This window comes from Perca flavescens, chromosome 19 (assembly GCF_004354835.1).
Source record: "Perca flavescens isolate YP-PL-M2 chromosome 19, PFLA_1.0, whole genome shotgun sequence".
NCBI classification, from domain to species: domain Eukaryota; kingdom Metazoa; phylum Chordata; class Actinopteri; order Perciformes; family Percidae; genus Perca; species Perca flavescens.
Genome location: NC_041349.1, coordinates 22,409,339 through 22,553,517, shown reverse-complemented (window position 1 = coordinate 22,553,517; position 144,179 = coordinate 22,409,339). Strand labels below are relative to the sequence as shown.

The 144,179-nt window shown below is 39.4% G+C and overlaps 5 protein-coding genes across 11 annotated transcripts in view; 3 read left to right on the top strand and 2 right to left on the bottom strand.

Annotated features, from left to right (window-relative positions):
• Nucleotides 1-42,398, top strand: part of col25a1 (collagen type XXV alpha 1 chain) — a 147,981-nt gene extending 105,583 nt beyond the window's left edge. Inside the window, exons 10-36 of the mRNA XM_028563680.1 lie at nt 5,918-5,962; nt 8,389-8,433; nt 9,037-9,063; nt 11,561-11,605; nt 18,976-19,008; nt 19,576-19,611; nt 23,075-23,137; nt 24,282-24,350; nt 25,131-25,175; nt 25,834-25,878; nt 26,956-27,033; nt 28,769-28,792; nt 30,466-30,510; nt 30,666-30,710; nt 31,254-31,334; nt 31,491-31,553; nt 31,884-31,934; nt 33,197-33,223; nt 33,755-33,835; nt 34,277-34,312; nt 34,834-34,887; nt 35,007-35,060; nt 35,589-35,615; nt 36,572-36,625; nt 38,966-39,043; nt 40,602-40,640; nt 41,741-42,398. Coding sequence (XP_028419481.1) covers nt 5,918-5,962; nt 8,389-8,433; nt 9,037-9,063; nt 11,561-11,605; nt 18,976-19,008; nt 19,576-19,611; nt 23,075-23,137; nt 24,282-24,350; nt 25,131-25,175; nt 25,834-25,878; nt 26,956-27,033; nt 28,769-28,792; nt 30,466-30,510; nt 30,666-30,710; nt 31,254-31,334; nt 31,491-31,553; nt 31,884-31,934; nt 33,197-33,223; nt 33,755-33,835; nt 34,277-34,312; nt 34,834-34,887; nt 35,007-35,060; nt 35,589-35,615; nt 36,572-36,625; nt 38,966-39,043; nt 40,602-40,640; nt 41,741-41,767 — 1,317 coding nt within the window. The 3' untranslated portion in view covers nt 41,768-42,398. The remainder of the gene's footprint in view (nt 1-5,917; nt 5,963-8,388; nt 8,434-9,036; nt 9,064-11,560; nt 11,606-18,975; nt 19,009-19,575; nt 19,612-23,074; nt 23,138-24,281; nt 24,351-25,130; nt 25,176-25,833; nt 25,879-26,955; nt 27,034-28,768; nt 28,793-30,465; nt 30,511-30,665; nt 30,711-31,253; nt 31,335-31,490; nt 31,554-31,883; nt 31,935-33,196; nt 33,224-33,754; nt 33,836-34,276; nt 34,313-34,833; nt 34,888-35,006; nt 35,061-35,588; nt 35,616-36,571; nt 36,626-38,965; nt 39,044-40,601; nt 40,641-41,740) is intronic.
• A 4,680-nt stretch (nt 42,399-47,078) lies between these two features.
• On the top strand, nt 47,079-61,098 carry etnppl (ethanolamine-phosphate phospho-lyase). The gene is made up of 13 exons (XM_028564371.1): nt 47,079-47,237; nt 47,644-47,762; nt 49,545-49,704; nt 51,171-51,245; nt 51,482-51,575; nt 54,452-54,568; nt 57,147-57,229; nt 57,368-57,593; nt 58,263-58,417; nt 58,888-58,977; nt 59,862-59,992; nt 60,164-60,231; nt 60,433-61,098. The coding sequence occupies exons 1-13, from the start codon at nt 47,179-47,181 to the stop codon at nt 60,535-60,537; spliced, it is 1,482 nt and encodes a 493-aa protein (XP_028420172.1). The 5' UTR covers nt 47,079-47,178; the 3' UTR covers nt 60,538-61,098.
• Nucleotides 61,099-63,214: 2,116 nt separating this feature from the next.
• On the bottom strand, nt 63,215-65,053 carry ostc (oligosaccharyltransferase complex subunit). The gene is made up of 4 exons (XM_028564214.1): nt 64,838-65,053; nt 64,323-64,416; nt 64,004-64,201; nt 63,215-63,848 (listed from the first exon to the last, which is right to left on the bottom strand). The coding sequence occupies exons 1-4, from the start codon at nt 64,974-64,976 to the stop codon at nt 63,830-63,832; spliced, it is 450 nt and encodes a 149-aa protein (XP_028420015.1). The 5' UTR covers nt 64,977-65,053; the 3' UTR covers nt 63,215-63,829.
• Nucleotides 65,054-66,714: 1,661 nt separating this feature from the next.
• Nucleotides 66,715-69,486, bottom strand: rpl34 (ribosomal protein L34). The gene is made up of 5 exons (XM_028564014.1): nt 69,398-69,486; nt 68,881-68,952; nt 68,655-68,754; nt 67,031-67,134; nt 66,715-66,838 (listed from the first exon to the last, which is right to left on the bottom strand). Exons 2-5 carry the CDS (start codon nt 68,943-68,945, stop codon nt 66,754-66,756), a joined length of 354 nt encoding a protein of 117 aa, XP_028419815.1. The 5' UTR covers nt 68,946-68,952; nt 69,398-69,486; the 3' UTR covers nt 66,715-66,753.
• A 1,069-nt stretch (nt 69,487-70,555) lies between these two features.
• LOC114545742 (sodium/potassium/calcium exchanger 2) lies at nt 70,556-129,927 on the top strand. Of its 7 annotated transcripts, none has more exons than XM_028564228.1 (11): nt 70,556-70,611; nt 83,348-83,479; nt 84,623-85,692; nt 101,908-101,946; nt 102,905-103,013; nt 114,088-114,186; nt 115,866-115,948; nt 121,856-121,990; nt 122,113-122,202; nt 122,583-122,749; nt 125,528-129,927. In XM_028564228.1, exons 3-11 carry the CDS (start codon nt 84,790-84,792, stop codon nt 125,775-125,777), a joined length of 1,875 nt encoding a protein of 624 aa, XP_028420029.1. In that variant the 5' UTR covers nt 70,556-70,611; nt 83,348-83,479; nt 84,623-84,789; the 3' UTR covers nt 125,778-129,927. The 7 variants fall into 7 exon arrangements, with proteins under 7 accessions (XP_028420029.1, XP_028420026.1, XP_028420024.1 ...); XM_028564225.1 differs by lacking the exon at nt 70,556-70,611 and adding an exon at nt 70,953-71,023 and having other exon boundaries at nt 83,256-83,479; XM_028564223.1 differs by lacking the exon at nt 70,556-70,611 and adding an exon at nt 81,335-81,370 and having other exon boundaries at nt 83,256-83,479.
• Nucleotides 129,928-144,179: the final 14,252 nt, after the last annotated feature.

Sequence of the window (144,179 nt, the reverse complement as noted above, 5' to 3'; positions counted from 1 at the left end):
TGGCTTCTAGCCTTGCGCACAGTTTTCATTTGACTTGATTTTGCTTCAAAAAGAATAATTACAAAAAACCAGTGGTGTATTGTATGTAGTGTTCCATCTGTAACTTAACACAAAACTGAAAAAAGTTGTATGTGCTTTGGGGCGTTATTTCTATTTTGTTGCAGAAGCTCCTCCCCTTTTACATCCTTTTCATTCCATAACTACCCACAATACACCAGTGACCCACCTTATACGTTTAAATGCACAGCAGGGATCTAATTTACGTAATATGCCTGTATAACAAGGCCATACCTATACTATTTTGGTGTCCTTGACTATGTTTCCTTTTAATGTGAAGCCAAACATGAGGAGCAAAGATGTGAGTAAATGGCTTAGGACATGCTTGGTGGATTCAAACAATGGCAAATGTTGACATCAATAGCCATGAAACTTTTTCTGTGGAACAAATTTGTTTGTTCTTAAAGGAACATTCTTTTTTCATTTAAAACCTGGGTCTTATTTTTTCCTACCAAAACCTCCATGCATTTTCCGGTGTCATTTTCTGCTTTTTCTCTGTTTTATCTGTGGGTTTTGGACCGTAGGACATTTTAATAGATCAAACCCATGGAGAAAATAATGAAGTGCATTAATCAATAATGAAAATACTCTTATTGAGAATGATAGTTTTTGTACATGGTCCCCGACAAAATATTTGAATACAATTTTAAATAGAAGTCCGAATTCCCCTAGAAGAACCACCAAAAAAAGCTCCTGTTTATTTCCTCTCCCTATGTTTTGGTATACATTGTTTCAAAGCCTTCTCCACAGTACCGAATATGTAATTCTCATACTAAATCAGTATAATACTGGATTCATTTATGTAGTTTTCTGCCTAAAGACAGTGGATTTTGTTTTTGTATTTAGTATAAAATATATCAGAATCTGCTTTAAAAAAAACTCACGCCATTTGAAATATGTGTAATTATACAAAAGTGATTGCCATTAAACATATCAGAGCCCCAAACATATTACCATGGACATGACTCAGAGACCTAACTTGACTCCACCAGATGGATTGCTTCGCATTGGCTCGGCATATCCATCTGGGAACTTTCCGTTGGAGAACTTTTGGGAAGGGGCGGAATACTGGTTATTTGATTGGAAGAACCATCTGTCTATCACCTATGTTGGTGATAGACGGGCCAAATCAACCAATCAGATCCACGAAGCGTATGAAAATACAACCACAAGCCCGCCCCTGCTGCTGCAGGCAAAGCATAGCTCGTAAGCTCAGCATGCAAGCAACATGTCGGTAAAGGATATTTGCCATTTGTGTAACGAGAATTTAGGAATAAAAGTCACCATTTCAGGTTCCCGGACCATATTCCAAAAGTTAGTCCACTGGTTAGCTGATTGGATAAACCATCGGTCTATCACCACCTAACCCACCTCAAAACCAACGCTGATTGGCCCGGTCGTTTGGCTAACGGCTCCAAATCTTCTCTGCCTCAAGATGCCAGATCTGCGAGTGGAAAACTGGAGCTCACGAGATCAGGACGGTCTCACGAGGCTATCAGAGACCTCAACTACAACCCTGCCTATAGCTTAGCATAATACTGTAAAGAAACACTGTTGTTGTGGATATAATAGACCCACACTCAGCTGGTTTGATTGGGTAGTGTAGATGTGCCGTATTCTTGCTAGCTGCTGTTTTGTTGATAGTATTTGTAGCAGTAAAACTAGTGCAATTGAAAGGTCATGTAGACAGTTTAAATAAAGCACACATGTCCACATCTTCTACAGTGATGGTGGTGAGCACAGTGTTATGTTAACCTATAGCTACATCGGTCAAACTTAAGACAATAAGACCTAGGTTGTCAAAAAATCTGAAAGTACCTTAATTTAATGTAAACAGCAGCATAATGTTGCAAAGCTTTTTCAAAGATCTTAAAAGTGAAACAGAAGCTTTGAACAGAAGCTCTTAATCTGCACTCCAAAGCTCCCAACATGAAGCTTTTCAGTGCTTCTGATCAACCAAAATATTTTTCCCGTGAATGCGGAGCAAGAAGTCCTTCAAGTTGCTGAGAGTTCAACTGCAGACAGAGTGTGGGAATTCACCTTGCAATTGCTTCATTGTTTGTCTTTTCCGAGTCATGAATGAAAGCCCCGTCCATTCAGCGCTTTGTATTTGTGCTCGGATGCTCGGCGCCCTGTTGATATAGCACATTTGGAGATTCTTTTCTTTTATGAACGTTAAATGAGGCAGCTAAGGTGCGATATGCTGAGCATGTACTATCATGATGAATAATTTCAGTTGAAAAGATATCCTTTTTAATGGAAATGTTTGTATTATTGTCCATTTTAATTTTCTAGCAATAACACAGCCCAAAGTTGAGAACAAAAGAGCCAGGACCAAGACTTCCTTAAGAGCCCTTGACTTTGTGAAAAATCTTCTTTTCAGTCAGTAGCTCCTGAGTGCTCTCAGATGTAGCCAAGCTAATTAGCACTCAGGCGAGTGGCACATGCTCTCACATACCTAGTGGGTCATAAAGATGTTTACCAAACCCTACTGAGGATAGCCAACAAAGGCTTTTAAAGGCAAGTGGGAGGAAAACCTTTTTCTTGGTCGGCTGGGATAATGAAAGTTGTTCATTGAGGTTTTTGTTATAAGTGCAGATGGAATGCACTATAAATGAGCTGCAACTGTGTGGGCCATTTCTGTAAATTTTAGAACTTGTTGCAGCAGGGATTTCAAGGAAATTCAGAATGGGGAAGTTTTTAGCTTCAGTGACTTTGCAAACAAGAAATGGAAATAAACGGTTTAATCTCAGAAAAATTGCCAATATTATGTTCCTTTCAGCAAAGCCAAGCATCAGTTGGTGCTTTAGCCACAAGGCACAAGTTGGACACCACCAATCTACACTTCTTCTTTGCAGAAATTTGCACTGACATTCAAACTTCTTCGACCTGAATGTGTCCTCGTTGGCTACTTTTCAATACAGGCACACAAACCTTTCACACTCATCAGGGGACCGAATCTTAGGTTTTGCCAATTATACTGCATCAACATGAATCAAGCGAGGAAAGCTGTTGTTGTAGAAAGCATGTGGGGTATAAGGTCTGCCTGGCCACCACTTACTGAGAGTGATGAGCCAAATAGCGCCATTTGCTGTAAATCCTGAGCCGACAGTGGGGGAAAATGTTGGCTAATGTGAGGTGTCAAAACAGCCTAGCGTAAAAGTGTTGATGAACTGCTGTGGGTACTGCAATAGTTCAGAGTCTTGTGGAGCCAACATGGAAGAAACTAACTTTCAGCTTGGTTTCTCCTTTTAGTCTTAATAAAACAGTCCTGCAGGCAGGTTCTGGGGTAGGAGGTTGATGGTCCAACATGGCCACCGGTTTCACCGTGGCAGGGACGTGCACAGGTACGGGCTATTGTTGCCCGGGCAACTGCCCGTTTGCCCTGATTGGATTAGCTGCCGTCCGTTACATGAGTGTGCGTTCTGTAGAGAAGAGAGAGGCTCAGGGATGTGATGTTTGGGCTCTTCAATCATGCTAGGTTATACGTTGTTTACAGTCAATATGTTACATGAGTTTTCAACCAACAATCAGATGTGACGTTAGTGAAAGTGAAAGTCGCCTTACTTTGTTATGAGATGATACATTTATGTCCCAATTGGTTAATGTAATAAACTTTGCATTTAAAAAAAAAATGTATAGTCTAATGTTAGTTTTGTGTACTTAAGTATGCCTTCACAACAAAGACAACTGAAGAAGAGACAGAAAGAGCTCAATGAAGCAGCTGTTGCCTTTTTTCCAGATTAGAGCAATAGCCCCTCCAAATGTCTGTGACGTCCCTGCACTGTGGTATACAGCAGGTTGAAAATATAAACTGTCCTCCCAGACACATCTATCACTGAGTTAAATCTCAATTCGAGATGTGGCGCCTTTTTATCCCTGTCTAACTTATTAGTTTTGTAAGGCTTTCCAACTATTGGCCCATTTAGGTAATGAACCTCTCTGTGTTGCACTGTAGACTATGGAACAGCCAAACACGTTTTTACAGTTGCTAAAATGAATTAAGAAAGATATCAATATAAAAGTTAATACAATATTTTGTTATTCATGGTTTCATTCACGGCTTACTTAGAGATTCATGTTCATGGTGAAGCTCACTGGAAAAAAAGAAGGCACAGAGTGAGTTTCATTCTTTGTCGAAGAATACAACAAGGGATTGATTGTGATTCAGTACTGCCTGAAGGGTGTGTGCTCACTGTATGAGATCCTACCAGAAGCCTTGCCAGTCTCTGTACTGTGACCATTTTGGCTGTGGAAATCATATTATTTAATCTGACATGGACCGTTTCGTGTTCCGTTTCTCTTCCACTCACTAACGCTCTGTCTTTGTCTCTCTTTTCATTTATAGGGAATAATTTCTTCTTCGATTGACATTTCTTACTTTTCTTTACTAAAATATAATAAAATAAAATGAGATTATCTGACTTGTTTATCTACTGAATGACATTAAAAATACACACTGAAAAGGCTTGAATTCTAATGTAAACCAAATGAGAATTTCTTTAGCAGTAGAATAATGTTTTGGATTTGATAGCATCTGTGCACAAGTTGCACAAATGGCTGTTGGGTGTTGAATACGTTTACTTGGAGATTAGTAATGCCGGGCCACAGTTGGGGCAAGTAAATAGACAAGAGGGGAGTTAAGGTTCGAACAAAATGATGAGGGAAAGAAAAAGAAAAGAGACGGAGAACAGAGAACCTGGAGCTAAGTGTCGGAAACAGGCCGTCGGTCCCTGGCGGCGCTGATGTGGGTAACAGATGTGAGCCATATCCAGCATCAGGTAGCTGCCAGTGTTTGTTCAGTGTAACCCAATCAGACACTTCCTGTCTGCACTGTCATCTGTCGGCAAGGCCTCCCGTCGGCGTAGGAGGGTGTGTGTGTGGAGGGGTCAATGATGACACACCGGCGTGTTAATGACTCATAAGCCAGGCCCAGAACTTACTCAATTAGATCTGCTGCTGGTGTGGTGCTGTGTTTAGCAGAGGGGCCACGTCAACAGCTAGTCAAGTTTCATCACCTTGCTGATAGATTCAGTGTCACCACATGATAAAAAGTAGAGTGTGAATCATATTTTTCAACTTATATATCATCATAATAACAAAATTTATCAACTTTCACACCAAAATGTGATCCATTCTCATTCATCCCAATGATTAAAAAAATAACTTTTCGTTACTTGCTAAGTCCAATGTACCATTGTTTCACTCATCTGTGATACATCTATAAATGTGGCAAGAGTAAATCACTTTTATTACGAAGAAGCACAAATAGCCAACATAAGCAAACCGCTATGCAAGAGAGTGGGCGTTCAATAAACCATGCTTTGGTACAACCTCTAAATCGTTTACTTTAAGTAAGTTAAATTAGTACATGCAAACATAAGAGCTACAGTATATATAAAGCCTTTTATTGTTTTTAATTTTCTCTTCTCTTTCTCAATCAAGTTATTCTTGCCCTCTGCCTGTATCGTCCATAACTTTAAGCGGATCGTAAACTATGACATGCAATATTTATTCTAGCCTGTAAGTTCAGCACGCATTGGGTGTATGTGCTGAAGTGGGGATGTGAACAATAGACTGGTCTCCTTTTAATCCAACGCATGTTTGCATCTGGTGTGTGTCGTTTGATGGTGTAGTTGTGTAGTTTTGTTTATGACTGAACAGTGTATGACTTTATCTTTCTTTGGGGTGTTGGGTTTAGTGGGAGATGGTTTAGGCATTGAGTAGGCAAGTACATTATCATATTTTTTTTACCATAACTCTGCACTGTCCCATGCTCTGTTATTAATTTGAAATGAAATACAGTGTGAATATTTGAATGTGATGTAATACCTAAAGGCCTTTTGTGTTTATTTCTCAGGGTTCACTCGGGCCTCCTGGCATCCCAGGTGTTGATGGACTGAAGGTGAGGTTACTCATATAAAGAGATATGCAAACAGTACAGTTGATGATTGTGGTACACATTTCTGTGGGGGCAGTAGCTCCAGCAGGGGGACCCCAAACTTCCCTTTCCCGAGCCACATTAACCAGCTCCGACTGGGGGATCCCGAGGCGTTCCCAGGCCAGATTGGAGATATAATCCCTCCATCTAGTCCTGGGTCTTCCCCGAGGCCTCCTCCCAGCTGGATGTGCCTGGAACACCTCCCTAGGGAGGCACCCAGGGGGCACCCTTACCAGATGCCAGAACCACCTCAACTGGCTCCTTTCGAAAACAAAGGAGCAGCGGCTCTACTCCGAGCTCCTCACGGATGACTGAGCTTCTCACCCTATCTCTAAGGGAGACGCCAGCCACCCTCCTGAAGAAACCCATTTCGGCCGCTTGTACCCTGGATCTCGTTCTTTCGGTCATGACCCAGCCTTCATGACCATAGGTGAGGGTAGGAACGAAAACTGACCGGTAGATCGAGAGCTTTGCCTTCTGGCTCAGCTCTCTTTTCGTCACAACCGTGCGATAAATTGAATGTAATACCGCCCCAGCTGCGCCAATTCTCTGACCAATCTCCCGCTCCATTGTCCCCTCACTCGCAAACAAGACCCCAAGGTACTTGAACTCCTTCACTTGGGGTAAGGACTCATTCCCTACTTGGGGTAGGCACTTGGTTTCCTGCTGAGTACCATGGCCTCAGATTTAGAGGTGCTGATCCTCATCCCAGCCGCCATCAAATAAATAACTAAATAGTCTATTAACAAATCATTTAATATATTCCAGTTGTAAAATTTAATTTTCCAGAAAGAAATGTGAAAAATCTTATTAATTTAATTTTAGAATGTAACAGGAGGATTTGTGGGAGAGACATGGTGTAATTTCACTTTTTTATTAAAAAGGTTTCAAGACTCTTAACATACTTAGAGATTTAATTAGTTCTTTTGGCCATGTGTTGCACATTTCATATTCGAAAAGTTCTGCCATGCATTCTGACAATTTCAGACCGCGATCCTATTTGGGAAAAATCCTCTCGGCTGCACCCTCAAGTCTTAACCACAAAGTGCTGTTTCAAGCTAACTGTGAATCTGCTCACAATCAGCTCATTTCTTCATTTCATTCTCAAACCGGATAAAGAAGACACAGTGCAGGTGTTTCACAATGGTGGAAAGTGGAAAAGCATATTTATTCCAGAACAGACGACTGTATGAGTGACGAGAATGAATTGGAAGATGATTTGAGAGGCGCCATCTTTCTAATCTCATGCATGCATTTATAAAGATATGAGCGGAGAGGCACGCATGGCTGTAATAGAATCCAGAGTGGAAGCCATTCTGACTCTGGAGTCAGCAAAAGCTGAAGGCCTAATTCCATACTTGTGTAAGGAGTGGGGTTTGCCAGCATGAAATAGAACTCCAATGCTGTGCAATGCAGTTATAAAAGAGAATCTGTTATGGTATGTAACTGTCACTCATGCAGAAAGTTGTAGTCTAAAGCAGAAGAGGCTGCTCTGTTCCAGCAGTGGCAGGTTGACTGGCAGACATAGACATCCTCTAAAAAAGGATGATTACTAATGCAAACCTTATCAGCCCCAGTTTAGGAGTTTTTAATCAGACTGCATCATCATTATGGCAATATACCATCCTCATCATGTCAATGACTCCCATATGTGGGCTGATAGATGATACATGATCCCAGCATTTATGAAGAGTTTCACCACTAGTGTGTAGCTGAGGGGACACACCCTATACACAGATCTCTCTCTCTCTCTCACACACACACACACACACACACACACACACACACACACACACACACACACACACACACACACACACACACACACAACACACACACACGCACTGATATTTCCAAAATGCTTCAGGAAAACAAAGCATTGTGGGAATAATGAAAACAATAAGAAACTGACAAAGAAAAATAAACAGTACAGTAAGTTTGTTACCAAAATGTAATAACCCAGTTTTCCCTACAATGCGGCCAGTATTGGGCAGCCCATTGACATGTATTTTAATTTAAATAGTAGATTGCTTTATTTTCCATCTGGGATAAATTAATTGGAGTAATCCAGTTAAAGCTGGACTATTTTATACTTGAACTAAATAATTTCATAAATCTGTAGTTGTACTGTACTATGTGCATAGTCAATTCCTTGCAATAGACTATAGCAAAATACATTATCTATTCTATCTACTGCTCTGTTATCAATTATCCTGCAAATGCATAACACCTCTCCAGTTACAACAGAAGTTTAGCCTCTCTTGAGGTTAGAGGTTATCTCTAACGAATAAAATGTGAGGCTTTTTGTATCTCCTGACCTAAACCAGAGTTCACACTGCTGAAACAGCACACTGAATACTGCCACTGTGTGTATGTTATGCTGTCCATAGGGGGATGTTGGCATCCCAGGATTGGACGGTGTCCCCGGAGCCAAGGTCTGGTGCGCACACATTCTGTGTGCTCTTAACTCTTGTATATTCATGCCGATTTTATTTTTGTTGTTGTAAAGTTTATAATTTTTCATCCTTTCCTATCACAAACACCATCCACCAAGACTTATTTTTTTACTTTTGGACACTTTTTGCCATTTTTTTTATAAACTTGTTTTTTCATTCTTCTTTAATAAAACATACATACACATGACCTTTGTTTGATATCATGTTAACATGATCCATATTTGCCAGTAAATGAATAAGAACATGTTCTCTTCATAGCAGATGTCCATGTGTGTAATTAAATGTAATAGTGGTACCTACATATAGGCTTTACCTAATTGGAATTCTGGGGAAATACCCTTTTAGTCCGATTCTGGCCTGTTAATATTGACAACATTCCGTAATGACTGTGCAAGTTTTAAAAAGCTGATAGTCGAGGGTCTGTCTGGGGAAAAAGCAGCCATAAACAAGAGAATTTCCCTAATCTAACATGAATTTAACCCCAGATACTATCTGACCCTTAGTGGCTGCAATAATTCCCCAACTGAACCCAACTCCCCCTGAGATTTTCTCTCTTTAATACTCTGCTTTCTTTCCCATCAGGGTGAAATAGGAGAGCGAGGTGAAAAGGTAAAGTGCTAATTCAGATCACCAAACATTATTGATAGCATCAATCTTGATATTCCACCATGTGCTAGAACAGCCGTCATGACGGCAACTCTGCCTTTGCTTCACAACTCCAGCTTGTTTTTTTTAAATGTGACTCCCTTCTGAGATTTAGCCATCAGTAAGTCAGTGATTCAGTGAGTCACAAAATTCAACCCAATTTCTCCAACTCCAGGCCTTGGAGAAGACCATCAAGCTGAACACAAACAATAGCATCAGTGAGGAAAAGCAGCCTTATTCTCTCCATTCCCTAATTCTAATGGTGCCCATATTCGCTGTTGTTGGACAGTAGTGGGTGGGAGGTGTGAACACTGACCGAGTCGAGAGTGAGACAGGATGGGGAGGGAGGTGATGACTAAGTGTTCATCGACCAAAAAACTGGCCTTTTGGCACTTGTTCTCAGATGTTTTTCTTCGAATCAGAGACTTATTCTCTGTCATTAACACACCTGATTCACTGTAATAATGAGGCTGTGCGGCCCCATAGCCCATCTCCTAGCAACCACCGCTCATAGCATCATGGGTCTTCTGTGGAGAAAGGATGCAAATAATGGCTCACTTTGCAGTTATAGAAACTGCATCTAGAGGAAATTGCTTTGGCATGAGTTCAGGTCAATCAGGTTAAACTGAAGCCGGGATGTCGTCATCCCTTGTTTTTGTCACAGGATGCAACCAAATATAAAAATACTTCCAAGTTTGTATTTAGAGAGGAGCCAGATCTGTTAACATAAACTGCCAGAAAATTCAGAAAAGCAAGTTATTTTCTGACTCTATGCTAGTAGTCATTTTAACTTCATAGATGGAAAATGATAATACAGAACACTTGATGCCAAGCATAGCGCTTGTAACAATAAGCTTATTTTCCACAAGGACACAACCTTTGATTCCAGATCCTTGGAATTGTTAGTCATTGTATGATTCACAATTAATTAGGCTATCATTTACTTAATAAAAAGCCATGTGGATTTATCAAAAGTGAAAGTCAGTCTCAAGACTGCCAAAGACAGCACTGAAATTCACTACAAAATATTATGAGCTTTTATTTTGAGGGGAGCCAAATATGTTAACTTAAACTGTTGTTTTTGGCATTGGTTGCTCACTAAAGGGCCAGAAGGCAAATTCAAGAAAGCAGTGCCAGTCTCTAAAACTGATTGTTTGAGAAGCACAGAGCTCATTACAGTAGGCTCATTTTCTTGAAATTCTGACATCATGAGGATAATATCCTCCACAAGGACGCAGCCCTTTATTTTAAATCCCTGGATTTGCTCACCTTTAAATTAGAAACATATAAGTGATTGTGGCCCTGGTACTACCTGGTATCGGATCATAAACAAATTTGAGGTATCGCCTACCACTAGTGCTTTTAGCTAAATGCTAACAATGCTAAGCAAGAATAATACTTACCATGTTCACCATCTTATTGTAGTGTGTAATAGGGTTAAACAATTTGGGGAAAATATCTAATTGTGATTATGACAAATGTACCAAACCAAGATTTGTTCTTAGCTATGTAAAATACAATTTGTAGGCCGGGACATCTCTGCAGCACCACAATAATAATTCAGAATGCTATTTTGACACATATTACGCCTCCTGCGAATTGGATATTGTACAAGTGCATACTGCGATTTTTATAAGATTCCAATTAATTGTTCAGCCCTAGTGTGTAAGCACAGTAAAAACAGCTGAGGCTGATGGACTGAATGGAATTCGTTTTGCACCTATTTAGCCCAAAAAACTGATGATAGTTAAAAAGGTTAAAGGATCAACAACGTTATTTGATTCACCATGAGGTGGACATGAAGCTATGTATCTCATTTCATGGCAGTCCATCAAATCTGTTGAGACATCGTAACCACAAATGTCATCCTCGTGGTGTCTACATGGTGTAGAGGAAAAGTCATTTAGGATCAATTGTTTAGGAACCATGAATGCCTGTACAATGTTTCCATTGTTGAGATATTTCAGTCTGGACCAAACCGACATTGCCATCCATAGTGCCACGTTGCTGCTAGCCTGGCTTAAAACAGCCCTGATATTTGATCTATTTCATACAGCTGTGATGGAAAAGCTTTGAGTTTAAAATTGAAGTTCTTTGCAGTTGATGCCAGGAGTTTAGGACCTCCACAATGCCCCACAGAGTGTATTGTTATGTCACCTGAAATCATATTTGAACCATGTGTGATGACTCAGTTAATGACCAAAGTGAATTTAATATGTACAGTAATGGTACTTTGTCTTTGCTACAATATCCTTGTCTTTTTCTCCAAGCATCCATTATGCTGTTTTACATGGCAGTCAATCGCATAATAATAACTGTCAAAGGTCTACTGTGTGTTATGCATGTTAAAACAATTTGGCATGTCATGTTTAATATCTTTATCTTTAGATTTTAGATTCTCAGTTTCCTCATTTGCGATCAATATGCTGAATATGATTATCTCTGTGTGATTTCATAACAGGGCGATATGGGTGAAGACGGAACGAAAGGTGATATGGGAGAGAAGGTATGTAAATTCCACTTTACCTTTCCTTCCCTCTGTTTATGTCTTGAAACCTGCACAGAGAAACAGCAGAGTCTGGCTTTGGCCGGAAAACATAAAAAAAAAAAGAGTTAATGTTAGCCATCTGAGAGGAGATCTGTGGAGAGCAGCAGAAGTAGCTGAGGTCAAGTGCCATCAGCTGTAGTCAAGGCTGCACAACAGCAATCATCCTGGCACTTGATGTGTCCTTAGTGCTTAATGTGGACTTAATTGCAATTCAATGCTGACGTTACATTTTTCTGCATTAATTTGGGACCATTTATCATCAAGACCGCTTGTCAAGTTGGGATCCATTCCTAACAAAAGGCAGAGTGGGACTCTGCTGGACAGATTGTTCAGAGCTAAAGTAATAGATTCATTGTCTCTGTCCAAAAAGCTTTTGCTTTTAGGGAGAAAAACAAATCTTTTGTTTTGTGTTTGTACATTGACATCATGCTCAGAGGCAAATTATGCATCCTATCCAGGAGTTGTTATGCTGCCTTTGCTGTTATTATTTTGTTAAAGCAGCATTTATGAAAATAGGTCGCAGCCTTATTTGTATTGGCTGACCTTGTGACAGAATTTGGGCCTCTTTACCCATCAAACTTGTTTTTAAAGCATTTCAGAAACCAAACAATAATGGATTGGAATAGAAGAGTCTTTGAAAATGTGGATTCAGCCCATGCAAAAATGGCTCACACTTCTGGGAAAAGATTTTTTCAAAGTTGCCAAAAAATTATAATACATACTAAGAACAGACAGCACACAAAAAATACTCTTTTATACACTGAAGATGCTTCTTTTTGCTAGAAATACTGATTTAGGTATAAAAACAGATAAAAAAATAGATATAACTGATAGACCAGCATTTGACTAGAAGCAGTGTACTCAAAATGTCACTGCCAATTTATTGCTGTTCAGCGAAAAACAACTTTGATAACTTCTCACTTTATAGGCACTAAAGACTGCCGAACACGGCTGCCAAAAAAGACACCATTTGAGGGAAACAGATGCAGGATATCATCTGCAAAAAATGAGTGAACAAAAGGAAAGTGGAGGGCGATAAAACTCTGTGGCTCGTGCACCGCTTTGATCTGGTCTACCTCAACGCAGTAAAAGGGAAAAAATGGATTTTCGCTGCAGGAGTGTATAAGAAAAAGTGGAATTGAGTACCATGGGAATTCAGACTTCTGTAGCCAGTGACCTGCCATTCATTCTATAAGAGCAGATTCATGTATTTTGCAATAAAACGAGACAGAAGGTAGTGTAAAGTCCTGGAAACCTTTTTTTGATTAGTATGATTTGGATTACCTCATCTTCTCAGATCGTCAATGTCAGGATGTAAAAGTGAGCATAGTGCACAACATATGGTAGGAATAATTGTGTTTCAATCAAGATATAACTCAGTATACATCCAGATGAGTTTAACATATGTCAGATACACAAGGATTGCTAGAGGAGAAAACTCATTTCGTTAAATGAGCCTCTGTCATCAGACTGTCTGATCAACTGCTCATCCCTGATATTACTGTTTCACTGGCAGAATAGGAAACCAGCGAGTAGAGTGGACATAGGAGGGGAGGGCATCTTTAGTCTTCCTTTGCTAAAGATGCCAAAGTTAACAATACACAGCACGCACTGCGGGGAAAATGTGGTAACACTGGGTGAGAGGTGAGGCAGGGAAAGTTTTGGTATGTTGAGCAGAGAGACCTCAGGGAGTGCAGAGGGGGGAGAGAAACTGCAGCACAAGCAGTCGGACCGGGCTTTGCATGATACAAAGGGAGATTGTTTTGACGGCGAGGGTTCTGCAGAGTGTGAAAGAGACGAAATGACAGGACATATTCTGTTACACGCTCATTCACTCCTAAACACAAGTATAAATCTCTCTTCCTCCCATCCTAGAAGACACAGGGCAAGATGTACGTACATTTGCGAATGTAGCGTTATCAGCGCCATGGCTAACCCGCAGAATTATTATGTAATAAGTGAATTTCTCCATTGTGGGATAAATAAAGTATTATCTAATCTAATCTAAGAAAGCGCACGCTGTGATACTTCAGTTTACGTCGTATTTGTGTAATGTGGTCACGACTCTGTGAAATGTTGATGCAATGTATTTGCTGCATGATTGTGTAACTCACACTATGTAGTTCTTTTTAAAAATTATATTTGGATTATTTTTTTTAGAAAGGCTTGACCAGGGACTGGGGTTGCAAATTAGCCAATTGGCTAGAAACCTTTTATGCAACACATCTACACATATTGTTATGGCTTTGATTATGATAATTATGTATGGAATAATGTGCGCTGCATTGTCCCTGACAAATAAACTAATAATAAATAAAAATTTACCAACCCTGCAGTTCATCGGGTAATCAGCGCCTTTCTCCGCCCACTATACCGTAAATTGCGCTGTAGCAAGTACTTGCGCTATGATATGGCTGAGTGCAGACTGCGATATTCTCCCAGCTGATGCTGTGACTGTTTGAAATGATCCTGATGCCAATATTTGTAATGTAGCGAGGAGTTTAACAACTGCTGGAATGGAATGTGAACGCTGAGTCAGAGATTCAATGTCATCTTTGATTTCTTCCAGTAACTGTAATATTGCATGGCTGCTTAATCTGTAACACTTAATGATTTTGTGTTCACTCAACTGAAAAAGTGTGATCCTTGTGGCAAAAATCTTTTCAGCTTGTCTCCTTTTTCACCGCAAAATAGAGGCGCGTTTTTTAACAGGCGGTTTTTGTACATACCGCGGAATACATAATTAGGCGCACCTTACGCTTCTCCTCCCATCTCTTTATGGGAAACTCCCACTTTCCCCTTGACCCTCCCGTGAATGCATATGCATGACATTGAAAAGCGCAATTTTCCATTTTCAGTTCCCGCAACAAGTAGTCTGTGCTTTTACCTCAGTGCGGCATGTTTGTAACTACCTCGCCATGCTTTTATGCGCACGTTGCGAAACAAATACACTTGAAGTGGGCACAAAAGCGTTAGTACATCTGGCCCACCATCAGTTGCTCTCTGGATCATGAAAGACAAAAATATGAGGATGTATGCCTTAGATGAGAGAACACCTATAGTATGCCACCATTCATTATTGGATGTTCTGTGCATTTGTAGTCAGTGGTAGAAGTACTCCGATCATTTACATAAATAATATCACAGTGTAAAAGTATTCTATTACAACTAAAGTGAGTTAAGTAGGTCAAAGTACTTGCATATTATTAGTAAAAATGTACTAGCATCAAAGGTAAAAGTACTTATTATGCATTATAGTATTGTATTATGTTACTAAATTTTACTCATAATACTTCATATTATTTGCAGTTGTTTAAAGAACTAGTTCAACATTTTGAGAAATGAGCTAATTAGCTTTCTTGCAGAAAGTTATGACTGTACGGTAAATATGTAGCTAGAGCGAGCAGCAAGTTAGCTTAGCTTAGTATAAAGACTGGAGACAGAAAAACCTCCAGGTTAGTTCTGTCCAAAAGCAACAATATCCCTCCTACCAGAACCCTATAAAGCTCATTTAGTAACCCGATAATTCGCCATTTTATGGGTGGTTATTTCCATCTATTTCTTGGCCAGGACCAGTAACTTCCTGGAGTCTCCATTTGTTGCCTGGCAACTGGCCCTTGCCAAGAAATGCTTCAGTTTTTGTACGGGTTGAACAAATAAAGATATAGCATGTTAATTAGTTAGCTTTAGAGAAGCTTTGAATATTTGCACCATTAAAATACATCATCTCAGTTGCTGCATTATTACCTAATCTTTATGACTGTGTCTCAGAGGGGCCCTGTGTCAAAAGCTAGTTTAACACTTTTAAAAATGTGTTTCTAATGTGCTGACATAGTGCATAATTGTTGTGTTTAATCAAACTGCCAAACAGAAAACCCAGACCAGGTGAAATAGGAGCTCAACAACAAGGTATATAACCAATAATAATAATAATAATAATAATAATAATAATAATAATAATAATAATAATAAAAATAACATCGGCTAAGATTACCATATATTTGAGATGTACAATCTTGATCTGCAAAGTAATAATGGCCATCAAATAAATGTAGTGTAGAGAAGGGTATAATGTAGCAGGTATCTTATGTACTTAAGTACAGTATTGGAGTAAATGCACTTTGTTACTTTCACTTTGTTACTCTTTATAGTGTGCATTATCTGTATGTACCTGCTGTGTTGCTTTCATAAACCATCCTCAACTGTGAGCCTCTGCATGTCCATCTCTGGCCTCATTTAAAACAAATCATCACCGCAGTTAAACGCTTTAGTTCCAAACCATTTACCTCTGATGCATTCTGCCTAAGTATTTAACTAGGTGTGAAATGAACTGTGACTCTTCATGTTGAAAAAGTAAAACCTCAGAGATAGGAAAATTATTTTAAGGTTAAAAGAAAATAAACCCAAGTAAACTCCCAAATTGGTTTTGGGAACTTCCAGGCTGTGCTCTTGGCTCTGGCCGGTGTGGCACAGTGGTTGGTATAATTTCTGAATCCTGAGATCCGGTCCAAGCTCTTGTGAACTGGCCGTGTTTCAACTGTTGGCAGGGCCTTTCTGCCCTGGGAGCCAATCATAATCTGTGTTGCCTCACATATATTCCAACTCAGTGACTAAGGTCGATATTCAGCTGAGGCCTCTGAATTTGGTCATCTTCACTAATGACCACAATATGAAGTAGGAGTCATGTTTTGAGGGCTGTGGTGACATTTAACAGTTACATTTGTCACAACTCTGCTCTGGCTTCATTGCTCACTGATTAATCCTCTCAATGTCGTTCGCTCTCACTCTGCAAACAGCTGGAAAATGGCCTGATTTATCAAGCATATGGGATCTTGATGCTATTATCTTTAAATGCCAATATTCAGCGACAGCTCTGGGTGCCTGTAATAAAGTGGAGCTGTGGTGACAGCTCTCCGTCCTGCTCTGCGGTTAAATCACAGGCTGCCTCACCATGGTAATTGGCCCAATTGGGACATTTTAGCACTCTGTGCCACACCTCAGCTCACCTCCCAGTTCCACTACTTTTTCCATCTCAAAGTTCTTCATTTGGAATAGATAAAACTAGTGAAAACTCTCACTTGGCTCTTGGTGCTTGGTATCACTTGTGTTAGGGCTGTCATGACAGTCCGTGTTGGGAAGGTTACTTTGGAAATGTAATAGATTACCGATTACAAGTTACCCTATTTAAAATGTAATAGTGTAACTATTTCAATTACTTTATCAAAGTAATGCAACTTATTACATTTAATTACTTTTTGAATTACTTTTCGAAATGCAGTACAGCAGTACTCAACAATGACTAATGCCAAACTCATTTTAAAATCCTTTATCACATGAATTATTAATTAAGATTATAATCATTTGTTTTGAAGAACAGCCAGAGGTTGGACATCAAAATTGTCTACGTTGATAGCATTTTGACCGCTGGCAAACATTTTTTGCATTGCACGGTTATGTTCGAACCCTTCTCAAATTTTTTTATGAAATGTTTATATTATATATATATATAAAAACATGCAAAGCAACAAAATTAATATTATTCAACATATAGCCTAGCTTTTTACAGAATATATTCAGATGTAATTCCCCAATGTATTAATGAACATTGGGGATTACATCTGAACTGTAACAGATTAGTTACATTTATTTTGTAATTAAATTACGTAATGCCATTACATGTAACTAGTTACTCCCCAACACTGATGACAGTAAACGTCAAAGGTGTTTATCAGTTCAGCAGCAGGGGAGTGAAGTGTTAATTGCATGTGTAGCATCCTCTCATATTTGTTTTTACATGGGTCATGGTGGCTTTTTGATTAAAAGTGTGTAAACTGTGCCGTAAATTCTTATTTTCTACAATATTAGCTCCTTATGCTCTCATCCTGCTGAGGTTAATAATGGGAAAAAGGTTAAGCATGCTTACATATAGTCCATAGCTTGATTATGAGCTTAACAAGGTGAGATCTTTTGTAGTTTCTTTTTAAGATGTAACAATTCAGTACAGATGTGAGGCATTCTTACATATCTATCCCTGCCAAAAAGCAACAGGTGTAAACCACACTTTGACTTTGATGTTTGTTTTGTTGAAACAGTTCAACCATGAGACAAAGAAAGTCCAAATAATGGGCCTCTGTAGAAAGTTTCCTGTTTTATTAGAATTTTTAGGTTAACCACAACATGACATCCATGTTGTTTCTTAAGTATTTAACCAAAAAACATTTTACTTTATCATGTAAAATTATGCGAAAGCCTTTCATTCATCTTCGAAAATGTAATATGAGGAGCCCATTTACACAGCTAACTATAAAAGTTAATCCTCTTAGAATTTTGTTATATATTTTATTGGGGGTACCCCAATAAAATATATAACAATATAAAAATTGGAATGATAACTTTTAAGATATAGATGGAGGCACACTTAAGTATGCAACAAAGCCCAGCTGCAAACAGTAACACTATTTATTGTCTGCAAAAAAATGCTGCAATTAAAGATGCCTTGTGTGCTATGCATCGTAATGACTCCCATAAAAAGCTGAGGGCGAGAGGCATTCCTTCAGCAACTTCTGAGCGCTAGGCGTATGTGTAGTGAAACCACAGAGTCCACACCAGAGCTAAAGACCCAGTCTCCTTCTCCCCACTCCCTTTTCCCACCAACCGCCCATAATTACGCTTATTGGCCCCTTGTTTTATGTATGTTTTTACTGTATGCTGCAGTAGTAATGCAGTGCATTGGAAAGGGCCTGGGTTCTGGATGGTTGGATGACTTTGCTGGAAAAATGGGATATACTGTAAGTAGCTCTGTCTCCTTCTAGTTCAATACCCTACCTGAGGAGATGTAATGAAAAAAGGGGTTAAATGATTGTTAGTACAGTATATCTTTCAAGCCCCTTACCTCCTCTACTGTTGTGGATTTCTTCTATATAGTGTTAGATTGCATGTCATCACCAGTATGCAGCTGCACTCACAAATGATTCCCAGCACTGTAGTTATAAAAAGGCTGTCTCAAACTTCTGAGAAGGCATTCAATGTGAACATGTTTAGAATGTTTAGAATAGCAGACAATCCTCTTTCTAATTGGATTTCACACAATTTTATCCAGACGACTCAGTAAATGCAGCAGTTGTGAAATTATGTTCTGCATCGTTCAGTAAAAACAGGCTTCTTTCATATATTTTGTAGCTGTAATTGCACAGTAATGTTTATTCCTGTGCAGAAAGCCCCATCCAGTCATGGAATAACCTCTGTCACTTTTGAACTGTTTTCCATGTTGTACCTTTTCTAATTCATTTATATGTTTTTTTATTTTTTTATTTTTTATCTTTCTTTAGGGAGATGCAGGCTCCACTGCAGCAGGCATCAAGGTGAGAGCTAGGCTAACGCTAAAGGTTTTTCCAATGTGTCGGTTGCACCAGCTGTTTGTAAGTTCACATTTACTAAGTGGATATTAAATGTCACTAAATTAAAAAGGTTTGCACTACACAAACTAACTAGTTCTTACATAAACATTTATTACTAGATATTTACATAGGTAACTTTCAGGTGTAACGAACTGTTTTCCTAGCTAACTGAACCAACTCTCAAACTAACGTTAGCTTGATAACATACAACCCATTTAGAGTGAAGTGTAAAAGCGTAATATGGCTGACATATCTGATCTGATACTTCATCAAAATGTTGTTAAACAGTGATGTAAACTTTTTTTTTAAATTACATCTAAATAAATATATAATACTACTTACAGCGTTATAGCACAGTCTAAATAGCATCACTTATGTTAAGCTAACATTGGCTTAATCATCAATTTAAAGTACTCTAAGAACTTAAAGAAGGACTTAACACACAAACTTAGTAATGGATTTACAAATAGATGGTGTAGCCCAATCCCGAAATGAAGCAGTTTAAAAGCAAACTTTTTACATGTATTACAGGGTGAACCTGGAGAGCCTGGACGAAGTGGATTAAAGGTAATAATTGCACTTTGCTAAACAATAGATAGATAGTAGTACATCAATAATAGTAGATGTAGCAGTAATTGTAGTACTGTTTTAATCATATGGACTAACCATACGCTATATTTTGTTGATTATACAGTGTTTATTAATGTTAATAGGTTTCTCCTCTGATAAAGTGACTATGAGACTAAAATATTCAACTATGCAGTAACGGAAAATTCTTAACATTCAGTTTCAAGCTGAACATATTTATTTTATTTTTCATCACTGTGTGAATACACGCATCCAGTATAAAAGGTGAAGCTCTAGTCTGTTGTGCAAAATTAAGTAGTTCAAGTTTGGATAAGAGCATTCCAAACTCAGTTGAACCTCATTGTTTAATAAAGATGGCTGTACATGGGGGGCTTACTGAGCAGAACCTGACACTTCAACTTGAACTTTGGTACATCACAGTGCTCCGACTCATTTTACATTTACTTTGGCTTGAAACTTGATTTGAGCCAGTGCAAGGTCCCAGGTATCATACTAACAGCTCTGGATATACTAAATCTTTTGGGTGTTTTTGTTCCGTTTTATTGTTACCTGTACTTGAGGTCTAAAACCTCTTTGTAATCACATTACTTTGCTTTGCATCAGTCCAACAATGGACTTTTGCGTTGTTTAAGCAATGTTTGTTAGTAGGCCTATGACTTCTCTCTCCCAGCTTGTTATTATTCTAGTGTTTGGCACATTTTCCAAGGAAATCAGAAGAATATTGCTTAAGAAACAGTTGCTGATGAGAAACTAAACAAGCATGCAGCAGAGGAGGAGCTTTTTTCCTGCAAAATAAAAGCCATTACTTGTCCCTTGACCAGACTGCTGCCGAGATTGCACCACTGCCCCATCTAATTACACTTTTTAATCCCAAATGCTGCGCCCCATTAATTCCCCCTTCTCTTTTCTCTGTTTGGGCAAACTGGTTTCAGTCAGACAGAAGGGCTTTGAGCTTTTTTCTGCTGTGCTGCAAAGACAACTCACATTGCCTAAACAATTTGTTTGACTGCTTTTTCTTATCTCTCATTTTTACAGCCGTTCTGCTAGTGCTGTCACACTCACACATTGTATTTCTCACCAAATGGCCATCATGAGATTGAGTTGTTCCCTATTAAGCATTATCATCGGATGGCATTTAAGTGTTGAAGTAGCAGTCCAAAAGAAAGACTTTTATTAATTAGTTTTACAATGCTTTCATTAGCCACAATGGAAATGTACAGCCCTCTCTCTGATCCCCTGAGTGACGTTACAGTTGATCATTCTTGTGCGCCGCTAATCATTTCTTTTCATATGCCATAAATACAATAGTCTTAATAGAGCGTTAAATTATCCAGTCAGACATTTTGTTTTGAAAGTCTTGGAGACGCCTCACAAGAGACTTGACCTCCTGATTTTTCCACAGTTGAATCAAATGACTTACTCAAACGTGCATATAATGGGAGTTTGGCATTCTCAACTTGACAAAGACCCGACCTTGGTAACCGAGAAATAGTACAACTCTTGACTTCCAGCGCTGCCAAACTCTGACAACCTTAAAGCTACGGCAGCTCTCTCAAACAGCTTTTGCAACTTTAATCCAAAGTATTTGACAGTCTTTCATTCCAGAAACCAGAACTTTTTCGCACCTGCCCAAACCAATAAAATCATAAAAATAAAACTTTGTTGCACTTTGTGAAGTTGAGTGTTATAACAAGCACTAATCACGCTGTCAAGCCATGGCTGCATGAGTTGGTTTGAAAGTGCATGTGCAGTACCTTCTGCTAGTGCTTACCGCAAGCAAATGACAGTCAACATACACTTAAGGCCACTTTTCAGAATAACAGCAGCTTGACAGCCAGAAAAAACACAAATAGAAAATAAAGTGTAGCGCTAATAGAACCCCAAAGAGCCTACAAATGAGGCTTGACTCAGCTTAGCTTGGCTTGGCTGTAACATGTCACACTCTTCCTGTGTAGGGAGAGCCAGGACTTCCAGGGCTGCCTGGACTTCCAGGGATAAAGGTAAATGCTTCGCTGTTTTTGTCCCCAGTCATTGCCCCGGTGTTGTCCCTGTCCATCCTCTTCAGCCCGTCTGTAGCAGAGCTCAGAGCAAAACTCAGCTGACCTATCGTCATGCCTCATGCATGACACATTATGGTCTCATAATGCCTTTGCTGTCATGTGGGATGTGTACCTAGACTGCAAGGTTCCATCTGCTTGAGTGGCAGACGCACAGTAATACCTATACATTCAGCACAGTGAAAAGGAAGGAGCTCGGGCAAAGTGACAAGGCCAGAAAGTCAATGCTTTTGATCTGAACATGCCAGAAGAAAACTGTCTCATTAAGGTTTGTGAATAGTGTAGAGTTCTATGAATTAATGATTGGAACACTGCATCCCTGGCAACAACATCAGTCTACTTTCTGGAGGTGGCATCAAGAGAATCTCTGCAAAATGTGTTTAAAACTACTGCTAGTTAACGAGAGGAAGTTGATTATTTCAAATTTTTCAAGTTAGGCTTGTGTTAAAGTGCTTTCTTATTGACTGTATCGTTAAAAAAAAAAACAGCAGATGGTGAACAAGGGGCACATAATATTTCACTGCCATCGTTTTCTTAAAGAATGCCAATGTTTCTCGAGATCATTGGCTTGAAATGTAACGTAAATGCAAGGAACGCTCACACGGGCATGATGAGATGATGCTTGTTGCTATTTTGGTTTTGTTTTTCTCGTTTTGTGTGCTTGTTATGTGCTGGCCTTGTAAAAAAAACAATCTTCATTTTACATTTTATATACTCCTGTTTTTACTTAAGAGGCCTGAATGCTTGATGGATTCTAACAATATTTTGCTAACGTAGCACTCTCTGCTCAGCTTGCACTTTGTTCTGCTCCACATTCTTGGCTGTGTATCCAATCAAAGTTTAAAAGTTTGAGAGGCAAGGGTCCATTGCCTCTCCAAAGGCTTCCAGGGGGCCTAATCTACCGTAGGTGGGATGGTATAGCATTTAAGTCATAATCAAATGTAATGCAAATCAAACATAACACCTCATACTGGAATCTCATTCCTCATAAGTGCAGATGAAAAATGTTAAAGCTCCTTCATAAGTGGCAGAGAGCCTGGTTTTTGCACACGCTTCTTGTGCCCTGATGAGTTTCTAACAAGGTCAGTCATAACGTCTCATCAGAGGGAGTCATTAATATATGTGAAACCAGGGGATAAATTAACAAGCCACTGATAATTTGTGTCCGTGTGTGTGATTTATGCACATGTCCCTGAGTGTGTGTGTGTGTTTGTGTGCATGTGTGACTGTGAGTGTGCGAGCAATATATGCATGCCTGTCGTTTTGAATATGTTTGGCCATGCATCTTGTGTTTGTGTTTAGCGCTCATTAGCAGTGGGTGGAGGTAGCGCTACGCCAAAAAATGCCCTGTGGAAAGTAATTTTTGCTGATGGGTTTTCTTTCAGGGTGAGCCTGGATTCTTCGGTCCCCAGGGAGAGCCAGGGCTTCCAGGACTCCCAGGAACTAAGGTGGGTGACTTTAACTTTCCAGAGTAACTACTGTAATCTTGTTTATCACCATGCGAGAGTGCATATTTCAAGTTGATGAAAATTAGTTGCAACAGCTTTGACAGCTTTTTATCACATCCTGTCTGCGCGGTCGTCATTGAAATCAGTAATACCTCTGGATTTACTGTCTCATTATCCGTTATTATCACTTTACCAAGGTGATTAAGCCTCTGTTTCTTCAAAATGTCACTTGGAGGTGGTCAGAATGAGCTAATCCTCACTGCTTCCTTTGAGTCGTGGCATTATCACACTGTGAAGCCAGCGGTGATAATCCAGACATACTAGATTTAATGTTCACGTTGTCCTTTTGCATCAGTTTGCAGTGCATTGATAATCAAGATACATGACCAAGATATATTAGTCTTGCATTGGCATCTGTTGCTTAATCAGATGCCATTGTATAGCTAAAAAAAGGACAAGCAGTGCAGAAAGTATTTTATCTGATAGTTTTTCCTTCATGTTCAGGTCAGTTTTTCAGAAAGTACTGCCAACGTTTTTTTTCCAAACTAAGAGTCTACAGGTATATCTGCGATTGAGTTATCATTGGTAAGCGTTTGGTATGCATTTGAAGAGGAAACCAAAGCCTACTTGACTCAACACTAATGAATAATGGCGGTGTCCCTTGGTTTTAAGTATCAGAAATAAGTAATACAGCTTGATGGGCTCTGAGTGACACCACACCCCCCTCTATTGGCTGTTTTAAGTCACTTCATATTAAGAGAAGATGAACACAATTACAACAAAGGATTTTCTTTAAATATTCAACTTAAGGACAAAGAGGGCTTGATGTGGATGTGTGTTTTGGGGGTTTTCTTAAAAATAACATTTCACCTTTAAAGAGCACAATCTACCAGGAAACAGATTGTGCTGATTCAGCATAAATATCTACAAGTCCACGTAAATCTGTCGAGTAAGCAAACTTGGGAGAAGGGCAGAGAGCTCTTATAGTAGATTCTTCAGTCATGTCAATACTGCATAACATTAAGTAAATTGGAAGTTCATGCCTAATGTTCAGAAGATGCATCAGAGCTCTTCTGCTCACAGTAAAGAGAAACTGGTTCTTGATCAGCGCTGTTGTTGAGCAGTTGTTCTTTTGTCTGTGTAGGGTGAGAGAGGTGACCACGGGCCACAAGGAAAAGGTGAAAGAGGAGAACTTGGACCCGTTGGACCAAAGGTCAGTTATTCAAGTGCACACGGGCATGTGTGCACACACAAATGGCACACATTATGTGAAAAGAAACTGGATCATTCAGCAGCATGTCTTTTTAAATCGTCCTGCTTGTTCACAACCGTCTTTTTAGCCATGTAGTTAGTAGATGTTTGCTGCCATCTAGAGCCTCGCTGATTTAAGCACACACTATAAAGTTAACCAGAGTTTTAAAAATGAAAAAGGAGAATGCATTCCCAAAGCAAGGGCTCACTCAATTCATCAAATATTCAGTTATGTTAACATAGAAAGCTGGCTAAACCATTTTAGCCGGTAATAAGTTCAAGGCTTTCCCTGGAGTCTGTGTAAAATAAACCAAATATAAATGAGTTTACCATTGTTTATGTCTGGCACTGACTCAGCAGGTAGCTTAAGCTCCAGTCTAAACTTAGCCGACCCGCAGATCTGTTTCACATCCTATTAGAAACCCCCAAAAGTGAAACCCCTTCTTTATCAATGCCAGAGTAATAATAAACACTTTCTCCATTGCTCTGCAGTTATGGCATATTAAAAGCTGCTCGTGTCAGTGAAGCTGACTGTGTTGCTCTCTAGGGAAGAGTACGAGAGGTTGATATTTCCTTTGCGAAATATGCATTTGAAATGCATTGACATTTTTTATGATGAATTTGGATTGAACCCATAAAGAAAGTGAATTGTTTATGCTTTTCAATTTCATGTTTATATCTCAAGTACTTAGCTTGTCCCTCATGACTCTTTGCATCATCTAGGTTTTCTTTCTCACGGCAGGGTTCACAAGGAGAGGCTGGTACGCCTGGTCTTAAAGGGTCAAAGGTGAGCTTGGCAGATATGTTTTCTTTAAATTTGGTGAACACAGCGCCCTAATTAGCAGTGTTGTTGATGTGTGTTGTTGCACCTGTTCTTGTACCAGGGCCATGTTCAGCCCCGACAAAACATAGCAACACATGTTTTTTAAACTGAAATGGCGGTGCGTTGAACACCCTGTTGTGTGCGCAAGCGCTCTGCCTTTTTATTACCAAGAGTTTACAGACATGTCTCTGCTGATTGGGTATCACCCGTGACACAGCCAATAAACAAGAGACACACCCACCAAACGAGAGAAAACTCAATCTCAAAGCCATTGCTCACCGTTTCACACCGTTCTGAGGAAACATGTCGTTCAACGCGGAAACCGTAGCAAAACGGTGCACACCGTTTTGCAACTGCACATGCCCCAGGTGTCCACAATGCAAAAATATGAATACAAAAAAATGACATTTCAATTGTATGCAAGCATCTTTTAAAATAATAGAAAAGTGAAAAAGTCACATACAGTATGTGTCATACTATGTTGTGATTACAAATTTATCACAACATAGTATGACACAAATGTATTACCAGAACTTCTTGCACAATAATAATTAGGTATATGTGATGGCAATGGTGGTAATGGCAATTTTTTAAATCATTTTTGTTTGTCCTCTCACATCAGGGGGAGACTGGAGACAAAGGGGAGCAGGGATCTTTTGGCCCGAAGGTAAGCAAGTTTATTATTATTATTATTATGTCTCTGATGTTCAGTGTAAATCAGCTGTGCACAGGGGTGTTTCTAGGACTTGAGTAGATTCGGGGCTTAGCTCGGACCCATTAAAATAAACTGAATGCAATGCAAAACAGCGATTTGCTTGCCCAGCTTGTTAATGACCAGTGTATGTTCATTTTAGCTGCCCAGTTTGTAGATCTTAGTTAGATGGCACCAACATTTGGCCTAATCATAACTGGCCTGGCAACCCTAAAGGCCAAGATTTTGTTTCCAGAATTATTTAATAATAATTAATTTATACCTTTTTCTGAATCAATTTATGCTGGAAATATATTTATGTAAAGGGAAACAAATTACAGTCCAAATATAAAAACATAATAGAATATATTACAGTAAGGCTCTCAGGCATTCTGTATTGCTTTCATCTATTTATTCTCCTGTAGATCAGCTTTTCTAATTATATCTGAGTCAATACACATGTAGCCTAGCATCATTTAGTCCTCCCTCCTCTTTTGTATCTTTTGTTGAGGAAGTAACCTCCTTAAATGTGCATATGAAAATTATTGATTTCTGCTCATGTTCAAAACTTTGTGCACATTCAAAATATAACTGTGTTCTCTGAGATTTGGAGGAGTCATGATATTTTGAGAAAACTAAAGTGATAATAGGCTATTACAAGAATAAAGTCACCATATTTCAGAAAATAATCCACCTGCACCATCGCCTGCTGTGAATTAGGTGATTGCTCTGTTGATACGGTAGATCTCAGACCTTCTGACAGACACAGAGCCCCATTAGAGACTCTGGTCTCTGAATGAGACAACGTTTAGTGAAGTGGCTGTACACTGCTCTACGTCGGAGGTGGAAGACCTATGTCTATTTTAACAGGCTGTAAGCAGTATGTGCAAAGCCAAAGCACAATGAAATAAGGCACCTTTTCAAAATACATTCGGGGCTACGCTCAAAACATTCGTGGCTGAAGCCCCAGCAAAATCTGATGACGCCACATCTGGCTGTGCAGTATGAAAGAATGTGTGTTTAAATGTGTTTCTGAATTTCAATAATGTGCAGGGCCCCCCTGGGCAGAAAGGAGACCAAGGAGCCACTGAAATCATCGACTACAATGGAAATATTCAGGAGGCTTTACAGGTCAGACAAGTGGTTACTTAACACGCCTTACTGTTGTTCGCTTTGTTGTTTGAGTACATAGCACAGTGACATGTAATCACAATTGTATCTCTTGTTAGTATTTGTGTCATGTTATAATGTTCTTTTCACAAAACATGGTTTTGCCTTATGTTAACTGCTTAAACCATACTAAAGATAGCCATGTAAATACATGTATTTTGCAAAAGATACAGCTGCAAATTGTGCTGTATTTTGTAGGGATCGACCAATACAGATTTTTCAACGGCAATACCAATTCAGTTCAATTCAATTATTTTTATAGTATCAAATCAGAGTTATCTCGATTCACTTTACAGATAGAGTAAGTCTAGAGCACACTATATAATTTACAAAGCCCCAACAATTCTAATAATTCCCCCAAGAGCAAGCAATGCGACAGTGGCGAGGAAAAACTCCCTATTAGGAAGAAACCTCGGACAGACCCAGGCTCTTGGTCTGACGGTGCCGGTTGGGGATGTGATGAACAATGGCAATAATAATCACTTTAAAGATAATGGAATAGTGACTTCAAATGATAGTCTTAGTAGTTCATGTCATATCAGGGTGCTGCAGGGTGTTACAGGATGCACAATGAAACCGATAACCGATATTTGGAACTGATATGCATTTACAGTGAAAATGAAAATCTGTATGTCAAAATTAAGATTTTGGAATGTCACAAACTCCAAGACAAAACTTTGTTTAGATGCTTTAAGAAATGATTTAATAAATTAGAAACATGTAACATAATACCCAGTAAAAGATAGTCGGATAGTGTTGTGGGACATCAAGTCAGACTCAGTGGTGAGTGAAACCGAAGCAGAGGGACACAGAGCTGTAGCGCAGCCAAAGTAGAACACTTTTTAATTAATTAACTTTATCGGTTATCAGGCAAATAAAACTCACAAAAAAAACAGCCCGATAATCAACCAGGGACGATAATCGGTTTGAACTCCACTTTAACCGTGCCTAACCAAAGTATAAGAAAATGTATTGATTTAATTAAAGTGCAATACCTTATAAAAATACCAAATTAAAACTATTCCAGATATTTCCTCTACATATACAGTACAGGCCAAAAGTTTGGACACACCTTCTCATTCAATGTGTTTCCTTTATTTTCATGACTATTTACATTGTAGATTCTCACTGAAGGCATCAAAACTATGAATGAACACATATGGAATTATGTACTTAACAAAAAAGTGTGAAATAACTGAAAACATGTCTTATATTTTAGATTCCTCAAAGTAGCCACCCTTTGCTTTTTTTGATAACTCTGCAAACCCTTGGTGTTCTCTCAATGAGCTTCATGAGGTAGTCACCTGAAATGGTTTTCACTTCACAGGTGTGCTTTGTCAGGGTTAATTAGTGGAATTTTTCCCCTTTATTAATAAAAAAGCAAAGGGTGGCTACTTTGAAGAATCTAAAATATAAGACATGTTTTCAGTTATTTCACACTTTTTTTCATAGTTTTGATTCCTTCAGTGAGAATCTACAATGTAAATAGTCATGAAAATAAAAAGGAAACGCATTGAATGAGAAGGTGTGTCCAAACGTTTGGCCTGTACTGTATATACAGTACAAGGTAACATACAATAAATGACTCATTTTAAGGTCTGTGCAGAAAATGTTCTGACACAAAGGTTTCTTTCCTGTATGACCTCTGCAATCTTTTCTCTCACTTCCACATTACCACTTCTTTGGCCTACTGCAGAAGATTACCACTATTACAGTAACGGTAATTAGGCTCTGTGTATTCTTTGTATTGTGTCATCTCCATAAGTGATTCATATTCGTCCTTGCATGGGCCCAACCCAATCCCAACTCTGGTTTGCACTTGCTTGTTGTTTTTGTGCCACCACACCCAGCAACATGTTGCTTAACAATGAATGTACTCAGCACTGCATTCATGCTTTTGTGTGACTGATCCTTCTGGGTGTCTGAGATGATGGTTGTCTCTGCAAATGTCAGTAAAACATCCTTTAAAACAACCTTGTGAGAAAATATAAATAAAAAAAGGGGTTTTCCAAAACTCATACAGTCACACATTAGGTCAGAATCATTCCATGATTTAATTGGACATTTGTTTGGGAATATGCACCAAGCATAATATAGACAGATATGATAAGACCTTAATTTGGGTCCTGCTTTATTACCTATTCTTCACGCCCTGTCTTGCAGACGGCCTCAGTTCAAGATCTAGTTTTAAGACCTTCACTGATTCAGTGTTTTACTTGTGTATTGCATTTGTCTAAATTATTATGTTCAATTAATGTGTAATGAAGCTGATGCACAGCAAATCTGGAGCCAGGTAGTATTCCAGGATAGAAAATTTGTACACATTAGAGACAAAGTTGGAGAAGGGGGTTAATGTCCCTGGTCACTGATTCCCCTGTCACCAGCAAAGTATTGCATTGAAGTATATAAGCTAAGAAAGCTATGTATAAAATAAAATAAAAATAAATAAAATAAAAAAATGTTCCATGCAAAAACGTCATGAATTTGAAATAGATATTGTTCAAAGTTGACTTTGACATCTTGGAATACAAATGAAGTATCATTTGTGCCTGACTTTGTGACAGTGACACGTTTTTAAGCAACATTATGTATGATTTTGGTTAGCAGGGTAGACAATAAGAATGTTTCGCATATCACATTCTGAACTGACCAAAACTCAACTTTTTTTGCCCATTAGCATGGTACGGAATTAGCAGGTTAAGTGTCAAACATTCTAGCATCATTCTAGCGTTTAAGCTACATACTGTATGCTAAGTGTAGCTTAGCATATGTAAAATTGCATATATTTAAAATTGTTTATATTTAAAAGTTTAAAGATCCTTTTTTTGTCTGTGAAGGTGGCTAAAGTAAATGTATTCCAGAGCGATAAAAGCAACATTATGTGTTATGTTGATTAGCCTTGTAGTAAGATAGCATGTTTCATTCAATACTCAATTTACTGTACATTAGAATGATCATTTTATTCATCTCTCGTTCTGAAGCTTCCACTGTGATTGCAACAAATCACTGAATCTCTGTTAGTCACTAAATGTCTTCCATCATTGGAAACATGATTGCTTCAAATTCAATGAAAGTAATGTTTTAATTCCAACGTGATCATGAAAGAAGCTACAATATGTAACTCACTCATCCGTCAATGATGATAATTACTTATGTTGTAGCTAACATGTTTTTGATTTTGGCATGTCTTTCATCTGCGCATCAGTAGTTCATAACGGATTGCTAACATTGTTTGTGCTGTTTGTCATTTCATTGTGATGGTCAGTTCCATTGATGATTTAGTTCCTTGCATTCAAACAATAAGTTGATATCAAAATTATCAATCAAAAGTAAATTTCTTCAGTTGAGTAGGAATGTAATTGAACCTCCTTGTATGTCCCTCTCTCTGTTCAGGGTCCTCCTGGACCTATTGGGCCGATGGGACCCGAGGGTATGAAGGTAAACACATTGCAAATTGTGCTTCTGCTTAAGTAATCCCACCTACAATGTTGGATGTTTTCCGTACATGTGTAAATCTCAGCAAACAAAACCACATCATATTGTGCACCTGTATTTCTACTGTGTTTGTAAAATATCGTTGTTTCCTCTCCCAGGGGGATCGTGGTATGCCCGGTCTCCCTGGACTCGATGGTGAAAGAGTGAGTTCATTATGTATAATCATGTAAATATTAGTTCAACTTTGAATTACTTCATGAAGAAAAAAGACCTTTACTTAAATCTGTTTATATTAAGGATTATCTCAGAGGAATAAGCAGACCCAATGGATATTTAGAGCCTTTTACACATCTTAAGCCGCGTACACATGATAGGCGGCAAAACCGCTTTGTGTTGGCCGTTCCATTGATTGGGGACAGCGGTGCCGCCCAATTACGCGCTGCGCTACCCCTGGCGTCACGCACCGCTCGGGTTTGCCGCTTTGCGCTGCGCTCCAAGTTCAAATTATTTCAACTTTGAGCTAGTTGCCGCTGACCTTTCGAAAGCGTAACCAATGAGTTAACAGCTGTCGTAACCTAGCAAAGGGAAATGGCGTTCTTGCCACCCTCGATGACGAATACCTGCACTGCGCTGTGCTCTGCGCCCTATCTAGCCGTGCACAGAGAGCAAATCGTGTGTTAATTACTATTTTAAAAAAATAATTTGCATAACAATACACAGTCTGAATAGTTTCCCTCCTCCCTCAGGGCTACAAAGGTTCGAAAGGTGACATGGGAATGCCTGGAGCCTCAGGGGAGAAAGGAGCAACTGGTTTACCCGGCCTACCCGTAAGAATTTACATACACACAGAGAGCTAAGACACACAGTAGTCTTAGCTTTTTCTTTATGCTACGCCTCTGAAAAAAATTCTTTCTTTATGGTCGTCAGAAATCTCCACCCATCCTTTTACACCACACATGTCTAATGAAGCTTTTGTCCCATAGGGTGTCAATGGGGTAAAAGGGGATAAGGGAGATACAGGTCTACCTGGTCCTCAAGGGTCTTCGGTAAGTTGCACATTATTATGACTCAGCATAAAAATACTCAAGTAGTTGTATTAAAGATGCTTTTCATTGCAAATGTAAACATACTCAGCGCTGCTGCCCATCCCACAAATCTTTGTTCCTTAGAAATGGGGCACCATTTGAAACTAAACAGGCTTTCCAACGGTATAAGATTTATTGACAAAAAGCATTGTTACCACAGAGAAATAATCTACCAAACACAAATTTCTAAGTTTATATTATTATTATTATTATTATTATTATTATTATTATTATTATTATTATTGTAGAATCATGATTTGGTGTTAAAATATCTGTTTTTAATATTTGCAGATCGTCGGCACTCCAGGGCCACCAGGGCCCCATGGACTCCCAGGACCCATGGTGAGAGTTTCCAAAAAGTCTCATCTGTGGACAATAATGCGTACTTGTCGTTTTTGGAACAAAACTTAATAAATCACATAATATAAAACTACAAATATAGATTTTATACATGTCATTCATGACCATACTTATAAAGTGTTACAGCAATCTGACCTACTGATTGCAATTTAGTGTAGTTAGGCATTTAATTATCTGTGCTGCAGGAATGATAACAAACCGGAAAAACATTAGACAGATCCATCCATCCATCCATCCATCTTCGTCCGCTTATCCGGTATCGGGTCGCGGGGGGAGCAGCTCCAGCAGGGGACCCCAAACTTCCCTTTCCCGAGCAACATTAACCAGCTCCGACTGGGGGATCCCGAGGCGTTCCCAGGCCAGGTTGGAGATATAATCCCTCCACCTAGTCCTGGGTCTTCCCCGAGGCCTCCTCCCAGCTGGACGTGCCTGGAACACCTCCCTAGGGAGGCGCCCAGGGGGCATCCTTACCAGATGCCCGAACCACCTCAACTGGCTCCTTTCGACGCAAAGGAGCAGCGGTTCTACTCGGAGCTCCTCACGGATGACTGAGCTTCTCACCCTATCTCTAAGGGAGACGCCAGCCACCCTCCTGAGGAAACCCATTTCAGCCGCTTGTACCCTGGATCTCGTTCTTTCGGTCATGACCCCACATTACATTAGACAGATCAACCCATTAATCACTGTAACAATGCACGCACAGTTTACAATCCAACAAGTCCCTGCTATGGTTAAACATGCAAGTAATAAATCCTCCCTTTGCATACCATCATCGGGTGTAACTAAGGTCTAACTGTATTCTCAGACAACACAGCTTTAATTGCTTAAAAAAAAAAAAAAAAAATATGTCTGTTTTATTCCCACTGTTTTTAACTTCTGTGGGTGTTCAGAACCACAGTAAAGACAAGTCATCCAGCCAACAAACTGGCGCTGTCAGTTACTGTACTGGTTGCATCTTCCAGCTGAATGTTTGTAGTCCAGTAATACCAGGTTGTATTCTGTGTAATGCCACAGCAATGTTTACTTGTATAAAGTCACCTAGGAACAAAAAAAGAATAAAACACAGGGCTGAGGACTTGGCAATAATTGCCTGTGGGAAACATTACAGTACTTCAAATGTTCTACTTTTTACTGTGGTGTGGAGAAGAAGGAAAAGGAGGATAGATTAGTAGAAATATTTATTTATTTATTTATTTATTTTACTATGAGACCAGCCACAAACTAATATTTTGCAATGTTTTCAGGGCCCCCATGGTTTCCCTGGACCAAAGGTAAATCTCAAAAGACTTCACATGACACCTCACATTCATTTCATTATAACTCCAAGACATGCACTTTTTTAGTCGTCTTCTTACTCTGTGGTGAGAATCAAGTATAATTGTAATACCTTCCTGTTAAATAGTTGTACATTTGCGTATGCAGTTGTGCTTCCTCGGACACCTCATTCAAAATTGAAATATGTACTAATCGTAGATATGAACAAGCTCAAGATGAGTGTCCGTTATTAGATTCTACTTTCTGTCACTGATGCATCTTCACTATTTCTTGAAGAAACATGAAGCATTACTGCAGCAAGTGCTTTTCATAAAGTTGTGATTAGTATTTTTGTCAGTTGCTGTAAAGCAGGATGAACCACAGGGGCGAGCCTAGAAGACGTTATTACATTTTGTCAACAGTCCACTTTATAAACAAATACATGAACTCCGTCCAATATGACACCGATGATACAGGCAGTGGTGCAATCACAGGGACAGAAACTGAGTCATTTTCTCTTTCTTCCCTTGTTTCCTTTGTTTGTTTAGGGGGAACCTGGTTTGCATGGTGTGAAAGGCATCCGAGGCGAACCAGGACACAAAGGGGACCGTGGACCACTGGGTCTCCCCGTGAGTACAGTCGTGCATCTTGGGATATTGCCAATCACAAAAGTCCTGTCCTTTATTTCCTCAGACATCCATAGAAATCTCTGATTTCTTATTGTGCATTTGTGCATTTGTGCGTGTGTGTGTGTGTGTGTGTGTGTGTGTGTGTGTGTGTGTGTGTGTGTGTGTGTGTGTGTGTGTGTTGTGTGTGTGTGTGTGTGTGTGTGTGTGTGTGTGTGTGTGTGTGTGTTGTGTGTGTGTGTGTGTGTGTGTGTGTTTGTGTGGCCTTCTCCATTTTCTGTCCTCGTTTTCATTTGCCTGGGCTGACTATTATGCCGAGCTCCCTGTAACACACACTGTAATTTTAGTTGTTGTAAACCCTGCCATCAACCTGTCCTAATAACAGTGTTCATCTGGTACTAATCCCGCCTTGTTCATGTCACTCATACCTCCATAACCACGCAGGGAGCCTCCGGCTTGGACGGCAAGCCCGGAATTAGGGTGAGTGTCATTTGACCAAGAGGCTTCACCACCCAACTTCTGCCTACTTTTCTCCCTCTCATCCTCCATACAGTCCCAAACCTTCATTTTATCGTATCTCACTGTGACTGAAAAGAAAGTTGTATACACTTCTGTTGGATGTTTACATCTTAGCTTAGGTCTCAGTAGTTAAACACTGAGTTTAATTATTAGGATAGCTACCATACAGAAAGCAGTGACAGTAGGCATTTCAAGGCTCTCGTTTTGTCCCGTGTTGCATTAACTCAGCATTAACACACACTCATACATTAACTGTGTCAGCGGTGTTGTAAATGTCCTTTGTGGCCAGTGCACGTGTACTAGCAGCAGTTCTGTGTGCCGTTTGTAGTTCAAACCAGATGGGAATATTGTACAAATGTGGACGCCGAACAATTCTTTTTAGCTTTCCATTTGTTATTTGTTTGGAAAAATCAACTTTATTTTTGAAATACCTGCTATAGTCCAATGATGTAAACTCACCACGGCAACACTACTTTTTGCAGGGCACGGATGGGCCTACGGGTCCAGCTGGTCCAGCTGGGCCAAAGGGTGACATAGTAAGACACATTTGAATTTGACTTTATATCTCTCTGATGATACAGTACATCTGAACTGTAAGATGAGGTGTTTTTTTGGGGTGTTTTATTTCATTGTAACACTGATTAATTTGTATTAGGGTGAGAGAGGAGCACCCGGCGAGCCAGGACCAAGGGGACCTTATGGACTGCCTGTAAGTTTGATGAACATGTTGAAGAAACATTATCTTTAATCAGGGATGAGTACAGATAAGTGTGTGAGCTGAATTTAGCTTAAAGAATTATTAGGATATGAAATTATTTGTGTGGTGATATATCTTGAAACACTAATGTGCATGTTGGTTGGAGATGCTCCCTCATTCTGGTTTTGAGAGATTCTTATAGCCTGTCTGGGTGGCAATGCTACTTTAACACAGACAGCACACTGAAATGTGGTGTTTCACAGTCTTATCACACTTAACTAGCTGGCGCATTTCCCATATGTTGGAGTGGCACCATCTTTACTTTAAGTAGACTATGGTCCCTAATAGCTTTTAGTGCTAGAAAGATGAATAATGTCTGCTTTAAACAGGAAAATAATTACCCCTATATTAAATGGGCACATTGCTGCTTACATTAACCCCGTTTTTTAACAAGGTATGATCTAATGATGTAAATGTCAGCATTTATTAAAGTCAGGTAGTGTATGTAATGCTGATACAACTAATGTTCTTTATTTGCAGGGATCTGCTGGAACTCCAGGCTTGGATGTAAGTCTTTTAAACTTTGTTTGCTCAGTTTTCTCTGAAGGCAGAGAGAGGAGAGATCATACTGTAGGTCTTAGCTTATAGGGGTGCTTGGCAAAAAAAAAAAAAAAGCTTTTAAATATAGAAATAAAACATAAAAATGTTTTTTTTTTTTTTTTATCAAAAACCAAGCTTAAGGAGATTTGACCTACCAGTATTAGCACCAGGTGTGGAGCACCACAAAGAAACCCAGCCCACATGCTCAACTTATTGTATGCAACAGTTCAGTTTATCAGTTCATATTAATCCCCCATCCCACAAGTATCACATATATTCTTAAGTATCACATATAATCTTAAGCTCACATATATTCTTAAGCTTAACATTATGTAATCGAGCCTGTAAGTCATCAAATATATACCAAAAGAAAATATTCTGTAGCTGAAGTTAGCACATTTCCACAATCCAACTGGTTCAGTAATAGTGAAATAAGAAGTGCACTAATCATAAATTACTATATCACAGCATTTATATTACTTCTGCACTTTATATTCAACAGACACATATACTATAGATATCCGTTTATTTAGTGTATACTATGTGGTGCTCCACACCCGGTACTTATTAGCTAATCAGTGATGGTTAAGTAGTTTGTCCCTATACTCAAGCCTTTGACAAATATCAAAACACATTAAGCTTGAGTTTTTGTGTGTGCATATGTTGTTGCAATTGTTTGGGAAAGTTTTTTTTTCCTTTTGTATGAACGTTTCTATATTTAAAAGCCAGCTACATATTGTACATAATATACACATTCTTGTTGCACATCCCTCCACTTCCTCTTGGGATTTATTTTCACCCTTTTTCAGCTCTTTTACTTTGTTCCTGATGTGTTTTCTTCAGCTTTGTCAGGACAAGAACACTCTTTCTCCTGTCTTTGCATAGTAAAGACACAGTAATTAAGTGGAGTTGTACTTTTCCAGGGGTTGCCAGGCTTAAGGGGAGAGAAAGGCGACGTTGGGGAAAGAGGAGAAAAGGTAGATGTAGTTAGGATATAATGGCTTGTCAACCCCTTAACACATAACACCGGACTGATGTCAATGGACAGTGACAGGAAATATAGAGGTATTTGTTTTATAAATAAGTTTAGTTTTCTCCTAATCTTAAATTCACTGATCATAGGTCATGTATATGGTTCTTGCAAGGAATAGAGTGATTGAAAGGAATTTTTAATTAATGTTTGTTTATGCTTCTTAATGAATTTCTTATATTACCGACATAATAGGATTTCTCGAGATTAACTCATCAAGCAGAATTTGTATTAAATAACTGGATATCCATACAGTGTTAAATATCCCTTGCATAAAATATCATCCCCAGTCTTCTCAAATGTTTGTTCTTCACTTTTGAATGATTTGTCATCTCATTTCTCAAAAATCACAAGTCAGATTTCATTCTGGGGCATCGGGGGAAAAAATGATTTCAACATGTCAGACCACACAAGTCCATTGACAACAGGCTCTTAAAAATACACATTAGTTTTATTTCTGTTGTTTCCATGCATGAACATACTTAAAACATGTCACTGCCATGACTTCTTAAGCCTGTTGATAACCTCTCCCTTGCTTGTGTATACAATATATCTTTCAGTGCTTAAAGGTGCTCTAAGCGATGTTGGGCGATGTTACTTCTTGTTGACGTTCAAAGTATTTTCAAACAAAACGGAGACTAGCTCGCTCCTCCCTCCTCCTCATCCCGTCCACTCCCTTCTGTGCTTCAGCGCACTATCCCCCCGCCCCAACCCCCACCTCAATTCCTTCTTGTCCGTTATTGGCTGAACGCTGGAACACAGTTTGTGTATGTTTGCGTGGTCCAGGTTGGACCACTTTGTTTTTGTTGCCGTGTGTGGAGCCTGAGCTGTTTTTTTTACGGTGTGTTTAGGGGACCGGCAGCTCACAGATAGTGAGGAGATATTTGCTGTATGTGACAAAAAATGTGGTAGCCTAAAAAACGCGTGACATCGCTTAGATTACCTTTTAATCTGTACGTTTCCACACTTACTAACACTTATAATGTGCTTCTTAGATGTTTGGTGTCTTTGAGAAACTGTATCCCATTCCTTAAAGATAAAACGCAATTTGCATTTATCGTTCTCACGTCTCTGTGAATCTCTGTTGTATTTAGCAGCCATTTTCCAACACCGAATAGATAGATAACGATTATGGATGACAGAATTTAAATGACGATCAAGGAAAATGCTTCTTTTGCACTAAAATAGCACTTTTAATTTTGAGTTATGAGTACTGAATTTTAAAAACACAATACACTATAGTAAAAATTGCTGAAAATGTATACTATTGAATGTACAATTATGTATCAAAAAATGCACGTCTCATCTTGTTATGGCCGGAAATGTACCTGTGATATTACCTCTGTGAAGTTTAAAAGGAAAGTACTTCTCATATCATTTCTTATTCCTGTTATATCAACTTCAGATAACATTTGATATCCTCTTTTTTTTTTATTCTGTATTTTGTTATTCTCTCATGCATGTACTAAATAACATAAGAGGACTAACTCCAACCCAAATATGAAGGGATACAGTTTGGACTTCTTCAGTGTGTAGTAGATTAAATTCTGTCCTTCTGGAGGTTTTTTCCCTGCTACTTCTTCTCATCCTTCGTGCCCTTGATACCCCTTTTGGTGCTTAGCTCTGTTTTTTTACTCCTTCCTACTGTAATGTTCCCCTTTTTCCTTATCTTCCTGTCCTAAGGAATGTTTTTTAGAATACCCAATACTGTCTGGTATCCCCTCCTATCTAACGTTGACCATGTGTCTTTCTCCTTTGTGAGCAATAGCCTCCCTTTTTAATCACTCCCCTCCTAATATCAGTGCTGTCCCAAATGTTCAAACAATGATGCTAACTTGACCAAAACGTTGTATCCACAGGGGGAGAAGGGAAAGAAGGGCAAAAAAGGGCCTAAGGGCGAGAAAGGAGAACAGGGTGCCCCTGGATTAGATGCACCCTGCCCATTGGTATGTCCCAACTGTGAGCTGGCAATCGCCTCCCAGCCGCGTAGAGCAGTCGTCCCAAACAAGGATGAGCGCCCTGTGGCTAAACAGATACCCAGCTTCCACCAGACCATAGCAAACTGAAACACAGAGTCCTTTACTCTCCTGTAAAGCTGCAATGCAGACACAAAAACATGCCATTAAACGCTGAAAAACCTATAATTGGGCTGGATTGTGGTATCAGCGAGCTCACAGGGTAGCTCCTCCTTCACCCCCCTCTTGTGTCCGTTGTAGTGTACGGATGCAGGGGTTAAGGGTCATCCACCTCTCTCCCAGTAACACTCCTAGGTCATCTTTGCAAACAGGGTTTCCGGGGATTTAAGGGTGAAAAGGGGGAACCAGGGCAGCCAGGTCTGGACGGGCTGGATGCCCCATGCCAATTGGTACAGTATTTCTCTTTTTCCTCCACCTCTAACCTATGCATGCCGCTCACTTTCAGTCATTACTGAAACAAAACCATGCATGACTTGAGAGCTTGACAGGCATGGACACACTTTATTTTAATCACAATTACATTTTCCATTTATGAATTGTTAAAAAAAATGAAAACAAACACCATGCTCCAACATGTAGTTCATATACTAACTTCCTGACCGCAAGCAGCCTCTTTTAGATACTACACATCATTACAAGCAAAATACACAAAAGAAACATACAATTATTGATATAATTGATACTTAAATCTATCCCTCTAACTAAATCCTTCCATTCCCTTGATTAAAACTGGAGAAAAAAAGTTCTGCTTAAATCCTCTTTCCTTCCCGCTGATTCCTCCATGGACTCAGTTACCTTTTAACTTGATGCTAACACAGACTCCTTTACTGATGCCCACGCTACAGACACATGGACCCTTCCTCTACTCTGTTAACTCCCCTTTTCCCCCTTCCTGTATTTGTACCAATTGGGCCAGACCATGACGACAAGGGAAAACCAACTGGTTATTGCTCCAGACCTATTCCAGATGAGAAAATGAAAGATATTTTGTTCATGCTTTTTATGATGCTTTCTGCTCCTGAAACTGTGATGCATGACTTTCTTACACTATGGGTATAAATGTTAGTGGTAAAAGTATAAGAGAACTAATTTAAAAAAAGGTGGATGTGATTGTATAACCATACTGTATGTAGACATAGAAATTAAGTATTGTAGGTAAAAAAACAAAAACATTCATATATCACACATGTCATTTCATTAAATTACATCTACACCAGCTGCAATAACTTTATTTTATGATAAACTCCCTGATTTTATTCTAGTGTCCCCAAATCCAGCTCCCTGTTGTTTTGAAACTCAACTGTGGGGCAACTATAATAAAATCAGAGAGCAAAATTATCAACATATTGATGTGCATGAGCTATATTTTGCTGTGTATTATGTGCATGTACTATTTCATATGATTTTATCATAACACTCAGAGGAAACATGTTATCGGAATTACTGTTGCAGACTTAAAAAGTGTGATCGGCCATACTCGTAATCTGTCCATCTGTTGGTACAGTAGTAACTATAGGTTAAGTTCCTGTTACATTAAGATCCTATTAAAGAAGTCAGTTTCACACTAGGTGCAATAAGTCAGAGAAAGTTATATTTGCATTCTCACTTTTCCTTCCCTAAACTAGACACCACCGCGTCAGTATTCAGTATTTCAACATGTTAACCAGTCAGTTGTAAAACCAACATTAATAGTATAATTAATGGTCTGACTTGATCATTTTCTTGTGGTTTGATGCAAGTTGTGATGGTTTACTCAATGTGGCAGTTTGTCCTTGCCAGAATGTGGTTTAGCTATGATGTCTCGGTTAGGCAGGATGGGAGATGTTGTCCCTACCATCTCCCACTAATTATTTGGGCTTATTAATTTGATGCTTCTGTTAACACCAAACATCCCATTCCTGTTTCAGTCCTCATGTTTTTTTTCCCCTGCTACCGTTCTTTAAACAGGGCCCAGATGGATTACCAATGCCTGGATGCTGGCAGAAGGTAGGACAAGTATATATTTGAGTAATATGGCAGACTTCAGTTAGGTCAGCTACACATTTTGAGAGTGAACAAAATATAAGGACCATATCTAAAATGCTTTAAAGGGACAGTAAACAAAATGCCATTTGCGTCCCTAATTTGCATATCTGTGTGTGGAATAGGTTTGAAAAGGGGAATCAAAATCATAGTTTTGAACTGTAAGACATAGAGTGCTCCTAATATTTTGTTCCCTCCGTGTCAGTTCATTGTTTTCATGTGTGTTTCGGCTTCTCTATGTTTGCATGGGTTTTCTCTGTTAAATAAGTCATAACAACCTTTGACCAGATTGTACAGCTCAGTCATGAAACAATGTGAAAACCTGTCCATCTTCATGTCGTTCTTCTCTCTCCTGTGTTTTTCTTGCAGTGATCACTCTAACCTGAAACGCATGGAGTTTGTAAATAATGCTTCTTTTATGGTATTTATAGTTTTTTTAATGGAAAAAAAAAAATGTCTAAAAGAAAGAAGTCTATGTGTACAATGATACAAAAAAGACATAACCGTCCCTAAGCTGCTTCTACTCACATCACCGTGTGGAAAAACAACCGTGTGCGTCCGCTCTCTCACATACACATCGTGGTGGAGCTCAGATCGTTGGCTGGCGGCTGAACTTGTCTCTGTAGTCTTTGCATGGCTCAGACTGATTGGAGCGTCGCAGCCCGGCCAGATTCACGGGGGGGGGGAAAGGAGACGTTGGAAGGAAGAGGAGGAAGTGGAGGAAAGGGATCTGGACTGGCTCTCTAACACCAAACGCTAGGTGTTTTGTGTTGTTTGGTTTCAACAAGCTCATCGCCCATTCATGCAGCATTTTCAAAAGACAAAAAAAAAAAAAAAAAAAAAAAACTGTGGCAAACAGAACATTGCACCCCTGACCCTGCAAAAGCATGAGTAGTATACTGAAACTATATTTATATGTATTGTATATACATGTCACTGTTTTGTGGTTGCATCATGGCTTCTGCAGAAAAGAAAAACAACACTAACATAAAAACAACAACAACAACAACAACCACCCCAGAGCTCTGAATAAGTCATTTCTGCTTTCCTTTAATCTTCCCAAGGGAGTCACGCCATGGCTGGTAGCCTGAAAATCCCCAGAAAGTAAAGCTGTTTATTATTGTTGCTTTATTGTGGTGATGCCTGCAGAGGGTATGATATCAGCAGGTTTTTCACTGTTGCACTCATGTGGCTCCGCGTCATCGTCAGTGTGGCGCCTCTCGCACACACCCACACGTCTCCCGGCGAGAGGGGAGAACTTAGCAGGCTCGCTGCACCGTTAGGAAAACAAATCAGGCTCACGTGGATTTGAGATTGGACAGGCCTGCTCGGGACGCCCTATGAGCACGGGAATGGATTCTGCAGGAGAGTCGCGAAGAGTCTCATTGATCTCCATCGAGATCAGCTGGAGCATCTGCTTCTCCTAACAGGCAACGCTTCAAGATCTACTGAGAGCGTGAACAGAATGCGATCATGTTTTTTTTTTTTTTTTTTTTTCTTTTTTTGCTCTCATTCTTTAAAATAGTTAGTATTTTGTGTATAATAGCCTTTGGTGCCTCAAGCTTTTATTCATTCCTTTATCTGACATGTACAACTTTATATCATATTTTGAATTATTGGAATGGTGTTTATTTCAGGAAGTTAAGCTTTGTTTGGTCAAGTTGTGGGAGTATTGAAAAGACACAACATTGCGCACTGTTTTTCATACAATTTTTTTTTTTTTTTTTTTTTCTTTACAAGCAGTTGAAATAGCATGTAGGTTACAGCTTCACCTGAGCACACGGTAAGATTACGTTCATTCTTGACTGCCGATCTTACTCATGGTTTTGAAGAAGCTCATTGTTTGTGCAAAAAAACATTGTGCTACTTGTTCATTCTGGACTTGATGTTAGTTGTACAGTGTTTTCAATTCACTGCATGAACACAATTTATTACTTATGGATTTCTTCAATATTGAAAATAAGCATGGATCCCTCAGAAGCATTGTTTCCTGGTTGGAGTTCATTCAGCTCTAAATAAGATTAAGCCGAACATACAGTAGCTAGTATTTCAGATCAGAACAATCTCAGTTGCATTACATTACACTGCTCTTTTACACCTCATGTATTGTCTTAAACATTTGGAAAGCGTGTATTACAGTGCAAGAAAAGCTAATTTTGACAGACAGTTAATTGGTCAACTTCCAGTATACACTACAGTTTAACTGATGGCCAGTTATGTCACATTCCATATCAGATGGAGCAATAGGTTTATTTCCCACCGTATAGTTTATACATCTCTTCATATCTCTTATATTCAAATTGCCTTCTGACATAGTAGGTGCTATGCAAGGTGATACTCACAGTACTTCTTTTCTTCAACATTAGAAATATGCATGAATGATTTACTGTAGGGGCAGAATGTGAAACACCAACATTTTGTTGTGATGTAGCAGCAACCACAGGTGGATTCAAGAAGATGTATTGCCATATGGTTTCCGTTTGATTGTACAGTCCATCTCATCGTTATAAAGAATGGATGCACATCTGTATAGATTATAATGGTGCTATCTGATAGTAGGTCAGCAAGAGCTCAGTTGATACGCTCTACCAGTGGCAAGAACTACACAACAGGTTTCTTTATTGTTGTTGGGGTTTTATATATGTAATAACTTTTAAGTTTTTTTTGTGCATATATTTGTGTACTTGTCTCTATATTTTAAGGGGTACATTATTTATTTTTCCATGATTTCTTAAATGAAGGCATTTTGGTTCTAAACAGCATTCCTTTCAGTTGTTTTGGCTTTTGATGTCAGTTTCCGCTGTGTCTCTCTTGATATTATGAAGGATTTTTGGATCATCTGAAGGCATCACAGTTATGCAAATGGGACAATGTGAAGGAGGGTGGTCATTTACAAAAAAAGCCAGACCAGTGTGTATTCACTGTGCATTTAATTCAGATGATATGCCTTACAGTGGGTCGTCTGCTTTTATTTAATTTTGTGTCAAAAAGCTAACTATGACAACAAAGTACTGATGGCCTGAATGTTGACAGGCCTAGCCAATGCAACGGCGTAAAGTTAAACATCACAGCTTTTTCTCACATTTCCTCTTCGGTCTCTCTCTCTCTCTCTCTTTCTCTCTCTCTTTGCATTGAATGTAGTTTGATATATGTATAGTGGATTATTAATGTGCTGTTAAAATGTGTGCTAATTCGACAAGAAGTGCAATTTATACTTTGGTTAATGTGTATAGCATCAAATGCAGCTGACATATCACATCATTGTGATCTCTATAGCTCCATTTGTTCAGTCATGCTACCCTGTATACCACTACCTGGAAAGAAAATGTTTATTTACCAGAAGACAAAGAAACAAACATTGACCTTTCATAAAATCTCCATTTTTGTTTGGTTTAAATATTTCCTCAAATACTGTCCCTTCACTCATGTTTCAAAATGTAATTTCCATTTATTTACTAAATTTTTGCAATGTGTTTTTTTTATTTGTGTTTTGATTACCAGCCTTTGTTACAGTATTTGTTCTAACAAGTTGTAGCATGTGCAGCTAATTTTTTTTTTTATTGATTGTTTTTTTTATTTGATTGATTTTTGTTTGTTTGATTGTTGTGTTTCCTTGTTAAAAATTCAAAGTTAGTTTATTCAGCTATTAGCAGAAGTGCCAAAATATTTCAAACATTTATTCCCATATCAGTATTAGCAGAGCTGGTGAGAGGCTCAAAATGACTCACTGATCAGCCTCATCATTATCTTATCATATTCAACGTTTCTGCAAAAATGCTCTGAGTCAAGTTTTCCTCTGAAGAAACGGTAGCACACACCCATGAGCAAAACTTCACTCACCAAAACCTTTCAGATTAAAAGTGCTGGTGTAGGATAACTAACAAAATCCCATCCATCTGCATTATGCTAAAAGACCCTTGTTTCTTATGATAAACTCTTCAGATCTGAACCCTCCAATACACCGCAGCCTTACTGGAATAAGTAGATTGTCACATACTCTCCCAAAATGCTAAACAAAATCCACGTCGTGGCTTTGAGTTAAAACTGCATTTTGTTTTTGGTTGTAAATGCTCAGTTTCTTTGTTCTGTGTTTGTACTCATTTTTACCCACTTGATTGACATTTCTTTAAAATCCCTTGTGTTTACACACTACTATATTTCAAGATGACATTTCATATGACTGTACTGTTGGAGCCAAATAAACACAGTCTTTCAAATACATCAAACAAAAGACTTGCCTTTATTGGTAGTCCTCAATATCCCATTCAGTGTCTTGGATCACTCACTTGTTATGTTCTTGAATAACTGCAACTAATAGCCAGAAAATAATGTATGTTTACCTAAAGCCTGCATTTTTAACCCAAATGAATATAAACTATAAAGGAAGAGTATCAACTATTGCAAAATGGCTACCTTTATATATGTTAACCTTTAAAAAGCCTTACATTTCAAATGTAAATGTACGAATTATCAGCAGAGGTGTCAAAAGTATTCACATTCATTACTCAAGTAGAAGTATAGATACTAGGGTTTGAAAAGAATTTTGTAGAAGTTGAAGTATCAACTCAAGCTTTTTACTAAAGTAAAAGTGTAAAAGTACTGGTTTCAAAACTACTTAAAGTATAAAAGTAAAAGTAATGTAAGGCAGAGATCTTCAACAGGGGGTCCTCAGAGTCATTGCAGGGGGGCCTCCAAATTATTGTACATTTTTGAGTCTTTAAAAAAAATAAAAATAAAATGCCTTAACATAATTCCAACATATTATTAGCAAATATAAATTCACACTGGTGATAGGCTTACTGGCCTATAGGTAAGGTAGTCACTAAGATATCAGCCCACAGATACAGTTAATCCTAGATTAAAATATGATTTATAAAATCATGCCAACAATTAATATTTTAATAGCTTATGAAAAAACGTATGTAAGAAGGCTTTAGGTTACCCTAACAGTTATTGTAGGCCCAGTTTAATATGCAACTTAATTTCATACAATATGTAGGGGGTCCCTGCTACATCTCACTTTAAGTTAAGGGGTCCTTGGCTTAAAAAACGTTCAAGACCCCTGATGTAAGGGGGGGAAATGCCATTAAGGACAACAGCTTAACTCTAAAACTCGGGGACAAAATCATATGACTATAATAATGTTACAGTATATTAAAATCATACCTGCAAACTCAGAAGGGCTGAAAAAGGTGACACGTAGGCTACATCTCTTCTGTGTTTTTCAGACACCGGCAGCTACAGTCTGGTGTCAGACTCCTCTCCAGTGAAATATAGACACACTTTTACACCGTTCAGCTCTCAGCATTTTATCATGTTTACTCCATCTTCTAGCTAACGCTAGGCTAACCTGCTTCCAACTGTAGTGTTGACTAGCGTCCCGTGCGGCGATGTTCAGTTCCCTCTAACGTCCGTTTTCGGAGCATCGCGCAGGCACCTAAGGCACCGAAATCCGTGTTGCTATTCGGTCCGGTAGATAACGGTCGTTAAGGCACCGGTGTCGTATTAGCACCGGGTCTGTACAGGTGTTATGGATCGCGTACAAACCAATAGGGTGTCGGAATAGCTATGTTTATACTTCTCATCCAACCACAATCAAATTCACTCTCTCCGGATGGAGCGATTTGGATAGGTTTTTTTGTGTGTGTTTTTTTTGAACGATGACTGACGAGCTGGAATGAAAACAAGCCGAACTGAAATATGAGTAACGAGGCTATTTTTAAAATGTAGGGAGTAGAAAGTACAGATAATTGCGTGAAAATGTAAGGAGTAGAAGTAAAAAGTATGCTGTAAAATAATTACTCCAGTAAAGTATAGATACCCAAAATTTCTACTTAAGTAAGGTAACGAAGTATTTGTACTTCGTTACTTGACACCTCTGATTATCAGCTAAATGTACCTAAAGTATGAAAAGTAAAATAACCATTTTGCTGCAGGATGGCTCCTGTCAGTGTTATATAATCACCATATTCAGTTCATTTTAACTGTTTTAGTGTTTTTTTTTTTATTTCTAACAGTGCATATTTTTTTATTAACTAATCATATTTTGGATATAAAATATAGGCTACATTTTGTAAAGTAACCAATTACTAAATGTAGTGAGGTAGAAAATATTTGATAAATGAATGGTGGAAAATGTGCAATATCTGCTTCTGAAATAAGTATGGCAAAGTAGAATAAAGTAGGCTACATACCTCAAAACAGCAGACTACTTGAGTAAATGTACTTCCATTACCCACCTACTATTCAAACAGCTGTAGGGCAGGTACCTGCGATACTGTAGGCTACGTCACTATCGTCGAGGCACCTGCAAGTTGTCCGCTGTTAAGTGTCCGGGTGGGTGTCAGCACGAGAGAGCTGCGCGAGCTGCGCCTCGAGTGTCTGCCTCTACGCGCGCACGCGCGTGCAATATATATACACACTTCTGCTCGAGCAGCTGTAACTAATCTTCGAGTCAGCGCGGAGGAAAGAGTGCGTCGCCCTCCAGCTGGACAACATCAGGATGTCTGCGGAAAGATTTGAGAAAAAGAAGACGATGGACCTGAGGAAGAAGCACATTGGGTGAGATAATTGGCATTCTGCGGTTATATTACACCACAAAAACAGACGATAGCAGCTTCACAACTCTATATTTGACTGAAAACAGAATAGCCTCTTGTAAACTTTGCAAGTTTTTTACTGTATTAGGCTACCTATTTCGTAAATGAATTGTATTTATGAATTAGTTTATGTATTTGTAGCTATATAGCTATGTAATTCTAAAATCTAAATGCAATTGGAATTTGTGTGGATCACATTGTAATACAGCTTATTTTTGGTTTGCTTTGCTATTGGTTACTTTTACATTTTGCTGTTGTTCCCATGACTCTTTGAATTAATATTTCCACTGTAGAACACAAAACATGTTAAACGAGGTTGAAGCGCACACTTTGGGCATATGGAAATATTAATATTACCTCCTCTGCAGGCCATCTTGTAAGATTTTCTTCAGCCATGACCCTATTAAGATTGTACAAGCCAAAGGCCAGTACATGTATGATGAAAAAGGACAGCGCTACTTGGATTGCATCAACAATGTGGCTCATGGTAAACACACACAAGCAAACACACACAAATATGTACATTAGATTTATTTTTATCAGTGGTAGAAGAAGTATTCAGATCCTTTACCATGGGCGATTTTACACCCTTTTTAGGGGGGCTCAAGCCCCTCTAAATTTCATCTCAGCCCCCCTAAACATATATATATTTTTAAATAAATTTTAGTGCTTCAAGTGAGATTTTGTGAACTTGTATGTTAGTGACAGAGGTCAAACAATTACCTTTAACAGAAATGTAGTTTTGGCCAATTGGAGGTGGTCTCCCGCCTTTGGCTGAGTCTCTATCTGATCTGTCAGAGGGAGAGCAGGAGACAGTTGGGAAGTTTAACGTTGGTAGTCCCCAGAGAAGAAGTTGGTCATTTCATGGCGCAGATTAGAAGCCAAATTGAAACGTAAGAAACTAAAATTTCTGAATGTTAGAACATTGTGTCAAATTGGTCATCATTACTGTGACTTATAAAGTCTCAGGTTTAGTTCCATCCAGAGGTTAAATTGGGCCGGAGCGCAGCTCTGTCTCCTCAGGTCCACAACACACCCTGCTGGAGCTCAGCTCTGTCTTCTTCAGCATCACGGTACTCTGTGTTTCAAACGGGGCTCTGTGTCTGTCAGAAGGTTTGAGATCTACCGTATCAGCAGAGCAATCATGTAATGCACAGCACATGAAGGGATGAGTTATATTTTAAATATTCACAAAGTTTTGGACATGAGCAGAAATCTTGCACAAACATCTGAAATATTACAGTCCAGAGGTTTATTAATAAATTCAATGAATAATATATCACTGGGGTGAATAATTGTCATATGCACATTTACGGAGGTTACTTCCCCAACAAAAGATGCAAAAGAGGGAAGAATAAATGATGCCTAAGCTACATGTGTGCTGACTCAGATATCATTAGAAAAGTTGATCTAAAGGAGAATAAATAGATGAAAGAAATACAGAATGCCTGACAGCCTTACTGCAATATTTTCCATTATGTTTTTATATTTGGATTGTAGCCTAATGTTTCCCTTTACATAAAGATATTTCAGGTATATTTATTCAGAAAAAGCTAGAAATAGGTGCATAAAAATTCACCAAAATGCAGGAAATGAAGTGTTTAATGTTAAAAAAAATTGTTGTTAATGCTTTGCAAGGCACTGTATCTGTGTCACATTCTCATTAGGGGCTGAGCCCCCCTAAAGGTCTGATCCTAGAGTCGCCCCTGTCCTTTACTTAAAGTGCCCATACTATAAAAAAATCACTTTTTCTGGGATTTGGGGTGTTCTTTTGTGTCTCTGGTGCTTCCACACACATACAAACTTTGAAAAAAATCCATCCATGCTGTTTTGAGTGCGATACGGTTTCTGAATGTGTCCTGCCTTCAGTCTCCTAGTGAGCTGTTCAAAATCGGCTCCGACTGTGACGTCACAGTCTGAAATGAGCTGGCTAACCACAACCGTTAGCTCGTAGCGTATTTGAGCTAGCGTATTTGAGCGTCTTTGAGCTAGTATTTGAGGACTGGTTTTCACTGGAGTCGAATGACTTGCTCTACAAAGTTGTCATGTAATGTACACATAATTGGGACTGACTAAAGCTGCACTACTGCTCTGCCTGGGAGATGTCTCCTGGCCTACCACATTCACCACTCTTTAATTTCAGCATACGGCCTCCAATTATGTGCCTTCAATATCCGTTGTCTTTGTATGTTTTGACCTCAAATTACAGTCTGAAACATGTTTTTGTACCGAATGTGAGGTCCTGTGTCTCTTTTCTCCCATTTCTCAGTGGGCCACTGTCACCCGGATGTGGTGAAGGCAGGAGCTCAGCAGATGGAACTACTCAACACCAACTCACGATTCTTGCATGACAACCTTGTATTGTATGCCCAGAGGCTGCAGGCCACACTACCTGACAAGCTGGCTGTGTGCTACTTTGTGAATTCTGGGTATGTTTGCATGTTCTAATTCCTCAGACCATACACATCAAAGAGATATACCTTTTTTTTGGGTGTGGATCAGGTGTGGCTGAAAGCACAATGCAGGTAAAGAAAGACTTGGGGTGGTAAATCGACAGATGACACTTGCGATAGATTGATGTCTTGTCTCATGTCTACTTTAATTGCTTAGCCTGAGAGACTGTCCCCAATAAGAGCAATAAAGTTCTGAAGCAAATTGCTCTAAATTTCTCCTTGGACAAGACTCCTGGGTGTCTGGATTTTCAAATATAATATTTAAGATGATTTAGGAACAACAACAATATTAGTCAACTTAATAAAACTTTAAAGGCTAAAAGTAAAAGTTCCAGGTGAGCATTTCTAGGGAGTGTCTATAGTTCCAGACAAAAGAACTACAGCATTATATATATAATATGCATGTCTCAGCCTGGACACAGGCATCCTATTACCCCTAGTTATCAAAGTGGACCAGTCTGGCGTGGTTACTTATTTACACCACTTGCTGAAGTTCTGCTGAGTGAACAGGAATTATCTTGTAATGGATAATAATGTTGTAGATAATCATCCACTCAATACCAGATTGAGTATTTATCAGTGGCACCGAAATTGGTGCCCTGAAAGAAGTTATAAAATAGACACAACAGATGTGAAGTTATACCTGCACGGGTTTTCTAACTGGCATGTGCAACAGTACAAAAGTGCAGATTAGTGCAATTAGATTGCACACTGAAGACAAGGGGAAAATATATACTATTTTATTCCACCTCAAGGAAATGCTATAGCAACCAGCAATATGATAGACAATATTGCAGTTCCAACATTGTGGCAACAGTTTGGGTAAGACCCTTTCAACATGACAATGCCCCTGTGGTCTATAACATTTCTGCGTTTGGTGTGGAAGAACTTGACTGGCCTGCACATATCCCTGACCTAAACCCAATCTAACACCTTAGGGATGAACTAGAACACCTCGCAAATGTTCTTGAGGTTGAATGGGAGAAAAATCCTACAGCCACATTCTAAAAATCACGTGGAAAGCCTTCCCATGTCTGGCCATTTAGTGTAGAAAGAAACTAGTCAATGTGGGAGCCATGTATTCACTCTTAGGTTGCCAGCTTTGCAATTTGCAATTACTTGTTCAACGTACAAAAGTGGTATTGTAGTACTAACAAGTCTACTATTCTCATACTATCATACTGTATGAACCATGGATCAAAGCAAAGCAAAATATGTTTCAGGTTTGAAATAGCTTCAATATCTTTTCAAGATCTTCAAGCACAATTAAGCTTTGCACCCAATTACCAATATTAATAAATAATGTAGGTGTCGCCTCATATGCCCTTATAAGGGAAAGTAAAACATCAAACAGCGACTGACGTGCCAGTAACATCCATGGCTTCACCTGTGTATTTTGTGGAGACTGAGTAACTCAAAGTAACCCTTGCCCCTTTGAACAGATCTGAAGCCAACGACCTGGCCCTCCGTCTAGCATGGCAGTACACAGGCCACAAAGATATCATCACTTTGGACAAGTGAGTTTTTCTGCCCGGTCATTGTTCAAGAACACCTGGCACAGTGCCAGATGAGCAAAGTGAGAGTATATAGATGATAATGAGCGGTGAAAGTCTTTTTTGAGAAAGAAAGAATTTTTGTATGATGGTGTATTTCCATATGGTAAAAATAGCTTCACATATCCATGTTTTGCAAACTCCACATGATATTAAAACTGAATGACTTGGTCCATGGCATGTGTTTGCTTTATTTGAAGTGCATATCACGGCCACGTCTCATCGCTCATTGACATCAGTCCGTATAAGTTCCACCAATCGTCAGATGCTGAGCAGAATCAATATGTCCATGTGGTGAGTGCTTTTTCTCCCCCTGTCTGCCTGCCTGCACACAATTAAAACACCATGACTCAACGTGCGCTACTGAGCTTTGGCAGGCTAATGAGTGTTCACTCTATGTTTGTGGTGGATAAGAAAAGAAGAGACAGAAGAATAAAATATAAGTATTATTTGACAATTTCAGCAGGGCAAGGAGCAACCAAATTGCTTTTAAAAGGGAGGCTATTTACTGCTGGTGTCCGAGGCAAGTGTTTTAGCTTCCCCCTAAAAACACTTTTAATCCCAGAGGGCAGACAGAGGAATGGCTGAAAAGCTGAAAGGCAGATAGCCCAATCCTACAGTGTAAACACTACTGCTGGCTTTATTTCTTTTAGTTAAAAGTGTGAAGCACACATTAGTGATTTAAATTCTCCAACTGCCTGCACCTGTCACTCAATCTCTACCTTATAAGTGCCTTTAGAATGAGGCAGAACAGGATGGTTATGGCCTGGGGGCAGAACCAGAAATTTGCATCATAGTAAGCCATAGCTGAGATTCTTGTGCTACGTTTCTAGCTCCTTAGTTGAATCGTAAGCAAATTATATTTCTGCAATATCTATATTTAAATTATTGTTTGATGTTTGTGAAATGAGTTTCTGTTTTGCTATTGGTGCTTGGTGTTTAATTAACCTATGTTGAACATTTTATTTTGTTGATATGCCATGTTCAACTAACTAACAAAACAGGGGCATGGCATATGTAAGATGAGAGCATTTATCCAACAAGACAGGTATAATAAAACAGGCTATGCATGTATATACAGTATATGTACAGTGGTGTGAAAAAGTGTTTGCCCCCTTCCTCATTTCCTGTTCCTTTGCATGTGTGTCACACTTAAGTGTTTCGGAACATCAAACCAATTTAAACAAAAGTCAAGGACAACACAAGTAAACACAAAATGCAATTTGTAAATGAAGGTGTTTATTATTAAAGGAGAAAAAAAATCCAAACCATCATGGCCCTGTGTGAAAAAGTGATTGCCCCCCTTGTTAAAACATACTATAACTGTGGTTGTCCACACCTGAGTTCAATTTCTCTAGCCACACCCAGGCCTGATTATTGCCACACCTGTTCACAATCAAGGCATCACTTAAATAGGAGCTGCTTGACACAGTAAGGTCCACCAGAAGATCCTTAAAAGCTACACATCATGCCGAGACCCAAAGAAATTCAGGAACAATTGAGAAAGAAAGTAATTGAGATCTATCAGTCTGGAAAGGGTTATAAAGCCATTTCCAAAGCTTTGGGAATCCAGCGAACCACAGTGAGAGCCATTATCCACAAATGGCGAAGACATGGAACAGTGGTGAACCTTCCCAGGAGTGGCCTGCCGCCCAAAATTACCCCAAGAGCGCAGCGACGACTCATCCAAGAGGTCACAAAAGACCCCACAACAACGTCCAAAGAACTGCAGGCCTCACTTGCCTCAGTTAAGGTCAGCGTTCATGCCTCCACCATCAGGAAAAGACTGGGCAAAAATGGCCTGCATGGCAGAGTTCCAAGGAGAAAACCACTGCTGAGCAAAAAGAACATCAAAGCTCGTCTCAATTTCTCCAGAACACATCTTGATGATCCCCAAGACTTTTGGGACAACATTCTGTGGACCGATGAGACAAAAGTGGAACTCTTTGGAAGGTGTGTGTCCAAGTATATCTGGCGTAGAAGGAACACTGCATTTCATAAAAAGAACATTATACCAACTGTAAAATATGGTGGTGGCAGTGTGATGGTCTGGGGCTGTTTTGCTGCTTCAGGACCTGGAAGACTTGCCGTGATAAAAGGAACTATGAATTCTGCTGTCTACCAAGAGATCCTGAAGGAGAATGTCCGACCATCTGTTCGTGTACTCAAGCTGAAACGAACTTGGGTTCTGCAGCAGGACAATGATCCTAAACACACCAGCAAGTCCACCACCGAATGGCTGAAGAAAAACAAAATGAAGACTTTGGAGTGGCCTAGCCAAAGTCCTGACCTGAATCCTATTGAGATGTTGTGGTATGACCTTAAAAAGGCCGTTCATGCTCGAAAACCCTCTAATGTAACTGAATTAGGACAATTCTGCAAAGATGAGTGGGCCAAAATTCCTCCAGGACGCTGTAAAAGCCTCATTGCACGTTATCGCAAACGCTTGGTTGCAGTTGTTGCTGCTAAGGGTGGCCCAACCAGTTATTAGGTTTAGGGGGCAATCACTTTTTCACACAGGGCCATGATGGTTTGGATTTTTTTTCTCCTTTAATGATAAACACCTTCATTTACAAATTGCATTTTGTGTTTACTTGTGTTGTCCTTGACTATTGTTTAAATTGGTTTGATGTTCCGAAACACTTAAGTGTGACAAACATGCAAAGGAACAGGAAATGAGGAAGGGGGCAAACACTTTTTCACACCACTGTACATGTATATATAATATGCTCGTGAATTTCCCCTCGCGAATAAATAAAGGCCTCATTCTTTTTCTTCTTCTTCTTCTTCTTCTATTAAGTTGCATGACTGGAATTGCAGGATTCTTAGACAACAATTCAGGATATCTGTGACCAGACAAGCTACAAACATGCATCAAAAGTACTTACTGCAATGAGTTGCACACTTCTGTGCATTCTGCTTTGTTCCTTGGTGTAGTTTGACATAGCAACTTGTGGAATACCCAGCTATAGTGTTACATGCCAAACGTGGCAAGTCAGTCTGTTTCGCCAGCTTGAATATTTTATTCATGATCATAGACGCAATCAAGCTGGGGTTCGCTTTGAGTTTATCTGCCTCTTTTTTTTTTGTGAATGTGCTACACAATATGATGCAGCCATTGCCGGAGAATCTGCCTTAGTATACATCTCAACGTCTTGCCCCCTACACAGGCTCCCAGCCCAGATGTTTACAGAGGCAAATACAGAGGGGAGCATCCGGACCCTGCCACAGCATATGCAGATGAAGTCAAAGATATGATACAAAGAGTCCATAAAAAAGGAGGCAAGGTACAGTTTGTGTTTGATATTGTTGTGTTGCCAGAAGTTGCTCAAAGTGAGGTGCAGAAATAACCTCAGAAATGTCTAACACACACAAATGTGTAATATGATTACACATTTGGTTTTGTCTTTAAAGAATGACTCTTTTTTTAAGGAAATGGCCCTGAATTACAAAAAAATGCATATGCAATGTGGAAGTTGCCTTCTTTTCACCTTTTTACTTAGGAATACTCATTTCCACCTTTCCCATTTTCTCTCCTTTTCTCACAATTCTCAGGTTCAGGCCAAACACTCAGGGTCAAATCCCAGACCACAAGAACACGTGTAAGGGACTCTTACCCCTAAATTCCACACGCATGCTTGTCCCAGAAGCGTCTCTCCGCTATGCTCTGCTAAAAGTACGCGCTAGGTCTGATTTTGAGGAAGCCACGGGCAAAACACAGGCTGGAAAGGAGGTGGATCAGCTAGAGCATCCGGTCCATTTTCAAAATTAACATCCTGGGCAGATTCCTGATCGTATACAGTGTTGGTCATCTTACTTTAAAAAAGTAATTATTTACAGTTACAAATTACTTCTCCCAAAAAATAATTGAGTTAGTAACTCAGTTACCATATTGTAAAAGTAGTTACTCTGCAAAGTAACTGTCACGTTCTTTAACATCTTTAACGTCAAAGATGTTTATATTAACTGATTGATGTGTTCAGCTCGGCCTTGGTCACCTGTTGCTGACCCGAAAAATCGAGTGTTGCTTGTTTTAACAGAGTGGCTCCGTCAGTCCTTCACTGGAGCTCCCGCTAGCATTTGGGCTTGGGGTTGGGTTAGCAGCAGCAACAAGTGTTGCGTTAGCATGTGTTGATGTGAGGGGCTTCATAAGGTTTGAGTTGCTTGAGGCAGACGTGGATAAAGTCTTTTTTTCCTGGGCATAGCGTGCATGTTACATAAACATTCTTGCCTTTAATTTCAGTCATATGCAACGCTGTCATCGTCGCCCACCCCCCTCCCCCCCGATGGGAAAAGTAATTAATTAGATTACTCCGTTACTGAAAAAATAACGCTGTTAGTAACGCCGTTATACTTAAACGCCGTTACTCCCAACACTGATCGTATCTATTTTCACAACTAAAACAGCCACAAATCCTTGATCCATGTCATTCATAACTGGAATAAATGGAAGAAACCATTTCATCATGTAGACTACTTACTTTAATGATAGAAACACAAATATTCAAGAAAAATCACCAAACCAACTAAATCTGCAGGCAAAACGCTCTGCTTCTGAACGCCCCCAGTGTATGACACACGGCGGAGAACGGAACAAAACCACTGCGTGGAATCCCCCGGTAAGTGTCAAGGCTTTTTGGCAACCCAATCCTGCTTCCAGTGGCGCAAGAGACGAGATGCCGCCCAGGGATTGTAAAAAGAATACAGCTTCTCATGTATGTTTGTGCAGATATGCATCTACAGGAGGAAACCAAAACCAACAATGACTGGAGAGATACATGAATGTGATTTAGGGCCCTATCTTGCACTCAGCGCAATTGACTTTGTACACCGACGCATGTATCATTCCTATTTTGCAACCGATGCACAGTGGACTTTTTCCTCCACAGAAGCACGTTGGTAAATAAGGGAATGTATTTGCGCTCCCAGGCGCTAAAATTCCCTAGTGCTATTTTGCAGTTTCAGAAAACAATTCCGCCACAGACCAGGAAAAACCTGGTCTAAAGTCAGTGGCGCTAGTCTGAAGTCAGTGGCACTAGTCTGAAGTCAGTAGTGCGTTATTCAGATGCTATTTTAGGGGCGCATGCTTGGCCATAATGTAGCGTGTGCACAACGTGCATACACTTTTCTTCTATCATCTACACAGATGCAGCAGTTCCCATTTTTGTAAACCATACATAATTACAAGGAAAAATATTACTGAAAATGCGCCTCAGGTGTTTGGATAGGTCAGGAGACACTTTACAGTACAGTGCTCAAAAAGTCGCAGCATTCTTTGTGGCTTGTTGTGTTTTACACAACATTTCCGTGAATCATGGATGTGTTGATGACATAAATGAGGAAATATTAGAGGACTTAAGGAGACGTGATCTTGAACTACGGAGGGATTGGACACTCCGGCAGAATCTGGTCCGGGAGTGGCAATGCGCCCAAACCACACCTAGCTACTTCAGACCAACCTATTTTAGATTTGCGTGAGCGCAAGACTCATTTATCCCGCCGGTATAACAGCAACAGCGCCCGAGATCTGCCCACAAAGCTACTTGCGTTTCATGTTTGATACTTGCGTTTCAGATCTTATAAAATAGGGACCTAAATGTTGTATCCTACTGATCTTATAAAATACACAACTGTGTACTTTTTTCAAGTGAATACACTGGCGATTTTTTTTGGACTTCATGGTGACCTACAGTAACATTCATTTTCTGTCCCAACTCTTGTTTGTTCACTGCCAACTGAAAAGTGAAACAGCACACTTATGGAAAAGTGAGATCTACAGATCAAAGATGCCAGAACTCCTCCTCTTTTCCAGTTTATCAGTGTGGCTTTAGAATGGTAGACCTTATGTTTTTATCTCTTGTGCAGATTGCTGCTTTTATTGCTGAGTCCTTGCAGAGTTGTGGCGGGCAGGTCATTCCCCCCCAGGGATACTTCCAACAAGTGGCACAGTATGTAACCAAGCTAATGCAGAGATTGTTTCATGCTCATACTCTTGAACTTTTTTTTTTTTTAACCGAATCATCTAGTGAATGAGTAACTAACTTGAGTTTATCTCTACACCCATGGATTTTTCTGCCCCTCTACAGACATGTCCGCGAGGCAGGGGGCATTTTCATTGCTGATGAAGTCCAAGTGGGCTTTGGCCGTGTTGGCACCCACTTCTGGGCCTTCCAGCTTCAGGGAGAGGACTTTGTGCCTGACATTGTCACGATGGGAAAGCCTATTGGCAATGGCCACCCCATGTCGTGTGTGGTCACGACCAAAGAGGTGGCAGAGGCCTTCATGTCATCTGGAATGGAGTATTTCAATACAGTAAGCATTACATAGAATAATGAAGAACTCTGCAAATAATAAAAGAAAAAGTCAATTTTCTTTTGTAGCATCTTTCTGCAAACATTTTTGAATATATATATTATACAGTATATATTATATTTCAGTATTTCATTTTTTAATTATGTAGTAGCAGGAGTAAGATCTCCAAAAAATTAGAAAGGGATTTTGCAGAGAACACAAGAAAAGGCTCTGACCTGACCCTCATTCTTGACAAGACAATCTTGTCTATACTTGCCAAGGGTTATGGACATCTGTTTTCCACATTATGGGGGGAAATACATTCCATCTCTGCCTGGTTTTCCTTTTGCACTTATTACCTGTGAAAGGAGAATAGTTTGGATAATATACAAATGAAGGAGTTTTCTCTTTCATGACTAATGTATTTTCAGCCAATTTGCAGTTTGGATCTTTTCCATTCACATACTGAAAATAGTTAAGTTGAATGTGTTGGAGCAATTATTTGTCAGTTTAGCATGAACAAAACTATGCTGACTCTGTGGCATTGTAAGTCTGTTTTATATTTAATGCATCAAATTGTCTCATGGCTCTGTCCTCAGTGTACAGGTTTTCCCAAGCAGCTGATTTCCTCGGTGGTGTGATGGTAACCTTGGTGTAATCTTTCGTCTGTGTGTGTTTTAAATTTCTCAGTTTGGCGGTAACCCAGTGTCGTGTGCCATCGGTATGGCCGTCCTAGATGTGATTGTGAAAGAGGATCTCCAGGGTAATGCACTGCGTGTGGGCCGATACCTGACCAATCTGCTGGAAAAGCAGAAAGAGAAGCATCCACTGGTTGGTGATATCAGGTAAGCAAACACAAGCACACAGTGACCGTATGTGACAACAGCTGATTACTTCTGTATAGATATTCCAGAACACTGCTGATTATATCTGACACAGATAATACCACAATATGTATGTCATGTTTCTATAATCCCTGGACCAACATGTAATTCAGTGACTCCACAATGAAACATAATTTTGGCATCAGATGTTCTTGCAGTGACACATTTGTGTCAGTGATTAAACATTGTGGTTACTCTGTAACATATCTACCTAGGGCTTACAGCTGCCATTAGGATCAAACAAACTGCTACTGAAAACTTGTCACTATTGTAAAGATAAATATTATGAAAAAGCGGTAGATTATAACTTTTTGGTGTATATTACCATGGTTCAGAACATGTTTTGGTCAAATCACTTTCTGTGCAAGACTTGTAACATTTCTGAGAAGTAGGCTAAGGTCAGAGATGACTAAACCCAAATTGCGTCACAGGGGTCGTGGCCTCTTTGTTGGGTTGGAGCTTGTGAAAGACAGGCTGAAGCTCACTCCTGCTACAGCAGAAGCCCAAGAAGTCATATATAGGTAAGTGTATGTGTGAGAACCAAGTGTTTGATGTCATATTGATAATGAAAGAAATCTTATACAGCATGTAAAGTAAAGCGGCTGCTTTGATTATACTGCTCTGCAGCATTCTCTAGTCTCTGCTCCGATAACTGCAATCACGTTTTATACAACAGGCCATATCCCAAACACCAAGTTCCTCCAGTGTTACGACAGCTTTGGTACACCGTGAAGAACACGTATCTCATATCACAAAAAGGCTTATCAATTTTTGGTGGGATAATAAAGTTGAATATATAATATGTATAACACTGGTAAGTGAGAGTTCATTATAGCCTTCTCATTATCTAGTCATATCTCATTTATGTAGGTGTTTCAGCTTTAGAAATCCAACTGCTGCATTATTATGCCATTTGTTGTTATAGTTAAGACATCAAACTTGACAATTACTACTTCCTGTTCTTTATGGTTGAAAGGGGTGTTTATTAACAGTGTAATGCACTGACTGGGGAATTGTAATGTAACAGAACTTCATCATAATATGAGTAACCCTGACTTACCAGTACAGCATCTGATATTTGATCATGGTTCAATATCACCTCAAACAACCAATATCAGACTTTTACTGCAATAGGCCTTTACAGCAGACATTTTGGCTCAGCAGGAAAAGCACAGGTGTAATTAATAACATTAATTAGGCTGCATCCATTGAGGTGTGAATGCTGGCTCACTGCTTCCTGGATACAGAGCAGAGCAGATCATTAGTATTACAAGTTCCACCTGTGCTTTTCCTGCTACGAGTAGTCTGAATGTTTGCTGGGAAAATGGCATTTTAAATGACTTAACCACTTAGTCTAAATTTGTAAATTCATACAGGGTGGAAAATAATGAATATTTTCTCCCAGGCTGAAGGAACAGCACATCCTTCTTAGTGCTGACGGACCGCATCGCAATGTGCTCAAATTCAAGCCGCCCATGTGCTTCACTACGGAGGACGCTGACCTGGTGGTGGACAAAATCCACCACATTCTCACAGGTACGTCACGTTACTTTTTTCACTCTGTGGTGCTGTCTGGGACGGTGGTGCTGGAACACGCCGTCTTCTTTCTGGTTTGTGCATTATTTAATAGGATCAGGGTGTGTGTTGGTTGCCTGCTAGCGCTGAACAAGCTCTCAATTGTGTGTGTTATTGTGTCTGTGTTTCCAGAGCTTGAGGAAGCATTGGGCTTGAAGTCGCATAACGCATTGAGTGTCGAGAATGAGAGCAGTAAAAAGGTAAGTGTGACTCCGCTTCCTAAATTGTATCCTCTCCAAAGCATTCGGGGAAATTCAATAAACCCAAGATAGTTTTTGGACCAAAGCTGTGGTCCTATCACTTCCATAAAAGAGACAACCACAACATGCCTAAATTGTCTTGAATTTCCAACCTCATTGATTTTCAATTCAACTACATCTCTTAATGGTTTTTATCTCAAGCTGCCAACTGATGAAAATGGACACCAGTATCAAAGCGGGTTAGCACACAACAGAGGGAGCAGTCAAGGAGTCCTCGACAAACAAACCAAACGCCTCAAGACATAACGCTGCCCACAAACCGAGTCAGAGCTGTGACATGATTTTATCTGGCTGAGGACTTTGAAAAGAGATATAAATCTGATGTATTATGTGCCTTCGCATGTAACCTAATGAAAAATGTTTTTACATTAATAATAATACCAATAATGTTTATTTGAGAGTGCAGTGTCTTCTCAGGTATTTTTAAAAAAGTTAAACTTAGGAATCAAGCCACTTGTTCAGCATAACATGTATATTATGGTTTGACTTTAGTGCAAAGAATCCCCTTACTGTGTGAGCTACCATGCTACACAACCTGTATACTCTTTATCTTAGTTTTTGCCAACATTCACTTTACCACGATTTTCAGGGAATTTTAATGTTAATAAACCTTAAGGTGTTATGTCAAAACATGTAATGATGTCTTAACCCTTGTGTTGTCCTTCCGTTGACCAGGCAACTTTTAGTTTTTCTGGGTCTAAATTTAAAATTTGAAACTTTTTTCCAACGTTGTCTTGTCGACAATTGTCGCTTTTCTGAGACTTGACGTTTTTGAAACTTTTCTGACATTTTTGTCTTTTTTTTTTTTTTTTTTTTTGACGTTATTTAATCATTTGTTTTTCACTTGCTATAAAATTAAATAAAACTCCCACAATCAATGAAAGTAGTGAACTGATCATTTATTTAACTTGTAAAGAGCGTTGTACGGAACCATCCACGTTATTTTTTTTTTTGTGAAAATTTGGTTGAAGGAAAACCCAAATTTCTGATCTTTTTGAAAATGGGTCCAATGTGACCCGAGGACAACAGGAGGGTTAATGGTGACTTGCACATTAAAATGCAGTTTTCACTGATTATTAAATTACTCTATGTATAAGTATGGAATACCTGTATAGACCATTACTAATTTTGTTGTGATCAATCTGTATTAAATAAAAATACTGTATGTGATATTTTGTTGATGAATTGGGAAAACTCTGACCTCTGCTTTCTAGGAGGGTCAGCTCGAATCAGGTGCATGCAGAATATACATGAGTGAAAACTAGCTGAACTAGCATATCTCGTTCCACTCTACCTCAAGCAAACAAACACGGACGCTGTTTGACAAGTCTGCAATTATTTACCAATGTCCCCTATCTTAACAGACTGGATATGATTCCCAAACATTTCTTAGTTGCCTTTTGGAGTCAGAGAGAGGCCTTCCTTTAGTTCCCAGAGAAAAAGAAATGATAAAAGAACAAGATGTTCTGTCTCTGGAGGTGTAGAGTTGGCTAAAGTCCTAGGTCATTCTCCATAATGTGGAGATGGCAGCTCAGAACAAAGCAAAAAAATCACCACTTCATTGTATTAATAATGTGATGTCTCTAAGTGTAGAAAATTAGCCGGCTGGCTAACACTAGAACATTTACAGAAATGTTAATGCGTGTTGTCCTTTTATAAAAGTAAAGTGTGACTTTTTGTCATTGAAGGTAAAATAGGAAAATGATAACCTTTTAGACAAAGCCAAGAGCCACTGGTAAAAATTGATGAGATGGAAGGCAGAGAGGAAAAACGATGGATGAGACATTTTGTTTTTAATTTTTCTTTGGCATAGCTTTAAGTAATGAATGGTAGTATACCATGGGCATTGTGCTAATAATAACTTCATCCTTGTGTCTCAGGGTTGAAGGTACAGCACTTTATTACTGCTTTCCTGGTGGTTATGGAATAAGTCCTCAACTTTTATTACTTACATAGATCCATTGTATTTTACTTCCTGATTGCATTAGGCAATGATTTACTATCAGTTTCTGCCATATGTATGCTGAGATTTCCTAAAATACCCAAAGCATTATTTTCTTATTTGATTATTTTTGGCCTCCTGGAACCTTAGCGGTGTCATCAGTGAGCTGACCTTCTCAAAAGTAATGAGACTTGCTCTTGAGTATCTAAAACTGCCTTGGATGATTTGAAACATAACCTAGAAACGGAGAAAACAAATAGCTGAAACTGGAGAAACATGAATAATTGTGAGAAGTCATAGTAATGAGCAATTTCAACATGTTACATTTAATGTGCGTCTCCACAAAAAGAGGTGCTGTGCCACAACCAATTACCTATTGTCAACAGATGGTGTTTTTAGCATACTTGGCATCTTACACTTTGTGTAATGGGGTGTACGACACGCACTGCTTAACCAAATAGTAACCGCTATGCAGAACTGTGAGATGGGGTGGATTATAACCTTGATAACCTATAACTCAATAGACCTTGAGTCTGTAAATAGTTATTATAATCTTAGGTAAAAAAAAAAAAATTTGCAGACTAGAAAAACAGTCCTTGGTAATTTATTTCTTATGTGAAATTTTAACAACCCTAAAACCTCTGGCATAAGAAGCAGTATAAAACACCTGCTTTTATGTTGCTTCCTTTTCCCCTCACGAGCTGGGTCAGAACAGAACCCAATAACTGTTGCACTCTGGATGGATAACCATGACTAATATATCTATTGAAATCCCATTAGTATTGAGGGTCAGTACTGTCCAATGCTGTCTTACACTGCAGTACAATCTGGCAATGGAAACACTACTGCCTGGTAGCTCTAGGACGCCACCTTCTGGAGGGCAAATTACACACATACATATAACCAGTGTGGCTCTTCTGGATACATTGATGTAGAAAATAACTCTTGACCAAAGTATATACATAGGAGGACTACAAGGAGCTCTGAAAAGAAGATTTATTTCACATCCTTGTACAAAAAATGCAACTGCGACAAGTTCAAAGCTTTGTCAATGATTTTGTTTTACAAAAACGTACAACTTCAACATTATCCAGACTCCCCTCTAACAGATTCACGCAGTCCTTATCCTGATTCCAAACCAGTGGCTCCATACCAACAGTGTTGAGTAACTCTTCACTTTTTTTTTTCCTCCAGGGGCTTGGACAATTTCTACCTGCTTCATGGCACTTATAGCTTCTTTTAGTAAAAACTGAAATTAAATTTCAGTTTTTTCAACAGCTGCACTGTATTGAGGGGTTCCTGGATATTGTAGTTGTATCAAGAAAACATGAAAAAAAGTGTCATAATCATGTGCCTGTAACTGATGTGCTGCATCAGTTTATATGGAAACTTTGAGACGAAAGGAAGTCACTGAACACCAATGAGACAGAGCCAGCGCAAGACTGTCGGCCTAATTTTTTGAGCAAGGTCTGTGCGTTCAGTCCTTGATGGTTGTTTGTTATGTAAAAGGTTGCGTTTATCCATCCGATTTGAGTTGGGCCCCCATGCATTTGATGTCCTCTCCATCCAAGCCATTTAAGTGTGATCTTTCTGTATTTAGCCCATGAGGTATCCTCTGGAAAGACAAAATATTAATTTAAGACACTCTGAAGCAACAAATGTCAGTTCAGAGTAATAGAATTGCAGACGTTTACTATTAAGTCAATCTAACTTTGTAAGACAGACTGGTGTTTAAGAAATATTTTTCATGAGAAACAAGCTTAGACTTACGGCAGCTTCATACGCATGAACACTCTGGCCATGAAAAAGCTGAGGAGAACGCTGACAAAACCGATGAAGAGCAACAGGAAGCGGTTGAGTTTGGGAATGTTTGGTGCATTGGAGCGGTCCAGGATTATAAAGCCCAGGCCTCCCATTGTGAAGAGGAAACTGGAAGCCAGTCCTTCCATAATGTACTGCCCATTTACTCTGGGGAAAAAAACATTTGTTTACATTAGCTATGCATTATTTAGTGTGACGATAAATATGACGTGACCATCACCAACTGGCTCCTTGCTTTAGCTGGCGTTTGTTGTTTGGAGTGACATACCTGTATGCCAAAAAGGCCACTGGCCGCTGGTGTCCATGCTCATCAGTCATTGAACCTACACTGGGTGGCTCTACAATCACATCGTAGATGATACCTATGTGGGGGCAAGATTGAGAAGGAATCATCAGACCATAAAATAACAACGTTAGAAAAGTCTGAGCAGCGTTAAAGCGCATTTATCAGCTGATCGTGATTAAATTAAACAGAAATTATATTTCACTAACGTTACTGCAGAGTCTGAAAAAGACCGGGATCATAGACTATAAAACAGACCAGGTGCATCCTGGTGCTATCTTAACTGCAAAAGTAGCCTAACTCACGGTCTAGTCCATTATGTTAACTGCGTTAAAGCTAGCAAGCTCTTTTACAAATGTAACAAAAGCCTTCAATATCTGGCATTATTTCAACCGCACACGCATGAGCTTTAACCTTATTTTATCAAATGCTGACACAATGTATCCAACGCTAACAAGCTAGCAATCTTGCATTTACGTTAGCTTAGCAGATCATTTTACCTCCTGTGATAAGAAAGTAGGACACGATAACGACCGCGTACACAGTCATGGCCGACGGCATATGCAGCCACGACGGTTTCTTCAGTTTTACATTTGGGCATTCCAGCACTGCAAACGGCATACTGTATAATGTCTCCATGTTTTATAAAGAAATCTCCTATCACTACAGAACAACTGCTGCCGCTAGCCGAGATCCGTCTGCGCAGCTCCTATGTTGACGTGTCCCGGAAGTACATATTTTTTTTACCAAAACGTTTAAATACATAATTTAATTTTATTTTATTTTTTTATTCTGCAATTTTAGTGTGATGTGCCCATTTTTAAGAAAAATATGTTCCTAATACTTAGACAAACATCACGGCATATCCTTTAACAAATTTGATTTTGGCCAACAACACGTCTGGCAAGGACTATGCGTGACGCGCACTTAAAGCGACAGTAATTAAGTGTTTGGGAAACATGTCAAATTGCTTTATAACCGCATTATTTACGGTCTTCTTCTGATGTGGTGTAAGCTATTTTATTAATATTGGTATTACTATGAAAGTAGTGGTATAAGAAGTGTTTTATTTTACATTACACATTAAGATGGTATTGAGTTGCCTCTTAAAAATTTTTTACTTGTTCAGGTTTGTTGTCCTTGTTTTTAGCCGTATGTCTATTTCTGTGTATGTACTTGAGAGCACCAAAAAGCCGGAATCAAATCCATTGTGTTCACTTATTTGGCCATTAAATTAAATATAAATTGGGCTTTTATTGTGGAAGGTAGAAACGGAAGTAGAGAAGATGTATATGCGCTCTGTATAACCGGTTTTCGACTGCAAGAATAGTCTATTACTTTTAGTCTATGGTCTCAGTATGGGCGCGATTGATACCCCCTCGGTAACAGTGGTCATAATTTCCTATAATTGACATAGATTAGTTACTTGTATAACATTGACTTGGTACAGTGTATTATTTTAAATACGGTAGAGAATCGTTTTAGCTGCTTAATCATGGCTATGTTCCACTACAGGCAGTGGTAAAGTTGGTCTTAATGACTTGATGAGAATTAATTTATCAGGGTTTCTGCAGTTTTTATGCAAACCATTATGAATGAAATATAAGAAATTTATCACAACATCAACTAAGCCCTAAATCCAGTTTTAATCAAGCAAAGTATTGCTGAACTTTTACTTCCCCAAAGCTGAAGAATAAAATCTGTTTTATGTGGTACAATCTGAAAGGGATGTGCACCAATAACATGAAAGCTGATTGGCTGCAATATAAGTTGCATGTTGGTCTCAGTTGTAGTCGTAATACAGTGAAATTATATATTTGGACAATGGAAAGAACACCACGGAATAAGAAAAAAAAAAAAGTGTATTAGAGGTAGTGTTAAATAGACATAGGGAAATTAAGACCCGTTTAAAGTCATTTAAAACCTAGAACAATAATACGAATTCAAGACTAAGACCCTGCGATAAGCCCGGTTTATTCAAGCCAAATCAGTTTTTTTCCAATCTTCCCAGAATCACATGCTTAAAAAATATTTGGTAGGATGGTGCATTAGATTACATTCAAACAAGAACTGTCCTTTTAAGAAAATCAATTTAGAATGAACAAGTCTTTGCTGTTTGTTTTCCTGCACGTTCAAATATAAAATGTCAAAAACCCTTTATGAAACTAAGTCTTTGTAAACCATACTGTTTTGGGCTGAATGTTAAGAATTTGAAGATCCTTAATGTTTTAAAAAAAAAAAAAATGGTAGTTTTAGCATTTGTTCAACATAACCTATCTGCAATAAACCCTAATTTATCAGGACGAGGTTTTCACAGTTCAGACAGTCCTCCCCTTTCAATTAAATACACCAAGACATTGCAAATCACAACAGAAAATGGATTTGTCATTTTTTATTGTGGCCATACAAATACATTTTACTTCGATTTCTGGCTCTGAGCCTGTGCCTTGAGCACCTTGACGACGATCTTTTGCTCCTCAATCAGGAAAGCACGCTTGATCCTGGGAATAAAAGCAAGAGACAGTTACTAGACATAATGCATTAACCATTCAAAACTCACAACTTCAGAGACTAAACTCGTTCCGTTTAAAAGTCAAGTGTAGTCGTAATGACAACTTGTCACTGTCTTTTACTAGCATCATTGTAGTTTCTCAGCAAGAAAATTGAGAAAAAGGGGAAATTCTTCTCTTTACCTGTCACGCACACACTTGGCGCACATGGAGCCTCCGTAGGCCCTGCTGACGTGCTTCTTGGTTTTAGAGAGCCTCATCAGAACCTGAGGTCTAACAGCCCGGATCTAAAAGAAAGAACCACAATGATGTAATGACCTGGAGGAATTAACATTACTACTAACTAGGAAAAGTTATCTGAAACATGTTCAAATACAGTGGAGCATGTAGACAATCTGCATGATTGATAACTGAACTCCAGTCTGTAAGCTACTCAATAGAAACGACAAGGAAACATTTTAGGCACCCTGAAAGATGGAGGATTTAAGCAAAGCACTTTGCAAACCAAGGAAGAAATTACTACTATGGTCCCAAACGTTCAAATTTAACGTGCAATTTCAGTGTACCGATTTTTTACCCAGTTACATTTCTGGATCTGCATTACTGCTCGACTAATCAACTTTTTTTACTTTGGTGTGCTCTTCTTACAGGTGTGAAATACTCCGTTGTAAAAACAGTTCACAATCAGACTAACTAGTGGTTCTCCACAATTTGAACAGTGCTTGTTTGTGAGACCTCTCAAAGCCAACTACTCAAGGCACCAATTTCAATAAAACTGCTTTACCAGTGTAAGTTGTATTTGTAATAGCTGGTTTTAGCAGATTAGTTAAAAATCCCAATCCTCGTTAACAAAATGAGCAGCAACTGCTTTTTATTACACAAGTCCCTTTTGACTGGATCTTAAAATGGCACATCTGGATACCTCCAGCCTCTAAATGTATCCTTTACGATTTACGTTGTGACGCTTGGGTGCTGTTTAACAAAAGATTTTAGCTCACTAAGTGCATGTACAGTAAGTAAAATAACCTATGTTTACAGAAAACAGTCCAGCTCAATTGTTTTTAACAAGAGCATGTGAACTAGCATTGTCTAACATGCATTTCAAATGAAAAGTACTAACAAATGCCCATAATGTTTGTAGAAAAGACTGGCACATTATCTTTGCCACTTTTCAACTTATAGTTGGGGGAAATGTTGCTGTGAATGGCTATAGGAAGTTACATTACTCCTCACTTTAACTTTCAGGATGCAAAGTGAGACGGAAAAAAAAAAAAAAACTTCAGTAATGCAGCTTAAGTTCATACCTTAAAAGTGATAGCTAAAGATAGTTTACCACCAGGATAAGCTACTCTCATAGTTTGTATCCATTAGAGTTGGGAGTAGTATGTATCCATTTGAGCACTGCCAGCTTACAGGAGAAGGCCAGCATTTAAAGTATCTAAAGCAACAAATCAAGGGAGCTGTGTTGATACTGTTGCAGCAAAGGTTTGTGTATTTACAGTCTACAGTAGGCTCATCCACACCACGTATCCAGTGCCTAATCACATCCAATGCAGAATGCCAATTTAAGTTACAAATGCCATTACACACAAGATATATTCAGGAAAAACAAGAACAGAATGTTCTTAGTTATAGGTCTAGGAAGAACATCAACCATACCTACCTACAGCTGATTCATTTATTTATTGATGGTAGTATTTAACTAGACCATCCCCATGTGGGCCATACAGTCAGGAATGTTACTGCACACACAGCTTACTGGGGAAAGCAAAGAACCTATACCAAAATACAAAAAGGGTTTACTTACTCCACGCAGTCTTCCTGGGCAGATGCCGCATGCAGACTTGGGGGCTTTGCCGACCTTCTTGGTGTACAGGTACACAATACGGTTACCGGGAGTCCGGGACCTGCAGAGCACAACGGGAACCGTTTTAAAGTAGAGCATCGACACAGCATAACTGAAGATGCAACGCTGTTTGTCAGCTTCCCAAGAAGGCGACATAACCGACACTAACGTTAGAAAGTTCCCTTACAGTCTGGTTTTGTTGGAGGCCGTGTTGTAAGACAACCTACGGCGGTAAGTCAGGCGTTGCACCATCTTGAAGCTGAAAAGACAAATATTCGGATCAATTTCTGGAACATGATGTTATAACTGCTAGCCGTGGTGCGGCTCAAGAAGTTAGCTAGTGACACCGGCTTACATGGACGCCAGTACACAGAACATAGGACAAATTTAGTTGAACAGACTACTTCACTTGAGAATGATGTATATAAATCAATTCGGTATGAGAAGTTAAGCATAGTTGCTAGCTAGGGCGACTTCATCATATTCCGTTCAGTCTTTCTATAGCGGCCTTAGGGACCCAGGAACGGCATCTTTAAAATGTCTCACAGAAACAACAAACTATTATAATTGCCACATCGTTAGGAACAGACGCTTGTTCTTGGTTTTATCTTTACTTGAAAACATAAACATTTTCTTCTAAAACGTAGGATTACAGTGGATTATAAAATCATAATGTTTCAGAGGTAAGCAGGGGGCCGCCATACCTGCTATCGCCGTAACCGGAAGAGGAAGGAGCAAGGCGGGGTATTACGGGTTAAAGTTTCTCCATGATGGCAATATCAAGACTGCTGCTCCCTGCTGGTGTTTCGTTTTTACTACACACTGTGTAATTATACGGTTGTTAAATAGAAACGAATGTTAATGGAAATTATTTAATTTTTAAATTGCATTTCCCAAAGGCTTCAAATTATTTCTATTTTTCCTGGATTGCAACAAATTAAACACGCTGTTTTATTTAGGCCTAAAAAAAGTAACGAATATGGCGTGGAAGATATAAAAAATGAAATATATATAAAACATACATAATCTACAATGAACGTAGTCTATTTGAAACAATTGGCAAACATAACGCCAAATATAGGCTTATGTTAAAAGATTAGATAAAATATCTTCAAAATCATCCTAAATACAATTTCACTTGAATTAGAATGGCACAAACTATTTAAGTTTATGTTGTTTGTAGATTGCATTTGTGTTGCAACTTTTTATTAAAAGGCCAAATTAAAAAAGCTTACTCTATCGTTTTTCTTTAATCACTTGTGATCAAATTTCTTTCTTAAAAAACAATATCAAAAATTAACAAAATCTCACGTTCTCCTATAATCTTCAGTATTTTACTTTACCAAAACTGCTAGCAATTTCAGCAACTTGAGAGTCGACAACTTGAGTGTGGGCAGTCCATTTTCTGTACAACAGCACACAATCTCTAGGAGCAGGGACCGTGATGTCCCATTCTATGAAACCAACAAGTCAAGTCAACTTTATTCATAAATTCTGCAATATGTGCCAGAAATACAGAGCAATTGAAAATAAGTTTTTCTCTGACCCATGGTGCAATAAAGTCATGTACAACAAGTATAATATAAAAAAGATAAGACATATCTACAAATAATATAAAGAAAGATAAGTTATATATAAATTTATAAAGATGAGTAAAATGTAAAATATAGTAATACATTCTAAATAGTGCAAATGTAAGGCAAAATCAAACAGTACAGAAAACTAAAGGTAAAGATAGTGAAATGTGCAATATAAAAGGAAGAGTTCCTGAATGTCTTTATTATAAAGTGGCCGGTGCTGATCCTGATTCAGTCCAGAGTTCTTGGGGGCAGAGGGGAGGGAGAGAGGGGAGGGTGTTGAGCTTGCTGACAGCTTGAATTATAATGAATCAGGATTTTGCTCGGCTTAACCTCTAGCGGTAAGGATGTGACACTTTTATCAGATGAATGAATACCTTGTTAAATCTGAAAGTTGAACAGAGGACTGTTGTAACAAATAATTCTCAAAGAAAGACTCTTGGCTGAAAAGCTGTGTTTAGGACCACTTGATTTAAACCTTTGGGTCCTTTCACAGTTTATTTTGAAATGTCCCATCAGGAAAATCGCAGGTGTAACCAATATTGTTAACTTTGGCCGCCTTCCATTTACATTTTCAAGTGTTTGCTTTGGCTGACGTGGCCTACTGCACAACCAGGTGGACTCTAATCAATGTGATTAGTTGCACCTGTGTTTTTCCTGCTTGACAAGTCCATGTGTTCACCGTGAATTAAGCATATCTGGTGTTTATTCCTGCAAATCCTCAATGGGGACTTTACACAACCAAGGAGCATTGTAAGTGACTGTAAACCAAAAGGGGTATTTGCAATTTAAATTCAGTGCATAGATTGCCCAATAGATGGCAGCAGTGGTATGAAAATACCTGACAGTTTAGGGTGGCATTGGGAAGTCTGTCCTTCAAACTGATGCAAATCTCCAAATATATTGTTAATACATACACACACTTGTGAAAATGCACATGCTAATTCTCTGTAATATGTAAGTGTGTGTGTGTGTGTGTGTGTGTGTGTGTGTAACATAATCCTACAAACATTTTTTGTTTTATTTTTTAAGGGAGACACTACAGGTGAATATGGAAAATATTTTAACTAATAGATATTGCAAAACTTCCACAGTTGATTACAAACATTAAGACTATTATGTTTTTGTATTAAAGGTTTTCTGAAATGTGTAGTTAAATATGCAAATTAGGTATTATTTAATGCTTACTTTTGGTGAATTTGGGAAATGTTTACAGGCACAAATAGACAAAGAGAAGTAAAATAAACACCTAAATGTGTATTTTAGATGTTTTTTTTCCCCCACTGGTCTGAAAAATGTTATGGAAAAATAGTTTCAATAGTTTCAGCAGAGTTAACTTAAATCTAATGTCTAATAAATCTAATATAGCTATTGTCAAACTAGGAGCTCACTTATTTATTTATTTTTAAAGAATATGAGAGCTTTTTATTGAACTGTGTTTGACAAGAACGCCTCTGTAAGGTTTTGATGTAAACGGCCCTGCAGCTGTCCTATGGTAAATTCTATGCAAACACAATCTCATGTAACGGTAGTCAGAAGTTAGCAAGGGTATCATACAGAGGAATAAGAGAGATTTTCCTTTTGGTTTAACCTAAAATGATCTAGTACAATAAAACCCATGATACTGGTCAAAAGTTTTAGAACACCCCAAATTTTTATTTATTTTTTATTGAAATTTTAGCAGCTCAAGTCCAATGAATAGCTTGAAATGGTACAAAGGTAATTGCCTGAGGTTAAAAAAAAAAAAAAAAAGGTTACCCAAAACTGAAAAATAATGTACATTTCAGTATTTTACAAAAAGGCCTTTTTCAGGGAACATGAAATGGGTTAACAACATAAAGCTGTTCTGCAGCAATGGAGGTTGATCAAGATTTGAAAGTTGGTGCTATACCAATTCCCACAGGTGTTCCAACTTGTTTGGATAACTTACAACCCCCTCTGTTTGTATAAAAGTATTGTTGGAACACACTGTGGTACCACACACTCGTGAGCATTATTTGAACAGTATTGTACTGCAGAAAGTAGTGTGTTGCCATAAAAATGGCGGGAAAAAGGCAATTAACAATGGAAGAGAGACCATCATGACACTTAAGAATGTTGGTCTTTCCTACAGAGAAATTGCAAAGAAAGTCAAGGTGTCAGTGAGTACAGTATTCTTCACCATCAAAAGGCACTTAGAAACTGGGGGAAACTCTGACAGGAAGAGGTCTGGCAGACCCAAAGCCACAACAGAATCAGAAGACAAGTTTCTGAGAGTCAACAGCTTGTGTGATAGGCGGCTCACAAGACAACCGCTTCAAGCACATCTTAATAGTGGTCGAAATAAGCAAGTCTCAGTTTCAACTGTATAGAGAAGACTTCGAGCTGCAAGTTTGATAGGTTGAGTTGCAGCAAGAAAGCCATTGCTAAGACGTCACAATAAGAAAGAGGCTTGCCTGGGCCAAGAAACATCGTCCATGGACTACTGAAGACTGGAAGAAGGTGTTATGGACTGATGAATCAAAATTTGAAATCTTCGGTTCATCACGCAGGATTTTTGTACGCCGTCGAGTAGGTGAAAGGATGGTTCCTCAGTGTGTGACATCAACTCTCAAAACATGGAGGAGGAAGCATGATGGTCTGGGGCTGTTTTGCTGGATCCAGGGTCAGTGATTTGTACAGAGTGAAAGGCACCCTGAACCAAAACGGCTACCACAGCATTTTGCAGCGCCATGCAGTACCCTCTGGTATGCGCCTAGTTGGTCAGGGGTTCATCCTACAGCAAGATAATGACCCGAAACATAAGTCCAAGCTATGCCAGAACTACCTTAGCAAAAAAGAACAAGATGGTAAGCTTAAAAACATGGAGTGGCCAGCACAGTCACCAGATTTAAACCCCGTTGAGCTGGTTTGGGATGAACTGGACAGAAAAGTGAAAGCAAAGCAACCTACAAGTGCCGCACATTTATGGGAACTTCTGCAACAGAGTTGGGAAGAACTTTCTGAAGAATATTTGATTTCCATTGTAGAAAGAATGCCACGAGTGTGTTCAGCTGTTACATCTGCCAAAGGGGGCTACTTTGATGAGTTAAAAATGTGGAATACATTTTGGTTTATAAATTGATTCCATGATTTATTTTTTAACTTAAATTTTTCATTTGTTCTATTCTTTCATTTCAGAGTACAATAAGACATTGAACTGCATGAATTTCAATAAAAACCTGGAAATATTGGGGTGTTCTAAAACTTTTGACTGGTAGTGTGTGTATGTATATAAGAAAACTATTTTTTATAAAATTCATAGTAACTATCCCTGCCTTTAAAGCCCCGTTTACATGAAGGGAAGACACAGATATTTTCCTGCGGTTTCGCCTCTCATTTACACGAAAACCCAGTTTTTATCACATAAAACGATTATTTCTTAAAAACTCCAGCCAAAGTGGAGATTTTTGAAATCTTCATTTGCATGTTTGCATGTAAACTGAAACAAATGGAGGTTGCATGTTTGCATGTAAACTGAAACAAATGGAGGTTTAGGCAGCCGAGAGAGAGAAAGAGGACGTGATTGGTTGCTATTGTCGGGATTCTGATTGGCTAATGTGGGCTTGAGCTTCTTGTTACACTGCCACCTACAGGTCTGGCATGCTCTTGACTGCATTGACAGCATATATACACGGGTACATATCAAAGGAACACTTTTCTGAAAACCAAGAGGTTGAAATGTCCGTTTATGAAAATAGCCGGCCACGTGTAAACGTAGCATTAGTCTTACAAATATACACTTTTTTTATATATTGTTTGAAATGTTTTTTACAGCCTGACAGTAATGAATTATGGGCTCTAAAAAAGGAGCGAAAAAGATCCGTCATCTGTAGCTGCTGTAATCCTGTAAAAAAAGTCTGCTTGGAAAGAACCAATGAAATGCCTCCTTGCCCCATTGTGCGTACTCATACCGTACCCATGTCGTGTACGAGCCTGAGCTCAGTGCGTGTCGTTGCTGCATTGCGAACAGTAGTCATGTTTGCTTTCAACATTCGGTATGATAATATTAGGTGTTTGCTGACTGGTGAATGAGACATAAAGTAAAATTGCGGTCCTTTCCGCAGCAGTGCTTGTGCATGTCTGTGTGTGGGTCGGAGCCCAGAGGGCAGGGGGAGGGGTTAGACGAAGCCCCGAGGAGATGCTACTTTCAAATCTTGCTACCTTTTCAACATTACCAACCCTGCCTTTAAAGGAACACGCCGACTTATTGGGAATTTAGCTTATTCACCATAACCCCCAGAGTTAGACAAGTCGATACCTATCCTTCTCATCTCCATGCATGCTGTAATCCTGTCTGACGGCTCCAGCGGCATCAGGCCAGCACAGGAGATACAGGTGAATGGTTCCAGTAATCCTACTGCTCCGAATAAGTGACAAAATAACGCCAACATGTTCCTATTTACATGTTGTGATTTGTAGAGTCACAGCGTGTACAAAAAACAACGTAACATGAGACACAGCTGTCTTCTAACTGTAAACAAACCGGGAACTATATTCTCAGGTGGAAGAATATAGTACTTGGGCGGAGTGATATGCTCGCAGCAAGCCTGTCTGAGAATATAGTTCCCGGTTTGTTTACTGTTAGAAGATGGCTGTGTCTCATGTTACGTTGTTTTTTGTACACGCTGTGACTATACAAATCACAACATGTAAATAGGAACATGTTGGCGTTATTTTGTTACTTTTGTCACAATTGGGAGCAGTAGGCTAGTTGGAACCAGTTACCTGCAGGATCTGTGCTGGGCTAAGCTAATGCTGGAACCATCAGACAGCGTTACAGCACGCACGGAGATGAGAAGGGTATGTATCGACTTACTCTGGGGGTTATGGTGAATAAGCTAAATTCCCAATAAGTCGGCGTGTTCCTTTAAGATTTATCTAAATAGTGTCACAATTGTTGCAATAATACTTCTAACTATTTTCTTTTAAAACTGTCCAACTGGTCACCCAATAATAATCTTCATAGAGCACTTCATTGTATTAAACATTTATTTGCAAAACAAGAAGTGCTTGTCATGCACACTGGCAACCAACGTACTAAAATCTGCAGCTTACACACTGTCACACTAAAAATTAGAGAAACGGTTCAAAAAGGCTCCCTATCAAAGAGGTGCTGTGTCACAGACATTTGCCAAGCTTAGCCAACAGATGGTGAGCTTGGCATCCTTTTTTAGACTCAGCATTTGGCAAAGGCAAAGTTCAGTGACATCACAAGGCTCTGTACAGTGTGTTGGCACATTCCGCATCCATTTTTTTGTAGATTAATCAGTACACTTTGGAATGTTTTACATCTAATAAATAATACTACTTAATGATACTTTAATACTTAAAATAAATATTTTGTCTCTGACAATTAGTGCATCAACTTGGACCAGTATTACATTTTTTGTTTTTTTTGGAAGATAACCTAGTTAAGAGTAGCCTATATGTGTGAGAGAGAGAGGCATATATTATCAGTTCCCAAGTTTGTTACCAGCCGTGACAGCGACGCTGGTATTGCTTTCACTTTGGTATTCTGCGTGTGTTTCATCATGGCAAAATGTGGTTCTGATGGCACCTACTGTAGTGGTTTTGAGTACCGGTACTTTGCCAAGTGTTTATGTCTGTCTGTGGACAGATTCTGTCACCACAATAGTGCCACAACCGTGCAAGATGTAGTCACAAAACTTTACAGGTGTGTAGTTGAGATCAAAATGAAGGCCGAGTTTGAAGATCTGTTCGGTCCGAGCAAGGCCCCAGAAGTAGGGGGGCAGGAAGTCATGGCTGGTGTGATTCCATCTCAAGATGAACTCTAGTTATAGGCTACACAGCTTTTTGTGTCCCTTATGTTAAGTTAGACACATGAGCAGCAAGATTATCCAAGACATTTTGTGTGAATGTGTGACAAGCATTATTACAACCATGAATGCCCCTCAGCCCCGTACATTTTTTTTATTGGAAACTTTTTTTTATTATTATTACTGATGACCTAGAGGTGGAAGCTTGTTCTAAATGTTAATGTTCTGCTAAGGGATTGATTTGATTAAGTCCAGATGTGACGCGACGTGGGATTAACCCGTTCTTCTCAAGAATCTAGGTCTTTAACAAAGGGTGCCAAAGAGATTTGCGCTGACTCCAAGGGACACTGAGGCACACACAAGTCCAAATAATTAGTAACATCTGCAGCCAGTTGGTCTTAATCTTGTCAGACGTAACTATACCAAAATATATCTTAATGAAATATTTAATTTAGATCTCAATCCAACAAAATATCAATAAATGCATGATGGTCAGATGATTTAAAAAGTTTATGTAATGTGAAGCCATTTGACTTTACTGCTCACGTTTGGAGGAGTCCCCTGACGCCTGCGGCCCCTCCCTCTCAATCGGTCCTGACTATCAAAGATGAACCATATCACCTTAAGTGCACTTGATTACGCAAGCACCGCCCCACCCCTTCCTCCTCCTCTTCACATCTCCTTGGGTCTTCTGTGTAATCTGCTGAGATTTAAACCTGCTGCTCCTGTTTAATAAATCCACTGCGATTAAAATAGGATTACAGCTCTGCTTTCGCCTTCTTAATGACATCAGAGCATGAAGCATTTTTTCGACTTATTTTTTTATTTATTTATTTTTTTAAAGTTGTCGGGTTTTTGCCCAAGCTCACTACTTCATCGTAACTAGACAGGCAGCAATGATCTTTAACTTCTCCCCCACCGATACCTAATCCCTGCAGTCCAGCAGGTCAGCCCATCTGTGTGGCTGTTGACATAAGGATTAACCTTATAATGCAGCACACATCATGTATCAATGCTGTCCTCCTTCACATCAGACTTCTCAATGACAGATAACAACCGAAGAAAATATGCTCCAGTGGCAGGTTGTTGTTCGCTTGAACCTTGAAACCTTCAATTGAAATCGTCTACACCAAAACAAACGTAGCAAATCTGATCATTTCCTTTGTAGCCACATCTCACATCGCACATGTTGTCCCTCCTGCTTTTATGAATGTGAGATGAGGGATGGAGTAAGCAGATCAATGTGACTCGTTTGTCCTGAAGTGGCATTGACCTGCAATGGTTAAACCCTGTAAGGTCAAAGATTGATTGGAGTTTTACAATAGCTATGCTCATGACCCTGGCAGAAAAATCTATTTAAGATAGTGTATTAGGCTGTACTTAACTACACAATGCAGCATAACAGTCAAATGTTTTATCCTCTAGTTTCTGTAGAATTGTCAGTGTGCTGATGATCAATGATGAGCAATCGTGTTTTTAATCATTCCATTCTTACCATCCTGGCAAACCTTGCAGTACAAACTCCAATCCTGGCCAAAAGAAACTAGTACCTTCTCTCTACAACAGATTAAAGTTGAGTCCTCCAATATGCTCTGGAATGTAGTGATTTATTTTTTTTATTTTATTTTTTAACTTCCTAAGCAGCTGATTGCAAAAAAAACCTTTTTTGCTATTTAAATGTTGAGTTTCATGACTATTTGGATTAAACGCTTGTAAGCAGGTCAAAATGTGTGTGTTTTAGCCATGCCAGTGCTGTGGCTGTAAGGATGGTAGTCGGGTCTGTCAGTCCAGTCCAGACTGTAATATCTCATCAACTACTTGATACATTGCCATGGAATTGTGTACAGCCAGTCAAGGTCCTCTAAGGGATGAAATGTCTCAACAAAGATTGAATAGATTGCCATAAAATCTGGTACAAACATTTTTTGGGACACAACTGTTGTTGTATGTTTACATTAATACAGTATTCCAAAACAATAAATCCAATAGCACAACATGAAAAAAAATACAGTAGAACAGTTAAAGGATTTGAACATGAAAAAAATATCCAGGGTAACAAAAAATGTGAAATTCCAGGTCTCTTGTCTTCAAAATGATCTGCATTTGGAGGGGCTGCTTGGACTTTAATATTTCTAAAATCCTGTCTATGCTGTGTTTACATGGACCACCAGTAAAAGTAGAGTCTCACTTTCACACTGTGGGCTCGCATCTAATCAGCTCCAGCACTTAGTGATCAGACCTGCCTGTGGATTATCAATTTGTTAATCTCTTTAGAGCTGCCGCTAAAATGAATATTCCCATCCTCCCGTAATTTTCAGCTAAAATGGTATCTCCCACTGTATCTTTGAACAATCTTGCTTTACTCAGCTGTTTTAAGAGCCTCATTTATTCACTATTTACTATCTGAGCATCCTATTGGTGCCTGTGCCCATTTTGTTTTGCTAAATGCATTTTCCTAAGGAGCAGGTGGTCTGTCCAAGCCTCTTTGTACAAACTTGTGGTTGGGGGGTTGCTAATATGAGGCTTTCAACATCTAATCCGGAGCAGGTCTCTTAGAAAAAGCTTATCTTGGGAGTCTCCAATTTCACTGCTTTCCTCATCTACAGGATCCAACTGCTACTGCCGTTGGTTATTAACAAAAATTACTTGTTTAATAGAGCTAATTCAATACCTTGCTTCAGTCAATTGTCCTTCCCTCTTCACCGGAAAAACTTGCTTGGTTATCATCACTCTATCTACCCCCCACTGCCCCTGCCCCATTGCTGACAAATCCATACAACTATGTGGGACACAAAGGCTTGGATTTAGCTGCTGGGCCAAAGCGAGGGTGGGCCGGTGGGGGGCAGGGCCAGCATGGAAATTTCTGTTGTTTTTGTCACAGCACAGATTTCAGACAAATCAAAACAGCTGCCACCATCACCCTTCCAAAACCCCTTCCTCCCCACCACAACCCACATGACCTGTGACCAGTCATCACTTTTATGCTGGAAATGCAGCCAGATCAGGAGTGGCCAGTAGAGGAGAGGCTGCGTGTGCACTGGGGGCCATTGTTGAAAAAGAGCTGACAAGGGCCTGGATGACGATCTCATTTGATAGGCAAAAATATTGACGGATCTAATTTGAAGAGTTGGGGTCACAGGCACAGAGTGCACTTTATGATGATGATGTTTACTGTGCTCATACAGCTAAACGTATAATTTTAAACAAATGGATCAGCCAATGTGTGCTATAGAGTCAGTATTCAAACTAGTGTTATAATTTACTATCACATTTCCCTGAGGCCATCTGTATCCACAAGGTCAAACTTTTTTTAAACCCAATACCTTCATAGTGCAGACTTTCTATTCAAAACTTCAAGTCTCAAGCACAGGCCGAGATAACCCTGATGACATCACTGCGACATCAGTAGGGTTATTTTTTCAAACTTTGGAACGCCCCCTCCAGAGCTAAACCCATTTCACACATGCACTGCAACCCTGAAATTATCTAGACATTACCTGGGGGAAGCTGTATATGAGAACACAAATGTCCCAGTTACAGACTTTACCATGCCAGCTCCGTGCCAAGTCTGTGTAAACTCCAATTGAGCCCAAGTGTGAATAGAGCCACTCATTGTTAAGAGAATTCACAGCGAGCGAGTGGACATGTTGACGTTTCTGGCACGTGGCTGGTGCGAAACCAGAAAGAAAAAAAAACATTCAAGGGTGAAGAAGAAGGGTAATTTACCAGAAGAAGGCAATGAACATTTCTAACTGGAGAGACAACGAGATTCGGGAACTTCTGTTAGTGAGGGCTGACACTGAAATCTCTCGACAAATTCAAGGAATGGCAAGAGACTTGGTTGTTTTTGACCAATTTACGAACCGGCTACCTGGCCGCGGTGTAATCCGCATCATGTCCTTCCTCCTGCACACTCTGTGCGCCAACCCTCGCTTAAACCAAACGGTGTATTTCCAACGTGTCTGACACAGACAATCTCCTGTTGTGTGCGACATGTGTAAAAGGGCAACAGACAATGTCCGGAGTTCATAAGAGAAAATGGCTCTACAGAAGACATTATACTATTGTTTTCCCAGGCTGAGTAATACTCCTCATGTCGAGTAGGCTGAACGCCATGTATGAAATCAGTGGAATGGCCCTAATTCTCTAAATTGACAGTTGGTTCTGTGACAAAAGCCATGCGTCACAGCCCGGTCTTATCATCCCTAACCATCTGATCGATGATGTAGCCTATTTGTGTCTATTCGCAAATCAAATCCTCACTTTTTAATCAGCTTGACAGGACCGCCACCAGTTTGTTCTTGTGAAAAAACTTGGGAATGGTTAGATGACGCCCAGTGGCGATACGTGTAGTGAGGCAATCAAACTCAATCACTTGAACAAAATTAGTGGGCTTCTGGGCTGTGGAGTGTGACAGCATTTCACTTGCAGGTCCTGTGAGATGGAATTATGATTGACATTAGAAAATGGAGGTTAAGTCTTTATGGTTAGTTCGACATTTTAGGAAATATGTTTATTTGCTTTCTTGCCGAGACTTAGCTGGATAAGAAGAATGACACCACCGTCCTGTGTCCAGAAAAAAATATTGCTTAATGAACAATTTTTTTTGCTGTTTTTATTACAAAAGAGTTCTTATTCAAAGACATATTATATTTAAAGCTTTAGTGCGTAACTTTTTGATATTAATAAACGTCAGTTACATTCAAGCCGGTGCCAAATGAGTTGCTACAAAGCTAATTAAGACTATCCACTCCACACAACTCTCTCTGTATTTCTCAATATGGCTACATTCAGAAGTTTGAGTGAAGATAATTACCTCTTCTGAAGAGTCCATCATGTTTTTTTAATCCTCCGTGTCCTCCTTGGCTATACGCAACTGTGTGGAGGAGGGGTGGGGGGGGGGGGGGGGGCGGTCACTTGTATCATGTGGACACGCTGACAGTTTTGTTGTCATTACTTAGAATTCCTCATGGGGGCGACAGAAACTACACATTATAGCTTTAAGCACATATCAGAAGACATTCAAAGGTGTTTTTTTTTTTGTTTTTTTTTCATACCAAGTACTACCAAATGAGCTAATTTAGTTTATACCGTGGTCTGGGTGAATACTCGATTCTGATTGGCTGCAGGGTGTCCATTAAAAAGTGATGTAGGACACCTACTAAAGGAGTTCGGTGAAACTGACTGTTTACTGTTCTAAATGAATGCGCTACATTAAATCAATAAGGAAATGTGGATTTATTATTTCCAAATCGACCTCTGAACACCACAGGATGGCGCTAAAACACACACGCTGCAAGAAGTAAGTTATACTGGCCCTTTGGACTGACTTTGTTTCACAGCGAATAACGTTATCTCACATCCAGCCGACAGTACACCTCGCGGATTGAATTCTTCGTAAAAGTTGTTATATTGTTTTGGGGACAATGACATGGCTGGATAGCTAGCTTGTCTTGTTGTTCAACATACTGTCAAATTATTTTTACTGATTGCCAACTGTACACAATGTTATTGACTTTGGATATTGCTAGCATAGCGTTAGCTTTCTGGCTCTCAGCTAAACTGAAGGGTTCTATCAGCTGAGCGGACTATATAAATATCTCCGGTTGCTAAGGGGTTCAAGTCGTATCTAAAGTCCTTCCTAATTCCTGGTGGAGTGAAGAAAGTTTGCATTGCATAAGAACCTGATGGATGGGAATGATTGTTCCAGGTATTAGTCAAACCGTCAGGCGTAACCAGGGAAACGGAGTTATTTTTTTTTTTAGATTTCGATTGTAAAACTAATTTAAATATGAACTAATGTTTTAAAAATATGTTATTTGGCAAGTGACCGTGGTATAAGCGGGTTAATGCCTTCGAGGTGTCCATTGTCAGGTATTAATGGACTTCGGCGGAGGCAACCCATTAATACCTGACAATGGACACCTCGTCGGGCATTAACCCGTACTTAAACTCTGGACCAATATGAACCACAACGGATGGTGGTCACAAAAAATTCTAACTAGCCTATTGATAATCTGAGGTAACTCAAGTCAATGCTGCCGGGCCTCTGTGTTTCCTGTTAGGTAAGAGGCAGCTACAGTGGGGAGGAGAGGAGAGCAGAGGAGAGGGGGTAATCAATGATTTCAGTGAATCCTGATTTATTATACAGCACCAGGCCATTAGTGTCACACATACTCTGTCACACTGTGTAGAGATTGCGTGTCTGCGTCTATCCAACGGGGTTTGGCCTGTCGACTAATGCCAAGTGGTTGGGTGGCTTTATTTGACATGAGGGGGAAACATGGCAACCTGAGGGGCTGAGGAGATTATGACATGATTTGACATATTCAAAATAAAGCAAATTGGCACATGAAGCATACCTGAACTTTACATTTTTACTCTACCATTTGGTATTGGAACCAGAAATGTTTCAAATTTATAAAAATAAATAAAATAAAATCAAGATCTTAAAGGAATAGTTCAAGAATTTGGGACTTGCCTAGAGTTAGATGAACAGATCGATACCACTATTAGTTCAATATGAAGCTGGAGCTAACCCAGGAGCCGGTCATGTTGGTTACCTATATCTTGTTTGTTTAATCTGTAGGCTACAAAAACTGAAGTGCATAAATAAAATTGTGGTAAGCTATAAGATAAGCAGCTGCTGAGCTGACTACAGCTTCACATGAGTGTATCAATCCTCTTATAAAACGCATGGCAAGCATTCCCATAATGTTACGAATTTCTTTTCAAACGAAATATCCAGAGTGAGAATATGAATAATTTGTAGGTGTAAAAAAAAAATTAATGATGCTGCAGCTTAGATCTCACGTGTTGTACTTTGAGTTGCATAATAACCTTGAAATGACCTAATGCGTAGCCTACACATAAATGTACAACTGAGCTGAAGCATGTCCACCTGTTCCGTCATGAGAGACAAAATAATCGCTGGAAATACTGCCTTTGCTGTGTAACCACGGCAACTCCTCCCTTAAAATGCAACCTCACCAGATCGAGCCCCCATGCACCGCGGGAATCGAGCAGGAACGGACGCGCTGTCTGCCGCTTACCTGGCTTTATTAATAAACCAAGCTGTTCACGTGCTCAACCCAGCCCAGCACAATATTCTGCTACATTAGCAAGGTATTTTTGACCGAGTGATTCTTTTTAAATTTATTTTCTTTCTTTCTCTCCTCTCATCCGAGACGGGAGGGATGCTGTTGCTGCTGTTGCTGCTGTGAGGGAGAGAGGTGAACGCAGTTGGAAAAGCAGTTTTTTTTCTCTCTCTCCTCCAAAGCTCCTCCTCTGCCGTCGGAGAGCGGAGACCGGTCACATTTTGCTCAATGAGAGCAAGAGGGCACCGGAGAGAGGATTTCCTAATTCCACCCTGCTGCTGTGCCGTGCGGCTGTTTTCTCGCCTCTGTCAAAGGTAAGGGCACGCCGCCGTCTGCAGCCTCTCCACGCACCATGCGCCTCGCCGGGGGAACTAATGCTGGGCTGTTTTGGTCGGAGATGCTGGGTAGCCGTTTGTTGTGTGATGATCCAGCTGAAAGGGCGAATGCGTTATTGAAGGGCAGACAGGGGAAAGAGTTGTCAGTGGCACTGCCATCTCAGACGAGCCGTTGAGCTTAAAGGCAAAAGGCTGTGTATCATTGAAAAGTCAAACAGGACAGGACGTGTGTTTTTATGTGCTTTTACCTGAGCAGCAGCGTCATAGCGTTGACCATTTTCACTGACTGCAGCCAAGTGATGTCCGTAAACCGTCGGCCTTCACGTTTCGTGATATTTTCCCAGGTAAAAACAGCAGGTTTCCGATTTTTGATTGAAAGTTGTCACAATTAACACTAAACGGTTTGCAGCTAATGTAGGTGTACTAAGGCCACACAATGGCCACAGTGGACTATGTCACTTAATTACACGTAAATATTCAAACTTGTTATCAATTCTTGATTTATTTTTTCGTAATATATATTTTATCTTAATTATAGATTTATTTTGGAGTGCAGTGAGATAATAGAGACCATGGGATGATTTAAAACACATAACATTGTAAATTGATTTCCTGTTTGATTTTTATTTCAGAATATCTAGCCTACTGTAGCTTTTTTTTTTTTTTGGCAGTGGTCAGGCATTTTAGTCCTGGTTTTTCAACCGAATTCCACAGCAACAAGGATCATTGATTAGTGTAGCTTTATTTTTTTATTCATATAAAGAAAGGTAAAATGTATTGTCTATCACAAATGACCAGTTATTCTGTTTATAATTGTATAGTTGTAAAAAAGAAAGCTACAGAAGCGCACATTTGAGAATCTGTATTTGTGAAATACAGAAGCCAAAATTAGAAAAGATGAACTTTTATGATCATTAAGGAATCAATTAATTGTTTACTTCTCTGTCTTGTTTAACTTTGTAGCATTACACTATCTAAACCAACAAAGCATAATCTATAAATAAACCTTGTTTAAATATCCTATTTCAATTCAATTGTATTTTGATGTTAATGTTACATTCTTGAGTTTCTTTTCTGGTTCAATAATTCATGTTTCTTCATTCTGTTGACATTGTCCAGCAGAGGCTAATATGAAGACATCATTTGGCAAACCAGACCCTGGAAAGCACCTACAATCTTTAAAACACATTTGAAACTGAAGACAGCGTCATGCATTGTCTCCCGTAAAACCTGCTCCCTGCTCTTCCTACCCAGCCATTGACAGTGAGGACACCACGAGCTGCACAGCCATGGGTTCAGATCAACCCTGCATGGATGCACTAGAGAGAAGGCCCGTGTTGGGTGCTGCCTGTAAGCGGCAGGCCCACCGGTGTCTGCGGAAAAAGCTGAGGCCAGTGCGAATCGTGGGATTCATCCTCAGCCTGGTGGCCGTAAGTGCTGTCTCCTTCAGTGCCTTGACCTGGAGCTCAGGGGGTTTCAGTGAGCCAGTGCTCCCCCAGGAAAGTCTCCACCAGTCGACCCCCCACAGGACTCTACTTTTCACCCAACACCAGAGGGACCCCAATGTGTCAGCCGACATGCCAACAGCCATGAAATCTACAGCAAAGTTCAACGAGAGCCAGGGGGAGTACCCGCCAGACCTTTTCACTCGTGCGGAGAGGCGCCGAGGAGCCGTGGTCCTCCACATGTTTGGCATGATCTACATGTTCATTGCCTTAGCCATAGTGTGTGACGAGTTCTTCGTCCCAGCGCTGACGGTCATCACAGAGAAGCTGACCATTTCGGATGACGTAGCGGGTGCCACCTTCATGGCAGCAGGCGGCTCGGCCCCGGAGCTCTTCACCTCCATCATCGGTGTCTTCATCTCACACAGCAACGTGGGCATCGGGACCATCGTTGGCTCGGCCGTCTTCAACATCCTCTTTGTGATTGGGATGTGTGCCATCTTCTCCAAGGAGATCCTCAACCTAACATGGTGGCCTCTCTTCCGAGATGTCTCCTTCTACATCCTGGATCTGATCATGCTCATCATCTTCTTCCTGGATAACGTCATCTCCATGTGGGAAAGTATCACGCTGCTCTCGGCCTACGCCGCCTACGTGATCTTCATGAAGTGCAACAGCACAGTCGAGAACTTCGTCAAGGGTTGCATGAACAAGAACCAAGTGGTAGAAGTAGAAGTACAGCCCAAGGTGAGTTGGTTTCTCGAGCCGTGTTTTTCTCCCACTTCCCTTCACCACCATCTGCTCTGAAAATACGAGTTTATATGAAATGTCAGACCAGGGCTGTGCAATTAATCGAAATTTTAATCACAATTACGAGTTTGGCTCCTTATGATCACAAAAACAGAATCATATTTTGTCTTGTGTTCTGAATGAAAGGGAAATTTCACAGTTCAAGGTGATTTTCACTGTTGATTTGTTTAACTTTTTCACTGTTTTTAAAGTTCCATAATTGCAACATCTTTCCAAAAGTCAATGAGTAATCGTGTTAAATAATCATGAATTCAATATAATCGTGATTATGATTTTTTTTTCCATAATCGAGCAGCCCTATGTCAGACTTCGAGGACGTTAACGTAGGTGTGCAGTAATACAAGTTTTAGTATATGGCTGATAGAAATGACCTTCCATGTCTCCTCTGGCATGGGAACACAAACACTCATCCTTTTACACATAGCATGCAGCTGATTTGTTATTTTAATGAAGTCAGGCTTACTGTGATGAAACCAGTTTGTTTATGGAGACATGCTTTTAATTCCATGCATCTTTTTTTTTTTTGTTCTCATCAACCTAATGGTCATTTTCAGATAAGACCCGTGTCTCACAGATGTCCCACACTCTTTGATCATTCAGTATTCAACAAGCCATGTAAAACATGTTTCATGAGACTGACTTATGGCATACATGTGCATTACTTTCGATTAAAATAACAGGAACTATGCAGGTGTAAATATGGAGGACTTTGAACAACTAAACTGACCATGCATTAATGTGGTTTAAACAATGCTGCACAGGGCTGGCATACAGTATTCCACTGTGGGATTAATAAATTGAGTCATATGTGTAATTCTGGGTTAAGCTCTACAAATTGTGTCCTGGTCTGAAAAACAAATCCCTTGGAAAATCTCAGGAGCTATTTTTTCCCCAGTTAACAATTTCCTTAAATAATATTGTATGTAAATAGTTTACATGTAAAGTAAACATGCAAATCACATACAGCATGACAAGGTGAACCACGTGCAGTAAATGGCTTCAGGATTGCTGTGATAGTCTTGGTTGTTCTGTGTTCCTCCATATTTGCTCTCAAGGAAGGTTCTTCATTCAATTCAGTCATTCAGTGTATTATTTTAGTTTTTGCTCAACAGCATAAACCGTGAATACTTCATAGACAAAAACCGTAGAAATCATTGTTACTTTACATAACATTCACCCCCTCAATGATACTTGAGGGCAAAAGACACTGCAGTGCAATTTGATACCGGTGTAGAGATTATCCAGACGGATTTAGATTTCTTTATGACATGAGATGGAAATTAAATTTCGCGAAAGTTGTATTGTAAAGCTTTAATTAAATCAGGATTTATTCTAAGTACATAAAGGATATTTAAAGGGCCGGTTTCACAATGTTGTTGGGGGGGGAAACTCACAGGAGCCAACATCGCCATTTGATTTGCAGTTTTTGCCTCTCTTCATTTAAAAAAGCAAGCATGGGAATAGTTATGTTCTGTAGCTCCTATTCTGCCACACTAATTTGATCTAGGGCTTCCGTGCACGAGTGAGAACTGAGGTGCACTGGCTGAGTGCCAGAGAATGCTCCGGTGACCTTGAGCTGCAAGGGATTCTGGGTACTTTGGCCAACGTGTGTGTGTGTGTGTGTGTGTGTGTGTGTGTGTGTGTGTGTGTGTGTGTGTGTGTGTGTGTGTGTGTGTGTGTGTGTGTGTGTGTGTGTGTGTGTGTGTGTGTGTGTGTGTGTGTGTGTGTGTGTGTGTGTGTGTGTGTGTGACTTTCGATGAGGGGAAGAAATAGTGCGAGACAGATGAGTCGATCAAACCCCACCATCATGTCTCATCTCCTATGACGCTTACAGCTGACTTAGCCTCTCCTCTCTCTTGCATTGTGGGTAACAATCCCATGTCTGCACCTCTCAGCACCCTGCTTTGAAAACATATAAAATAAATGAATTTAACATCATTACAGTCTAAACATTTTATTTTACTAGAAATAGGTTGTCAGTCAACCTCTTTTATTTTGTAGTCTGGGTCTACAAGGGTTAATGGAACTAGAAAGGCACAAATATTATTAGACTATAATCATCTAAACACTTTTTTTAATCAAGCTTTGACACTTTGGGGACGCGTGTATTTCAAGACGTGTTATTTTGAGATTTAATTGCCAATTTAGCAGGTGTGTGTGTGTGTAAATCCATACATGAGTAATGGGAGTAAAACAGGAGAACAAGGACAAGTGTCCTGCAAAAATATGATCGAGGTTGTAGTTTTGTGCTTCTATTTTTTTTCTTTCTATTTTTAAGCGAAATTCTCTGCTATGAACTGAGAGCAGCTTTTTTTATTTATTTTTTATAAGTTAATCATTTCACTGTCATGACCGAGCTCCAAGGTGCCCTTAATCCTCCATACCATACCATTCAAGTGTAAAGTATTGCATTGTGAGGACAATAGGGTATTATTTGAGGCCATGCACTTGATTAAAATGGGCTTTCCTGAGATTATTTCATGCATTATGATATTGGGACGTCCCCGTTGTGTGTTACATTGCTACCATAGGTAGAAACACAGACAGCCAATGGCAAAAGAGAAGTGGTGTCACCCTAAGTATAAAAGTGTGTAGGTTGCTTGGTTGGTAATTGGGAGTTGGCCGTCAACAATGTATGCTCTATACCATGTAAAATTCAATTCCGAGAGCAACATGGACAGCAGCGTGATGTTTTGCATTTAGCAGTCGTCAGTCAATTTTGTACTGTCTGCCACCGCTGCCTTCCCTCTCACTACAGAACTGCTTGTACTGCGTTCTCTTTTTTTTATCGACATGAAAAGTTTCTTTTGTGAGACTTGTTTGTTCTGCTCCTGGTAACGTAAAAATAGCTGGCTTTGTTTCTCTTATTTTCTCCAAAATAATGCCTTATAGCTTCCAGGCAGTGTTAAATGGTTGGAGGAGGGCTTGCTTTTTCCATCATTTGACAGTTCAGAGGTGTCATTCCTTTTTTAGCCCAGGGATGAGGTGGAACATTATCAATACAACACGAAAGAACTGTCACATCTTAGTGGATGCTAGATCTATTTAAAGCCATTGTTTTACAGCAGGTCAATAAATGGTCAGCCTAATTATGTAATCTGCAATAATCTCTCATTTCAGTTAACACAGCCATGAATGCTCCAACGTTCCATGCACTTAGAATGATTTGGAATTATAGCTGATAGAAAAGCAAAAGCTTTTGTTTTCAGCACATTAAGTTTGAGACAAGTAGGAGAAAGTTGGCACCTCACAGTTTGGGGAGTGACAACATGTGGATTTGTTCTCTCTTTTTTTCTGTAAATCTTAGAAGGGGACTCAAAAAATCTCAAAAAATCTATTATTACTGTAACCACTTACCACTGATGACAACTTGACACAAACTTTCAGAACCTCAGCTCCCAGTCAATGGAGGTGGAAAATTAACTCTGCTTGCACCCCTAAAAAATCCTTTTAATGTGACTGTTAACAAAGTATACTTAAACCTGCATTGGTGGCCACTTGGGAGCAGTGGAAACAAGTTAACACAACATTGACCTGAAAGACAATAAAACCCTGTCAGGGGAACAGTAGCCCCGGCTGATAATTGTCCGCAGATTGGTCACTTTCACTCACCTCTTTCACATTCACATAGTTCTTTGAGCCATTGTTAATATAAAAAAATATTGATAATAGCAGCTTTTACTCAAAAGTTTTAGATATCATCAACATCAAGACATTAAACTCATGTAATCCTGCGTCAGAGTTGTCAGTTCAGTTGATATCCAGTGCATGATATTTGTTCATCTTTGACCCAAACAGATGTTAGAAGGATGTATTTACCTATTACCGGTAGTTCTGGCCTGATTGGTACCTAATAACTTTGTTTACTTAATGAGTGCTTAGCTGCTGGTTAATCTCACAACAAGGGCACTCTGCCTTAGCCCAGCGAGTTAGGTTGCCACCTCTGCCACTCTGAGTCCTATGAGATGCGACCCTGCGGACTGGTTGTATTTTCTCTCATCTATTTTTGTTTGTAATCAGAATTTTGGGGGTTTGACACATGATTGTTTTTCTTGTTAGAGCAGACAGGCGCTTAAATGGAGGGTGAATACAGGTATATTCAGACATATTGTCTTTTGAACATTAAAGCTTACAAACCTGTTCCAGTAGAAACAAAAATACAAGTATAAACCTGAAAATGGGCATAATATGGGACCTTCAAATCTAGAGATAACATCCTAATATCCTGAGATAACACAGCCAAATACTAATTTAGAGAAATTATCATTGTTTGAAAGTACTGATTTTGTATTGACTCCAGAGGACAGGCCTACAAAACATTGCCGTGTAACAAAGACTACCTTTTCAGGTAAATATTCAGTTTTGACGTTATTTTGAGGCTGTTTGTTGTTTGACTGCAATATTGCATGCTATTGTTATTCTGACACTTCTGTCATGTCAGTCCTCCCTCTGCATTAGTGTCAAAGGATGACTACAGTGTCACACATCTTGGCCTTGTGAGTTACACAACAACCTTTTGTCCATACAACACTATAGGTTGTTTATTCCTACTCTCTAATCATAAATTAGCGCCCCTAGAGGTTGCAGGAAATACGACCCACAGCAGGAGTGTTTTCTGTTTTCTGTCCTAAACTACAGAATGTAACGGCCGCGGTTAACGTTGTGAAATGGTTGCAGTTTGGTTAGGTTTAGGCACAAAACTTACTTGGTTAAGCGTAGGCACCTAAACTCTTCAGTTAAGTTTAGAAAAAGATTGTGGTTTGGGTTAAATCATTAGCCATTTAGTTTTATTTTCAAACAGGAATCGAATCCCGGTCTCCTGGGTGAAAAGTCCTGTGTTTGTTTGACCTGTCACCACCACAACCTCCCACCTTGCACAGATTTTGGCGCATTTTCCTGCTTTGCTCCCCTAATAATTAAGGGAGGCCATTAGAGGGCACAGCCACTATAAACGTAAATAGAAGTCATAATTGCTGCTTCAACAAACAACTTTACAGTATGGGAGCGTTTTTTTCCGGGGGAGGACCGTCTCGAGCTACAAGGGTTGTTGGGTCAAAGACGGTGTCATTTTACTGTATTGCTGCTCTTAATTGTTGCATGTTCTCTTACAGTTAAGCTTCTTAGTATGATGGTGTTGTCAGTGACTTAACGGGACAGAGTTGACTTGGGCCCATGCCCAAAGGATTGATTACTGACCACTAGTATGTGCAGAAGGGCCGAAGGAGGTCACCAACGAATGATGCCTTTTCCGCCCTATCTGACCACATCTGACACCCACACACTCAGTAAATCCTTACTACACAGACAGCTGAAGGTCACAATAGAACTAGAGGCTCACAAGCTCGGAAGATCATGGCAGTGCAACATGGAGGAGTGTGAATGTCACTAGCTCTAGGTTGTCTCTGCTTCAGCCATTTGTCACTGGTAAAACAACAGATGCGTGCGTGCTACAGTTGGCTTTGCATGCTTCAGGTTCCCCACTGAGACAATCATTTGTCCAACTCTTTTTCTTTCTGTGTGCAAAAAAAACAAATGTCCAGAAAGCCAAGCCAATCAATGCTGGCATCTTAACAACACTCCACAGTGAATAAAGAAAAGTAGCATTTTTCTATTCCAATCTGTAACACTTTTTCTTTTTACAGCCATCATAATAGATTTTTTCCCTTTCTAAAGAGCTCAGTTTAGGCCTGAAATGGCATAACGTCCGATTTATTAAGAGCAGCAGTGCAGGCCTGCTCTGGCTGTACATGGCATTAGGAGGGTCTTTCATCATATGCACCGCCCCCTCCTCAAGACCAGCTCACCAGGCCGGCCCCTGCTTATCTTGTTATCTTGTGGCCTCTCTCATTGTTTGCCTGATGGACTGACTGGCTGCCTTTGAGCTGGCTCAGACAGATCAGATTAGCTAGCACTTTGTGCACTATGGTTTTATGAAAGACAGAGGAGTAACATGCCCCCTTCTACTTGTTACTATCATCGTGTCACACCAAAAGTCTGAGTTTGACATTTTAGCACGGACACATCCGACAACACATCATAAACCACTGAACTGGTTGTTGAACAGTGAGTAGCATCTTCCAAGCTAAATTTGATTATACTAGTTAAATACGTTATTCCATATGTGATGAGTGTGACATCCGTATAAGAATGAGCAAATTAAATGATTTTACAAGTAATTGTAAGACATTGCAAGATTTTGCATCCAACCATAATATTGGATGCCTGCTAACGTCAGTGTTGGATTAGCCAGTATGTATCGAGGCAGATGTTGGTTCTGTTGAGGTGGTAGGTGCGACCTCTGATGTATTACCAAGCTATAAATAGCGGCACAGAGGCGAGATCTTCCATCAGGATGCGCTTCAAAGATCACTTACAAAGTGGGTTCTGTACAAGGTTTGTGTTTCCTCCCTGTGAATTTAGACATCCGGGCACCAGTGCTGATGCTGTACACCTTCTGTATATTAACACATGAAACCTGGTGTTGCATGCTGCACGTTGTGCTATTTAAAAAAAAAAAAAAAAAAAAAAAATGTAATCTTTATCAGAGTGAATTTTCATCTCATACACTAAAATACCAGCACTGCACTACATGAACTCTGTCACTAGCCATTTATTTTAGTCTTGTGTGACGTGTTCATGGGATTATCTCCCATTAATACGGATATCCACCTAATTTTCAACAAAATCCAGATGTGCACTGCTGAACTCCTACCAAATTATAAACTGCATCTGTTTCAGATTGCCTCTTTGGGCTGTGCTGTAATAAAAGCCGTTGTATAGCTAATTTCGAGGAAATGCTGTTAAAATAGGCACATTTTTTGTTTGAAGTAAAAGTATGGTTTGTAAAATATCTCATAACTAACCCTCACTTTGTATTGTAGGCATGTCCAGATTGTGCGCTACTATACTACTTTCTTTTTGCTGTATCATTTGTACGGTACATGCCCTTGTCCTTGTGTGTTTCTGTGAAAGCGAGTATTCATGTTTGTATCTTTTTAAAAGGAAAGTTGTAGAACGGACCTTGGTTAAAACTGAATGAAAAATAGGTAGAAGTCGATAATGCTTGTGTGTATTTCGTGCAGGCCCAAGGTTAGTGACTGAGGGCTAGGTAGAAACAACCAAATAGAAGCACTCTACAGTAAATACTGAAGCATAGTTTAATTAATGTCAGAAAGTAGAGGAAAGATGGTTTCATTGATGGTTTAATGCAAAGTGTAACTGTAAAGAAGCTGAGCTGTCTTTGTTTATGCAGTCATTGGTGTTTTAAGGTTGTATACGTGCACATTGGTCTGCACAAACCTCTGCACATACAGTACTATTACTGCCAGGAAGAAACAGAATTGTTTTGGCGATGGAGCTCAGTCAGCGACAACAGAGCCAAAGTCCAATAATTAAAAAATAGAAAGCCTGCGACTTTGATCTCACCATGACGATGAGGAGTCCAAGTTTTATCATCCGTTCCAGCTGTGGCTCCTTGTCTAAGTAGGGGGGAGGGGAGGTAGGGGAGAGCGCTACTGTAGAGCCAGTAATGAGTTTTCCTGTTTTACCGTATTGTTGGGCAGTTAGCCCATTTAGTAGAGATAAAAGTATCAATTAGAATAAAGTAAAGGGCCAATCAAAACACATTGTCTAGTGTTAGGAAACTAGGGTGGATTGAGCCAGAGTTGCTTCTTTCACTGTCTCTCTCCTGTTTCCTAAAATTATTCTGCGAGCTCTCTTGGCAGTGTCATTGTCCCTCGCCGGCGCCCTGCTTTTGTCCAAATTAAATTTAAATGGATTTAATGGTAATAATCTTGCATGCAGAGTTCTCATTTGCATCACAGGTGCTGATGGCTGCTTTTAATGTCGTCCATGATTGGTTATTGTACTATTTTGGCTTCCCCCTCCATTCTTATCAGAGTGGACAGTGGCTCTTCACTGCCTCCTCAGTGTCATGAATGGTTAGAAGGTCACCCTGTCACTTATTGCATTGTCTGTGTTTATAACAAAAAGCACATTGTAGTCTGCTTTAAAAGCAAAACAGAACAATGACACTTATTATTTTTGCCCTAAAAAGATCATTATACATGCAAAGTAGAGCCACTGTGAGTCAGTCCCCTTCAAAGATGTTTACACAACAAAAAGAAATGTGTACTTGCCCCCTGATATCAATGGCTTCCAAGTTCATTTGCACAAATCTTAATTTCATCTTTATGTTAGTATATAATGTGCACATCAATTTAGTTCTTACTTAATGACACCACATATGCAATCAAGCTGCTATTTTCCCCGTGACTCAGTGCAGTACCATGGACAGCACCATCTCTACTTCACTGGTCTTCAGCACGTTTAAATATTAATGGCTGCAATGCTGTATTGCTTTCCTTTTTTTTCTTTCAACCTCGCCTCCCATATATCCCCTTCTGTTTGTGTGTTTACTGTATATGAATTGTTGTGGTGTCAATTTTCACCATCGCTCTTGGCATTAACAGCTACCCATAATACCTTGTGAATAGCTGAAGAAAATAAGTCAGAGTCGTTGATGCAGCAGCAAGCTTAATGCGATCTGTTGTAAAAAGCCAACCCTATCACACCCTTGTTGTCAGACTTCCTTTGTGTTCAGTGTTTGGTGACATGTATGAGTCATGCCACTACATAGTTGACGGTTCCAACTACTGCTCCTCAGAGTGTTTTTTTTTTTTTCACTAAAAGGAACTCTAAAAACAAGAGAGAAGGGTTGAAGGGACAAATCCCAAGTTATCCCGCAAGTAAAGGGTGGTTTCCTGAAATAGGCCACACAGATAGTTGATCAACGAGGCTACCTTAATCTAGCACTGGGAAACTGGCATAGACATAAACTGCCAGATCATTCAAAGACGCCACATTTTATGTTCCAGGCAGAGAAGGGGGATCTCAATAGGCTTGGATGATTAAGCTGTTAGTCTTTAATGCTTAATGAGAGTGTATTTTCATGTGACCTAGACAGTCTGAAAAGCTCTTGCTCTTGTCTTCATTGGAAGCCATTTCTATTTGATCTGTCCATTGTTTGGACTATAGAGTAATTTTAGCTCCTGAAAAAAGACCGTATTCAGATCACCAGATGTGATATGAGCTGATGTGGTTTTAAGGCTCTAAGTATACATTTTATTTGGCAATAATCTTTGGAATGAATGATGATGTGATTTCTACACATATATTAGCCCTGTCTATTTAAAGTCAGTAGCTCAAGTCATGAAGCTCAAGGCATACGTATTGGTTTGGTATGGCAGACCGTAATACAAAGAAATTCTAGAAAACTTGAATGAGAGATTATTTTTTCCCCTTTTTTTTCCAAGGGAGAGCCTGAAGGTGAAATGTTGAGGCTTGCAAGAAACTGAAAGCCTTATCGATCAAGGGCTATTTTTGAAAGCAGGGTGGAATTAGCTAATGTAACTGCACTGTAAAAGCATCATGTGAAGGACACCAAGATCCCTATCTCGTTGTTGTATAAAATGACACACACAACCCAGTGAGACGGAAACCGTGCAGGTGGCCGAGGACTATGCTGCACCAGCCAAACATTACATGAGCTCTGAAAGTTGTGGCTCATGTAATACCCGTAATTTGTGAAATCCAGGACGAGTGCTGGTGTATAGCTCTCATAGTTGCAGACAGACCTGACATTACCAGATAACCACAGAGGATTTTAAACCAAATTTTAAGAGAGTAAACTCTTAAAATGGAAGTGATTGCAATCAGACGGTCTCTAATGAGCTAATTAGAAAATACTCTGGGGCTCAGCGAATCTGCTGAAAGCCTCTCCTCCTCTTTTCTTGTCTAAGAAAAAAAGAAGAAACATTATTATTCGTCACATGCAATCGTACAGTACAATGTAGTAAAATTCAATCCCTGCATTTAACCCATCCTAAGCATTAGGAGCAGTGGACAGCCACATGCAGCTTCTGGGGATGCTTGAGGCTGACCCTTAACCCCACCCCGATTTAAGCCCACCAAGGTGACCTGAAAGGCTCTATCAGCATATTACCCCATCTGTAAATGTGACTGGCTGATCCAAAGTTTCCTCTCCATACATTATGTCCACCTCCTCTCTAAGATTAGGGTCTGTGAGTGCTAACCCGCTGACAATACAACAAAACAACAATGGAAGTCAGTGGTCAGGATTATATGAATGATTTTCCATAAAGTTATAGTTGCAGCCTACATGGGACACAACTACAAAACAGAATCTGTTTATGATGGGAGGTTTGCTAATTAATATTCAGGTTGGATTTAATTGCAAAAATAAATTAAAAAATAAATCTGATGATATTCTATATTTTTCTTAACGAAAAGACCAAAAAATGAGTCATATTATAAAGCCTAATTCTTATTTCTGTGTGCTGTATAACTCCATTTTTGGCTAAAATATATTTGCTAAACTACAATACTATCAACTATTTTTGCTGCCTGCATTTGGATGATTTTGGAACTTCTGAGAACTCCCATCTCACTTCTTACAGCTGTCATACTAGAAACAGAATACTGGGGGTCACTGCAAGGTTCAATTGTAATGAACACTAATAGATAATAATAATAATCATAGATCATTGTATTGCTAATATAATTTTATTCCTAAACAAAATAAATGTCATTTGCTCAATCTAAATCCGTCAAACACTGTCTTGCTTTCGTAAAATGTCACTGGAGCACCAAATGTATATTAATCCACAGCTGAAAATAGTCCCCAACAAATGCTTTACTCTTGTTTGAGTAAAGTCTGGAAAAAACTACAGTGCCCAGCTGTTTTAGGAAATATCTGAGCTCCTTTAAAAAGTGAAACTATGTAAACTATTCTCAAAGATTTACATAGGGAATGAAGTATTGAATGATGTTGTCTTCTTTTACTGGGATTTGTTGACCAGCATTATACCTTTAAAATAAGACCAACTGATCAATTAGCTGGATCTTTGGACTTAAAAAAAAAAAACTGTCACAACACAGAACACAACTTCAGTCTAAATTGGATGCAAATCCAGACCATTCTGTCCATTAAAAGCAGAAGCTTCCTGGTTTCATTTGTATTGACAGAGAAACCAGCTGTTCAAAGATCCTGTCCCACAGCACCTACAGTATGCGTATTAGGAGGCATTGCATATTATGTTTGGGAGGTGTCAAAATTAGCCCAGGTTGCAGAGCAAGCATGTTTACTTAGCTATTACCTTGAGCTCCTTATCATGTTATGGGTGAGTTCCTGTTCACTAATAACATTGACAATGATCTCAGAGTCCAGGCGAACTAAATACAGAATAATACTGTATCTTGGTTTTAGTTTACATTGGTGGGCAACTGGAGCACAGATGCCTCGACCTATCAGCTTCTGGTGGCTCCGTTTTTGTTGTCCCATCGAGCTACTGCCACTAGTATCGCTGACTCTGTCTGTGTGTGTATATACTGTAGCTGGATTTTCAGAGCATGTTATAAAATGTGATGTTATCCATAACGTCATCTGCGCATAGTGCATACATACTGGGAAATCATGCTCGCTAGAGGGACACTAACAGAGGCAGAGGAGAAAATCAAACTCTCATTATTCATTGATGTACATAGGAATACATCATCAGTGGAAGGCAGAATAATCAAGAGTGGTACAGCAATACTGAGAAAACTGGAAAGTACTTTGGATGCTACAGTGTAGACAAATCATCCCTATAACCAGTACCTGGAAAAAAGGACTGCCCAGTTGCCTCAGGACAACTAGATTTCGACCACTGTCAACGATTGAGTTAGGTCTGGATGCCCCTGTTGGGAACCACTTCTCTGTATAAAATGTCTGTCAGCATCAGGAGCTGACAAGCCAGTACTGATATAGCTGAAGCCCAAACAAAAGATAACTTCATCAAAAACTCTCAGGTCATGCAGATAAACAGGAGAGGCCAGCTAAATTAAAATCTGGGGCAGAGAGTGCTGCTGCAGGAGCCCAGTGGGCACACTACAGAATATAAATGCAGACTCCTGGAAGAAACTTAAGTTCTTTGTTTGCTAGAATCTCAACAAAAAAAAAAAAAAACCTGTTCAGCCTTTTATTGTTGACTGCATCTGATCTGACAGGAACAATAGATTTGATCAGGTTTGCAGGAGGTCATTATTCTACTTCTTGTATTTACTTAGCTGAAACATTACATTGCACTATGCATCTAAATTTAATCTGGCAAATAAGTGAATTAATCACTTTTGGGACCTTATTATTAAAGATTGTGTAACACAAAAAAACAGACTTTACAATACACTACAAGCACATGGAGTATTTATTTGAAATTGAAATTACAAAAATGACTTGTTCCTGATCAGTCCCAGCTTTTGGGGATTACATTTACTTGCAATAATGACACTGCAGTTTTTGTTCTCCTATTTGTCTCCCAAAAGCCTGAGTCTGATTGGTTCATGGGAGGGGGGAGTAAGAGGAAGCAATTTTGGCTTAGTCCTGGTGAGCATTGCCTTGTGGGAAATCAGAGTCGTGGCAGCTTCTGTAATTAGTTCTGCTTGTTAGAAAAATGAAGGGGTTACTAATTAGCAAGTGGATGGCTTCTTGACTTGTTGTGCATCTTTTCCCTCCTTTCCTTGAAGATCATCATTATCGTCTCCAGGCAAAACGGGAAAGAGGGGGAGAGAGGGGGGAGGGGGGGGGAGGGGAGATGCTCAGTCGTGCTGCTCAACAGTTTAGCTCTAACACGATAAATCTAGATGGGCAAATCTCGAAGGGTGTTCTGTCATGTTCTGACAGACAGGCGGCCTACTGTAAGCACGTGCAGGCAAATGCCTGAAGCCGTGCAAGATTTCACTTTGCAAGTTTGCTTAACAAGTCAGGCAGTCTGGTTTTCACATATCATTACATACACACGCTCACACGTGCTTTATTTATAGCATATACACATTTTAATACGTAAGAATTTATGATCCAAGAAATGTACATATTTACTCTAAATGTAACTTTTGTCTCAACACGCCTGTCTGGCTTAATTCATGGCTTGTGCACATTATTCTTCTTTGCATTACCTTGTTACAAAAATTAAAATACATTGTAAAGGGCCTGTTTGTTATAATAGTTGAAGTAGCTTAATATTTAGCATACAGACGTGAGAGTGTTATCAATTTCTTCATGTAACTCTCAACAAAAAAGTGAATAAGCGCATTTCCCAAATTTTCTAGGCATTCTTTTATTCTAAAGTTTGTGTTGATTTCCACATGGATCATGCGTTCAGCCAGTATAGAAAGCGTGGGGAAAAAGCTATTCCTCTCCTGCGTAATTTGGCTTGGATGTCGAAGCATAAAGGAAATGCAAATCAAATTCATCCAGAAATAAACCCCTTTTGTGCAGACCTATAATCTACCACTGATGTTTGAAAGTCAGGACACCAATGTGCTTAGATTCCTCCGAAAGCCCCCCCCCTTTTAAGCTGTGGGCAATTTGAGCGGTGAAAGCGGAAGTATTTTTGCATGATGTCACACTCTCCATCGATAAATCTCCGTAACATGGCGTTACATGCATGCGGCTGCAGAGGGACATTTATCTCCCTCAGCTGATCCGCTTCCAAAAATGATCCTGATGTGACATTACATAAGAACTGGAAGCCAGAGCTGCCGGTATTAGAGAACACACAAACTCCAGAGAACATACTAATCTCCCTATGTGATTATTAGTCATAATATTTAACGCTGGTTTAATGAGCGACCTACGGCGTAAACTCTATCTGGCACATTCACCTGTTCTCTCCTAACCCTTCTGACTTTGCCTTTGAGGATGGTGATAGGGAGTTAAATAGAAAAATTACATCTCAAGTGTGGAGGGAATTACCCTAAAGATATGAAATTGGGGGGGAGGATGAGGTTATAGTTGAATAGCTCTGTGGAAAATCTTAGGATTAGCTCATCTTCTGTTCATTTTTTAATTTTTTTTGGAAAGAAACAGTGGGTACTGACATTCACAAGGACTGTAATGGTGGATTTTTCTCTAAATGAAACCAGCTCCCATCAAAAGTTATCTCAGTTTTATTTAATTTAGTAGGTTTATAATGTTGCTATAATCAACAAAAGATAAACAATTGAATTTTTTTTTTTTAAATCCAGAATTTTGTTGGGACGAATGCTAACATCTGTCTAAACTTTCACCTCATGGACTGAAGTTGACACCACACTTCTTCTTGCTTATCAAGAGATTTGAAATTCAATGCAGCATCATTTAGCATGCAAATGAATCACTGCGTTGGCATGCATAAAGGCCCTGTCTTAAAACTTTTATGTGTATACAGTTTGCTCTGAATTTTTAAACACTTAAAAGATCAAACTGGATAATGTTCTGCATTTTATCAACACACACCAATGCCTCCACGTTTCAACATTTTTGTCTGAAAACTGTGTAGGCTGTGAAACAAAGCCTTGATAGGCAAAGATCTGAACAAAAACAAAACAAAAGCTTTGTGTTGTTCCTAGAAACAGATTCCTTAATACACACACACACACACACACACACACACACACACACACACACACACAACACACACATTTTTGGAGATGAAGTGAGCGCAGTTCAGACAGGCAGTTGATGAAAGGCTTTTGTTTCAAAAAATAGATTTTACAGTGCTCCACATGCCAAATAGGCCCACTGAGAATGTTGGCAGAGAATTGAGTGATTGTTAAAAGACTGGAGTCACTTTGGTACGATCTGCCACATGCCCACTCTCAGAGGCAAAGTTATCACATTAAAGCTGGCAGCACTGAACCTGCAGGACAAAGTTTTAGAGCACTCGGGTCAAGACTAGGCTTTGTTTACTTAATGGAATAGGTTTTTCTATTAAAACATGTTGATTAGTGAGCTTTAGAGGTGCGTGTAGGTGGATTTTGGGGCCTTTGAACAAGGCCCGGGTGTATTGGAGTGCCTTCGAATGACAACCAAGAACGCTTGTCTTTTACGGTGAACATTTTACTGTTCAATATGCTGCAGTTTTACAAACAAGGAAATGAACAAACTTAGAGATATAGTGTGTAGTTTCTGTCTCCCCCATAAGGAATTCTAAGTAATGACAACAAAACTGTCGGTGCATCCACATGACACTAGCCTTCCGCCCCCACCCCTCCTCCACACAGTTGCTAGTAGCCAAGGAGGACACGGAGGATTAAAAAAACATGACAGACTCTTCAAAAGTGGTAATTATCTTCACTCGATTTTCTCTGCGTGAAAGTCGCCGGACAACACCAGTTTCTGAACATACTTAGAAATCCAGAGAGAGTTGTGTGGCGCCGATAGCCTTAATTATCTTTGTATCCGTTCATTTGGCAATGGCTTGAATGTAGCGGACGTTCATTAATATAAAAAAGTTACGCACTAAAGCTTTAAGCATGACAGACATGTGTGCATCTAGCGTCTCACTTTCATCTCATCACACAAGCTAGCAAGAGTACAAAACAGACAACTTCCGTGTAAAAAAAAAAAAACAACAAAAAAACTTCTGTGTATGCTACTTCAAAATAAAAGCACCTTCTGTGAAGTTTGTAGTAAAACTGAATTACTGTTAAACAAATAAGGTTGTGTACCTATTCACATATTAGCTGTAAATCAAGTACTGTAAATAATGTAAATGGTGAGTTTTAACCACACTATAATTTAACATTTCCTTTAGACTGTTTTAAACTAAACAACATGAATTGCTTACCGTATTCAAGTGCTTTAAACAAACATTTCACAACAAAGGGTCGTTTCCTATAGTTTCCAGTCTTTGTGCTAAACTAAGCGGCTGCTGGCTGTAGCTTCATATTTACCATAAAATAGATAGAGGGGTAACTTTCTTGCCCCTACACCATTACTTAACTCTACTTTTACAGTGAGTACCAAGATGCAGTTGTTGCCTTAACTCCCACAAGAGAAATTTAAATGCTATTTTCAAATTAATTTTGAGGAAATTCAGGTAGACAAACTAATCATGCTCAGCTTGCGCCTGACACAGTGAGCAGGGACAGCAGTGGGGAGGAATCTGTCCCTCAAGTCACCACTGTCAGTCATCACCATCACTTTAACTGTGCCGTGATGTCTCTCTATCGCTTTGTCGTCTTGTCTATGTGGTTGTGTGCGGCATGCTTCACATCTATGTCCTGTTTTCTCTTTCTCCCCCTCTTCCTCTTCTCTCTGTGTTGGATGAGAAGGAAAGTCCTGGGGCGCCGGAAGATGACGGCAAGCTGTCGGTAGGTCCTGACTGATTGACTCTCTTCCCGGTCTGCTTCTGTGTTTGTCCCTGTTTCTGTGTAGATGTAGTAACGTAACTTGTGTTTCTCCCACCATACTGTGAACAAGACATGTACACTGTTATCTTCAGCCTCCCCGTGTGCGGAGAGTAGCTCCGTCTGTTTTTCTGAAGCCTCTTTTCAGCGGTTAAATTTTGTACGCAGAATGCAAAAGACTGAGGAATGAGCATGTGTTTCAAACAATCTAAGAGTCTTTTAATGCTTTGATACTTCAAAAAAGCACACCAGAGTGTTATGTTGTCATCTGGGTTGCAAAGGAAGCAAATCTAACGGAGTCGCCGAAGGAGAATCTTCAGGGTCACATCGAGAAGCCACATCTTATACAAGCCCTGCCAGCCTACGTGTCTCCCTTGCCTTGTGCTCGCACTCATATAGGCCTGTGAATTAGCACCTGACACCTCCTGTTCTTACACGCCATCTGTGGGCAGACGGTGGGCGGACACATTCCAAACAGCTGCCGCATGCAACGGTGCCTAATTTCCCACAGTTCCCAAGTTCAGCTTTAACTGCTGGAGTGACCTTGGCGAGGGTTGTTTTGGGAGAAAGAGCTCATATTATAACCTGTGAATGCCCATCTCAACCCACAGGGCTCATATTATTAAGAAGCTGAGGCACTTTATTATAGTTTTACTGGTTTGCAGGTTCCGCTTAGGGGTTTTATGCAAAAGAGGATTAGGGAATCATTTTCCAAACAGCTTGGATTAGAAATGGCTCCAGGAAAGTGCTTACAATTGATAGACTGGTGTTAATATTAGCATATGTACTTTATGACAGAATTAAGAACTAGTAGCTGGACCAAAGTTATATTTTTATGCTAGTAGGAAATGTGGCCAAGGTAGAAAAGGCCCCATCACAGACAGAAATATATTTGATTGACAGCTTTTTTCTTCTCTCGCAGGCCAGGCCCCGGCTTCAGAGGGGTGGTAGTTCCGCCTCCCTGCACAACAGCTTGATGAGGAACAGCATTTTCCAGCTGATGATTCACACGCTGGACCCTTTAAGTGAAGGTAAACTGATCAGACAAAATGCACATAGAAAACACAACTCTTCAATGATGGGTTTTCCATCTGTAAGTCTCTAACGTGCAGGATATAAAGCACAGATGTTTTTTTTACTGTCTGTAGTTGTCTACTTTCAGGTTGATCTTGTCTTGTACTTGTCATCATTCTTGTCTTTTTCTCTCAAAATGACCTAAATCCTGTTTTCAGATGTGCCAGTACAGAAACCAAAAATGTAAGACCTTAATGTTATGAGGACATACAAGATGTTAATATATGAGCACATAAAAGATGTTCATATAATATATATATGTTCATACTTGTGCTCACATTCTTGGCTACAAATAACCGCAACAATATGCATCCATGTGGTTTGGCGAGGTTTTTAATTCAGTCCACAGTCCAAATAAAAAGTATTGGCTTTCATCCATACACAAGTACCCCATGTTATGTACCCTTTCAAATCCAGCTTCCCCATCATTACCATTTAGAATGTACTTCTAGCCCCTACAGTATATGCCTGGACTGAATTGATCCCCTTTCAAAAAAAGAAATAGACTAGGCGAGCTTGGTGCTGTGTCAGAGCACAGCTGAGGTGGAAGATCATTTTCCTTTAATCCAAGATCAAGGCCTATTAGTCTAGCTAAAGGAAATGTAAAACGGCAGTGTCAGTGCTCTGCGCAGGGGATGAATATGTTAATACGCCGGAGGCGGTGTGGTGTCATCCCATTCTCAACCCACCACGAAAAGACGAAGGGAAAGAAAAATTCCCATTAACGGGGAGCAAACAGGCAACAGCGGTTTGAAGAATTTGTCATTTGAGTGGCCTCAGTGAAAAGTCTCTTTTAATTGGAAGCAGTATCTCATGTGAAAAAAATGAATATTAATGTTTAATGTCAATTCCTGTTTGCTGTATGATGTGGTTTGTATTCCCCTTTTCCCTTTTTAGTTTTCATAGAAATGCATTTAGAGTGTATGTTGTCTCATTAAAAGCATCAGTGTCTGCAGAAAGAAAAAAATTGATAAGCATAAAACAATGATCAGACTAAATATTTTCCCTCTGGATGGATGTGATCTCATTAGCAGATGTCTGCTCTGTAGTGAGGAGGCATTTCAGCTTTGTCCGAAAATGACTTTACATTCCTCGAAGGCCAACCCTAGAATGAGTCAGCTCAGGAGAGATTAATAAGCTCCATCGAGTCGGGCCTTAAAGTGCCCAGTATCTTGCATCAACTTGTTGTTGTACACTGATTTCCATGCTTCCTGAGTGTATTGATCTTAAATCTCAGTGATTAAAATGTAAATCGCAGTCTGCTGAGGGAATGGAAGTCTGTATGGCCAATGGAAGTCTGTATGGCCAGTCGTATATGTACAAGAGACTGTTATACATACTCCACCCTGCCACTCCTTGTAGAGACATTTGTCTATGGACTTTTAAGGTGCATCATCTTCCATGCACTGATGATAGTGGACTGAAATATTGACTTCTTGTTTAACAGCATGAAGATTAATAGACTGGGTTGTACGAATGTACGTGCAAAAGTTTTGGTTTGTGTTTGGGTCTAAATCACTTTCGAGCATTTTAAAAAGTAATGTCAAAATTATTTTACTATGTTTTAATGAATATGTTGTTTCCTAATAATGGATTGAAAATGATCAGCAGTGAAACTCTGCTTCAGTATGAATGCAGCAGAAATGTGAAGATGTTATACTTGATTTGACTGATGAGTCTTTTGGCAAATGACGGACTGTAAATTAATGCACTGAGGTAACAACCACAGTGTGACATGACACAAGGATTGAATTATTACCAGAGAGAACAAAAGCAACACTTTTGGCTTATTATTTTGAAATTTCCATGTAGCAAGTTGGAAGATTTCACACAACTGCTAACGTGTAACGACAGCATTGGTCTTGAGTACATTTTAGAATGCACCCATCACATGCCTCCTTCCTTTTAAAAAATGTCATTGATTCATTACTGTTAGGCCCCAATACAGGTCGGCCCCATTCAGAGATAAGTGACTATGTTCTATGCACATTTACTGATCTCATTAGTGCAAAGAAGCATTTTGTTGGTGAGCTAGCAGTGTGGAGAGAGACTGCAGGTGCATGCATCAAAGACAGAGGCTGTGCTGCTTGTCCTTGCGTGCTCCTAGGCTTTAAGTGTAGCTCAGCGGGCCAAGGGGGAGCTGGCAGGACTCCATCCATACATTTTTTATAGACATTTCTTAAAATAAAGTCATCTCCGCTTCCGAGCCGAAGGGAAGTCTGAGGTGGTTTTGCCATTGCTGGGAACTGGTTACGTGTCACTTGTTAGACTTTGAGAGTGGGGTACTTGGTACTGTGTGTGTGTGTGTGTGTGTGTGTGTGTGTGTGTGTGTGTGTGTGTGTGTGTGTGTGTGTGTGTGTGTGTGTGTGTGTGTGTGTGTGTGTGTGTGTGGGGGGGGTGTGTGTTTTGTTTTATAGTGTTTTACCTGGCCTAAACACTCTTCGCTCCTTTATTACTCCCTTCATCCAAGCAAATTTAAATAATAACATTATCCTACTACAGTACATTGTCTTTTCACCTCACAGCTGGCAGTGATACATTTAAGGAGGTTCAATTTCTGCAAACACGGCCAGATTCTGGTTAAGGCAACATAATACTAAATACTTGGTTAATGTTTATGGGTGTCTTTGAGTATGTGTGTGGGCATGCATGTGTGTCTCCCTTAAAGAAATAGACATTTCAGGAAATACGCTTATTCGCTTACTTCTTGAGGGTTAGATAAGAAGATTGATACTACTCTCATGTCCGTCAATTAAATATGATGCTAGAGCTGGGTGGTGGTTAGCTTAGCTTAGCATAAAAACAAAATATAACGTGTTAACTAGTAAGCTTTAGTAGTGGATTTTCTTACCTTTGGAAAGAACCAAGCTAGCTGTTTCCTAACTGTTTTCCAGTTTTTGTGCTAAGCTAAGGGTTCCCTGGCCCCAACCCTATATTTAGAGAGTGGTATCCATCTTTTCATCTATTTCTCAGCAAGAAAGCAAAAAAAACATATTTCCCAAACTATCTAATTATTTGAACCTCAAATCATTTTTTTTACTAGCATTATATAATGGACTATTGACTTGGAATAATACCTATCAATGATTTAATGTGAGCTATCACCTGGATTTATCTTTTCTCTGTTTCTGTCTTCCTATTTCTCTTTCTTTTACTGTCCCCTCAGAATTTGCTGACTCTGGTGAGTTACTACTCTAATTTCTGTATCCCCTTCCCAAAAAAATATGTTTGTTCTCATTCCAACAGCCTGGAAGCAACTCTCTTGCCCGACGTGTCCCCTATGTACACATTTCCCCAGCGCCGCTGTGCTGTATGTCAGTTATGTACTGTCCATCCCTGCAGACTCTGCTTCAAATATTTCATTCTCTTCTGTGGATGTATTTTCTCTGGAAACCCTCTGTGACCATTTTTGCATTGTTTTCCCCATTGTCCCTTATCCTCTCTCTCCTCTTAGGAACTCCTTTTAGTTCTAGCTTTCCGTGAGACAGGCAGAGGTCCAAATGGAGTGATTTTGTTTTTTCCTGTCCATGTTGTTCTCCAACTCCTGTTTTGTGAAGGCCTTTTATACCCTGCAGACATTTAGCTAAACATGCCAGTGGTGTAGGACAAAGATGGACTTTCACGTCCTAGAGTTCTCAACTTGACAACGTTGTGCTTAGTTCACAGATTTGTGTATTGGGCAGATGTAGAAAAGTTGTCAGCTGTTTTCTCAGTCCACCTCACATGCCCTTCGTCAGGATTCAGAGTCAATAAGAGCCAGACGGAGCAATTAATTGCAGTGAGCTAGGACATTTTTTCACTCATTTACAATTAGCTGTTCCCACCAAACTGTTATCGATGTAAGTATTTACATGCTCCTTGAGAGATACAGCAGATTATTTAGCATCCACATTTTGTCCAGGAACAACAGCTTTCATGTTCTCGTTATCACAAATGTCCTTCAGTTTAATAATAGACCTTTAGTCCTGCATGGTTTTCAATGGAGAGAACATTGTAATAGTCTGGTACAGTTAGTTCCCAGCACAAGTGCCCACATCTTTTTCCATCAGTGTGGAGCTACAAACAATATCACTTAGGAGTGGCATCAAATATTGAACTACAAGGAGAGATGGGGAGGGAGAAGGGCTGAGTGGCTCTCACTCTACTGTCTGAGCCCTCAGTCGAAACAAACCTCCCAAAACAGCACTCAGAATTCAGGCTACGTGCATGCCTTTTGGCTTAAGCCCCTCAATAAGATTTATCACCCGGAGATGTGAACTCTGGTGGTGAATCCAGCATATCCATAGCTGAGGTCGACCTCGGGATGGAAGAAGATTGGTGCTTGCATATGACCACAGACCATACACTAGTGGTAAATGTATGAAATGCATAAATTTTTAACAATCTACCAGAACTAAGATAGAATGAATAATCAGCCTTGTTAATATTTCAAATATGTGACAATCTCCCCGTGTTTACATAGTATCCCTGCTCTGTGGTGATGCAGTGCAGTACAGTGCTATTACAGAACAGCGATCTCATCAGATGCTTTCCTGCAGATCATTATCTTACTGAGATAGACTGGAATGATTGCTCATACTGCCAATGTGGCCTTAGACATCTTTGTTGATGTTAGGCAATTTTTATTGAGCAGAAAGTCCTTCACAGGCTGAACATAGAGAGGACAAGGTCATCTGGGTAATCCATTATTCACTAATGCTGGCAGGCAGAATACTTGTTGGGTAAACTGGTGAGACAAATGAGGATGTGGCTCTCTGTGTCATTAGTTTTTTTTTTCTATGCTATAACTTTCCATTATTTAATAAGCCATTTAGTGTGAGAGTTAAATCCATTCGTCCAGCCAACATTTCCAGTTTGCCCCATACTGCTGCCCCCCAGGGCCCCATTGATTACATGGTTCTATAACACACTCAATGTCGCCGACCTCCCACCCTTCCCGTATATATTTTCCATTTATGCAGATATTACATTTAACCCTAGCATCAAGATCACGTAGGCATATGTTTGAATCTTCATGTGTTTTACAAAAATGTAATATATAATTCACTGAATTTGCAATGTAATAAGGCATTCATGAAATATATTTTCATATATTGTTAAAGCACGCCTATTTGTTTTTCATATGTTTAGCATTACTATTTGAATTTGCTTTGTAGCATATTCTTGAGGACAAATTACAACATAGGCTTACAAAATATTTGGTATAATATAGTCCTTATATAGAGTCCTTATTTTTGAAAGGAAAACTTCGACATGAAATCAAGAAAGGGATCGATCTTCTCATCTAACTCTTGACAAGAAAACAAATGAGTGATATATAAACTATTCCTTATATATACTATATGTATATATATATATATATATATATATATATATATATATATATATATATATATATATATATATATATATATATTATATATACTTTAGGTATATAACCATACCTAAAGTATGTTGTGTAACTGTGATCAGCCAAGCGGCCCCTATCAACCATCATCTCCCAACACACTCTCATACACAAACACACATGCCTCCCCTCCCTCCCCTCCTGCACCCTCTGAGCTCACCCTGTGTCGGGTGGGTAAAAGAATCAATGTTAAAAGCCTTTTTGCTTCAGCACGGACTGTGAATTTCCCTGACACCCCAACCCCCAGCAGACAGAGCGGACACACACACATGAACACACACACACACACACACACACACACACACACACACACACACACACACACACACACACACACACACACACACACACACACACACACACACTTCTAGCATAGCTCACTAGAGGTTTAGAGGTCACGCCGCAAGGACAAGAGGGCCCCTGGTAAACAACAACAAGCCTCCCTCCCTCTCTTTGCCTCAAACAGACAAGTGTGCGGCCAGTGATTGCGTCGTGGGTTAATTACCCTCCGAGCAGCCTCAGTTAGAGGCCGGCCTCCCAGCGATGGTGCACTTCCAACTCAAATCGCCTAATCATATGGGATTGAGGCACTTGTTTTGGAGTGCAGCAGATGGGAGATGCAAAAGGATGTGTTTTCATCTCATTAGACTGTTTTCAGGGCTTCCAAGTCTCACATTTGACATGAGATTCAAACCATAATCCTCCCACATATGAGTGGAATGGTCCCCCACTTTTGGGCAGAGTTGGAAAATAATGTGAGTGCATGTGGGTTAAGTTAAGTATAAATTTGAAGTACTTGTACTTTTCTTGAGTCTTTTCTTTCCTTGCCACTTTCTCCTTCTACTCCACAACATTTCAGAGGGAATATTGTAATTTTTACTTCACTAAATTAACCTGACAGCTTTAGTTACTAGTTACTTTACAAATTAAGATTTTTGAACACAAAACACATGTAGTTTATAAAATACAATGTTTTATTATAACTTAAACTACCCAACAATATGTAGGCCTATAAGTCCAGCTGAAATGATTAGACATTTAAACACTTCTGTTTTGATCCTTTCCGGTTTCTAAAATGTGAGGATTTGTCTGCATTTAGTACTTTTTACTACTTAAAGTAAATTTTCCTGATGATACTGACATACTTTTTACTTAAATAACATTTTCAATGCAGGACTTTTACTTGTAAGTTATTTTTAAAGTGTGAAGAACTTGAGAGACTATTTAAAATGTTTTGAATATGGTGTTAGATATGAAGGCACTTCCCCAAATTAAGTTTGTATTATTGTGTGTGTGTGTGTGTGTGTGTGTGTGTGTGTGTGTGTGTGTGTGTGTGTGTGGGGGGGGCAAAAATACAGTTTTGTAGTAAGTTCAGAACAGCCTCTTGGTACTCTAATCATCATGATTTATCTTGATGGTTGAGAGGAAGTTACCAAGAATGGCTTTAAAGAAGTTAATGAGAGTTGGCACATATAAATTACAGGGATGAGTTCATGAGTCAACATTCAAAATAAAACATTAAGTAACCAGCAGAGTTAAGGAAGAATATTTGATTACTTAACTAAAAGCTTCATCCTCATGCCGTTAGCTTTTATTGTTAAAAAAAGGCGAACCAGCTGCGAACTTGGAAAGATGGTGTGCAGTGGGGGGTGGGGTAGAGCCTTGTGGTCCGGTGTCTTCTGTTCTGCTGCTTCATGTTCAGCTGTTGCTGCAGGTTTGAATTCCCAGCTAATTCATCATGCAGATGTGCTGACCGCCTATTTACTGTAGCACGAAGGGAATCAAATGAATTGTTCTGGTTTCATTGTGGAAATAAAACGCTGAATCATCAAGCCTTTGAATAAGCTTGCGTGCAGAGGAGAGGAGGACTCATCTTTTTGTTGCATGTTGACCCAGTAAAATCTCTTCTGACTTCCCTGTTCTGTTTGTTTTTTAATATACTGTATCATTGTATGAACCTCTTATTGTTTTTGCTAGTATATTGACAGCCCCTTCCCCCTCCCTTTTTCTCGCAAGTCTTCTCTGATAGCTAACTAACCTGTGCCATTGGCAGGCTGTTTATCAGACTGAGTTACTGTAATACTGTAATGTATTTTATTTCTAATTCAACCCGTGCCACCTTGTTTTGCACTTATGCAGTGATGATTCTGAGAGACTTTGTCTTATTGTATGTCACTCCTTGTGCCCGTGTGAGTGTTCGTAGAGTATGTGATGTAGAACCAGAGGGCCTGTCTTGTTCTGTCATGTTCACTCTTTTCCTTTTTCTCTGTGTTCGTTGCCTTACCCTTGTCTTTTGCTGTGATGTTGTAGAGCTTGGGACTTATGGGAAACTAAAATATTATCACTCAATGACTGAGGAAGGTAAGCCTGAAAGTTTTCACTTGATTCTTTGAGTCCGCTTCTGTCATCCCTCTTGGTTTTTCTACACCTTAACCATCGAACAGCATCTCCAACCCCATTTTTTTGTTTGCTTGCGACATACAGTTTGCACAATTTTGGTTTTCAACCTCTGAGATTTCACTGACTAAGTGCAAATCATGGTAGCCATGCCATTTTGTAATTTACGTTTTATTCTCATTTTTATTTTTGTCTTATTTCTTTCATTTCTGTCCAGAGAATATGTACATACATATTGTTTGTTACTGTGTGTAGTGCTTCTATGGATTTTTATTCTATTCATGAACAAGATATTTCAAAGAGTCATATGTTGCTAATGTTTGAATCTGTGAGTGAACCATTGCTTCTTCTTTGGATTCTTGGTCAGAGTTTAAGACATGCAGGCAGGTAAAAACCACACACACAAATATACAGCATACCATCATCTAAAAACACAAGGTTTTCTATTTTCTTTTCTTTGGCCCTGTTACCCATCTGCATTGCTGAGAAATACATCATCCATGGCTCAGCGCTCACTCGGAGCTTCCACTTGCACCAGCAGCGGGTGCATCCATGTAAGACTTACGTTGCTGAATTTGGCAAACTGGAGTGACTCATCCACCCAGGGGTTGCGTAAGAAGCAGAGCTGACAGGGAAAATGAGCGGCTGTGTAACGACAGCTATGGAAGGGTTGGACTTGGTTATTCTTAAAGTATCTGCAATTGCTTCATCATTCTGGAAATTGGAACTGTCATATTTCCTTTTTGTTTGCCCTTCGAGCTAATTTGCAGCAACTAGAAAGCTGTATCAAGTGAAAGGTAGCGTGTGAGATAGAAACGGCTAGCCTTAGCTAAATCTATAACTACATTTACTTGATTTGTGTCCTAGCTGTTGTCTGTAACTGAAATCCATTTCAATGAATTGACATCTTGGTAATTCAGTTAGTTACTCTTAGTTAATCCGCATAACTTAATGAGTGTAGCTAGATCCAAGCATGGTGGTGAAGTCCTGCTAAAGCTAACTCTTTTAGCAGATCTCAGCATGTGATTGTAGTGGAATTCATGCAATTGGAAAATTCAATGCAATTAAACTACCTTTTTAAATCACATACAGTACCTTAATGTATTCATTGTAAATTAATTCTTAAGATGATTTCCATATAAATATAAATAGTAGACGAACAGAGAAACTGGTATAATTAATATTAAACAAAATTGATTTAATTTAATAAATGAAGCTTATTTCGCAAAACATAATCTGAGAAAACACATTTTATTGGTACTGCACCCCCTCCCCCACCCTCACACTCTGTGTAGATTATCTAAGCAGAGTGCAGTATCTGCATTTAGATATTATGTAGGTTTGATGGCAATTATTTTTTCTGTATAATGATTGGTCTAAAAAAAAAAGAAGGCATTACAACTCTGTCATCTGTTACGCAGTTTGTCGGCCAGCCTAAAAAACTTTAAACCATCTCAACTTCCCTCTTTCTGTAGTAACTGCTCTCTGCCTCATAGATCTTTTTACACATATTTTCAGAACTAGCACTGAAACGTCATGCCAGAGCAGTTTTCTTCCACATCCAAGAATTTCCTTTGAAACTCCCCAAAAAGCCCAACCCTGCTGCTTGTATTCTCAAGTAGAGACAATGATCACACCCACATTTGTATTAAACAAACGCACACAAATGCACTCTCACTGCCATACACAACCCACTGACATGATCGCCTAAGGTGAGTGATGTGAAGGCAGTGGAATGTGTGATACCATCTTGTGAAAATGTACAGAATATGTGTATGCGTATGTCTTTGTGTTGCTTTGTAGCATGTGTGTGTCTGAAAGAGAGAGATGAGAGGGGAGGGGCTGTGCGTCGCCAAACGACAAAAAAGACAAAGTGAGAGAAAGATGGGATTTGAAAAAGACAGATGAGCGAGGAAAACAGGAGCGATGGAGAAATGTAGAGTGAGATAGAGGAGACGGGAGGAAGGCCGGCGGTGACTCAAGGTGGTTAATGATTTTGCTTGAAGGTCACAGACAGTGTTGACATGGTTGGGTGGAGTACGTATCGACGTGTCACTGTGTCAAGCACTGACAAATCAGCCATGCCCTCGTAAAATGAAAAAGAAAAATCTTTCACAGTGGGCTGATTGGGTGTATGTAGGACATGCATGCAAAAACTGACACGCACAGGAAGTCAGTGAAATTAAATATGGATACATGACTACACAGAGGTTAAGAGGTTTTACACCAAAAGAGCGTGCTAGATGAGACAATGTCTTACATCGCCGTCAAATATTAACATCTAGTTTGTATTACATGGGAACATAAAGACCTACACCACATGAATTTTGTGCATTTGGTGTAATATTTCTTCTCGTCTGAGTGCTGTATTGTTGTTGGTGCGTGTGTCATTGTGGGAGTTCCAGTCATCGCTTGTCATTGCAACATGGGCAGAACTGCCTTTGAGAGCCATTAATTGTAATGACAAGAGGTAACCCAGTTTACACAAGCCCCAAGGTTATGTTGTTCAGTTGATGACTGGTTTCAATTCAGTCTACGGCGTCACAGCATCATCTTTCCAGTGTTATTGAATCAATATATGTTATCAGCAACAATGTATTTATCACCACCAGTGATTTTTAAGTATTGATTAAATTCTCTAACTAGCAGATTTCTCTTGCACGCCACATTATTTGTCTTTGTCTGAGGCTTTGCATACAGCTACTGTACTTAAAATACGGAGGCACTCCAATACAAGAAACGCTGTATCGCTAAATCAGGTCCTTCCTGTTTAAATATTTGAATACAACATCTTGAACTCTGATATGCTGTGATGCTGTCCCCAGCTAAACCTTTGGTTGCTTTTAGTTCCCAGCTAGCCGCTGACATCTCTTGAGTTTTTGATCTGAAACGAGAACTGAGATGAACAGGAGTGAATCTGACCTTCAGAAGGCAGATATCTTCACATGAGATTTTTTCCCTGCTGGCTTTGCCTCCACCAAGGACCAGGACATTGCAGGATCATCAGTATATGATATGCCATGTCATATTGACTCTTAATGTTGTTTAAACAGCAATTTTGTGTAAAGTCACCGCTCTGTATGCACTGTGCTTTTGATATGTGACCCATCTGGGGTCAAAGGTGACAACGAAGGAGCTCTGACTGGGATGAGACCGAGAGGCTTTGAAGATGCAGCAGTATGCAGCTCTGTGTTCTACGTTTAACCATTGTGGCGATTCTGTTGCAGGTAAATTTCGAGAGAAGGCATCCATCCTTCACAAGATCGCTAAAAAGAAATGCCAAGTGGAGGACAGTGAGAAGGCCAATGGGGTAGCAAGCCGTTCAGGTAAAAAGCTCTGTCATATTGCTTAGATGCTGAGGGAATAGTGAAGAAAGTACACTCTCTTGTTTGTACGCTAAATATGAAGCCTCTACCATCAGCCAGTTAGCTTAGCCTAGCATAAGGACTGGAAACGGCTAGCCTGGCTCTGTCCAGAGGTAACCCAATTTGCCTACCAACACCTTTTTAAAAGTCATTAATTAACATGTTATACATTATTTGTTTAATCCATGTTAAAACAGAAGCGGAAAACAATATGTTCTTGTTGTACAGATGCCAGTCTCTATGCTAAGCTAACCAGCTGTAGCTTCAAATATACTGTACAAATGAATCAATCAATCTTCTCATCTAGCTCTCGACAAGAAAGGGAATAAGCGTATTTCCCAAAATGTCAAACTATTCCTTTTAATTAAATAGTATCTGATTATTCACAAAGATCACTTTGCTGTTGCTAAAACATCACGAATAGGCATTCTTTGGCTTAATATTCCTTATATTATTAATCAGGATTGCCCACTGAAATAGTTAATGAGCATCCCATCCGACGTTAAACAAGCATGACATTATCAAGAGCTGCCAAATTGATTGCAAATGTTGTCTTCAAGCAGTATTTAAATCAATCACAGTTACTGCCAGGTGTTATTTGTGTTTTTCACTTCAAAGAGCATTGGACCAAAGGATAAACAGAAGGCCAGAGGAAGCACTTCCATGGCCACAATGTAGTCAGAGTGGGAGAATCAAAGCGTGGCATAGATGTTTATCAACAAGGCAAAATTATGCTAACAGCACGACATTAACATATTACCATCTTAATCAACATAAATGACTGGTAGTCATCACAGCATACTTTACTTTTCAGGCCTCACATACCTCAAATTGGTGTCTGTAGTAAAAGAAGATTTACCGTCAGTGTAGTTTAGTGTATGGTGCATGTGATTAGATTCATATTCCATCTTTATCTGTAATATCACTATCAAAGCTAGGGACTGATGTCATGTGTTGGACGACAGTGGCTTCAAGTCACATTATCTATCTGAGAATCTTTTTAATTGTGTCCCAACCCCACTTGGATTAAAGCAATTTCCACGGCAATTATAGTTTAATCATCTGATTACATGGCTTTTGGCTCTTTGTATTTTAATAAGGGCTGTTAAGTAAGCCGGGCCTCAAACAAAACAGTCATATCAGCCACCAGGATATGATGAGGCAGACGGATGATAGTAACAGCTTCAGACATGCAGACATTTGTTCATACAACAAAAGATGCTTGAATGAACATGACTTTTTGATCATTACATTCTATATTAAAGGTCCCATATAATCCTCTTTTTTGGGTTTCTACTAGAACATGTTTACATGTTCAAAGAACACATCATTTTTCACATACTGTCTGTCTGAATATACCTGTATTCGCCATCTGTCTGAAACACTCCATTTTAGAGCCCGTCTCTTCAAGCCCCCCTCCCGAAAAAGACCAGTCTGCTCTGATTGGTCAGCGTTTCCAAGGCTCTGCACCATCATTGCAGCCAGGGAATGACTGTAACGGGGTTAACTATTTAACAGGTGCTGTCTCCCACCTCTCTCTACGTCACAACAGCTAACACTCATGCCCATATGAGGCAATGCCAGCTTTAGTTTCTCTCAATGCGTCTCGCTTTAATTTTCATCCTTTAAACTTCCCACAGATAAGAACCTTCCGAACAGCTCCAGCGTGGAAGTGGAAGTGACACCACCCATGAATGGAACAGCAGGTCAAGAGGGGGAGACTGTAAGTAATCACAGTACATATGAATACAAACAACAGCAGAGGAAAAAACTGCAGTGTGTCTTACCAAGCTCCCCACCCAAAAAAAACAAAACAAAAACTCCCCTATCCAGACGTTTGTGGATACTTTATGCCTCTCATCTGTGTCTCTGTTCCACCTTGAGTGTGATTGATGCAAAGGTTGCATTAACTATGGCACAGGTCACTACTGCTGATAAATTCCCAGCATGCACTCGGGCGAGTTCCTCCATCTTCAGCCAGACCTGCCAAAGACCCGCCTCCTCCCACTGAGTTCTGTAATCACACTCCTCACTCACCTGCTGCTCCGCGCCGCTGGGTGCCCCAAATGAACACACTCGCACACATGCCCCAACACACAGTCTTTGACGTACGGCCAGGCACAGAGAGCCGAATGGCACCTGCAGCAGTTGTGCTGGCATGAGCGATGATGGCGGGACGCAGCGAGCCGCCAGGCCAACAGACGGTCCTGGGGCAAAAGGGCAGCAATTCAAAGACGCACACTGAGAGGGAAGCAGGCAGAGGAGATGCCTGCGTCGGTCATCCTGCTGGATTCTCACTTGTTTCATTGACCAAGAGTAACCCCAAGACAGACCCAATTCTGCTACCATTCACTGGGCAAAAAGTTGTATTTTCAATTTGGTATTGGGGGCTGAAATATTTAGTTTCAGATAAATCATTTTCTCTAACATAATTTGTTTTCAAGTCTCAGCTCTACACACCCACATTTCCCTAATATGTTTTCTCATGCCCTAAAACTAATTTCATAGGCTGTTCTTTGGGTTAATCTGATGCAGTTTTTTTTATATATATATATTTATGTTTCACACTTTTTATTGAAAGGATTTGCAAATACTAAAACAAAAGTATACTAAAAAAGTGTTTTTCAAATCTGTATGAACTGAATGAGTCTTACAAAATTAGATCTTTCTGCACCTAAACAATAGATACTGTAGCACTTTAACATACAGCATTCCTCTGAGCTAAGATACAGTCGTCTATAAATACAGACTGGTGTGGATGCATACAGGAGCTTCCCAGAATAGACTGCACAACTTAAAATGAGCCATGATTCGGGCGCCCGGATAGGTCATTTGGTGGAGCGGGCACCCATATATAGAGGTTTACTCCTCGACGCAGCGGGCCCGGGTTCGACTCCGACCTGCGGCCCTTTGCTTCATGTCATACCCCCCCTCTCCCCTCTCATGTCTTCAGCTATCCTGTAAATTAAAGGCCTAAAATGGCCAAAAAAGAATCTTAAAAAAAGAAAAAGATGAGCCCTGATTGACATCATGACCATGTGTGTATTGATCTATTCCATTTGTTCTCAGATTGATCTCTCACTTTTGGGTTAATAATAGTCTTTACGAATAAAATTCTCTTGAAAGTGTCCAGTTTGAACTAGAAAAAAGTCACGTGATTTGGATCACCCTTGTTCGACATATGGGGAGAAAGTTGTGGAAATTTACTGCACTCAAGCAGTAGTATACTTCATGTTAAACATAAATATATACTGATTTGATTACAGCAAAGACAACGTTGGCAGTACTGACGGCAAAATAGGCTCCAGAATATTTTGTTCTGTATTGACAGGTGCAATATTTGAAAATCGATAATTTATTATTATTTTTTTAATTACATTTATATCTGCATTTATGTCCAAACCTAGAGACTTTCAAACATCAAAATGACATATTAAACATCTGTTCCTATTCAATTTTGCCTGGAAACGCTTCCAACACGCTTGCGTGTCGCGTGAAAAATAGGCATCGGTTCTATTTCTAGCATGCACGCGTTTTCGAGACGTGCGTGTCACGCAGGCAGTGTGCAAGCTCTAACCTGTTAACGTGGGAGCCGAAATAAAAACGGACACGCCACGCAGCTGACACGCTCACGCCACGCAGGCAGTGTGCAGGAGCCCTAATTGTACATGCAGCTATTTTTAGAGGTGTGTCCCACAGTGCACCTGTCTGTGTCAGCCAGGAAGTAGCAGGAAGCAGCTCACACCTTCATATACCGCCAGAGCCCCGTCATACTAATTGTTCAATTCCTCCTGGATGCCTTGGAATCCAAGATTGGGGAATAAGGAGATAGTTAAGGTCAAACTAAAATCGTCAGCAGACTTATAGAGCAATTTCCTGACTCCATTTTTGTTGTTGTTAAAACCTTTTGAGAGCTGTGCTGACTGCAATGATCATTATACTGCAATATTTCCGAAATGAAAGGGTTTTTCTTTCATAAAAGCAATATTGTATGGTATACTTTCATCTGGTTCTAATTTAATAATGTTTTTTTCTTGATGGGTGAATGATGGGCACATTCAGGGTATGACTCACAGCAAATTGTTCTGTTAAAATACATTCTGGATTTTCTACTTTCAGCACACATTTTGAACATTTATGAGAGCATAAAGCTCCTGTAATCACTTTTAATAACATACTGGGAAACTAAAGAAAATCATAACCTACAGGGATTTGAGACTCATCTCTATCTCTATCATAACTAAAATTATTTTTTAAAGAGGGTGTGTGTAGCATGGGTTTCAGGGAGGAAGTAACATCAGATCTGTTCACTTTCCTTTTTGCTAAATGAGAATTCCATATCCAGATGGGGTCTTTGTTAAAAAATAATTCCAAATAGCAGATGCCGATATTCACACCATTGCAAATGTTACAGTAGTACATCAATAAAGATTTATTATAAGTCAATAAAAGCCAAACTATTAAAGTAAATGAGTGAATGAGCTTCTGTTTGTCAGATTACACCTGTGCTGTGTGAATACCATAAAACTATTCAGATAGAGTATTGGACATGGAAAGATCAAAGTAATTTCAGATAGATGGCTGCATTCTGTCCATTCCATGATATTAAAAGTTGGATCAACAAAGTAATGCAAATGCATCAGGGTGCAGTCTTTTTGCCGCTGTGCTTATGTGCTTACATGTTTTTATGACCATTTCAACTCTTGTAGCTTTGTTGCCTCACACCAGGTGCCAGCACACATGCTTCCCTCCGGGAAGAGAAAAAATAGCAAATGTCACGCCTCCCCTCGCAGCTCCATGGGGCCTGGTAAAAGTCAGTGCCTTTAAGCTCGGAGTTGGCAGTGTTGCCAACTGAGGAACCACAGGGCAGGAAAAACCCCCAAGGGGCTGGCATTTGGGAACCAACTCAGAGTAGGGAGCACCATCTCTATGGGGTACTTTAGGAGAGAAAGCGGGTAAAGCATAAATAGATAAATGACAGACTCACAGTGTGCAATGTCAACTAGAAACAGTCACCTGCATGCAGTCAACATATCCATGAAGAGCTGCAGGGCAAGCATGCAATATAATGCCAGGCTTCCTGCTAGTACATAAGAAGGAGTTGCTGTTGCTATTATTATCCCACACACACTGCAGTCAACACATAGTAACACTGATGAAAACCTTGGATCTTTACATCTATAAAAAGCAGTGGATGTGGTTTAGAATTGATCTTTCTGAAGCCTCAGGTTTTTGGTTTTAGACAACAATGCAGCCATCTGGATATGGAGGAGAAATCAAAATGCTGAGCATAAGTGATGCAAGCTCTGCCTTTTGTTTGGCAGCTCTGATTACCAAGGTTACCAGGCAATACTCAACAGCAGTAGCTGTCACAGCAGGATAAGCTCCATATGATTCATGATTTGTGCAGTCGCCATCTTTAAAGATTTCTGCTTCCCTCTCTGGGCATGCTTAGCTGATGTTATCAAAGCTGTTCAGACTTAAATGATTTTCTTGAGAAAATTATTATTTACTGAGCAACGTCTGTATCAACATCTGCCCTGCTATATGTTTTTCTGTCCAGTCTACAGTATGTCTTTTGCACCCTTTTTTTGCTGCAGTTTCTTTGCACATTGGCTAACACCACTTTCAAAAGGGCAAGAGACAAATTCTACTGTAGGTCTACAGTGTGTTCTGCTCAGATCTGCCTGTGTGGACTTGCTTTTCCCACGGCTCCTTAGCATCCTGTATAATTGGATTCAAAGGGACCTAAGACATGTTTCTCTCAGAAGGCTTTGTTGTTATTATTAAATGAAAGTTTACAAGTGGCAAAATGTTTAATTGAGAGTCTGCTTTTGCAGCAGTAGGCACAAAAGCTAAACAGGTATGGTAGGCTAATGCCATAAAAAAGATGATGTAGTTGTCTTTCTTGCCAGTACCTCAGTATGTGTCATCTTCAGACAATGACAGCTTATTTTATGCTGATCTGCAGAGAGGTGACAGCCTTTGGCTCACTTGGCATTCCAATGGCAGGGCCAATCAGACCACGGGGGTCTGCCGGTGTAGCCAGTATCAGCAGTCCGCAGTGATGAGCCCCAGAGGGCTGTTTTACAAAAGCAGAATTTATAAATCCAGGATAAGCGATAAAGCAGGCTTGACCTAGTCTAATCAGTGCATCCTGGGTTGGTGCGTAGTTAAGAGAAGTGGTTTGTAAATGTCTATTTTTATCATTCAGTCCGATTGCTATTGTCTGCCACGCAATTCCTCACTGTTTTATCCGTGTTTGCTTCTTCGCGTATGCTTTGCTTCCTCGTATGGATATAGAAAAGAAAAACGCTGAAAATCTCTAAAATCTAGAAACTATAAAAATAGTTAAATGATAAACTCAATGCACACTGTAAACATGACTGTAACACAGAGTATTCATCAGTAATTCTCCCTGTTAGTTTATGAATGTACAGTAGCCTCAACTATATAGTTACTGGTCCAGTGAACTAAGTCTATAATTTGGGATAATTGTACAATAAGGATAGGTTTTTATAATTGTAGAATCCTCTCAAATTATAGTCCCAGTTCACTGGACAGAACACACATTGTGTGCTAAGAATGGCAAATAAATACACATGGAAGAGTAATATACATGATCCTTTATTGTTAAAGAATGGAAAAAGAAATGGAAAGAATGGAAAAAGAAATAAATCTATATCTAATCTATATGTATATAGTTCTGACCAGTCAGCCATTGTTAGAAACACACATGTAGAGTAGCACTTTATATACTGCCCTTCATCACTGACTTCATTTAAACACATTTGAAACTTTATTAAACTGTCATACTATATTCTAACAATATAAACAGCAGTCTTCATACAGCAATATAACCGCACCAAAGACTGTCATAAGTTTTAAAATAGTGGTCACAATGTTAAAATAATAACAGTATTTAACTGAACAGCAATATGTACCGGTTGTATTTTATTGCAGGCTGATGACAATAGGGTAAACCCACTGCTGAGTGAACAGAAAAAGCTCCAGTTATTAATAAATCCTGACTGCACAGAATAAATCTCCATGGAAACTCGGGTTGCTTCTGCTTTCATGAAACTGAGTCAAGGCTTAAGTCATCCGGGATACCTGGGAAATCCTGGTTTAATCCGCTATCTAGGTTTTGTGAAATAGCCCTCTGATAAATGGAGAGCAAGAGCCCTTTAGGCTCGGTGCAATCTCCCAAATCACGGTCATCAGACTCCTCTGTCTTAAGGTCAACGCAGTGCAAAGGCACGTGCACTTTGATGTCCTTCCATCAATTTCTGCCGATTTCTGTGTTGTCTTTCTTTAAGTGCTTGTGTTGCAAGAGTGCTGCCTACCTGTCTGGATATTTGCTATGTAGAAGTGTATACCAATGAGACAAGTTATCGAGCTAAAGGACACACTTAGATTGTTATGAAATGACTCAACTCAATGTGCTGTTATTTACTCCAAAATAGTAAATTAAACATCAAGTGATTACACTACATGGTGTGACAAACATGTCGACCCTGACAGCCTTATGTGGCAGCTCCAGACCAAAAATATAAGCGGTATTACCCATGGCTGTTTTGTAACCTTTATCTCCTCTCCCTCTTTCTCATCTTCGCTGTCTCTCTCTCAGGCTGAGGAGGAGGAGGAGGAGGACCAGCCTCTGAGCCTGTCCTGGCCTGAGTCCAACCGCAAGCGCCTCACCTACCTCTTAATCATACCTATCGTCCTTCCCCTGTGGATAACGCTGCCTGACGTCAGGAAGCCGGTGTGTGAGACAGAGTTCCTCCTTCTCTTAAAATTTGAAACAAGAATGTTGTGTGTGGAGTCCTTATTTGTGCGTCTGTTTCGAAATTCACTATTGGCTCTCTCTTCTTCTTTGCCTTTCAGACGGCAAAAAAGTTCTTCCCCATCACCTTCCTGGGTGCCATCACCTGGATTGCAGGTTTCTCCTACCTAATGGTGTGGTGGGCTCACCAGGTACTGTACACGGTTGCCAAAGACTTGCTCGCTCCCCAGGACATGACATTGTAAAATTAATTGGGTGTTATGTGATCATGACAGCAGTCCCAGAACACTGTGAAATCCTAACATAAGCATAATCCTTTAAACAAAAAAACAAAGGCAAGATACAGTCGTCTTTTCTCTTCATTTCCCATCCTAGAAAATAAAACCATATTCTATAACCCACCCACTCATAAGTAATTACAGCTGTCTTTAAACAAAGAAATTGTCAGAGCTAGAGTTTTGTCACCTCCAACAGCTTTCAAGCGTCACAAGAAAATTAAAATAGCTAGAACAAAAGATTAGGTTTTATTCACCCCAAAGCTTAGTTTCCTTCCCCCCCCTTTTTTTTGCAGGTTGGAGATACCATTGGGATTACAGAGGAGATTATGGGCCTGACTATATTAGCAGCTGGAACCTCCATCCCTGACCTCATCACCAGTGTTATTGTGGCACGCAAGGGGCTTGGTGATATGGCTGTATCCAGCTCCGTAGGCTCCAACATCTTCGACATTACTGTTGGGTACGCCATCTGAGTACGATTTGAGTTTGTGCATGGTCGTGCTGTTTTGTTTTTTTAACCATATTATCTGCCTTAACATTATAACCATGAATCCTGAAGCCTCATTTACATGATACAATGTTTGTTTGATAGATGAATATGTATTTTTCTCCAGGTCTGTGTCTTTACATTTTCAATTTTCCTTGTAATGTTTGCTTTGCATACTGTCAGAATAGTCAGAAACATCAAAAGCCATTTTTTGTCATATGTTCTTTAAAGGGGTGATAGAATGATAGAATGATTATATAGGGTTTTTACACTGTTCCTTAAGGTCTCCTAATGGGGTATGTAACATTGGTTGGGCTGAAAATTGCCCGAATGCTATTTTATTAGGCCCTTAACTACCCTGTGAATATGGCTCTATTTGGAACAAGAGCTTTTCTTCCAAATATGGTATGCTCATGAATATTCCGAATGAGCTACGCGCTGATTGGTTTGAGCAAACTACATAGAAACACAGAGAATCGACAGCAGGTCTCATATTTCAGACACTTCAAAGTTATACATTGTTTGTCGGGCTATTTCGTTATTAAATTCACTTCTGGGATTTTTTTAAGCGAGAAATCAACTATATAAAGCTCAAATATGGGCAGTTTTACGAAAATTGATGGCTAATTGCAAATTTGGTAAGACTGTGTGTCGGAGTTCAGCCGCCGGTGTTGCCTCGCCGCCCAGCCTGCCTTCCTTCACAGACCCCGGCCTCTTATGAGGTACTTGGTACTCATAGACAGAGCTCCAGGGCCTGCAACTCCCCTCTTCCTGCTAGCTAAATGGCCCGTTGTTTGAGAGTGAGAGCGCGGTCAGCGAGCTTGTTACACAGGCAATCTCTTACCACGTTACACACATGTCATGCCACTTATACAACATCTAACTAAATGTCTTATAAAGCTAACAACGGTGTCCGATTTCAAGTTAATGAATATTTGTGAAGACTAGGTGTTTCGTTAGCTGCGACTGTCCCTTCAATCCTAGCTATGTGTAGCTAGCTACAAATCACGGATAGTTAGCTTAATTTTCGGCGTAATTCGAGTATATTTACAGTTTGAATTTCATCATGTCACTTATACAACATCTAACTAAATGTCTTATAAAGCTAACAACGGTGTCCGATTTCAAGTTAATGAATATTTGTGAAGACTAGGTGTTTCGTTAGCTGCAACTGTCCCTTCAATCCTAACTATGTGTAGCTACAAATCACGGATAGTTAGCTTAATTTATATATAATTTATGTATATTTACAGTTTGAAGCAGCACTGGCCGCTGAACTCCGACACACAGTCAGACAAAATTTGCAATTAGACATACATTTTTGTAAAATGGCCCATATTTGACCTCTACATTGTTGATTTCTCGCATAAAAAAGTCTCAGAAGTGAATTGAATGGTAAAATAGCAGATGAACAATGTATACAAGAGATCTGCCCGACCTAGAGTCAGAAGACTAACTGATCTCAGGTCGGTTGTGTAGCCTATGAAAATGTTGGGGCGTGACAAAGAGAGAGACTAGAGCCAAATGAGGAAGAGCCCCATAGTTGACGTCAACTATGGGGCTTGTTGAGATTTGCCCATTTTCAGAGGCAGTTTCAAATTGTGAGATTTGCAGAGAAAAGAGGTGTCAATGGGATTTAGAGGTTCTATGTATGTCCTACCCTCTAAACTGTCATTATTCAACTATGACAAGGTAAAATCGGTTTTGCATTCTATCACCCCTTTAAAGAGTAACATAACAAACGGTGGAAAAATGTCTCCAATTGAGTTTCATGTGTGAAATGTGAGTGAGTTTCCCGTCTCACCACTCAAGGTCATGGTCACTGATAGGTGCGGTCAGAAGGGTGCTTTGCTGTAGTGCCAGGAAGTTTGAGTGTTATGTTGCCTCGCTATACCCGGTCCAGACCTCTAAATATATTGATTATATCTTTCAAGTATTCAGGTTTTTGAGTACTACACCTTTTAGGCCACAAGCGTGCAGGGTATACTAACATGACATGCAGTTATCGGAAGCTGATAACGTAAAATCAAGAATACTTACTGTGATAATTGTGTTGATGCTACATGTGTATTATTTTTTTATGTTAAATAAACAAAAGTATACCAACTCCTTTGTATGCTGTATCATGACAATAGTGGAAATGACACTACTAAAGAGAGAGAAGGCAGGAGAAGGTGGTAGCCTTTGTCAGTTAAAAGTGCAAGCATATGGCTATTTCCTGGCGCACTACTATGTTGCACTTGTAACCCAACAGTGATGTCACAGTGTACTGACACACCCTGGAGTACACCTCTACAGCTTGCTTTATACTTGAGATACTACACCAAAGATACTCATGGCATAGTTTTTGATTTATTAGGTTAGCAAAACCACACAACCACACTGATGTATTCCATGTAATAAGTTATGTTTACCACAATTTATAATTGTGATTATAATGACAGCGTGGACACATGTGTAACCCCTTAACATACCACTATAAATCGTGCTTACATCACTGCAGCAAGGTGAGAGATGAAGCAAGCAACCTGATATCCACATGAAAACAAGTCTTGACCAGAAAACCGATTCTGTTACAAACCTGTTTCACGCTCCTCTTTTTATTTAGGGCATCCTTGTTCATTATACCATTTTAAGCTTGGTTTGACCCAATAGAATTTGTAAAAAATTATGAAAGACAAGAAATTGTTGAGTCGAATTACATGAAGCATAATTGCTTAACAACTGTAACTTGTGTTTGTGTATTGGCAGACTGCCGTTCCCCTGGCTCATGTGGTCCTTTATCAACGAACTGAAACCGGTGCAAGTCAGCTCTAACGGCCTCTTCTGTGCCATTGTGCTCCTCTTCATCATGCTCCTCTTCGTCATCATCTCCATCGCCGCCTGCAAGTGGCGCATGAGCAAGCTGCTCGGCTTCATCATGTTCATGCTGTATTTCGTCTTCCTGGTGGTCAGCGTCATGCTGGAGGACAAGGTGATTACCTGTCCGGTTTCCATCTGAGGATCTTGGAGGACCCATTTACTCTCCCTCGTCACCACCACAACCACCACCAACACAACCATACTTCTTGTCTGCCATCGCTCTCACCCGACCCTTTGTGATCCTTCGCCCCAGGAATAAAAAAGAAGAATAAGGAAGACTGGACAAGAGAATAAAGCAGTTGGTGGCGAGGAGGGATTAAACCCACATGGGCAAAAGTCTAGGGCTTGGCTGGTTTAGCGTAGGCCTAACCTGAGTGGATTTTTATTTATTATTATTTAATTAGCAGGTGAGGGGAGGTTCTGTGTGTATCAGCCAAATATAGAAGCATTATGCATGCCATTAGTGTCAATAGACGAGCTCGAATCCAGACCACGCCTGGTAGGTTGAGGAGGATGACCTCCTGTGAACTTTGGGGGGAAAAACAAGAGATGCGCTGTATAAAACTCTCAATAATCCATGCAGTGGCTGAGCTGAAATTGTGAGCATATTTGAACACACACACTAGTTCAACAGACTAAGATGCTGTCGCCAAGAGTGAATAGGAGTTTGTGGATGAGGAATTGGCAGCCTGTGTGGGTGAAAAGTGTTTCCCGTCTGATGGTATTTAGCGAAAAGACTCTCCTGTGGGCTTTGCACCTGAGCAACAAGGGATGAAACAGTCTCGCTGGGCAGACAAACTTCTTATTTCTTATTTTGCTAATTCATAATGCTCAGTCTCAATGGCGAGTTTAAGCTTCCCCTCTCCCCTGCCGGATGTCATTTTTCACCACTGAATGTCTCTTCAGAGAATTATTCTTCTTTTTTAAATTTTTGGATTCATTTTCATGAAATACAGTATATAGAAGTAGCATTAGATGTACTGTAGCAGTATTAGGCAATGTAGAGCCATTTCGACAATCTGCACCTCTTTTGTTCTTTTGCCACTGAACACACATTCTTCTGATTGTACAGAATTTTCCATGCTTCATACGCACCGACTGACAAAGACGAGAAGAAAAAAAGCCTAATTGAAGTTTAGCCTCTCAAAATATATGCTAGCCTTCAATATCTTTCACTGGTTGAAAAAAAAAAGGCATGAGTACCTTAGGCTCATAAAAGTTCCGTAATGAAGTCAATGTCAAAATAATACATTTGAAAAAAACTTAACAGTGTTTAAGCGTCATAGTTGATTTAGATTATTCAATGTGTAGTGCTTTGTTCACAGTAGAACTGGGCTCAACTCACTGGCTAGTCAAGCTCCTGGGTAGTAGTTTCAAGGAGTCAACTGCATGTTAAAGTAGACACTTGGAGGTGAATAATACCAATCAACATTTAAGAAGTCGTATACCTAAATGTATACTTTTTCAAACATGTTTCATAACTTCTTCATGCAAACCAGTGCTCAGTCTCTATGTAGAAAGTGTCGACATGTATGGTCAATGATATCTATCAAACTTGTGCAATTTCTTTTCTAATCAAAGGTGCTTTTGTGTGCATGTGTGCAATCTGCATTTAAAGTCATCACACAATGACCATTCCTTATATTTATCTATGACTAGAGGTTATACTACCAGTATTTTGCAACTAATTGCAAAAAGAAATATACACCAAACGGTGTTTTATACTGGGAATAGAAATCATAATCACAATCTCTCCTTAAGCTACATAGAATGTGGAAATCACAAATTTAACAGCAATATACCGTGTGTGTCGTTGAGAATCGCAACCCCACCCCCATGACCCTCCCCATGCGTCTGTCCTTGCTGTCCCTCACTGTCCTTCCTGTCCGATGTGGTCTCACACCCTACAACAAAAAAAGTGTGCAGCCATTTCCTCCTAAAACTGACCCCTTCCTGTTAGAGCTGGCCAGTAACACCTGCTTTACCTCAACACAGCCTCTGTACAGCAGCGGAGTAACTGTAAAATAATAGTAAATAGATTCTCTGAATGTGTGAGGAAATGCATGCAAGGAATTTGGGCTGGTTACCCACTGACTGTACAGCTGAGCTTAGACCAACTATATATGTTCACTTTTATGCATCCATTCAAAAAGAAACACCAAGAACTTATTGGTTTTACTCTGTAAATAATTTTTTTTTGCAAGAAACAAATGGCTCACACATGTATTTTTTTTTAATAGTGGATGGGAAAGGATAATGATATGCTGGAGGCCCTTAAGTATTATAGTATTATTGAGCGAAAAGACAACTCAAGAGCATTTATTTTTAGACTACTCCACATCTTATTCGCATGCTTTACACTGTAAACATGCTTGTTCAGCATCTGTTAAGAAAACGAGAGTTGTAATTACCATATTGCTTCCTTGAATTCAACAATAGTGGGGTACTGTGTTTTCTGACACTTGGCAAAGATTTCAAATGCACAGGTAAAAGAAAACTTTCATTCATGCAAACCAAACTCATATGTTAAACTGTTATTTGTCCTCTCGTATATCTCCTTGAACATTTCCACAACACAGATTCATAGTCAATTTAAGGCTTCTATTGATGACTCATGTACTTTGTGAAATTCTCCTGCACACATTTCCCATTAAACTCTTTCCTCAGAGCGCCCACACACTCTTCTTAACATAACACTTCACCTCACCATTCTTTAGAAGAAGAGTTAGACATTTGGGGAAATGCACTTTTTTGCTTTCTTGCCAAGTTAGATGAGAAGATGGATGCCACTTTGATGTCAGTGCAGTAAATACAAAGATAGAGCTAGCACTTTAGCTGAGCTTAGCTTAGTACAAAAGCTGGGAACTGGCTAGTCTGGCTCTTGTTGTGTTTTCAGATTTTGAGAAAGGAGAGGCTTGGTCCAATAAATATTTAACAAAAAGATGTAATATAAAAATGTCATGACAAACAACTAAAAGTTTTACACTGCAGCGGGCTGACATAGCGGTCTCTCCTAACGGATCAACACCTTTTCAGTCCCCTTTTCCTACGCTGCTCACTATATTCTCCTGGTGATGTGGGTGGTTAATTTTCCCCACGTGGCTTAGGATCATTTTGCATTAGTCCTTCATTTGGTCCATGCTCCTGAGCGCATCCCATTGGATCTCTTCGGTGCCCCTATAAGAAGGACATATTTTTAAATTCATATGTGTTCAAGGTTACCCTCGGTCATTGATGAAGGTTATAACGTGGAAATGTAAATTCTTTTCAAGCTACAGGAATAAACATTCTTTGGTCTTATCTACTTGGCCTACCAGCAGGATTGAGCTCCAAGATAAATAAACAAAGGGTTTCTTCCTGCCGTGTGACAAAAGAAGGGTCACCCCCTCTGAACTGTAGGAGAGCAGTCAGACATGATTTAATTAACTTGAGGAGCTTAGGAATCCGTATGAAAGGGAAGGATATTGATTGGGTCTAAAGTTATTGATACAATTCTTCTGCCTAACCCAGCTGCAGCATATATTGTGAATACATTAGAACATTAAAGTACATTGACATCAAAGATCAGCATTGTTTTAACATTTTTAAACTCTACTCTCTATAGCCAAAGGTAGCAAAATCCACCTACAAGCACCTCTAAAGCTAACTAACTAACACGTTATATCTAGTTTGTATCCATTCAAAAAACTAAAAAAGTGTAAAAACAACAAGGTGTGGTTTTACATTGGTTTATGTGCAGGCAAAGCTAGCTGTTTCCCCGTTTCCAGCCTTTGTGCTAATCTAAGCTAACCGTTTGCTTGTGGTAGCATCATATTTACCGTACAGCCATGAGAGCAGTATCAATTTTCTTGTCTAACTCTCGGCATAAAGGCTAATACGTGTGTTTCCCAAAATGTCTAAATATTGCTTCAACAGGTCAACAGATATTTTGCTACCACTATACTTAGCCAACATGAGCATTCTGTACCTGCACACTTCCACTGCAAAAACCTACTGTCAAGACAACAATTACTTTTTTCTTTCTCCAAAGTTCCTATGGTGTTTTTAAGTGAAAGCACGAATGGTGAAGGAAAAAACTAAAAGAAAAAAAATCAAAAGGCTAAGCGGTTTAACATGTGAGCTTGGCATTGATTGTGGTTCACCAGGATAAGCGACCATGAAAGTTGACCACCAATGAACATTCTTGCACTGTAAATGTTTTATTTTCTTGGTGTTATTGTAAGATTTATTTAAGGTGTACATATATACAGATACAAATTAACCATATAATCTATATGTGTAAAAGAAATATGTCTCTTTATGTAAAAACACAAAGTATATAATAAAACAAATAAAGATGATAATTCAAATATGCAACATGTGCTTGCTGGTTTTACATTACTGTCAGACCTTAGGCTATATGTTAGTAAATGGCTTATTTAATATTTGGTAGCGCTTTATTTTTTTTTTAAGATTATTTTTTTGGGCATTTTCAGACAGCTGAAGACATGAAAAGGGAGAGAGAGGGGGAATGGCATGCAGCAAATGGCCGCAGGTCGGAGTCAAACCCACAGCCGCTGTGTTGAGTAAACCTCTATATATGGAAGCCCACTCTACCAACTGAGCCATCTGGGCACCCAGGTAGTGCTTTATTTTAACAGACAGAGACATGTTACATGTTAGAGACAGCTATATTTTATACTGTGTACAAGTATAAATGAAACTGGGTAAATCATCCACATGTGATAAACATGTTTACATGAGGAGTTATAGTTGTAGATACATTAATAAACACTTCCTTATACCTGATTACAACCACATTATAGCTTATAAATGCTAAAAGGAGGTGTTTGAAAAATGTTTTATTACATTAAATGACTTAGACTCATAGCCTTTTGGACAGTTTTTGTGCCCTCATCTCACTAAGTTTTGAGGTGTGTAGTAGTGGTAAACATGTTGTGGCTGTACTGGAAACTTTGGAAAGTTTAGAAGCTTCCTGTAAGGCTTTTATTTGTTTATTTGAATTAAAGGACCACTCAACTAATTTCCCACATGAACGCCAATTTCTTACTTAGCCTGTGGAAACAGTTGTATGATGACTTATGTGGCTCTGGAAGGAGCTTTATACAGTTTGAAATATATATTTTGATGATGTTATCAGGGTTATCTCGGCTTGGGCTTGAGACTTAAATTTTAGCAGATTTAGCACATTGTTCTGAATGCCAGGAATGACTCAGAATACTGAAAATGTAATTTTCACAGCACATAAACTCTCAATGTGGATGAATTTGAGCATCTTTTAAAACAAATGTGTCTTAGGATGCACACCTGGCCTACACAGTTCTTATACAGTCAGCATTTGTCCTCTGACTTTTTCACAAGAAAGACTCTACACCCCATTGTTTGTCAACCCACAAACTTCTTTGACTTCTCCATTGTCTGCCGTAGACTGTAAGAGTATCAATAAATGAACCCACTTTTAAGCTTTCCCTAAACTCAACTGCAATGAATTTGCATACATTTTTAACCGAGGTAGCCTTCATAACAATCTCAAATAGCAATAATCACTGTAAAATAGAAGTAAAATACTGTTTTACCTTTATACAAGGGAAGTGATATGCTTTGTTTTTTTACTTCTCATGTAGTGCCTTCCTGCACGCATGAAGACTAGTTGTGGAATACAGCGCCCTCCTGTGATCAAACCCTGACACCTCAATGTGACTTGTGATGCAATCATCGTGCAGATAGATAGATTGCTTTTCCTTAGAATTGTGTCACATAGTTTTCCGAGTACTTTCATGTTTATATACTGGAAATAGACACAACATGAGTCAAGCTATTGTCTCTCTGTTATTCATGTTAGTTCCCTCTTGACTTTGAATGTCAAGCTCTTGTTTTAACAAAAAAGGATTATGATGTGAGATAAATAGGTGTAGTTCCAAGGTAGAGTAAAGAAGGGGGATGGGGGTGAGTTACGTGGGGTTTGAATTTCTGAACCACTGATGGTGGTTAAACATGCCAAAGCATTGTATGTGGCGTTTGTGGTAATAATTCTGAAGGAGAAACAGAAATCCCAAGGTGTTTCCTGCTAACTCAACTAATGTCCTTATAGCCTTTTAAAAACTAAATCTGTTTTCTGATTCACAACACCTTATTTGCACCCTCACATAATTGCATGAGGAAATAGAAAATACAATAATAGCCTACTAGAGCTAGATATTTCCATTTTCAAAATTGGCTAAAACCCTTTTTTATCCACTAAAGGATTTGTGGAAGCATCTGAGACAAGGCCTTTTTCCTAAGAGCCCACACAGTGTTAGCTATCAACCATTAGTAATTTAAGCAGTCTTTAAAACATTCTTTAAACTAATTGGAAGTAAGCTAACTTACCACTGCTGAGTTTGTATTTCACTGAGAAAGTTGAAACTAGTTAGCCTAGCTTTCTAACATTGCTCATTCCCACAATATGTTTTTTTGTTTTGTTTTGTTCTTTGTATTTCAAGATGTGTTCGGTCACTGCTGCTCCCACATACTCAATGTTGTCTTCATCCCACTTGATCTTTAAGGACTTTCCAGATTTTCAAAAAGGATCCATAACATTATCTATGATCTTTCCTCAGAAGTGTGTTTCCTTCTTCCAGGTATTACCAGATGTTTTTGATAATAAATTAAATGACTGCTTCCCCCTCACCTTTCACTGGAAATTGATCCTGCGTTTTTCCATCCAGGTAATTCACAGTGTCAACGCACTTAACTAACCTCCAGTTTGAGTGTGTATGCTCTTACATCGTCAGTATTCCCCTGGAGAGGAGTGGTTTTAATCACTCTTACTGACGGCACTCCTTTGTGATTACATTTTTTGCCGTTTAGTTTCAAAATCCTGGATAGCATTCTCCTTTTTTTCTGGACAGACGAGACTTTGGTTTGGAAGACATGATAATACGGTAAGTCTTGTGAAGTCATCAAGAGCTTTTTCTTAATAACCATTTATTACACTTCAAAGATGGGACCACATACAGTTATTGAGATTAAATCAATGGCCAGATAAAAAATTTGGTTAAATTGATAAGAAAGTTTAAAGAAAATATAAAGATTTATTATAAATATATATATAATATATTATAAATATATAAACTTGATTCAGAAACTAAACAACAGTAATTATGTCTGTCCCTTAATGCATGGTGTGATCTATTTTTTTTACCTATTTGTTATATATTTCTACTTCAAATCTCATCTACTTTATGTCTTATTTAAATCGTTCTATTCCATTAAGATGTATGGTTCCAAAGCAAATCCTATATCCTCACTGGAGTTAAATTGGGATTTTTGTATAGTTTTATTTTGTTATTTGTCGTCAGTAGTTATAGTTTCTTTTTCATTCAGATTTTTCTACTTTTGGTTTTAGTAATTATTGTGTGAGTGGTGTATTTCAAGAAAGGGTATATGGAGTACTGTACAGTGGTGGAATGTTACTAAGTACATTTATTCCAGTACTGTACTTAAGTACAAATTTAAGGTACTTGTACTTTACTTGAGTATTTTCTTTTCATTTTTCACTTTCTGCTTCTACTCCACTACATGTCAGAGAGACATATCGTACTCTTTACTCCACTACGTTAATCTGACAGCTTTAGTTACTAGTCACTTTACAAATTAATATGATGTTTTATTATAAATTAAAATTGCCAACAACATATAGGCCTACAAGTCTGAGGAATGATTAGCCGATTAAACATTTAGTTGACTGACTGGTTTTGATCCTTTCCAGTTTCTAAAATGTTTTCTTTCTTTAAGTCCATTTTCCTGATGATTTTACTAACATACTTTTACTTAAGTAACATTTTCATTGCAGGACTTTTAATTGTAACAGAGTATTTTTACAATGTGGTATTAGTACTTTTACTTAAGTAAAGGATCTAAATACTTCTTCCAACACTGGTAGGTGTGACATTTAGAAATACTACTTGCTACTTCAACTTTTATGATTTAAATCTCAGACAATGCTGTTTTTGTCTACACCTTTTTTTTGCTTTTGGTTTGTTACGAAACTCATGGGATTTATAACATTGAAACAATTTAATGATAATTTCATACTTTTTATAGTCTGTTATGAAATAGTCTGTCGCCCAGAAAACCACTGAATTGTTCAGTATACACATGGTGAATGTTACTGTAAATACAAGAGACACTTTCCTGTTTGCATGGAGTACACTGATGAAGTAAATTCAGCCAAATCAGGTGAGTTAAGGAGGAGAGGATGCCATTTTAGAGATGCACGAGAACTAAGGAGGAGACTCTTGTGATGGGCAACATACAGTATCAGGATAATGTCCATAATGCATTTGTAACATTATACAGCTCTAACATACACACTGAGAAATAAGAACCTAACATAATAGCTGTCGGGAAGTTAGGTCACATTAGTCTAGAGAGTTCACGCAGGTTGATTCACCAAGTTGACTAAAAAAGAAGTTTAAATTTGTGAGTCAATGGCAGTGTTGGCAGTCTGTGGGGATTTTCCCTCTTCCAGCTCACATTTTACGATAGACCAACTCACTTTCTCAGTCATTTGCCAGCAGTAAATAAACTCCACATGTTTCTGAGGGCAAGGTTAGTAGCACCGAGGGTGGCTTGTTCAGCGAGTCAGCTTACTATCGGCCAGACTTTGCTCAGTGACTTCATCTGCTCGCTGTTACAGGGTGTGCTTGCATTTGACTCAGCAAAAAAAAGTCTCAGAGGAGGCTCCAGGCCAAATCCTGCACACTCACTGGATCCTATTACAAGCTTGTCTGAGGCAGACTGAGAGAATAGTTTCAAAATATCTCAGGGACAGGTGAGTCATCACCAAAAGTGCCTTGTTTGGCTGTTTTGGGGGGATTCATGTGGGAAGTCATTTTCATGACTCTTTAAAAAAAGGGAGTTGAGGCGATACAATGACTCAAAGATCTGCAGTTGAATTGTAACTGCTGTACATGTGGCTCTGTGAATCAGCTTGAGAATTGTCTAAGAGAAGGTTTTGGTTTGCAATACAGAAGAAATGATGGACATGTTTAGAAAAACAAGCTGACTTGCATTGATATGTCATTATACTATTTTAAACTGAGTCAGAAACAAGCAGCAGAAGCAATCTGTCCCAACCTTCAAGATAAACAAGTTATTCTTTTTCTTTCATTGTTTGGGTGGGGGGGCATTTTAGGCCTTTATTCACATAGGACAGCTGAAGACATGAAAGGGGAGAGTGAATGACATGCAGCAAAGGGCCCAGTGGCGAACCTGTGGCCGCTGCGTCAAGACGTAGCTAAACCTCTATACATGGGTGCCTGCTCTGGGGGAGACAAAGAAAAAAAACAAAAAAAGGAAACATTTCTTTTTAAAAAGAAAGATGTACTGGGGACAGACACTTTTGCGAGATCTCTAATTTGTGACATGGAGCGGGAAAAAAACAATGAATAAAAAAACCGAAGGGATGAAATCGTCAAATCGTGCTACTAGCTAGCAGTGCTAGCTAGCTAGCTACTAAGGTTACTAAGGTTAGCTGGCGCTAGCTAGCTACTAAGCCACACACAAACACACACACACGTGCAAGGTAAGTGGACACAGCCTAATGTAGTGTAGTCACTCCATGCACATCCATCAGGGGCTCCAGTAGCACGACATAATGATTGCATCTCCTTGGTTGTCTAAATACATCCATTGTTAATTTTGATAAGCATTACTCATTAATACATGCCAACGTGAAGTGTTATTATGAACATTGTCGTTGACTGTTGATGTCAATTACTGCAGGCTAACCTTAGTAGCTAGTTAGGTTATCCTTATTGTTTGTTGGATTTTCAAAAGTCGAGCTCTCAAGTTTGAAAGTCGAGCTCTCGAGTCCAAAAGTCGAGATCTCCAGTTTGGTGATTGCCCTAGTACATTTTTTTTTTTTTTTTCCTCCATGTCACCTCCGGGGCTCCGTTAGTTACAGCCACTCAAATGAAACAACTTGTGTTACATAGTCTCACCTTAAGGTGATGGTTCGGAGTAATTTCACCCTAGGGTCCTTTGCACCATGACCTAGAGCCAAACACCCCCCCAGAAGCTTTTTTCAGCTGGGTCTAGCATTGGGAGAGTTAGCGTAGCAGCGTTATCAGCTGAATAGCTTAGCGCAGGGGCTAATGGACCCACGTTTGTATCTCGTAAATGACCCCACTAATAATGCCCGAAATGATACCAAACTTCTACACTAGTACAAATAGGTTATGCACTCATAAAACGATGGATTGGAAAGTTTGTAAGTACACCAGAAGTTTATGAACACTTGCCTGCTCTCTTCTGCTCTCTGTTGCTGCAGCTGCTGCTGCTGCTACCTGCAGTTAGACAAGTGCTTAGGGCTGTCTACAAATTACTACACCGAAAAGAGATAGAACAAAAATATTTATTAATTTAATGATTAAATAAGGTAATGTCTCCAAACTTACCTCAGTTATTACTTGTCTCCTGCTAGTTATACTACAGCACTTAGTTAAAAAAAAAAGTTAAATTAAAAAATATTTTTGTTGCATCTCTTTTCGGTGTAGTAATTTGTAGACAGCCCTAAGCACTCGTCTTACTGCCGGCAGCAGCAACAACAACAGAGAGCAGAAGCCAGCAGGCAAGTGTTCATAAACTTGTGGTGTACTTACAAACTTTCCAATCCATCGTTTTATGAGTACATAACCTATATGTACTACTGTAGACGTTTGGTATAATTTTGGGCATTATTAGTGGGGTCATTTACCAGATACAAACGTGGGTCCATTAGCCCCTGCGCTAAGCTATTCAGCTGATAACGCTGCTACGCTAACTCTCCCAATGCTAGACCCAGCTGAAAAAAGCTTCTGGGGGAGTGTTTGGCTCGAGGTCATGGTGCAAAGGACCCTAGGGTGAAATTACTCCGAACCATCACTTTAAGTCAACTGCTCGGTGACTTTAAACTCAAGTTGAAACATATTTTACTGTAAAAATGGATCATGTTGTCATAAATGATCTGCTGCTTGTCATTGAATTTAATGGTAATTTTATTGTGTCTTTGTTTCCGTTTTGAGTGTATTTTCTTGTTGAGTTATGTGTTTTTGTGTAAAGGCCCATCTGCTTATTCTATAAATGTATGTGGGATTGGTCCATGTTATATAGTTGTCCCTCAAAATAAACATTAAATAAATATAAGAAATAAAAAGTTAACACATTATAATATTTATAGGAATAAAAGGCGTTCTTTTAATATTTAAAATTAGCAAACAAATTAGTAAAAGTAGCAGGTCCCATGTTAACAAGTCTGACAACTTTGATTCATGCACAAGCAGGCACACCTTTACAATGGCCCTGCAGTATACAGTTATGTGTTTTGTGTTGCTTTTGTTGAGTCCATCACTTTATTGCTTTGCTGTTTCTGCATTTTCTTATCAATTTATTTTATATTGATTCCTAAATATAGTATCTATGTATTAAAACATCTCATTATATTTAGCACTTATTGTTAAGTTGATGATTTCTGAACGCTCAGGTGGCAAGTAGCACACAACTGTGTTAGTATATGTCATTTAACTGCAGTTTCCATGTAATGTACTGCTTTTTCAGTAACAGTTTGTGGAAAGGAGAGTCTTCACCTTAAAGGTCCTATACCTGTTTCAATAACTGCCAAATTAAAATTCTTCACATTGCTTATAATTTCTATTTACAACGCGGTAACCATGATAAACAAATGCTTACTCTACGTAATGGAAATGTTAACCTTATCAGGTCCTGTAATTGTCTTATTAATTTAACGTATTTGCTCTGTGGGAGTTGACAGGTGTGGCCGGTGTCTACACCTTTTGGAAGTGAGTCATCAATGCCAAAGGTACTACAGTCAACTTTAGGACTTTCAAATAGTTTGAAACGGAAGAATTATGCACTTAGTATGGCAATTTGAAATGCGGACTTAAAAAGGACATAAGACTGCGTGATCAAAAGTGAAACTATATACAGGAACACAATTGTCACCATACAGCTTTATATCTATTACATTTTTCAGTTAGAAGGAAGAAGAATAGTGCAATTTTGTGCATCTTTTGAGGAAGAAGTATTTAGATCCTTTACTTCCTGCATGCATTCAAAATCTTACTTCAATCAGTACAGAATTATTAGCAGCAAAATGTATTTAAGGTATCATAAGTAAAAGTACACATTCTGCAGAACAATGGCTTCTATGAGTGTTATATTATACATAACATTTTTAGATTGATGATATATACATTAATGTCTAAGTAGCATTTAACTGATCATGGTTAGTTTTAGCTACCTTACAGTATATAGCCTACTAGTGTAGTTTAATCCAGTAGTTCCTAGGGGTCAGGCCCTTCCCAAGGGTCACAACCTCATCTCAAAATTGTGGGATGATTAAAGAGGTAGGAAAGGAGAAAACACTATGTTCTGATACACAAGTTGCTATTCATTTTTCGAACATTTCTTCAATCTTTGTTTCTTTTATGAATGGAATTTTGTATTGGATAATTGTAACCATTTGAACCTCAAATTTGAATTACACCATGTGAGAAGTGTATATAGGGGAAATGTCTCTTTGGTGGAACATCTAATGACTCATAGACATCTAAGACAATGGGTCACAACTAGACGCTGCTGTTTTGTAAGGGTTCACAAGCCAAAAAGGTTGAGAACCAGAAATGGAGTAAAAAAAAAGTCCAATATCTTTTTCTGAAATGTAGTGAAGTAGAGGCATAAAGTAACATGACATGCAAATACTCAAGTACAAGTACAGGGTCACATGTGCTCTTTCTTCTGCCTGGTGATGATGTAATTCAGTGTTAATCTTCTGTGAGAGATTCAAGTGTGTAAATGACACATACGGTGAGCTATAAGCAATAAGTGGCACTCACAGCAGCAACATCTACATGCTGTCTGTTTGCATTGAAGAGCTAATGATTAAGGGCCGTAAAGAGGTCTCACACAAAATGATGTTTCCTGTCCTGGATAGCCACCACGTTCTGGTCTAGACAGCTTTTGAATCATTCTGTGTGATTCATTAATGAACCAGATTCTGCAGTCATGGTTTATTTTGTGTGGGGGTCAGCAAGTCAGGTTTCTGGTAAATTGGGAATGGGAATGGCTTTGGTACCATTCTGGCTTAATGGAAGTAATAGTCATAGGCAGTGTTTCAGTATTTATGGAAAAAAAAAACATGAATATAGAGTCTGACATCACTTTCATACTTGAGAATCAAACAATAGTTCCTTCATTTAAATGGACTACTAGGCATACTATTTTCCCTCCAAATTAAGCCAATTGGATTCCTCGTCAGCGCCCAAAGGTGCAGGAAGCCACGACAGAGAGCTGCCCCGCCAACCCCAAACACACCCTCCTCTGCGATAGTCATCCACTGAACACTGCCTGTCGCAGAAGTGGGAGGCGGACGGCAGAGTTATCTCTTCCTCCCTCAGCCTATACTTTCACTCTGCTGCCGGATACCGAGACACATGGATCTTGGACAACGACCGAGAGAGAGCTGGATATGGGAATTCCTGTTTAACACACCTCAACAGGTAGGGCCTAGCCTAGGTGTAAGGATGAACGTAATCTATAGAATTTAAGGCATGCGGGAGAGAGCAGGCATACAATTAGTTGATTAACATCCACTAAATGTGTTTGTTTTATCTAGGTAATTTGTTACTATTACACATGTCCGTCCTGTAAAGTGGAGACCAGTCCTGCGTTTCTCAGTCCCTTTTCTGCCTAATTGAGGTTTTGGTGACGTGTTTTTTGCTATTTTATTTTCGTTATAGTATCGTTTTCCTAATATGGTGATTGCGGGACCATACCCAATATCATATATTGAAATATCACAGTGTGTTTTGAAGTCATTCTAAGACGGCATATTTAATTACGCACAAACCTGTTGGATCGACGTGTTTGCTTGGTCGTTTCAGCCACTCCACGTTTTACAAGTCCAGCATGTCTTCGGTATAATCAACAATATAATGATTTGTCAGCATAGCTCTCCTGAATGGACTGTTCCATCCAACCTCTAACTAAACATGGGTCCAGGAAGGAAGGCAAGATGTTGGCATAGCTGCTGAGTTGAAAGCCCTGCTATGCCATCACTTTGCCATCTTTCTCTCCCCTTTTGCAGCAAAAAAACCTTCAGGATTGTTTTCAAGTTCTCCGTGGATATCACTGTACCTGTTTACACTGAGAAATCCTACAGAAAGTGTATTGTCGTGTGGTCTTGGTTTTTTTGCCTAAATTGTGGCCATTTGGAATCCTGTGCATTTATGATGAAAGTGGCTATTGTAGAGATTAGCAATGTTGTGTATAGTTACAAACAATTGTATAACTTTATCTGACTGTGTGTAAGGGAAAAAAAATTGTGTTTTTTTGGTCACTGGGGCTACAACCTAGAATACAGTTAGGCAATCACTACCAAAATTATATTTAAAAAAAGTAAGCATCCCCAAAAATGCATTGTTTAATCTTCGTGTAAATGTTCCTTTTTTTGGGGGGTTTTGTCATGTTTTGGCCCAAATAGTCAAAAAGTCATAGACATTGTCTGAAGACACTGGTTCTCTGACAAAATAAGGTTTTGTTTTATAAGTGTACCTACATATTTTTTTCCTGATGCAATGCAGAACAGTAAATGTCACGTTAATTTCATATTTTTATTTTTTGCATACGACATGTTGTGATATACAACTATTGTCATTAACAAAGTTCGTATTTCAGCTATATTTTCTCATATGTTGTTATCAGTATGATGATAAGAAAATAAGGCAACATGACAATTTAAGAAGGCTAAATGAAATGAAATGTATTTATTTCACTATTTTTCTTTCGTACAATATATTTTGAGATGTATGGTACATTTAGGAAAATATGATGCATTGTTACGACTTATATAAATCCACTTTTATGAATTTTCCTAAATGTACCATACATCTCAAAATATATTGTACAAAAGAAAAATAGTGAAATAAATAAATATATATTCAGTTAAGTAAGAAGTACATTCTGGCATGTAGTGGAGAGTAAAGTTGCATCAAATAGAAATACTCAAGTAAAGTAACAGTATCCTATGTCAAAGTTGCCCTTAAATATGAATCCAGTTTTATGAATAAAATAGTTGTAACACTCTGGAAGGGGTCTCTCTGCATAATATTCACTTTTACTTTCAACACTTCTAAGTACATTTCGGTGATATACTTTTACATAAGTTACATTTTGAATGCAGGACTTTTATTGTAACAGTACTTTTGTTGCTACTTTTACTTAAGTTAAAAATGATATACTTCCAACACTACCCTGCACCTTTGCCCTGTAAAGCCACAGTGCATTACTGTTGGTCCCCATACTTTCAAGCCTGAATGTAATGTACCCTTGCAACTATTAATGTTGCAAATTATTGTAATATTATGTTTTAAGTGTTTCTGTAGGCTTGGCAATATCATTAGTGTGTATAAGAAGCCTACGTGGTAGTGCAATTAAATGCTGTGTTTTATTAATTCTAACAGTAACTCATTACAGTAATAAAACATAACGGTTTCAAAAATAAGCTAATTAATGTGTGTACAGTTGTTTTTTCTTTCAGTATCCATCCAAAATCACACTAGCCACTTTAAAGCATATTTAAATATTTCTGATGTCTGATTTTTTTTCAAATTATTCATTTATTCATTAAAAAGTTAAATTGAGGGTCTATTTATTTGTTGCAGCAATATGATAATAATTTACTTAAAAAAATGTAATTAAAATGAAAATTTTGTTTAGCGAAAAATATAACATTTTTCATAAAACTGTAAAGTGAATGATGAATTATAACCTGACTTTGTGACAATGTTTCAGGCATCATGTTGAATCATGGATTAATGAAAGGGACTATTATAACTCTTGTAGTAATCATTATCTAGTCCTATTTAAAATAAACATTCATGGTCAGTGACTAAAGGCCAGGAGTGGATAGCTAACTGGGAGAAGGTTAAGAAGGAGAGTGAATATCTGAATCAAGATATGACCATAGAAACTTTTGATAATAAGATAAGAATCTGAACATCTGCACTGAGATCCATCCCTCACCAGTAAGGCAAAATAAAGAAGAAGGCAGGACCACCTCTTAACACGATAACGTTTAAGAAGCTGTGAATACGGCATTTAGACTATGAAGAAATTATAATTTTCAGCATGATCCTGTGTGTACACTACAAGTTGAGACAGGAGAAATGTGGTTGTGTATAAACAGAAAACACCTAGTCAACTATTGGATGAATCTAAAATGATGAAGATAGTCACCCAACCAGAAAAGTTTCTACAGGCAGCAAGGGCGAACAGTTTGGGCTGGACAGAAGATGCAGCAGCAAGAGACTTGGGGGTAAATGAAAATGAGGCTTTGTCCAACTGTGATATGGCCTATAATCCCTGTGTGGTTACTGCAAACTGGAAATGGAAGAACATATTTAAAGAGTGGCAGCAGCACTGGGGAGATCATTGTAGGAATTCCAAAACAGGGAGAGCCGGGACAGTTGAAACACTTTTTAATTAAACGTAATTTACAAAGCGATCGTATCGCACTGAAAGCTAATTATTTTGTCACTCGCACCCTACACCTGTCATCTGTTGCATTTTCTGCCATATAAGCCATATAAGCTTCCAACAACTTCAATATTTTACTACATATCATGAATGGTACTCCCAAAAGATGTTATTTTAGATAGATTGTTGCTGGGCCATACGTCTTCGTTAATGTCTGTTAACAACTCATTGCCGTCATCGTGAAGCGTGTGGTAATTGAAATGGCACGCACTGTGGATGATTCTGACATTTGTATAGCTAGAACAGTAAGTTTTCCCATCATGTTTCTACTGTGGAAAATGTCGTTTCACTAGGTTTTTTCGTGCAGTGGCACATCCAAATAAGTGCCCTTACACGTACAGCCCGTCATAGGATAACATGGAAAACCTCGACCCCCTACCTGGTGGGTCCAAATATATTTTCATCTTTCTAAAACTGCTTTTCCATGTCTCACCTCCCTACATTATTGTATAAACACAGATATTTGTGCATTTACTGAAAATATGGAGTTACAGCCTGGCAGGGGAGGACCTACAGGGGGGCAAGGGGGGGGCAGCTGACCCCCCACTGTAGGGCCTTGCCCCCCCAGCTGCCCCACTAACTTTGGTGTTCAAAAAAACTTTGCTTGTAAAAACAAACTGCCACTATGTGCACAGGCTTCTTAAAACATTGAAACAAACAATTAATTTATATTAATTCATAATAAATAATAATTGTAGATGTAATCTTATAACCTGACTCCGGAACTTTCCGTTGGAGAACTTTTGGGAAGGGGCGGAATACTGGTTATTTGATTGGATGAACCATCTGTTTATCACCTATGTTGGTGATAGACGGGCCAAATCAACCAATCATATCCACGAAGCGTATGAAAATACAACCACAAGCCCGCCCCTGCCGCTGCAGGCAAAGCATAGCTCCTAAGCTCAGCATGCAAGCAACATGTCGGTAAAGGAGATTTGCCATTTGTGTAACGAGAATTTAGGAACAAAAGTCACCATTTCAGGTTCCCGGACCATATTCCAAAAGAAGGATCCAAGAGGAGAAAAAAAGCATTAGCGAGGCTAACAGAATTAGGGCTACCGCTGGCTGATAATACTGGTTAGCTGATTGGATAAACCATCGGTCTATCACCACCTAACCCACCTCAAAACCAATGCTGATTGGTCCGGTCGTTTGGCTAACTCTGCCTCAAGATGCCAGACTGATCTGCAAGTGGAAAACTGGAGCTCGCCAGATCAGGACGGTCTCACGAGGCTAGTAATCTTAGCCCCCTGCCCCTCAAATACTTAGCTACGTCCCTGCATCAAACGTGCAGAGCGGCGTTCGCACAATGTGGCTCGCACACACACACAGCGAGTCTGCTGCGGTGTGGTGGCCCTGCATCCCGGCAAAGACTGGAGCGACGGAGCCGAGCCTCGGAAAGTGAAGTCAGTTTCCCCAGGTGAAGTTAAAACACACGTTTCGTCTAAAGTTAAATTTGTAATAAATGTAACAAAAAGAGCATAATACAAAATATTACAAACTGGCATGTTTGAATTCATAACGTTTACAGAGGGTCGCCGTTTCGGTGGCGTTACGTTACAACACACTACACAGTGCTTGCTGAGACCGATCATTTGTATATGATTAGTTAAGGAGTATTATAAAATCCACTTCCTCTCACATATCACGGCAATACGGCTGCACAAATTAAACCAGGCAACATCCTTTACTGTCAAACTGGGAAAACAACAAATACAACGGGGTTAAGAAGGCTAGTCTAAACATAACTGATGTGTGCATGTAATAAATCTCGTCTGATGTTATGTTTTTTAGGCTACTTATATTAGCTACAGGGCCATACATAGAAGAATAACAAGAGCTTTTCACATCTTGACTTTTGCAGGCCAGAGTAGCTGGAGATATTAGCTGAAACCTAAAAGTGGGGATATTGCCAGCCAAGAAAATTCTGAGATGTGCACAGGAGGAAGAGAAGGAGGGA

What these genes read in the sequence shown, in the direction of transcription:
- etnppl (XM_028564371.1), top strand. Translation starts at nt 47,179, where the DNA reads ATGTCTGCGGAAAGATTTGAGAAAAAGAAGACGATGGACCTGAGGAAG. An exon ending in CATCAACAATGTGGCTCATG is followed by an intron (nt 47,763 to 49,544) that starts GTAAACACACAC and finishes CCCATTTCTCAG; the next exon opens with TGGGCCACTGTCACCCGGAT. An exon ending in GAATGGAGTATTTCAATACA is followed by an intron (nt 57,594 to 58,262) that starts GTAAGCATTACA and finishes TAAATTTCTCAG; the next exon opens with TTTGGCGGTAACCCAGTGTC.
- ostc (XM_028564214.1), bottom strand. Translation starts at nt 64,976, where the DNA reads ATGGAGACATTATACAGTATGCCGTTTGCAGTGCTGGAATGCCCAAAT. An exon ending in CTACTTTCTTATCACAGGAG is followed by an intron (nt 64,417 to 64,837) that starts GTAAAATGATCT and finishes GCCCCCACATAG; the next exon opens with GTATCATCTACGATGTGATT. An exon ending in GTGGCCTTTTTGGCATACAG is followed by an intron (nt 64,202 to 64,322) that starts GTATGTCACTCC and finishes TTTTTTCCCCAG; the next exon opens with AGTAAATGGGCAGTACATTA.
- rpl34 (XM_028564014.1), bottom strand. Translation starts at nt 68,945, where the DNA reads ATGGTGCAACGCCTGACTTACCGCCGTAGGTTGTCTTACAACACGGCC. An exon ending in GCCTCCAACAAAACCAGACT is followed by an intron (nt 68,755 to 68,880) that starts GTAAGGGAACTT and finishes TGTGCTCTGCAG; the next exon opens with GTCCCGGACTCCCGGTAACC. An exon ending in GCCAAGTGTGTGCGTGACAG is followed by an intron (nt 66,839 to 67,030) that starts GTAAAGAGAAGA and finishes TTTTATTCCCAG; the next exon opens with GATCAAGCGTGCTTTCCTGA.
- LOC114545742 (XM_028564228.1), top strand. Translation starts at nt 84,790, where the DNA reads ATGGGTTCAGATCAACCCTGCATGGATGCACTAGAGAGAAGGCCCGTG. An exon ending in TGGGGTAGCAAGCCGTTCAG is followed by an intron (nt 114,187 to 115,865) that starts GTAAAAAGCTCT and finishes AACTTCCCACAG; the next exon opens with ATAAGAACCTTCCGAACAGC. An exon ending in TGCCTGACGTCAGGAAGCCG is followed by an intron (nt 121,991 to 122,112) that starts GTGTGTGAGACA and finishes TTTGCCTTTCAG; the next exon opens with ACGGCAAAAAAGTTCTTCCC.